This window comes from Varanus komodoensis, unplaced genomic scaffold, assembly GCF_004798865.1.
Source record: "Varanus komodoensis strain SLA01 unplaced genomic scaffold, ASM479886v1 scaffold3, whole genome shotgun sequence".
Classification (NCBI taxonomy): domain Eukaryota; kingdom Metazoa; phylum Chordata; class Lepidosauria; order Squamata; family Varanidae; genus Varanus; species Varanus komodoensis.
In genome coordinates this window covers 26193156-26337334 of record NW_025335761.1, presented here as the reverse complement: position 1 = coordinate 26337334, position 144179 = coordinate 26193156, and the positions used below count along the sequence as shown (strand labels likewise).

Genomic DNA, 144179 nt, shown 5'->3' with positions numbered 1-144179 from the left:
CGTGCGTGTGTGTGTAATCTGTTCATTTGTTCAAGACCCAGGGGCATAGTATTCTGTAATTCAAATGTAAAGAAGCAGAAAAAATGGCAATTTATTTCAATTGAAATATATGTATCATCAAAATGCATGCATCTCTCTCTCACACTCACACACACACACATGCATGCACACACATATGCACACACACACACACACAATACTGTTTGACAAGCAAAAAGAAAAAGAATGCATGCTTTAGCTTGGGTTAAGCTTTACAGTCCATTGTTTCACCAACCATCCATGAGCCTGCTTTGGATTGTCCTCCACTATTTGCTTTGGCTTCTCCAGGACATATTTAAAAATATCTAAATTAAAGAGGTGCCTGTGGTAGATGCAAATTTCCGCGAGAATGCATTTCCCTTGATCTGGTCTGGTGGGCTCACATTCTTCTTCTGTTTCCTTGCTTGCTCACTTGCATTGTGTAGCTTGAAAATATCTCACAGGACTGGACAATGGAGACCGTGAGCATCTCCTGTCCGGTAAGAAGAACTTCCCAGTAACATCATTTCAGTCTTGTCTGGACTGAGCTTCAGTTAGTAGCTCTCATCAAACCATTCTCTCAGTCAGGTACTCGTCCACAGCTTCAACTAAGGGAGATGAAGAGGAGAAGGAGAGCTTCACTTCATCAGCATACTGATGACAATGCACTCCAGAACTCCAGATGACCTCATTAAGTGATTTCATGTGGATGCTAGCAAGCATGGGGGACAAAACTTGCCCCTGAGGAGCCCCATGCTGAAGAATCTATGGGGCCAAATAATATTCTTTATCCACCACCTTCTGGAGCTGGTCTTCCAATTAGGAGCAGAACTCCCCATTTCCAACTCATACATTCACCCCAAAAGGATACCGCGATCAATGATAAAGCTGGGGTGAAGCTTAGAGGAATCCATCTGTCTAGTATTTGCAGATTTTCTCTTGTGCTCAGCACAGTCTTGCAAAGTGAACTTAGCTGAGAGGAAGTCCAAAAACACTTGCCAAACAAAGGTTGTGCAACCAGCAACCTCCTTCCACGTCCTGTTGCTGCCACAGGTTGTGTGGAAGACAGGCAATACTTGTATATTGATCCCACAGGGCTCCATTCCTGGCAAGCCCCATGCAATGAATTTTATGCAACAGCTGTAGTAGTCCAAATGGCTGCTACACATGGCTCAGAAGAGGGACACTGCTCGTGGCCACACGGGGCTGCATCTTTGGCAAACCTTGCGACCAGCCTCGCTTGCTGTCAGGTGCAGCAGCCCAAAAAGTTGCGACACATAGCAGAGAAGAGGGACGCCACTTTCAAGCCTCACATGACGACTAGCAGTCTCCCTCTTCTGCACCAGGTGCAATAGCATTTGTGGTGGTGCAGAAGAGGGACGCTGCTGGCACATCGTGTGGGGCTGGATTCCTGGAGAGCACCCCACAAGTGCTCAGTTCACCTTCCAGGAACTTGGACCCCAGGCTTCTGCAAAGTGGAACAGAGTCCAGGGAGCCAAGCCCAGGGAATTCAAGGTTTCCACCCTCAGATACATTCCTCCCACATCCCACAATAGTGTCCAAAAAGCCACCAAGAGATCAAGGAGTATCAAGAGGATCACACTCCCCTTGTCTTTCTCCCAAGATAGGTTCTCATACAGGTTTACGAAAGCTGTTTCCCTGTCGAAACCTGCCAGGAACCCCAACAGAAATGGTTCCAGATAACCAGTCTCATTCCAGAGTGGCTGGAGCTCACTGGCCACCTCCCACTTGAGGACCTTGACCAGGAGAAGGACACTTGTGCTCAGCTTAAAATTGTTAAGACCTTCTGGGTCCAAAAGGATTTCTTCAGACAAGGTTTCCCCACAACCTCTTTACTACTCCCACTTGCAAGGAGGTGTTAGTCACCTCCCAGTTAGCGTCTGTGTCATCCGATTGTGTCATCTCGGCTGGCTGTGTCATCCTGGCTAGTTTTTATAAACCAAGAGAAAATGTGTGCCCCTATCTAAGCACCCTTGAGCTGAAACTCATCCAAGAAAGCTGGGCCAGGCTGTGCTCTGGATACCTCACCTGTTTCAAATACTGTAACACTGGAGTCTATGTCCTTTTTTCCTGGACATACCTAGCAAGTATGTTACAGAGGGCCTCGGGTGGATCCACTGCCTTCCTTAGGCCATCATGTAATGCACCCTGGGTGACCCAAGAAGCTCTACTCATTAGCACTTCGAGGACCGAATAGAGGCAAGCCTAAATAGTCCTCTAAGGATGGCTATGCCTCGATTCAGTCCATTGGCTGCACTGGACTACTTCCCCATAGCTGTTTCCCTTTCTTAAGGACATATGGCTCATTTCGTACATGGATCATGCCAGTTCACTGGGGATACATTCACAATACTCTTCTACTTGTGATAATTTGAATTCTCAGCTGGTTACTTCAGGCTTGCATCCTGACTTTTCTGTCCTCACAATGGCCTCATGAGACTTTGCAGACTTTCACCATTTGACAAAAATATTCTGTTATCTGCTACCTGATCCTGTCATCTTCCAGGAACTGGAAAGGAAAAATTCCCACAAGCTGCCCTCAAACATGCCCATAGTCAATGACATTTATTTATTTATGGAGAGCAAGTGTGGTGTAGTGGTTAAGAGCATGGGACTGGGACTCAGACGACCTGGGTTCTAGTCCCCGCTCAGCCATGGAGCCAAGTGGGTGACTTTGGGCCAGTCACAGACTCTCAGCCCAACCTACCTCACAGGTTGTTGTTGTGGGGATAAGATGGAGGAGAATGATGTAAGCTGCCTTGAGCCCTTTGTAGGAAAAAGGCAGGATATAAATTGAAAAATAAATAAATAAATGATTTTAAAAACCTGTCCATCCACCCTCCTCACGATGCATCAGTCCGCTACAAACCATCTGGGCAGACCCACAGTCGCGCACTCACGTGCATTTTTCCTGAGGAAATGGAGTTCTGGCAAAGATGAAGTCAGATGAGGCTAACTGCATGGCAAGGACTGGACCCAAAGGGCTGCTCCTTGCTTCCAGACAAATGATAGAGCTTGCTGTGATTCTGTGGCCGGGATTCCAGTCACATATTTGTGGCTGCTGGACTTAGCCAGGATCCAGATGGGCAGCCCTGTGCAGCTGCTGCTGTGTACAGCTACTTGTGTGGCTGAGGATCTGCACATCTGCACACATCTGCAATTGCAAAGGAGCACAGCAAGGGAGACCTCTCATTTCGTTTCTCTGCCACCCAAAAGCCAAAGCCCCCTGGGTGGCTTGTAGAGATTGTGTGTGTGTGTGTGTGTGTGTGTGATATATAACATATATAGAAAGAAAGTTGTAAAAAAAATTTAAACAAGCAACAAGAAAAACAAACCCCAAGACCTGATTAAAAATTTCATCATATGCTGCCAAAGGAATGAGAGAAGGACTTAACTAGGGATGTGGATGGAATATGTTTTGGGAGAGGGAATCCTTTGGGTTCCCTGGCCTCAGCTCCTTGAACTCTGTCCCACTTTCCCACAGCCATGAGTCCAACTTCCTAGCAAGTACATAAACCATCCATGTGGGCACCCACCTGGAATCAGGACCATGATGCCACTGCACAAATGGCATCCTGTGTGACTTCAGCCTTTGCTTGTGCTGCACATGCTGTGGAAGAAGGTTGCCAGTTGCAGACTTCCTCTCAGTTTGGCTTGCTTCCTAAGTCCGTGCAAGAAGTCTGACCCGAAGCAGGCTGGGATTCCAAAGGGATCATCACAGCCCTCGTCTTAACCTGGTGTCAGAAAGATCATATTTGCACCAGGTGGGCCATCACTGCTGTCCTCTGAGCCTCCCTCATTGAAGCCCTTAGGCCAGGGGAAGGCCTTAAATGATTGCTGCAGTTGTGTAGGTAGGTTATGGGAATAGAGCTCCATCAGGTTTTGTAGTCTGATACCATGCAAGGCTTCATGGGAGGAAGCCAGCCCTTTGAACTGGACTTCCAAAGAAACAGGCAGCCAATGCAGGTGGTTCAGACTCAGTATTATATGTTCAGACCTTCTGCTTTCCCTTATCCATGGGAAATGGTTGAAACCCCAATGGTGAGGGTGTTTAAGGACAGGATGGGCATGCGCATGGTGGGCATGCCATGAGTGGAGCCGGCTGGAGCCAGTGGTCAGACTAGATGGCCCAGGAGACCCCTTCTGTCTCACTTTATGTTTCCATGTTATCAATCTGACCACTGTACTTTGCATGAGCTGCAGCATCTCAACTACCTTCAAAGGCAGTCCCACACAGAGCACATTGCAGTGATAACGTCTGAGGTCACTAGGGCATAGTCAGCTGAAGCCAGGTTATCCTTGTACCAAAAAGGGTTGAGCCACCAACTAAGGATGAGAGAAGGTACTCCTGAGGCTACAAAAATGGCCCCAGAAGAACCTCCAAGTGTTGGACTTGCTTTTTCAGGGGGAGTTTAACCCCATCCAAAACAGACTGAGCACCTCCCATCTGTTCAGAATAATCAACCACTAATACCATTGCATTCTGAGCTGAACTGAGTTTCATTTTCAGTACAGTGCTTACCTTTTGTGATAGCTACTGTTTTTAGAAGGCATTTTAGGATATGACTTAGAATCAGACTGTGAGGGCTGGAATCGTGTACTTCACTAAGAAGCCTCTATCTTCCTCCCTACCACCACTGCATGGTATATATGTATGTATGTATGTATTTATTTATTAAAACATTTCTATGCCGCCCCATTCGCCGAAGCCTCGGGGCGGCTCACAACATAAAATTAAAATACCAGAAATAACAATATAAAATAAGCTCTGTTTCATGCCCCTGCTGGATTGGGACAAATGTTTTTCCCAAAATACAGGCCTGTTCAAAACTGCACATACATTTCTCAATGCAACATTTACAAGAAAGGCCAATCCACTTGAAGGAGAAAACTATCTTCAAATCATCCCTGTGATGTGAGCTCAAGAAAAGCTCCTGGTTTTAATGAAACAAAGCTGAGAGGCATGCAATGAGCTTTTTAGCATCTTTGATGCAGTTGCCTTTAAGGCAAGTGCTGCTAAGTACAATGCTGTCATCCTACTGAAAATTGCACCATTTTATAATAGAGTGGCCCATGTAACCCACATACAGGCTGCCCCAAGGCTGAATTTATTTACACATTTCCAGTGCAAATGTGTCCTATTTTTTTAAAGCTGACTGATAAGTTCCATGCTTCAGATGGATGAACTTTCCATTTTAAATGGTTTTCACACTTTTCTGAAAGAAAGCAGCAGCTACTTCCCTGTGAGCGAAATAGCTGAGCTGTCAATGTAGCAGAGGAAAATGCTAGAGCTAAAGAATAGCTGCCCTGCTTCATTTTGGGTTTTGGTTAATTTTACTGGAGCAGGTGCTGGAAATGCCTCCCACTGATTCTGACCAGGATAAACCAGTGTGTATGGCCAGCAGGGCTACTGCTTCTGTCATGGGAATAGTTTCCAATTGGTCAGATGTACTATGGTGAACAGAAATTACCTGGAGCATAATACCTAGAAGGGGGTGCATAACCTTTTCAGTCCACAGGTCTGCATGTGATGCTGACTTGGGGTCAGGAGTCAATGGGTCAAGTGGAGGACAGTCCTGTACTTTAACCGGGCAGTCCTCCTTTGAAGAGGTGTCCAGCCGGCATCGGAATGGAAGCCAAAGCACCATAAGAAGGGAGAGCAGCAGCAGCAGCAGCAGCCTGGAGGTTGCTCATCAACAGGAATCATTTGGATCGCAGACTGAGCTGGTGTGCCGTCTCCTCCACTATGGCAGGATATGAGGCATTTCGCTGTAAATGGTGTTTCTCAATTTTGAATGTGTGCCTATACAGATACACTTGAGGATGTCCTCCTTTGGTCTGATGCATGCGGGGGCCTTCAGCGGGGCTGCAAAAGTCTCCTGCAACCGGCCTCTACCCCATGTTCTGCCCTTGGATCTGCTGCTTCTTTGCAATAGGGTGGATCCTATTTACTAGCAATCTCCAGGTAATTCTCAGAGATTTACTCAACATTTTACAACCTGAAGCCACATGCAGTTGAAATCATGTAGCTATTGCCAAAGCCGCAGCCCTGCAGCTCCTTCAGCTCTCTCCTCTGACAACGTCAGGCCCAATAAGCAGCATGAAAGACGTGTTGTGTTTCCTGGGGGCTGATATCTGGTTGTAGAAGCCCTTTGCAGCATCTTTTCATGGGTTCCTCCCTCCCTCTTATCTCAGAGAGGACCCCTGTTGGCACCAGTGAGAGCCATTCTGGCTGAGGGGGGCAGGACAGAAATTCAATAAATAAATAAGTGGGGATAACTGTTTAAATTTGCCCCACAACTTGTGTGGACTCCTCTCTGTCTTTGTGTACATGAAACCTTCTCTGTTGTCTACTAACGCTCTTTTCAGGGGTACAGTGGAGGCGAAGGCAGAAGGCTCACTGCAGTGCTCCCACTAGTTGGTGGCTTCTCCATTTGATGCATTTCCCCCCATTCTGAAAGGTCAAAATACCTCTCCCAAGCTTTCGTTACGAGCGATAAGAGTTTTATGCTGAATCGGCTGGTATTTTGGCTGCACCCTGATGGCTTCAGTCTTGCTCCCCAGAGCTTCTCCTAAATTGAATTGGGCTCCTGGGCTAAAAGATGGTCAACATCTCTGGCACAGATCTTCCACAGATCTTCAGAATGAATGCTTCTAGGTCAAGGGTGGGGTTACCAGTACAAACTAACTTCCCTCTCTCCAGTTTGAAGAGGTTTAAGCAACTCCTTTTAATATACAAATTCTAAGCATTAAAGAAAGAAAGCATTGTTTGGCTCCCAAAGTGGAACATTTGTTTTCATCGTCTTGCATAACTACTCAGAAAAACCTAGTGGAACAACCTTATAGGATGCATTTTAACAATGTAGGGAACCTCCAGAATAAGCTTCCCAGTCATTTCCTATCATGTCTATTATACAGAAACCAACTTTGAAAATAGCTCCCAATTTTCTCCAAGGTACAAAATCCATGTCCTCATTTGTGTTGAAGGAAAGGGACAGATACATTCATACATGTGTTACTGATGAGACCATACTGCACCTGAGAAGAATAGCATTCAAATCTGCCACTTTGTTCTTTTAATAAAACAAGAGTTACTTCTATGCTAGCCGCTTTCTTTGAATCAAACAACTTCCATTTGCTTAGGGTTTTTTTAACAGAGAATTCTAATGGTGTTGCTAATGAATTATTTCATTTCTATGTTTTCTGCATCTCTCCATTTTTTCCAGACCTGACTTGCGTTGAAGACTTTAGATTAGATTAATTATAATTTGATTAGTTTCTCCCAGCTGAAGACAGACAATACTGTTTACAAAATTAAAAATTATAAAATGGTGAAGATGCAAATTAAATAAAGCTGTCATTAAAAACAAACATGTAGAAATGATAGTATCTAAACCAAATTCAAATACAAGATATCAGGTTAAATCCCAAGCATAGCAGAATGATCAGAGCAAAAGGCCATTCAAGCTTAACTCAAGGTCAAGTTCATGTAGAAGCATACCATTCCTGAGCTATGCTGGGCCCAAGCCATTTAGGATTTTAAGGACCAAACCTAGAATTTTCAATTTGGCATGGAAATAAATAGGCAACACATGAAGATGACATAGGATAAGTAACAAACCCCAACAGAGGACAATCTAGCATATTTTAGAATGCCTTTGAAGGCCACTACATATCGCAACCTTTGCTATAGACCAGAGATGGGCACTCTGTGGCCTTCCGGATATGTTGTCCCACCACTCTCATGATCCTTCACCATGTGCTGTACTGACCAAGATGAATGGGAGTCGTAGGGAAAAACAATGGGAAGGACATAGCTTTTCCAGCCCTTGCATAGGCTAACCTAGAGGTAACAACAGCATTGATAGCTGGCTGGACTAGCCTGAGACAATTTGCTTCCTGAGGCGCAGGACAAAATAGTGCCATTCCCTCTAACCCAAGTACCAAAGCTGACCTGTCTGGTCGTTGAGTCTTACATCAGCACTGGTAATAAAACAGCATTCTCCACTCACCTGAGGGCAGCAGGTAAGCTTAGGGGTCCATGGGAAACCATGGAACACACAGCCCCATCCTCCAGTACTTCACTACAGCTTCCCCCACCCTATGGCTGAAAGACCAGCTCTGATGAGTTAGGTCAAGCCAGGCTTCCCCAGAAAAGGCCTCAGCTGGCCTGCCAACCAACCAAAACCACCACTGCAACCTGAATGTCTCCCAACAGGGCAAAGCGCACCCGCGCACTGCGTATCCTTGCTCCCACCTTCAGAGGCACTACACCTCTGCCTAAAACAAGCTGTGTATTCACTGCCAAACTCAGGCCAGGCACCGCTTTATTAATGTTGCTGCCTCCTTGGGAGTAAATGTGGGTAATTGTATAATGTTAAATTTTGAAGGACTGGCATTCCTGGGGACACTTCCTATAACCATGCTCCCAAGGGGAGTCCAAAAACTTCTTGTGTTGATGTGGGTCAAGAATACTGATCAGTATCAAGAACATACCAGCTGTTCTCATCTCCACCCCTTCGGTAAAGCTGATGGGCCTTATGTGCCCATTCTGGACCAAGCCACCCAAAAATACTTTGCATTGTTACAAAGAATAATGTTTTGGTGGAAGAATTCATTCCCCACCCCACCCCACCCTGCCATGAGGATTGTAGTTTAACTCAGAGGAAAGAGGAACTTCTGAGCAATTGAGGGTCACAGAGGATTACAGTATCCCTGCTGACCAAGAAATGCTGGCACTTTTTGTCCCTGCGAGCCCTGGCTCCACTATACCACCAAACATTGGAAATGAAGTAGAATTTAGTTTCATCTGCTTGTTGATGCTTCAGTTCCCTTTACTGTGGAGTAAGCCCTAATGAACAGAGGCATATTCTCATGCCAACAGACATAGAAGTACTGTAGACCTCTCTACAATATTCATGTTTCAATATGAAATGACACTTCTGCTTGAATTGGCTTATTAGGACCACCAGAAAAAGTGGGGAGGCAGGCAGGCAGGAAAAATTGAAAAAATCTGATTAGATCTGTATCCAAGTCATGCATTCTTTGATGAAGGAGCATGCCATCCAGCAGAGTTTGTGACGGGTCTATTCACAGCAGCAGAGGGTTGCACAGGGCAATAAGCAAGCTTGCACTTAGTCAGAGAAGGTGCTGAAGGCCTTGTGATTATAGAAAATGCAGATGAAAAACATTTTGAGGTGTGTTAATGAAAAGCAACTTCATTACCACAACTTTGCCTTAAGATTTTCCTTCCCATAAAACTTTCTTTTCTCCTAGTAATGGACAGGTTTCCAAAGGGATGCAATTAAACTGAAGTGTTATGAATAACATAGGTGGAGAAAGACTAGAGCTGAGTAAGAATAAATATTTCACACTGGATTCATCAGAGAAACATCTAGCCGGTGACAACACTTCTCCACCTGTGCTAATTGACAGGACAGAAAATCCATAAGCTTTTTCTGCATTCTGCAAAGGGAAGAATTCCAGTATTTTGCAGTTAGGAAGAAAAGAGAACTATCATATTATAGGGGTGATGGTGTGAAAACCAATAAGTAGTTTATAGGAAAGTCGGTTCTATAGTTCAGACTCTTTGTTGCTCTTTAAAAAGTAGCCTAAAAAGCTTAAATCCAGAGCAGAATTTTTCATAAGAGAAGTGGATCTTTGATTTGCAGTTGTTTTAACTCAGTTCTGTAGGACAAAGTAAACAGACTGCTATCTGGGATGCAATGGGCTGGTTCAGCCGCACAGGCCATTGTGGGTTATTTAACCCATGAGTTCCAGTGCGTGTCAGTCACGTGTGGCCACCACTGTGGATATGCAACCCCGAATTGGAGCAATCGAGGTTATGTCTTGTCATGCAAACCTGGCCAGCATGGGTAATTTTAAGCTTAAAACCTTCATATAACCCTTCTATGAATCCATGTTGCCTGCTTTGGTTCTTTGTACATCTGCTCTGCACCTTAAAAAGATAGGCTTATCATATGAGGTCCAGATATTACACAGAAGCGGAAAATGGGTGAAAGAAGTTAAAATGGCACCAATGCACTGGCAGTTTTATTGACATTGGCACTGAAATGAGATTGGCTGTTTTATTTTCAGTTCCTTTCCTAGTTTTTTTTTTTTTTTTTTTGAGCCTACCTGTTTCGCAGCAGGTGTGTCTGGAAAGCAACAGGCTGGAGAGGCTGTATTAGTGCCACCTTACAAAACATGCAATGGATGATGAGCTGATGAGCATCATGTTTGCTTATTTGCTTTATAACCCTCAGCATGCAAGTGCTCTCAGAGTCGCTAAAGCAGAAGTGCCAGCAACAACGACGACGATCATGAAAGTACTTTGTACTTTGAAAACATCAGTGTCATAGCAGTGGCAAACTACTTGGCACGAGGTGTGAAATGACTTGGAGACTATTTGCAAAGTATGACTTCTACTCAGGGTTTGGGCCAAGCCCATCATGATGGCTATGAATGGATCTTCTGCCTCTTTACATGTGGGAGGAACGCAGCCCTGGAAAGCAGCTCAGCTCTCAGACTGAGACATTAGTGCAATGGTCAACCTTTCCCTTTGTTGAGGCAGATCACCTTGGAATAAGCATTTTTCACTGGGGGAAAAAGTGTATAAGGATGAGGATTAGATCCCCTCTTTGTGGCACCTATTTGATTCACACACACCATCATTGGTTAACAATTGTTGGAAATCCACTGATAGTTTGTTATTTTCTCTGGTTTGCCCTCAAATATCTCCAAAGTCCCGTCTCTTTGGCCGATTGTACCCAGAGGTGAAACTCCACTGGCATTTGTTCCATTGCTCTATACTGCCCCAGATGATCTCACTCAGTCTGTACAAAGTCTTGAATGAGGAGTTCGGACAACCAGTTTACCAGTTACTTCAACAATTTAATAGCTCCCCTTCTAGCATGCTAGGCATTCCAGGCTGGGCTGCAAAAGCAGTAACAATTACATTCTATTTAAAAAGCTTTCTACTCCAGACATTTGCCTTAGTACATCAAAGTCTTTCATCTGTTTCTTGCAGGGTCAGGGGTAAGCTTGAGAAGGTAGAGGCAGGCAGATTGTCAAAACAGATTAGTATTTTCCTTTCCTGTGTCTTTCCCTAAGAAAAGAATTGATGGGTGTTTGGGGGATTAAGAAATGAAGCTAATTTCATTATAAATAACTCTCTGATCATATTAACATAACAGAATTGGGTTTGCTGAGCAGAGCCTAAGCTTTCAATTCTTAGATTATATTGTGCTCCAATGGGAGAGAACATTTTTCAAATCTAGTGATTTAATGCAAAGCAGATTGTCATTACTGTCCTATAAGTCTTATTTACTGCAGGCTACTGCTCTTCAAATATTGGAACTGAATATTTCAAATTTTAGAAAGAAGAGCCAAAACACACAGACACATTGATTTAAAAAGAAGCTGACCATCTTGTTCCACAAAACAGGATCACTCTAAAGGACAATGAGGTCTTTAATGCTATCTGTCACAAAGACTTATTGATAATAAGGATTGTGGATTGTCATGTATGCCCACACAAAAGAAATCAAATTAAATAGCATCTTTAGGTTGCAAATCCCAGATCTTGTTTATTTATAAAGCAATAAATATTCAAAGAAGCACAAATAAATTGCATGGGGGTGTAAACAAACTGTACAATAGCTGAACCAAATTCAGGAAGGATTACTGAAAAAAGACTTCAAGAAGCACATCATCCTGAGTGGAAGATAAGTGGAGGAGGCAGGGAAGGGACACCAGAAGATGCTTAGAAGCACTTGCGGTGGACAATTGAAGGACCAGCCTCATCATATTCCTGCTTGCTGATCCACATCTGCTGGAAGGTTGAAAGAGATGCTAAGATGGAGCCACCAATCCAGACAGAGTACTTCCGCTCAGGAGGGGCAATGATCTTTAGGGAGAAAAGGAAAGAACGTCATCAGTTAGAGCTCCACCAATACTGGTCAACATAACTTTGATTGGGTTATTATACTGGGGCAGTATCCAGTGGGACCATTCCACCTCTGCTGGCTCTACTGCACTTGAAGAACCAACTGATTGTACAAAAGAGCTTAAGCATGTCCAAAAGTCACCCAACCACAAGTGGAAACAGTTGTTTCTGGATTAGGAGAGGTCAAAGGAACTTCATTTTGTGAGCTCCTCTAACTGACCCAGTTCTGGAAATGAGCATTCCTGCTTGCTTCTGGGATTCTTTTTAAATGTGCCAAACCCTCATTGCACTGGAAGTGGATTCTGTGAAAGCATGGGCAGAACTGGATACTACCCATATGGTGCATCACACTGGCAAACCTTTTAAGACCTGACTGCAGCAAAAATAACTGTGTAACCTTTCTCTGACTCAGACCAAGCAATCCCATGGGAGACAGAGAAGGAGAAACCAAACTGGAAAAAAATCGTTCTTCTGTACCCTGCCAGCTCATGCCAACAGAGCCCAAGATACCAGGCATGCCTTTTCTCAGTACTAACCTATCTTGGCCAGAATGTTTTCCTTCCATTGGTCCTAATAAAGAAAAGTAAGCTGTACCAGCTTCAGGAAGCCATAGTTAGTCTCCCGTTCCAGATATGTACTGGAGGAATGGGGACAGTGGGGTTGTGTTTACTCCACGGCTTCTCCTGGCAGGCCTGCTTTTTGTCATTTCCAATATCAGAGTTCCACCATCAAAAAAGTTCCAGCGCCAGGAAGGAGGCTTGTGAGACTGGATTTCTTTCCAGTGGCAGATTTCTCCCTTCACCCCCAGAGATCAGGAAAATCCCATGGAATTGTGCTCTGAGTTTCAGCTAGAGAAATGCAACATATCCTGTTACCTTGATTTTCATTGTGCTGGGGGCCAAAGCAGTGATTTCTTTCTGCATACGATCAGCAATCCCAGGGTACATGGTGGTGCCGCCTGAGAGTACATTGTTGGCATACAGATCTTTACGGATATCAATGTCACACTTCATGATGCTGTTATAGGTAGTTTCATGAATCCCTGCAGATTCCATTCCTTGGGAGGAAAAGAGAATAGATAATTCATTGAAAGGATAAAGAAGGGCTAACATCAACCTGCAATTCATAAGCAAAGAGCTACAAATAAGGTACAAGAAAGATACAAGACGGTACAAGAAGACTGAAGGTACAAGAAATGCAAGAATTCGCTATAAACATGGGGGAAGGCAGACCAGTGATTCTTGAACTAAGGAATGAAGAGCCACAGGGTGTTTTGCTGTGGTTTTGACAAAACAATGGCAGGCAGCTATGGCATGGAGTCAGTTCATGCCCCCTCTCCTTCCTCAATATACCAAGCATATCAAAGCTCTCTTAGTCCAAGGGTCAAACTCAATTTCAGGTAGCCTCTTGGAGGCCATGTCCTGGGGTAGACGGGGCTGGATAGCCAGACTGGAACCCCAGACAAGGTAACATTAGAACTGCATGTTAGATTTTGCTGGTAGATATGATTGCGCAACACTGGTACAGATCTAGGGGTTGTGGAAGCACTGTGATCTCACAAGCTGCCACTGACCATGGCAGTCATACGTGCTTTATGTGTTTCCAATTCTCAGTGCAACTTCCCAGGAAAGGTTGAGATTGTTCCTCTGGACAAAAAACAAGGGTATGAATTGGCCTTGGGCCGGCCCACTGGATGGCTATGTGTGGCACATGTCCTGATACATTTATGCACATGGGCCTCGCTCTGCTCTGAGCTAATCTGATGTGATGTGATACAATATAAGGCAGTCACAGCATACAAGCAGACAGCTTGCATCGGGAGAACTTCAAGGCACAGAGGTTCATGTTAAAATTTGCATTTGCAAGGGAAGAAATGCAGAGATCCTCTCAATGAAGGCAACAGATGATGAAGGTACGAGCAGAAGCTTAGCTGTGAATGCGGGGAGAAAATACATCAGTTGCAAGAACGCATGGGTTACATTCCAGCGTATTAGTTGACAGGTGGCTTCTTAAAATGAACTGAAACTCGATACACAACAAGATAACAGCTGATGAACAACTGCAGTTAAACACAGAAGGCTTATATTATAAACACTTGCTGCATCCATCAGATTTCTTTGGCAAAGCAGAGGGAGATTACAATCTCAGTCATGTCAAAGGTTGGTCTTAGTGAATATGAACCTACTCTGGCCTTTGGGGGAGCTTGGAGTCATCTTTGGAGCATTCACAGGGCGTGGTTCTGGGGCAGTGCAGCCTCAGCATTTCCACTCACTTGAATGGGTTTTATGCAGAGTTGTTGCATAAAACCCCCATTCAAATCAAAAAAGCTAGGGAAGCCCCAACAGCACAGCTGAATTAAAAACACACACTTGTGAAGAAACACAACAGTCAAGCAATGCCTCAGTGAAAAACTCCTAACCTTGGGCATATAGCTATCAAGGTGCTTGTGAGTTTTACTTTGACAGAAGCAGTGTAACTGATTTCACATAATCTGAAATTCACATTCACATTCTGAATTTCAGCACCAGGCTGGGGAATAACAGTCTTTTAGCAGTGAGGGCAAGTTCCTGCAATGCCAGAAGATCTTCTCTTGGATGCATCAGGAAGACACTGCCAAACAAAAAGTTCTTTTCAAGAACATTTGCTATGATTCTGTTCTTTCTGCATAACTGGCACTAGGTAAGGCCGTGTGATCGAGGGCGGATCACCACTCTTGTCCTTAAAGCAGAAGGAGGGATGGCTTTGGCAAGAGTACTTGGAATACTGTCCCATTCAATATTTTGTGACAATAGTCTCTCACTGGGTCAGTTTGAATATCATGGGTTATAATAAGTCATTATATTTCATTGAAATATTAGATGGTATATAAATGTTTTTAAACAAACGAGCAATCCCCAATTCAAGGAGACAGACATTTCCTGTAGCAACCACTGATCAGCCCAATTGACAATTGTCAACATGATGTGCAAACCCAGTCCAGTGGCTTGTTCATGAAACTCAACAACAAAATTTGAATTGTTCACTGGGTTCTTTAGCTCCTAAACAACACATCAATCTGGGTTTACATACCACACCAATGTCCTCCAACCAGGCTAATTTGATCGTGTTTACAGTAAATAGATGGCATGTTGAATATAGAGGTATGATATGTGAACCCAACCACTATGCAGAACTAGGAACCCTGCCAGAGATATGGATGGTCTTAAGGAATATTTATTTATTTATTTAGGAAGCTTCTATGCCGAAGCCTGGGAGTGGCTCACAACAATAAATAACAACAATATAAAAACAATATAATTGGAGACATCCTGGCCAAAGATGTAAAATCAATAAATAATATTAACAATTAAAATGACATTTAAATAAAAAGATCTTGGCCTGGTGCCAAAAAATAAATAAATAATAATCACTTGACCTGAATTAAAAGGGTGGCCGGCCTTTCCCTCCACCCTAGCAGTCTAATTAGTTATTTTGCTGAAGAAGAGAAACCTCTCTGAGCTAAATAACAGACTTTAATTTAAATGAGAAGGAAGACCAAGATAATGAAGCTATTAGGCCATAGAAAAACATGCTTGTTGGAACAGATGCAAGATCATTGTTGAACAAGAGTACAACAGAGCAGATTCAACTGATGCAGAGTTTTGGTACATGATGGGGATTTGTCTGTGCTGACCAGTGAAATCTGACAAATGGTTCCAATATTAAATGTTTCAACTTGGGTCTTAAAAAATTAAGAACACCACTATTCACACTTCAGTGGCAAACCCTGCTCAATGCCATCTAAAACAGGAGAGGAGAACCAGGATGCAGGAGGGTGTAAATCCACCCCTTCCATGGGCCACGAACACAGATATCATGGCCTCACCCAGTCCACCTTTTTACGTCTCTCTCCCACAGTGAGAAGACTTCAGCCGAGCCCCTTGCATGGGTATTTTGTGTAGGCCACTACCCGAGCACCAGTCACACACTCAGGGAGTAGAGTGGTGATCCAGAAAGAGAGAGAGAGAGATGAATAAGAAGCAATGGCAATTCAAGTAAATCTGATCTTGAGCCTAAAAGTTGCATGCATAAAAACACTTACCAATGAAAGATGGCTGGAAGAGAGTTTCTGGGCAGCGGAAGCGCTCATTTCCAATTGTGATGACCTGGCCGTCTGGCAACTCGTAGCTCTTCTCAAGAGAAGAGGAGGATGCTGCAGTAGCCATTTCATTCTCAAAGTCCAGGGCGACATAGCATAATTTCTCCTTAATGTCACGGACAATCTCACGTTCAGCTATAGGGGCAAATCCAGAAATTCATGGCAGGAAAGAAGAGAGAGGCCAAAGAGAAGACAAGCAACATCAGGAATAGACACTTCTGGGAGGAAAAGACATTCTTTTTTGGAGATGTTTCCTGCACTTGCAGGGGAGGGGGGCGGGCATTGCTACATCAGTATGTCCTCAGCAAAACTGCCCAGGGTGTCGAAGGGTGGGGAGAGGGCTGCAGAGATCGCTGGATGGTTCTGTTCAGGGTGGGGGAAGAGTTGTGGGAGAGGCAGAGTCTGCAGAGAAAAAAGGAATAGTGTCTTTTTTTTTGTTTTAAAGAGCAAATGGAAACTGCTGTGAAATGCAGCAAAAGCAAGGTTCCATTCATAAGAAGTATTTAAATCATTCTACAGTGACTTGGGAACTACTGAATTTAATTCTACTCAGTCTTACTTTGAAGTCTTATCAAAGTGGTATGGACCAGCAAAGAAAGCAGAGGAACTTGTACTGTTAAAGCAGCAGATTTTTATATGAAATGAACCTGAGAGCCAGTGCGGTATGCTGGTTAAGAAGTAAGAATTGGGACTCAGGCGATCTGGGTTCTAGTCCCTGCTTGGCCATGGGACTAACTGGGTGACTGTGGGCCAGTCACAGACTCTCCACCCAACCTCCCTGAAAGGGTTGTTGTTGGGGGAATAAGATGGAGAGCAAGAGAAGGAGGTGGCTAATGTAAGCCACTTTGAGTTCTTTGCAGGAAAAAAGGCAGGATATAAATCTAATTTATAATAAAGGATTTAATTCATAAATGCACATTTGAATGGTAATGGTGATGCTAATTATGCTTTGGGTCCACCTCTAGTCATACTTAAAATAACACCATCGAACGCAATAATCCGAGTGATTTCAATGAGACTACATGAAGTGTGGCTAAATCTGGATCCAGTCCAGTATCTTTGCTCCTTTGTTACTCTGTAGGATCTGTATATATAATTAAACCCTTTAATTTACTTAAAGTTTGCTGTACATTAAGGTAAACTAGTCTGGAATTTTAATATGTTACGTGGTATGGCATTATTTAAATAAATAACATTTGCTGCTGAGTCTAGGTATAGGCTTTGGGCTATTTGTTTTGTTTGGAGGAGAAATACTCCAGAAGCATCTCTGAGCTTAGAAATGTTGACCGTGACATTTTAGAGGAAGCCTGTATTGTGCTTACCCGTTGTCACAAACGAATAGCCACGTTCTGTCAGAATCTTCATGAGGTAGTCAGTCAGATCTCTCCCAGCCAGGTCCAGGCGCATGATGGCATGAGGGAGAGCGTACCCTTCGTAAATTGGGACATTGTGTGTAACACCGTCCCCCGAGTCAAGGACAATGCCTGCATGGAGGAAACGCCCAAGAGCTTGTGAGACCCATCAGCTCCTTACTACTGAGAATCCACGACAATACCGGTGATATAGCTGAGAATTGGTCTGAAGGACCAGCTTGCTCATTTTACATTCCACTCTGTATCTCATCACTCCCCACAATATCCCAAGTGGTGCCTGCCTCAAATTCAGTCTCGTTGCTAAAGTCAGTCTCCTCCTTGAAACAATTTTGTATCTGCATCATTTCACCAGTTCGCTCTCTCCGTTTCTAGCTTGCATCACCCCAGAGCAACTGGACAATTTTCATTTTAATAACATTGTGAACCTTGGATGCATGGCAAAGGCCTTGAGCTTGTTTCCCCATCCACAAGGGCAGAAGAGGGGAGCCAGTGGTCCACCGCATGCTGGATCCTGCGACTCCCTAGCCAGCACAGTCAATGGCTAGTGGTAAGCCAAAGCATCTGGATGATGTCAAGTTGCCCACTGAAGTCTTCCATTACAATAACTGTCTTAGGAATTCTATGTTTAAACACGGGGAGTAGACAGTCAAGGTTGCCCATTGAAGATTAATTATCCATTAACTTCCTTTAACCACCCATGATATATTGCATTCCCAGTTGCATCTGTCATACATTACAGCAGGAGTGGACTATAGGTGGTCCACAGGGAACATCTGACCCATTGGCCCTGGTTGCAAACCCCACTGTTCATCTCCCAGCAGGACTTTTGAGCTTGCTGCAGTGCGAACCAAAAGAAGCAACAATGTTGCTTTCAGGCAAGACACATGGGGGGCATATTCCTCATTTGGAAGGAGAACCATGGTCCTGGAAGGCAGCAAATTTGGAAACAAACTTGGTCATAGGGTGTTGAATGGGGCCAGGAGGGCAGGGTGACCCCATGGCTCCCTCCCACAAGCAGGGGCAAGGAAACTGCTTAGCTACGGGATCATCCCACAATGCAGCCATAGTATGTAAAACCCCAGGAACACACAGGGACTCTCTGACTGCATTGGTCCTTCCCACCTGATCATCACCCCTGATCTCAGCTGGACAAGAATCAGGCCAAAGGGACCCATGGGGGATTGGTCCTCCCACAAGATAAAAAGGAAAGCAGAAATTACAGAAAAGGGCAGGAGGAAGGCTGTAGGTGTACTTAAGCCCAAAATGTTTTCAAACATAAATCAGGATGACTTTTCAACATAATCAACCCTTCAGTCTCTCTAACATGCTGTTAGGATTTTAAACATTATGGCAGCATTTAGGATGAACAAGCAGCTTACAAACCACCGCAATAAATTAGGGATCACCACACTAAAAGTGATTCAGGTGGTAAACCAATAAGCATCTCCTGCCTTTTCAAAAGGAGGACGAAATGGGGGCAGGGTGGTCTAGCTGGCACTGGTGACCAAGCACAGAAATTACGATGTTCACTTTTTCTGGACTCTAGAATAAGACAAGATACAAGGCAAAGGTGCGATTGTTATTCAACAGACAGGCCGAGATTTCAAAGCAGCACAAACTGATGGCTCTTTACCTGTAGTACGACCAGAAGCGTAAAGGGATAGAACAGCTTGGATGGCCACATACATGGCAGGCACGTTGAAGGTCTCAAACATGATTTGAGTCATCTTTTCACGATTGGCTTTGGGGTTCAGAGGAGCCTCTGTGAGCAGGGTGGGGTGTTCCTCAGGGGCAACGCGCAGTTCATTATAGAAAGTATGGTGCCAGATTTTTTCCATGTCATCCCAATTGGTGATAATGCCATGTTCAATGGGGTATTTCAATGTTAGGATTCCTCTCTTGCTCTGAGCTTCATCACCCACATAGGAGTCTTTCTGGCCCATACCAACCATAACGCCCTAGAGGGCAGAAAAGACAAACAATGCCAGGCATTGTGAGTAAGACATGTAGGGAATGATTGATTCCAGCATAGAACAAGCTGAGAAAAATGGATGAAAGTGTCAAATATTGATCAAAAATGAAAGATTTTATTCCAATGAAAGATTGTCTTAAATTAATAACGTAATTTTGTAAGAAGAGCATTATTTAACCAGTATAAAATATGGGTGAAAAAATAACCCAGGTAACATACTTAAGTGTGACGTTGCACCAATTCTTGAAAACACCTATTCTTTCTCTGTTTTTTGTAGGATGTTTTTATTATTGTTCTTTTATGTAATATTATAATCTGCTTGGAGAGTCTTCAGACTAGTATAGTGGAATATAAGTTGAATAAATAAGTTGAATAAATAAATAAAACAGTAGTAGTTAATGTATTCCAGAAATAGCTAAGAGTAAAAATCCCTGTCTGCAAACTACACTACCAATACATTGTAGAGAATTACACCTGTACATTTCTTTCCATACCCAGATCATGCAATTTATTGTTGGTCACTCTTGAAGTAAACTTTGTTGTTTGTGAGGGTTGGTATGACTGCAACCTCATCAATTTTGAGAACAAAATTGAATATTTGCAAGCTCCTGGAATCTTAATGGAATAGTTGGCACGCCTATATTTCTTCCACTTGAGTGAAATGGCTTGATAGTGTCTTTCAGGTTAAGATAGTGTCTTTCCTTTTCATTGACTTGTTTTTCATTGGTGTGTTTAAGCTACAGCACATGCTGGACACCATTTGTCTAATTACCTGCCTGGATGCAGTTTGTCCAAACTGAGGTGGCATGGCTTGTTGTGGGGCCATGGATTAGATGAGGGTCATTTGCCCCTCAAACAAGCCATGCCAATCAGGTTTATATGACACAAGCCATACCTGGGAGGACAATTGTGTGCAGTGCAGCCGCAGCATCTCTATTCGCATGGCAATTCACTCTGACTGGTTTAGGCTACAGTGATTGTATTAACTGAGTTAGTGTGCCCTGAACAGTGAATCGCCCTGTATAGTTCCATGAGTCACAGTTATTTGCAAACAGTTACTCCACTGTTGCATACCAGAGTCTTGCTAAATAGAACATATTTATAATATAAATAGGTTGAAGGCAATTTCTGTTTTATGATAATGGAGGGGGGATTAAAATAAATGTAAATTAGTAATAGTAAGCAAGCATTGTCCTTATAGGGACTCCAAGGTCATGGAATTATCACACTTATGGAGCTCTTGCTCTTAACCATATGATCCTTAAAAGAGGGATGGGATGGGATGGGATGGGATGGGATGGGATGGGAGAGAGCAAATGGTAGGGGTGGAGTATAAGACGGGGGGGGGGGGAAGCAAAAGAGAGAAAAAAGGAGAGACAGTAATGTGAACAGAGGACAAGAGAAAGATAAACCAGAGGATTAAGCTGAGAAAGACAGGCAAAACCAGGTTTAGGAAGAAAGGAATAATCAACGTGGCTATAGAGTAGTAGTGTACAGAGTGATAGATGTGTACAGGTGAGACCTGGGTTCAAATCCCTGCTCAGCAATGAAGTTCACTAATGGCTTGGTACAAGTGACTCTCCTTGAGCATAGTAGTACCATTGGGATTTAATGTGAGGGCACAAAGTCCAGGGCCCCACTCAGCAGAATGAGAAAGAGGCCTCCGCGATGCAGCAGGGTCAGCTTACCACATTTTGAAGTGAACCAAAAAAATGATGCACAGGGAAGGGGGTACCTTTAAGACAGCTAGGTCCATTGTATAAAATTACCTAGCTTGTGCCACTAGCTAACCTACAAATGTATTGTGACAGAAAATATAATCAGCCCACTGTCAAGAGCTGAACTTTTCGGAGGTTGGACAGATGGAAATGAGATAAATAACGAGATTAGGTTATGTTATAAGAACATAAGACAAGCCATGCTGGATCATACCAAGGGCCCATCTAGTCCAGCACTCCGTACACACGGTGGCAAACCAGCTGCCCACAGGATCCCTCAAGCAGGGTGGGTGCAAGAGCTCCTCCTGCCCAGTTCCTCAGCAACTGGTGTACGCAGGCAGGCCACCCCTGGGAAAGGAGATACACAGCCAACAAGGCTAGTAGCCACTGATAGCCTCCTCCCTCATAAAACTGTCCAACCCCTTTTTAAAGCCATCCAGCTTGGCGGCCATCACCGCTTCCCGTGGCAGCAAATTCCATAGCTTAACTATACCCTGTTATTATGTTAAGAATATGCAAGGACTACTTGACAGGCGTCATTTAGGAGGAGATGAAGTTGGACCAGCTTTCGGGTTTGGGGATAGGCTTAGGCTGAATCTGGACTGCCCACTTGCTCTGCCATTGCACTTCCCAGAGAAGATTTGAGGAAGTGACAATATCCAAGAAGCTGTCCAAGGTTAGAGAGGTGAACATTACTTTTTATAAGTCTTCAGGCCCCGTAAAACTTTTGTGGACCTGAGCGTATTTCATGGAAATATAGAAGGTCATCTTGAGTTGGCAGTCATATAGACTCCCACAGGTGGAGGGAGGCGGGGAAAGAACAAAATGCAAGAAATACAGACCATGCGAACTATATTAAAACATAGGTGGTGGTAAAATAATTACTTGACACTGGCCATTCACAAAGTCATGCACAAAGTCGTCACTGAAAAGTCAATTACTACCACTGTTAATTAGCTAATCACTGTGAAAATAGTCTGTTTAGGCTGCAGTTCCAGAGATCACATTCTACACAACAGATCCTCAAATGCACCTCCCAGTTGCTGAAGATGCAAGAAAGAAGTGGGATACAGACAACTGCAATTTTAGCAGATAAATGGAAATCCAAAGTAGTAGGAGAGAGAATTGCCAATTAACAAATTTAAAAGTTATAAGGGGGGGTTGGGCTCGGGGGAAATGTGGAGTTCAAGTTTATGATTTGCAGGGAAAGAGAGGCAGCAAGAACTGATAAGGTTAGCATGAAAAGCTTGTAGCACAAGTGGAAGAAGGAAAAAGTGGGGGGGGCAAAGGAATAGGAGTGGGTGGGAAATTGGAGCATACAGGTGAGATCTGACAGACGAATGCAGAAATGTCATGCTGGCTTGGGGTCACAGGAGTTGTTGGTCCGAGACACCTGGCCCCTGCCTGCACATATGGCCCGACAGTCGGGTCTGGGTCTTGCTCTGGGCAGGGCAGTATTAACCCCCCCACCCCCGGCCGTAGGAGAAGTGCCAGGACGGGAGCGGAGAGGAAGCGGCGGTACCTGGTGCCTGGGGCGGCCCACGATGGAAGGGAAGACGGCTCGAGGGGCATCGTCTCCCGCGAAGCCTGCCTTGACCAAGCCCGAGCCGTTGTCGCACACGAGGGCGGTGGTCTCCTCGTCGTCGCACATCTCGGGAAGGACGCCGGGAGCTGAAAGACACAAGATCGGCCACGAGTCACCGCGGCTGGCGACGGGACGGAAGGCAGCGGTACCTCCTGGCAGGCAGAGCCGTTACTCCTCCTAAGCTCACGGCATGTCGACGGCGGGACATTTTGGAGGGTTTCGTTCATAGGGTCGCCATACGCCTCAAGCGACCTGACGGCACAGAGGCACAAGCCCAGAGAAGCGGCCGGGGCGACCGGGCTTTGCAGGCTGCCGCCAGCGATAACTCCCCCCCGACAACGGTGGCGCGCTTGGCCACGGCGGTCGCATGGCTCGGCGCCGCTTCCCTTGGGCCGCTCGGCCGGGGGCGCATCCGCCAGGGCCTTCCCGCGCTGCGTCGGGCAGTTTCTTCGGGCGCGATCGCAACGGGGCGTGTGTCGCTGCTGGAGAGACGCAGCCCGCGCGAGTTCCGGACGATCGACCTTACAGGATGTGCGCATCTTTCGGCTGGGGACGGAGTGTTGCGTCCTGCCTTTGAGCGCCCCGCAACAGCCGCGCGCTCGCACCCCTGCCCTACTCTGCCCCTCTCTGGCTGAGTGCATTTGCTTTGCAAACTCCAGAGGACTTCCTTGCGATTTTGTTTATAGATTTATTCCCTCCTTTTTTCGAAAGCTGTCGCGGAGCTGCGGGTAGGAAGACGAAACTTCGCAACACTCGCTGCGGAGCGCAGACGCAACCCCTTAGCCCTGAAACACGCGTTCTGAGTACCTTCCCTGGACTCCAGTACAGCTCCAGAACGGCACTTTCAGACATCCTGTCCCCACATGCGCTGCCAGCCCTCGCGGAGATCCACGATCCAATCGGGAAAGGGTTAGGCAGTTCGGCCCAAGTCTGAAGCCGATTTAGGAGTCGGGCTGTTTTCCGCTGGGCTAATTCGGATTCAGCGCCCCGACCTAAAGCGGCGGGTAGTGCAGCCGCGCACACGCACAGGCGCGCCCACGTGCGCGCGGGGCGGAGGGCGAGCATCCCTCAGATGCAAAAGAGGCGCTAGCCGCGGGCGGCCAAACGCCTCGCGGGCATCCTGGTGCCCGCAGGGGCTTGGTGGACGGGCTTGTCAGCTGTGCTACTCACCAGCTCAACTCTTTACTGCGCGGGGTCCTGGGCACAAGCTGGGTGCCGGCACGGAGGGAGCTCCACCGATTTATACTCGGCGGAGTAGCCTTGTCACTCGCCGGCTCCTGAGAGACAGGCCGGTCACCTGTCCTTATTTGGTCGGCTTCACGCCATCGAGTAGCGCTGAGGCCATTAATGGAGTCGGGAGGGCAAAAGCCACACTCGGGGGCCCCACAGTCCTTGTAAGGGAAAGCAAAGGGGGCAGCATGCGAGCAGCAAAGGGGGATGGCCAAATAGGGGAACCCATTTAAAAATGGGGGTGGGGGTGGAAGGGGGAGAGGCATGCCAACCCGCTTCTGGATGCAAGTTAAAACACACACACACACACACACCAATGAATGGAAGTGCCTCTCCATCACGGTGTTCGAAAACATCTCAAGGCTGTGGCCAGATCAATGAATTAAGCTCCAGCTGCCACCGTGTCTGGCATGTGTCAGAGCAGGGTGGGAAATAAGCAACTGAACAAACCAGCCACTGCATTTCAAAGGGCAGTGATGGGTCCCTTAAACAAGTTGCGAGGGTTCACAGTCACTGGCTCTGGAATCTGTTGCAAAATCCCATTGTCTTCACTGGGTTAGGATCACACTCATCCACCCAGCCCTACTTGGGATTACCTCTCAGTTTTGAATGTGTTCAGTGGAAAGAGGTTTCACCCTCCATAACGCTTGCTTCTACACAATGCCTTCAGAAAGAGGCTGGACAGAGATGTCATTTCACTCCATTATCAAATACTTTCAGTGAAATCCCCTATTTTTTCCCAGTATGGGTGGTATTTGGAAGGTATGAGAATCAACCTTTTCTTAGCCTGATAGCACAAATCATTTCTGATTGAGAAATGCTCAAGTTAGTTTGGGCATTTGGGGCATAGCTGTAGTGGCACTCAGTGCGACATGTGTCACGTGTGTTGTCATGCTGCACAAAGCATTATCCTTCAAGACAAAGAGGATCCCACTCCATTGGATGCAACCCATTCTTATAATTTGTGCCTCATAACAGACACATACTTGTGTCCTGATTTAGATGACTCTCAACTGGCTGAAATGCACAGGTGAGTTGCTGCGACTCCGTTTCTTTGAAATACCTGCTTGTCAGCACTATATTTCCTTTCAGGATGGTAGGTATTCCTGATATTGTGGCAGAGACCAACCCAATTAAGGGATCTTGTGACATCATGGAGTGGCAATCACAGCCATCCTAAGTACATGCTTGAGTGCTGATGCAGGGCTGTGGTTTAGAGCAGGGATGTGGAACCTGTTTCAGCCCAAGGACCAAATTCCATTTTGGGAAAGCTCTCAAGAGCTGCATTCCAGTACTGGGCCCAAAATACCAGCATATTTTTATTTTGTAGAGTGATCCATAGGATATCTTGGATTCTGAAACCCTGCCAAGAGCTGGGGATACACATTTGGATCCCTCTCCCCCTCTTGCCACTAAAGTAGAGAGTACCACGGCAGCTGCTTCTCCAAGGTCATAAGATCAGCTTTGGGAAAAGGCTAATGTGGCATCCAGGGGGCAGGCAAGGAAGGAAGCCAAGCCGGCCGAGCTATGACCCCTCCTGGAGGTGCTGCAGCCTCCTTGTCTCCTTCGAAATAATGCCCTGTTGTAGCTGTGTTCCATGCAAGACATGCAGACTTTTTCCATGAATGCATGGAGAAGCAGAGAACAGGAGTGCCCCTGACCCTCACCTCCCTCTGCCCCTGAACTTCATGGGCAGAGCGAGACTCTGGCAAGCAACTTGTGAATCACCGACCCCTTCCAGTGATGGAGGCCATTGGTTTGGGCCAATGTGATGTGTGAGGCGGGGAGGGCCTCTGGCAGGGTCCCACTCATTCTCTCTTTATATATTCATTCGACATGTGGAGGAGGTCTGAAAGAAGCTATCTTTCAACACCGTGAGCTCCATGGGAGCACAACTTGTAGCATTTGGGAAACTGCCATGAGTTAACCTGAGCCCAGATGATAGAGAGCAGACTCAGTGCTGAACAGAAACTCCCAACGAGCCTGAGGCAGGGGCATACTGGGAGTGGGATTCCAAAACATGGGAGGCACCAAGTCAGGGAAGACTTATGCGGAGTGTTATGTACAATCCTTTGGAGTTGTAGGTCTTTATTTCTGTTAAAGGGGAATAGAATTTTGCTCCTAATACATAAATGATTGTATTGCTCCAATTCAGAAATCTGCATCAACTGTTATGTACATTTTACATTGGTGTTCATGAACTCACCCCTTCCTCCCTTCCTTCCTTCTTTTTTCTTCTCTCTCAGGCAAGACCTTATTCAGTATGAGCAGGTGAGCAGTCTGATTACTGAAGCTGTCATGAAAATGACCTTAACTAAGAAAGAAAGTAGCATATGTTTCTGCAGCAAGGCACCCTCGAAGTCTCTTTAAACTTTGATGAACATGGCAAGAAAAATAATTCCCTCCTGCATTTTGGCAGAGGAAGAGAGGTGGTGGTGGGGGGAATCTGTTGGATAACATTAACACATGTCTGTTTAAGTTTCCAGTTTTTGTACTTTTTCATGCACGTTCAGTCAATAATGCATAGCAGGGCACACAGGCAAGATGGAACAGCTTGGACCCAAAACAAAAGGAGAGAAAATCTGAGCTCTGGTATTAATGTCATCTGTCAGTTGTTTTCCTGCTTGGTTTTTAAAACATCCATGATTTGCTCCAGTGATGGAATCTCCATGATCCATCCCAACAATTCAGGCATTTTTGCTGATCTTACTTAAAAATAGAAAGACAGGAGAGACAGTTGTTGAGTGGGTTTGGTTTGGTATGCAATGGCCCAGACTGTGTGTGAGTCCCAGAGGAACGTCACCGTATGGCTGAAGACAGTGTCCTTTGGAATTCAGCTTGTAAATTATCCACGCATGTGCATGTCTGTGCATGACATTAGGAGAGCAAGCCCTGGAGAGAGGGGAGGAGGGCTCTGTGAGCACATGGACAGTGCATGCCAGAAGCCTGCAAAATATTTGTTTGCTGCTTTACCCCTAAGTCAGACACAAATCCTCTTGTATGCAAATCCATTGTACGGGAAGTTGCCCATTGGTGCTTGAAAGCAGATTCTGGTATAATTCCAAAACTATGGGGATGAATGTAAAAGTATAAGCCAAATGGCAGTTGTTCTGTTTGTGACAATGTTTGCAGAAGTATAATTCATATAAGCACTGTAGGAACTAGAAATTGCCCCAGTGTTTTTCAGTATTGTGACAAAACAGGCGCATTGTGTTTTTGGACTTTATACTGCTCCATATTAAGAGATGACACATCGAAGCTGTGCTTCTTAGTGCAAATAGGCATTGGGGGAGCTACATCAGGGTCCATTATTGTCATTGTTCTTTCCTTAGTCTACCTTTGTACCATGCCTATTAATAACATAGTGGTGTAGCAGAACAGGACTGTCTGGGTCAAGGCACCAGGACTCCTTTATTAGCAGGGGCCATTATGCCACCTGCCTCCTCACTGGCACTTTCCTGTTCCCTCTAAGCTTACCTGCAATTCTCACAGTAGCTGCAGAATGATGACATTTCCCAGGAACACTATATTGTCGTGAGCTATCCTTGTTGCAATGCAAATTAAAACCCATTTGCTCCCAGTGGAGATGAAAACTGTTACACAGGGTCATCAGTGCAGATTGACGCAAGAGTTGCCTACTTATTTTGACTCTCCTTGGGAAAAGGGCTATGGAGACTGTCATGATGAGGGCCAGTGTGTCAAAATTCACTACAGAACATACACAGCAGTGGGGAAAGTCGCAAAGAAAATTCCAGTGCACCGTATTACTGAGAAGTGCAACCATGGTGTCCTTGGGCCTTTTCATATGCATTTTCTTGCTCTCACTCTAGCACTTTGTGCAGTGTGACTTGGGTTCTGGAAGATCTGCATAGGCAACGAACTCAGCTCAATTAGGAGCAAAAGAATCTGTACGGTGAGGGGCAGGCTACTAGCACCTGGCACTTTTAAAGTTCCGAACCTGTGTGTCCTGCTATGATGAAATTAATCAGCATTGCTCTCATGTACCGGAAGTATGCAAACAGTGGATGTGCGCAAGAGCTTTCATGGCTCCCCTGTCACCACCTTTGTCAAGTAACTCGTGAGACCAGCCTAACTGGCCAGTTGAAACACTTGGCAGAAAATATTCTGAAGAATCCACAGGACCAAGCACCACTCCCCAGCACCACCTTCCACAGCCAGCCAAGTAGGGATGGGACTATCGCAGTGCCACAGCACTGCCCCCAGGACCAGAGTGTGGCCCGGGTACCTCGCCAGATTCAGTTGCTATAATGCTGGCATCGAAGTCCCAGTGGAAGCACGAGATTTTGTCCTGGAAGCGCTTCACAAGTCAGTGACAGAGGGCCTCAGATGGGTCTACAGTGTGCTTAGGGCCCACATATTGTAGGCCCTGGGCACCCCTAAAAAGCCCTAATGGGTGCCACATAGAAAATGAAATAAGGTGGTGAGATGATGTTTCTTTACCACCATCACCACCCCTAAGGGCTCAGTTGCATCTACTAGGAGTTTCCCCCCATTTGCAATCAAGCTGTCTTCTGTTTGTTTCATTGCTTCTGTCTTTGGGGCATACCATGGAGACGTACGAGCTCTGCTACAGAGCAGCCATGCAGGAGTGTCAACTGCCCCAGTTCACATCTGTATTCCAGGGATTAACTGGGATCAACTGGAACATCCCAAGACCCCTTTAGAAATCATGCAGATCCATCAGCCTCTGAAAGTGGACGGGGACAGTGCAATTGCGCCAGAGGAAAAGCATGCTCTTTCACTTGCAGGGATAATACAAAAAGTATTGTTTAAAGATAGAAGAGAAACTGGAAGTTTACGGGATCATCTTAAGAAATTGTAAGCAACTATGAGTAACAAATGAAGAATGCACAGGGCAGAAAAGTTCCCAGAGTATTCAGTGCTCACTGTGAAATCCCAGCTGACAGGGAAGGAAAGGAAGGCCTTTGCGTTTCCCTCTAAAGTAGATAAACCCAGCCCCTTTGGCCTTCTTTATTTTCATCGCATCGCCATAAGTTGCTCTGCTCTGCTCCTCCTTTGCTCCACCCAATTGCACCAAAAATCACATTATGTGTTCTGCACTTTGGCCTGTAGGTACCATGCCACTGTTTCCCTAGTACCATTCTATCAGCAGAATTCGGTGGCTTCAATATCAGTGGGTCATATACCCACTCCAGATTTTACTTTGAGCTTTGAAAGAGCTGTCCCTGGCACCAAACCATTTTGGGCATGGGGTTCAGCACCATGGAACGCTCCTTTGAAGTTCAGACGTAGATATCAGAAGTATCAGATATCAGAAGCTGATATCAAATCCCACTGACATTGAAGCCCTCAGCCTCCACTCATTCCAGTTTCTTGTTTAACAAATAATAGCCCCTCGCCCCCATCTTCTCTTGAGCTATCATTCATATTAAGAATATTCCACCAGTCTTGCACTGTACTATGTACTTTGGACAGGTACTGATGTGTCCTTTCAATAAACAAGTGTGTTAAGATAAAATATGTATACTTTAATCTGACATTTAGATGGTGTTCTTAAGCTTAGTACAGAGTGGACTCTGCAGTGTGTTCCACAGCCCTGCAAGAGGGTTCCAGGACGACCAGCAAAGGACAAATGTCAGTTCCCATGCATGTGTGAATCAAGGCCATGCAGTCATAGTTGGCTTCCCCTAAACTGAACAATCCGGAAAAAATATTTTCAGTTTTGGAAACATGAAGCAGCTGCATAAAACTGAATCCCGCTGTTACAACATGGGAATAAAACACTGACCTTCCACTCATCCTGTTTGCTGGGGAGTGAAGGATGTATGATTTTACTGTGCTTCATTAGTTGCAATGCAAAAATGGGTCATAGGTTTCATAAATAACATAAAAATAATGTATTTCAGCTTTCTCTACAGTCCACATGGAACTCACACTTCACTTTTTCAATATGTGGGTCTCCTATTCCAGTAATTTCCTTGGATCCCTTCCTGAGTACTTCCGCGCTTGTCTGCTCTGAAGTCGCTCTTGCCCTTGTTGCTTCACTGCTGTTTTTACATCACTTAAACTCATGCTATGTTTCCTCCATGTGTGTGAATTTCTAGGCACAGGGCAACCAAATTTAGTTTACTTTGGATGAGAGAGCACTAGAGACTTACAATGTGATGTTTTCTTTAGTGTGGAATAACAAATATACTGCAACAGAAGGCACAAGAGCCTCTTCAAATTCCAGAGAGAAACATGTTGTTATTTCAGCTAAACTCTAGCCAGAAACTATGTCTCCAAACCTGCCAAACTGCTAGGAAGTAGAGGGGGGAAATCTGCCTCTCTGCCCCTTCCCCAGTTCGTTTGCCATTATTGCTAGGTTCTGATGGGTATCTCATCACAAACACACAAGTACCTCCAGTATCAGGATACCTCTTTCCATTCAAATTGCTTCACACTAATGAACCTTTAACTGATCGCCCCAACTATTAACTAGCAATCCAACTGACAAAGAAAAAGTTCCAGCTGTAGCACTGCTCAATATTGAGCATTTTCACAAGATAGTAGGTTGGATCCAGGATCTGCCTTCTGTGAACAGAAGATGCCTTCACCTGAGTTCCAGAGATCACTCCTGCCTCCCTGTGCCACAGCTCAGCCTATGCAACAGGCTCATGGAACCCTCTGGAGGAGTTGCTTGGAGGGGAGAGGGTGAAGAAACCTGATCCTGCCAACCCAGATGCACATGCCAAGTCTGGATCCAACCGATTCCTGCAACACCTGACCTCTGCTGCCATGCGGTGGTGCAAGAACCAACGCCCAGGCTGCTCGCCCAATCCAGAATGCCACGCTGGATTCCTTCCTGGGAGGGCATTCTGTGCCACATTCCTTTAAGCTGGAGGAGGATAAGCATGTGTGTAGGCATGGCTGGGAAGAATGTGAGGCAATTTAGATCGGTTCGTAGTAAGTGTTTTGTGACTCCTTTTGCATTTCTAACATAATTTCCCCAAGCTTATTTAAAGGAGAGCAAAACTCAAAGCCACCCATTTCTTATACTGAAACCCTTATTGAAACTTGCACAGTAAAGGATCGAATGAATAGGATGCAGTGTCACGTAGGTTAACAGGGAATGGCGTCTACCCCCTTCAAGCCATTCCGGACGGACTCATTCCTTTCCTACAGCCAAGCCTCCAACGGTTTCCTGCACCAAAGTGACATTACGGATGCCAGCAAACAGAAAAACAACGAAGCCTCACTTGAGGGTCATATAACACGCAGCAGTCAAGTTGGCGGTGGCTAATCCATGAGCTGGAGACTTTTTATTCTCAGATTTACCTGAGCCGCTCTTGCCAAGTCAGTACAACAGGCGGGTGCTAACCTGTTAATAAGCAGATGAATCATTAGAGATCAGAGTTGTCTGGAACATCTCCAAAACGAGTTGATAGAGAGCCGGGGCGAAACTGCATGGCTGATATTCTTCTTATGAGTTCTAAAGTGACAGAGATCCACACAGACAGCTTGTTTTATTTATGGAGCCATGGGGCCTCAGGTGCTACTTGGAGCAAATCTTCTGCTCCATGGCAAGCCTGGGAAAATGGATGATGTGCATGTTCAGACCAACTGCTTGGCATGTCAGTGCTCCAGAATACAAGAAGAGGACATGAGATTTTGTCTCTCAGGGACCCTTGTAGGCATTTTCACTTATAGATATAGGATGGGGACACAAAATTAATGTACCGCTCATCTAGGATAAAGGAGGCAGGTCTTTTTCCACGGTGTTTCATTTTCAGATTTTTGCAACTGGGCACTAGCTTGGAATGAGCTTCTGTTTGTACATATTTTACAGAAGAATACACACACAGAGGGGTGGGGGGAGGAGAGAGGGAGATCCAGAGTAGATGTGACATCATGCATGCTTATCAATCACAGCGCTTTTTAAAAAAACATGAGGAGCAGGTGTGGAGGGTCTCAGTCTTCATCAGCACAACAGTGCATAGAAATGGAGGGTTTCACCTTCCCCCCCATTGCCGTTCTCCTCTTTTTAGCACCAGCTGGGAAGCTGCTATTGGCATTGCCTAGTTCTCCATGCAATCTGGAACCTGCAGTCACCCAATAAGCTTTGCAATTAGATTTCAAACCATGTGAAGCTTCTCTGTACATGTAATGAATGCACTGCACAAGGGCCAGTAAAGGGAAGTTTGTCCCAAGAGGGAAGTGGTGCTGTTTCCCTCAGTCTCAATTCTTCTTCATCTTCCTTACCTCCAATTGTCATTAGGAACATTATTTCAGAATTGGGGACATGGTGAAGATTGTTTAATTAAAATTGGTTTAATTACAGTTATAACTAAAATTTGTGAGTGGGGGGAATATTTTAAGAGCATTAGAGTTCATTACTCTTTTTTGTATACCTTATAATGACTATTCTTATGTCTCTTGCAGACCAATCACACATGGCCAAATGGTCCAGAAAATAGATGTGAAATGCGACATAACTCTCAATTCCAAATGGTTTCATTATAGCATCAACAGCCTGTAAACATAGATGTGCATGCCAACAAAAATTATTCAGGGGGCACGTAGTCTTTAAATTGCATCGATTTTTTAAAATGTGCTGCAGATTAAAGCAGCCCCTTCAACCTCACCTCTTTCAGATGTTGTTAACTTCAACCCCTGCCTGCATGGCCCAATGGTAAGAAATGCTGGGCATTGCAACCAAAACCACTGGAGAGCCCATGTGGGGGAAGCCTCATGTAAAGGCTAACATAACGGGTCAGGTACAAATATCATGCAACCACTTCTATACTGAAATAAGTACTTTTTAATGTAAATGATTAAAAGAAGAAATACAGATGATCAATAACACGTATAAAGTAGGAGACCTGCAGAGGAACCGAATGCTAAGTGCCGTGAGATCTTTCTTCAAATCATGGACTTGCCAGTCCTAACGTTCCGAGCACACTCCCTTCCCAGATTTACTGCTTGCAGCATAGAATCGCCGATATCATTGAGTCCTACCAGAGAAACCAAGGGTGACACAAATCCGTACAGGGCCGCCATGGCCACACTCAAGGGCCAGGCAAAAGCGACCAGCACAGCCAACCAGATGAGACTCCACAGAAGACAGGAGGCGCTGAAGGAGCCTGGTGGGCTGCTACAATAAAGAAACAAAGAGAGGTAAGTTAGAAGCATCTTTAAGTGTTTCTACTGCAAATTTACAGACCAACAAATAAGCAGAAATCATGAAAGGAATATGTAAAAATAGTGTTTTACTGCTCCTCTGTTTTTCAAGTACAAGTGATGGAAGATAGATTGACTCAGTAGACCACAGTAATCTGATTTATAGGAGCAATGTTTTGGCACAATATCAGAATTTGACTTCCACAGAAGACCACCTGTCTATCTTTCCACACTTCTTTTGGGTGCTCAGGCATCTGCATATGGTTCTCCCCTCTGCGTGTGTTAATCTCACAAAGCAATCCTGTGGGACAGGTTGGGCTGAGAGATGGTGGCAACTCCAAAGTATATGAGTGACAGTGGACCTGACCGCCTTAGAAGGAGACAGGTTCTTCTTCACTGAAGCTATTAAATCCAAGGCTAGTTGGCCATCTGTCAGGGATGCTCTACTGAGTTGAGCTGAGCTGAGCAGATGGTCAGACTAGATAACCTCCCCGATCCCTTCCAATACTAAAATCCTCTAAGTGGTAAGCAGCATTTCAGATTTTGCATACCAGCTCTACTACTGCTCCGCTTCCTTCTGACAGTTCACAATCAATATACTTTGGAAAACATTCTCTGTATGTCTGCATGCTAATGGATCCTCCATGGAGATGTTGGGGAAGTGTGGTGGCATCTCATGGCAAAAGAGGGTGAAGTTAGCTCCTGGAGCCAAGTAGCTCCCTCCATGTGTGTATTTTCCTTGTGGAAAGATTTGTGTGAAACCCTTAGATAAGTTTATGATCTTGAACGATAATCACATATGGTCTCCAACACAGAGAAAGGCAAAATTCCCATCCCTAAATGATGCTCCTGAAAAACGGAGAAACACAGTCACTGTCCTGGTAGAGGCATAACTTACAAAATACCTTTGAGACCCTAACTTAGCAACCTTATGAATGATTTGAAGTTGAATGACTTGAACCTCTCTTCCTACTTTCCTAAAAGTGGCACAAGGAATACGGCTTTCTCTTCCATGACCACATGACCCTGCAGCATAGCCCCATCTTATGATCACGCCACAAAGAAGGACCCAGACTAGGAAACTCCCCAGGGTGAGATGCTTTCTTCACAACAGTGTGCTTCATTTTGAGGGGGCTGAATTTGTATCTGGGCCAGTGGGAAAGGCCTCTCAAAGCTCCTTCTAAAGAAAGTATTAATAACATGCTAATGTACCTGCCTGTTTTATAAAAAGCAAAGGCTGCTAACATTTCACGAGATGCAGATTCAGAAGCTGATCTTTTTCAATTAGTATCTCCATCAGAAATAGTTTTTGTAAAAATGTTAAAAGTATCCAACTCTCCCCAACCCCCATTGTCTACAGTTGTATAATGTACCATGATAGAAAATGAGAACATATCACAATTCACTTTAGTTTACTTCAGAGATCTGAAGTTCACGATGAAACCAATTAACAGCAAGATCAGTAACCAATATATAAATTACCCTTTCAGCTGATTGTGTGTTATTGTGTGTTGTATGATTTTTTTCAGTCTTCAGTGGCACTGAATACCTTCCTATACACCCATGAATTAAAGATTAAAATCTTTAATTAAAGATTAAAAGGTCAGGCAAAAATAACATGAAACCACTTGTGTATTGAAGTAGGTACATTTTAATCCAAATGCTGCAAAGATATACAGGCGAGACATACAGGTTTACATGATGAACGCATGTAAAGGGACAGGAAGCTAGAGGGGGTGAAGTCACTCCTTCAGATCATGGACCTGCCAGTCCTGACATTCTGAGCACACTCCTTGCCCAGGTGCACGGCTTGCAGCATGGAGTCGCCCGGGTCATCGACTCCTATCAGGGACACCAAGGGTGACACAAATCCATACAGGGCCGCCATGGCCACACTCAAGGGCCAGGCAAAGGCGACCAGCACAGCCAACCAGAGGACACTCCACAGAGGACAGCAGCAGTTCAATGAACCTGGCGGGCTGCTGTGATAAAGAAGCAGAAAGATTCAAGTTAAAAGCGCTTTATGCACATCTCCGCTGTGCATCCGCATAGCAATATCTCTGCTCGAGCAAATGCTGTGGGATCACACAACAATCCTATGCATGTTTAGACAGCAAGAAGGAATATAGTTCCCAGCATGGTGGGTGGGGCATGCTGGGAATTGGAGGCCTCTTTTCTGTCTAGGATTGCACCTTAAACAGAAATGATTTAAATGGATTATCTATTCATAGTCGACAAGAAGTGGAGATATAGGAACAAAGGTTTCACTGGTAGGAGTTTTACCTCCACCGAATGTCATGGCCTTGCTCTTTTCTTCCCCACCATCCACTTTCACATTTGAAGTATGCTTTGATCCTACTCCTCCCCTGGTTCCCATGGGCCTCCCTGCCACTTATTCTCCAACAGTTCTGTGAGAATGGTTAGACACATTTCAGGTGTCATATTTATTCTGCCTCCAGTCTTAGCATGGACTTGGCTGATCCCTGCTGTGGGATCCTAATGAATATGTAGTAAGTAGACCAACAGTGCAATTGAAATCTATTGATTTCTGTGGCATATTAATTATTCCATGCTATTAAGACTGGGATCCTACTCTATATCATTCAGGACAGAAATATTTAGGAAGTGATGCAGCAATGTTCTAAAATGCTTCATATTTGAACATTTTTTCTTAGTATTTAGAATTGGCTTGCTATAGAGCTTTCTACATGATGCTGTTTAATCCCTACTTTTGGTTTCATTGCAGAATTGAGTTCCAGATTCTAGTTTTTCCTTACCTTCTTTTCCACTACATAACCTCTAGGCGGAGCTGCACAATAGCAAAATCATGCAATGCACAAGTAGAAGCAACACTTTCAGAAACAATATCCCCTTTTCCCCATTCTACAAAAACAGACAGACAAACAACAAACAGGAAAGTGTTCTGAAAAAAACAGGAGTGAAACTGGAGGTGAAGGATGTTTTCTAAAGAACCATAAACAAACATATGCAAGGGATCCTGGGCACATAATAAATGCCTTCTGTAAACAAGCTCAGGAAGTACGGATGTGCATTTGATTTCTAAAGAATGCAGCCCATAAATGAATGGAAGCTATTTATCTACACCATGTATCAAATTACTGAGTTTAGAAGGAATACATATGTGTGGATTTGAGTTTTGTTTACTGCAGTAGTAGGCAGTTCAGCTTGAAGATACCCAGAGAAAAAAAAGTGCAAAAGGCAAATGAAAGTCTTTGCTGTGTTTTTGTAGTATTTTTAATGTAGGATCTAAGCCCTGGTCCTACATTACTGGCACCTGAGAAGGAGGGAAAGAGGCATCTCACATGCCTGCTCCCAACTCCCACATGTTGGATGAAGATCTAAGGAGCAAACTGTGCATCTGATGGTTCCTCCTGTAATAGGGAGCCTCTGGCCACATGGAGGCATGATCCCATTTTCCTTCACAGGTTAGTTGTCCATGTGGGAGTCTAACATATGGAGGTGGCATTACATGTAAAATCTGATGACATTTTAGACAAAAAGCCTTCTTTCCAGATATCTCAGGCCTTCTTTGAACATTATACATGTTGAATACCAAGGCATCAAAAAGCCTCAACATAATTTAAAGCAGTAAGGAAAATAACCGGGTAGGAGTATAGCTCAGCTAACCAGATGTATAGTAATGTGCTATATGGAATGCACTCCCTAGACATCCACCTGATGCCAACATTATATACTTTCTGGCGCCAGGTCAAGACCTTTTAAGTCACCCATGATTTTAATGTTTAAAAGATTTTAATTATGTTTTACTTCAGTCATGGGTTATTAGTCTCATGATTGTTTGAGGTATTATATGATCTTTTATACTGTTGTATTTATTGAATTTTGTTTGTAAGACTTCCAGAGATGCATAGTGATTGGACGGGTTAGAAATATGAAAATAAAATAATATTCCAATTAATAATCTTTATGTCTTAATTCCAGTTGGGCTGAGAAATTCTTTTGGAGTTGGACTGCACAAATGTCTACCTTCCAAGGTTTGGGTGTGTCCACAGTCTTTCCCACCATTCTTTACAGCCAAAAATACCTTTTAACATTTACAAATAACAAGACAACGTTGTTTCCATCTAAAATTTGGCAGGCAGTACTATTCATGTTGCTTAGAAGGAGAGCCCCACAGTTAAAGGCCATGCTGGATTGCCTGAGACTCCCATTGAAATCAGTGGGAACAAAACAAATAAGAATTACAAAATCTGCAAAGAGTATGATGAAACTAATAGTCTTTTCATATATCCAGAACACACATTAGTGTTTCAAGAAGGAACACTCATAGAAAAGCATGCCAAAGTGAATGAGGAGGAAGGTGCAAATCTCTCCTGCACATGACCATCAAATTAGCTTGTGCAACACCCTGTTCAGCGGAGGCAAAATGGCCGTCATCTGCAGGGGTCTGAACTTTCTCATCAAATGCCCCATTCAGCTGATGACCAGTTCTGAGTGTGTTTAACTGGACTCAGGGGCCCAAGACAGTCTCCCAGCCTAAGCCTTCTCAGGCAGTCTTAGAGGCAGTGTTGAAAAGCCTTTGGTTGCAGGACTTTTAACAAATGTGCAGAACAGCTTGGGAACTTCATGGCCACTGTCAAAGATGAACCAGTCTTATATAATAGTTGGCCCAATGTATACGGCAGGATACATACAGGATCCAGTCTTCTGCTTTGGTTTATGGGGCAATGATCTAAGGAAGGAGGAGCTAGAAATATCTCCATCATCATTGATGAACCAGTATCATCTGATCAAATTTGACACTTTCTTGTTTGGTCTGTTCCTTTGAAATAAGTGATACCTTCAATTCCTACATTGGAATCATGAATTCCATTCTAGCAAATTTCAGTGATGCTTTAAATCGTATCTGCCTTCCTATATTAAGATTTCAAGTTGATCCATTTTCTTTTCCCCACTCTCTACTTCAGTATATTCCTTAGGGGAATGTTTTAAGAGAAGGTCTGTGGCCCAGGAGCTGGGTACAGGCGTGTCTGCAACAATGCCTGCCTCAAACCCAGAGCTGCTACCCATCAGTGTCTGTAGCACTGGCCTAAATGGACCCATGGTCTGACTCAGAATAAGGCAGCCTCCTATGCTCCTGGAACCAGCCCTTTCCATACTGGTTTCCTGTCCCTGGAAAGCCCTTCCCAGGGAAAGCCACCTGGCATCTGCATGCAGACATTTCTATACCAGGTCAAGAACTTCCTTCTCTAGCAGGCATTTAATCTTCGATTTTTTGCACAGATTATTCATTGTATTGCTGTCTCATTATTTTTTATATTAAAGGTAAAGGTAAAGGTTTCTCCATGACATTTTAATGTCCAGTCATGTCTGACTCTAGGGGGCGATGCTCATCTCCATTTCCTAGCAGAGGGAGCCAGCATTTGTCTGCAGTTTCCATGGTCATGTGGCCAGCATGACTGAACACCAAAGTGCACAGAATGCCGTTACCTTCCCACCGAAGTGGTGCCTTTCTATCTATGAGTACTTGCATTTATTTGCTTTCAAACTGCAAGGTTGGCAGGAGCTGGGACAAAGCACGGGAGCTCACCCCGTCTACAGATTCAAACTGTCAACCTTTCGATCAGCCAGCCCAGCAGCTCAGCAGGTTAACCCACTGCGCCACCCGCAGTCCCTTTTTTATTACAGATTTTCAAATGTTTACTATTGTATTATTCTGATATTTGTACAGATGTATGTTTTCTTTTGTTATTTTGATGTTGCCAATTTTGGGATAGGTTATGATTGTATTTCCTTGTTGGGTGGCGAAAAAATGTAGCAAGCAAACACATATACCGGGGAGGAATGTCCATTGAAGACTGAGAAGCAGAGGTCTGACTAAACATGTATAGGATTACTTTGGGTACTTACCATTTCTTTTCTTGCTGCTACCTAATTCAGGAATGGAATCCAGATAGGGCATTTTAAGCATGTTTTGTGGGAAGTAATTCCCCCTTAAGATCAGTGGGTTTACTCTTATTGCAAAGTTTTCTTTGTTTGCTTGTTTTTCTTTTAGATACCAACTTTGGAGCTCTTGTGAATGACCCCAAATAATATAAAATGCTTTTATAAATAAAAATAAATTTATACATACATTGCATACATTTATACCAAAATGTCTGCCATTCCAGTAATCCAGGTAATGTATAACTTACCTAGAAATACCCAGATAAGAATTTTCAATTGTTCACCAAAAAACACCCATTATTGCAAAGTTATGAAAGCCTGCAGTTCCGTATTGAATACAAAGCTAGCCTCCCAAGTTTATCTCTTTAAAGTCCAACAGATACAGTGTTTCTTGATGAATGGGCAATTAGTTTCTCAGCTGTCTCTTTCAGTTTCTGAGAATGCAATCTCAGGAGTAAACTTGATCAAAAACAATGGAAATTCTTTCTGACAAAATATGCATACAATTGTTCCGTAAGTCCTGAAGACACATAGCTAGAAATAATCTTCAGATACAACTCTATGCATGCTTAGAAAGGAAAAAGTCCAACTCCCAGCATTTCCCAGTCATCCACACATAGATCCGCATCATTGTAATTCAATGGACCTGGTTAATTAGTGCTAACTTAAGCCATACTGACTTCAAATGATCTAGGCTGGGTATAACTACCTCTGAATCCAATTCACTGCATTCTGTCTTTATCATTAAGGGAACTATCCTGTGCATCTTTGGACAGGAAAAAAATCTGCCTAAACATGCATGGTTTGAACCCTAAATTGCTGTGGGCAATTGTGTGGCCTAATCTAATTTTTCTTTTCCTAAGAAAAATTAGATTAACAGTTATACATCTTGCCACATAGGAAGTAGAATATGTGAAACATAGATTGTGCACAAAAAAGAAAAAGCCATACGGTTTAGGAGGTGCAGTAGGTGGAGGCAGAAGTTTCTCAGAGGGTGCTTTTTTTTCAGATGCCGCATCAACATCCTCATAGCCTCCTCCTTCTCCCTCATCTTCATCACCATAAGCAGACATTGCTTATCAAACAAGCTCCTCTGAAATACCCTAGCGACATCAGAAGAAAGATTTTTCTCAGTGCTAGACATTCTTTAAAAATAGGCAAATAAGATTTGCCACGCATACCATTATTAAGGATAAACAATAATTCAGTATTTTAAAAGGATTCATTGTCGTACTTCACTGAACATGGCTGGAAATTCCAAATTGCATGAAAGAAGATATGCAAATATTTTAATGAAATGAAAACAGGAAAAAAACTGACAATAACATCAGGTTGCAAAAGGGCTCTCCTGTCAGTCTCCATACAGTGATGCTTTGACAGGCACTTCAGCTGCACCCTCACTCTCCCAACTCTCCCTTAGATGATTTTAAGGATAGCGAGACATTATCTGTTGGGGTTCTGCAATTAAGATGGAGTGAAGGATGAAAGCAGCCCCTGAGGTCTATGAAAGACAGAACACAGTTCACACTAACTGTGAACTCTTGAAATTGGCAGCACATGTGGACTTCTGCAATGTGACCTCCATGGCCTGCCCTTGAAGGTGGCTCAGAGTTCATTTTGGACAAAAGGAAGTGCTTCTTCACACAATATATGTGTGAATTCACTGCTAGAGGAAATGGGGATTTGGATGGGTTTAAAAAGAGATTGGACAGATTCATGGAGGACAAGACGATCAGTTGCTATTATTTATATATTTATTAACTTCATTTTTATACTGCCCAATAGCCAAAGCTCTATAGCCTTGCTGGCTATGTGCTACCTCCTCTGCTGTGCACCAGTTACTGCGGAGCTGGGCAGGAGGCGGTCTTGCACCCCTCCTGCCTGAGGGATCCCACGGACACCTGGCTGCCACTGGGTATATGGAGTGCTGAACTAGATGAACCATTGGTCTGATCCAGCATGGCTTCCCTTTTGTTCTGATATCCTTAATGCACCTACACGAGTACTGGACTGGGATGCTTCCAGAGCATGGCTCCCAGACCTAGCAATAGGGGTTTTCCAGCTATTCCGTATTTGCCTCCTCAACTGATTTTTCTGTGGAAAGAACCAAAAGAAGCAGTGGAAAAAACATGGGAGGATTGCAAGTCTGGGTTACGTTGTTGTCTGGGCTTGTCTGGAAGCATTCAGGACCACTAATATGGAACACACTTTCCCAGTGCAGATTAGGAGTTCTGGGAGGGGTGAGCTGCTGCCGAGGTGCTTCATAGGTGCAGGCTCTCGGCTCACATGCATTGTGTGTCAGGGTCTATTGGACATTGCCCAGACATCGGGGCTCTTGAAGCTATTTTGCTCCAGAAGGCAAGGCTGGAAAAGCTGCCAGAAATTCCAAGTAAGACCTGGAATGGTGCAGAGTGAAGGACCACCCAGAATGCATGACTGAGCCTTGATTCAATTAGAAGGAGGGTCTCTCTGGGGACCAGACTCAACCTTAGGCTGAATGAAGTGGTTGCTTCAGGCAGGAGATTTTGGGAAGTTGTTGGTGGACATTGCTACAGGGCATACAGCACGCGCTCTGTACCCCATGAGCTACCTGTTCCCATCAGGTGTAGTGAAGGAAGCTGTCCCATTGCCACTGTTGGAGAGTTTCAAACCACGCTGTCTTGGGCCAGTCATGCTAACTATCCTGCCAGTAACACTCCAACTACCCATGAAGGTACCACTTCAACTGGCAAATTGAGGGGACTGGCTGGGAAAACAACCCAATTCTCAAGTATTCTCAGCTACCTAGTACCTACTAGAATGAATATTAAGGCTTCTATGAATAACTAACCAGAGGTCAAATTAATTCATTCCATTCTCCCCACCTGTACATCTACCATGCTGGCTTGTCTTAGCTCCAAGAGTGAATCTGGGATGCAACCGGCTATCAAAATCTCTCCTCATTTTCTTTTTGAGCACAATCCTCAGCATGCTTACTGTGCCTGGAATCCCTTTTTGCTTTGTGCCAAACCACATTAATTATCCAGAAAGATCTGTTTGCCACACATGCACATGCAGAGACACACAACCCCAGAGCATGCTTTGCACCCTGGTCAAGGGCCCATTGAGGGCAGGAGCAGGTTCAGTACTGAATACGCATCTGCCCACCTGCTCCTGGCATTCCTTTTGGTAGCTTGTTGGGACTTGTGCCCAGCATAATTGCTGCTGCTCTCAAAGCCAATGGCATTGCTTTTGCCAACTGGGGAAGCTTAAGATGCAGACTTCCAAACACTTTTGAGTAAGAGCATATCTTTGAGTATATCTCCAATCAAACTGAAAATGTTAACATAACAAGCCCAACCTGGATGCGGCAGGGGTGGGGGAGATGCACCTGCAATTTCCTTTTAAAAAGCCAAACACATGACTGCTAACTGTATGATTAGAGTCAGAGGCATATAAGAGTGGTGCTTGTTCAGTAAACCAGCCAGTCAGTATTAGGGTTAGGGTCGAGGTTACTCTTATGAATGCATAACAGACCTCTGCAAGATAAATTAACTGTGAATCCCTATCGACCACCATAGGGAAACCTACAAGGAATGGGAGGAAGAAGAGACAGCTGCCCCTATGGGCCCACAGTTGCAGGCCTTGAGCACAGATTGCAAGGGCTGACTCTAGGTCCTTGTCTCATGAGACTTGGTGCAAGAGTGGGAATGGAACCTGTAAGGGCCTGAGCTGAGTTGAAGGGGCACATGAGAACATAGAAAGGCCATGCAAGGTCAGAGAAGGCTTCACCTAGTCCAGCATTCTGTTCACACAGTGCCCAACCAGCTGCTTGTGGGGAATCCTGAAAGAGGACATGAAAGCAGCAGCATCCTCTGGCTCAAGCACCTGAATACACGCAGGCATTCCACCTTGGATACTGGAGTAGCATATAGTCATCAGAACTAGCAGCCACTGAGAACCTTGTTCTCCATACACTTGTCTAATCCCCTTTTAAAGCTATCCAAACCAGGGTTCATCACATCTTGCCATAGCAAATTCCACAATTTATGCCCTAAGTACTTCCTTGTATCAGTCCAGAATCTCCCACCGATTTGCTTTATGGGATGACCCAGGGTTCTAATATTATGAGAAGGTGAAAAATGTCTCACATCCACTTGCATCAGACCATGCATACCTTTCCACATGTCTATCATGTCTCCCCTTACTTGCCATTTCCCTAAACTAAACTGTCCTAGATATTGAAACCTGTCCTGTCCTCATAAGGGAGCTGCTCCAGCCCCTTCATCATTTTGGTTGTCCTTTTCTGCACTTTTTCTAATTCTACAATATCATTTTTGGGTGATCAGAACTGAACGCACTATTCAAAGTGTGCTCATACAATAGATTTGTATAAAAACAGTTTGATTTCAGCAGTTTGACTGATCGTCTACTATCAGGATCTTGCCTCTTTTGTGCCAATCACAACAGACAGGAGAAACACATTAGCCATGCAACCTGCTCTGCCATGATGCTTTGTCCTTCTAACTTGCCTCTTGAACTCTAGGAACATTTCCCATTCACAAAGAGCACAGAATTAGTGGTCTATAAGGGAACAGCTTACCTTGTAGATATAGATTCCTGCAATTCTTTTTCAAAATGGCTACTTTGTTTTTCAAGTGTTCGCTGTGATCTGAAGACATCAGCAAGTATTTGAAGAGAACTTCACAAAAAATCCATGTGTCTCCTCATAGAAATGGCTTGATGCTTACAGGCTACTCAATGCATCATTGTTTCTAAGTAACCAGTATGATGTCACACATAGGGAAATCTAAAAGACCGTGCAGTGCCACTCCATTTCCAGGGCTCATGCTTACGTTGCTGTTCAGACCAGGTAAGAATAGATAACTGTGCTCCAAAGAGACTACAGGGACTCTTTTACTGAAGGTATAATGCCTCTATAAATTATGGAGAATAATTTAAACAGCATCTAAATGAGGTACACTATGAGTGCATATATCTCTATGCATTATGCTAGTTAAACCTCTTTTGGTCTGCCAGATATTTGAAAGTGGCTGGGGAACTGAGGACTCTTATATAATCTATGGCCTCCTAACCCTTTCCCTAATTTTTAGCTGAATTGTAGCCTCCATAAATGCCATATGTATTGCAGCTAAGGAACTGGTCTACGACATGAGACAGCAAGGGCCCTGGGGCCACCCACTAGTTCAAGCAATAGTTTGGTCATTATTTTCCTTATTTGAGGGGGCAATACTATGATAGTATGTGAGAACCCCAGATACATATACTGGAAGTCGGAGCAGCCAGAATAAAATTCCTTTTTGGAACTTACCTTGTGCCAGAATGTGTGTGTCATTTCTGAGGAATAGTAACTAGCAGGTGTCCTCATTGACAAACGCCATCAGAGGTCGTTCGCTTGCAGCATGTTTGGAAAGGTTGTTGCTTTCAAGCTAAGCTGTTGTGATGCTGAAGAAACAATATTGGCTCTTTTTATTGGTCATCTCATCCTTTTCCTCTCTCTTGAATGTGTAAATTGTATACTGCTGCCTCTTGTTGCTGTGCTTGTTTTCTGTATTTTCAGACCCTGCAAAAATGCACATGTGATGCAGGCCATGAGATCTGTTTGCCTTTCCAGTCATTTCTGAATATCAGCTAATTTGCTCTTTCAGTTATTCCTAGTTGTGTAGATGCACCTTGAAAAAGATCAACTGCACAAATCTCCTTGTTCTTTGCTACCCTTGACTTTTAGTTCTCATCTGTGTCTTTTTCACTGGTACATGGACTACTTGTAGTGGAAATTCCCCTAACACGAATGCCTGTGACTTCTATGTGCATTAGGTTTATACCACCCTTAAGTAGCACTTAAGCTTCCTTGCAGTTCTGTTCCCTAGTTATTAATTTATAAGGATGTGTCCATAAATGTATTTGTTTTATTAATGTATTAGTCACTTTTCAGAAATATTTGGTATTTGAAACAAACTCTTCTTTTTACCAAGGGAGTATGGCAAATGCAAAGCTGTATATGGAATAAAAATGCAAGGATCCTAAGTCCACTGAAGTGTGGATTGCACTATATGTGAATAATATAGCTAACCTTTTGCTGTTCATTGTGAGAACAGTCCAACTATGTTGAGGAGGAGGAAGACCTCCCTCAGAAACTTTTAGTATGCTTTCTTCTAGCAATCTCTCTCTCTCCTTTCTGGATAACAGGAAAGGGAAAGTAGGAAATCTGTTAGCTGATCTCTCTGTGGCCCACCATTCTGTAAACCTCTGTGCTATTAGCAAAATAGTTGGCTTGAGAACAACACTGATGAAGATGTTTAAGAACAGCTGCACTGATCCTGGGATGGGCATGCAGTAATCATGCCAGAAGCCTGGCCAAGATTGGCACTGGCTTCAAGGTTGTCACAACAGGCGTGCTGTTATGGATTGGTATAAAAGGGAAAGGAGAGGATGAGAAAGTGAGAACAAAACTGCACCTTAGCAACTGGCTAAAAAATGTTTCTCAGCAATCTCTACAGTGCAATGAATGTGAATTTGACAGAAGGGGTTTAGAAATCTAGAGGGTAACAGCAGCATCTTCCCAATAAGATGAAATCAGATTGTCTCACTCTCTTCTCAGTTGCTACTGTCAATCCCAAACTGAAGGCTGTGACTTAAAGAAAATTGCACAGAGAAAACAAAGCAGGAGGTTTACAATCTCCTATATACACTTACCAGATTTTTAACTCTACTGAACTCAGTGGGGTTTATTTCTGCATACACATGTATATAGTTGTAATGAAATAAAAGATTTTGCTAGGGTGGCTGATTTGATGGATCATTCTTCACTGCAATTTTCCAAGTTCTTCAAGTTAAGTTAGAATTTAGGCTTCATATAATTCTGAACTTGGAAAAACTACAATGAACAAGTATTGTTAAAAACCATCACCTCATTATATTTAGAAAATGATGTGTTTCTTATAAGTAGAGAGCTGCTAATAAACAGAGAACTGAAGAGGACGTGGTACGCAGAATTGTTCATGCTTTTCAAGATATTATCAATTCAGGCAAACCAGCTCTTGTGCAGCCACGTGCCCTTAACTTGAAGTTAAGGGCATGTCAGGTTTCATGGAAATGTGCAATGGCAAAACAGTCTGGTTGCTTTGCCTTTGCAGCATGGAGCTGCTGAGGTACTTTTTTCCAGGTGACGTGAGACACACAAGACAGCTGTGAGGAGCCCGTGTTGTGGCAATGGCTCAGGTTGCTCCAGTTGCCAAGATGGTGACATTCGGAGGAGTTACATCCTGGCCTGCTCCCATTGGCCCACTTCTTTGCGCATTACCCAGTTACATTAAAGCGGCCTCCGCTCTGAAAATGTAATGTTAGAAGGGAGCCCAAGTGGAAAATAGGCACAGGCAACAGTGCAGTGGTACTCTGAGATAAATATTAGCAGAATTTAGCCATTTCATATATTTAGAATGGAAACACATGACACCAGCACCTGAAAGGGCTTGGTGTGCAAACTCCCTTGAAAGGATTCTTCCTTTAAACCTGGTCTAAAGGTATTATAAAGAATTTCCCCCACGCAAAACAGCAAATTGAAGTCGTTTTATTATAACTGATGTATAACATACTTGAACAATTACATGAGAACTCACACAAAAGTGATGACTTCTAACCTTCACAGCAAAGTTTAATATAATACACAATGAAGTTATTAATACAGATTAATGTATATGTTAGTAACAACACACAGCTTCAATGAGCAGCTCAAGTCTGAATTATAGATAACTGAGGAAACAAAACAAAATCTAGAAAACCAGTTTTTCCCATTAAAGAGTTACAGTGTATATATACATCCAAGTTTTGGATCTTCTGGATCTGAGAATCTGATATTCTTTTTTGATGCTATCCTGCAGAAATCTGATGTTCTGATTTTAAAAATCTCCAGTTTCAATACACTGGTTTTCAGGTTAAAAAAATAACACCAGTAGGATTGGGGTTTTACAAGAAAAGTTGGCTTCAAACACTTATTTACAGAATTCCAAATGCAAATTGTATGTTCCTTAAAACCTGAATAGCTTTAGAATGGAAATGGTATAACTAAACCATTGTACAATTTGTTACTGGACTCAAAAGAATGCTTTCTGGCTGAGTGTAGCGTCCCTGCTAACAAAGAGGCTTTCCATTGAGCACATTCTTAGCACACTGTCTTCCCAGGTTTACTCCCTTCAACAAAATTTCACTGACATCATCTAGACCTATCAATGTAGTTAAAGGAGAGAAGAATCCATACAGTCCTCCTAAGAATATGCTTATCGGCCATCCAAGGAAGAAGAGTATGATCAGCCAAATCAGTCCCCATATGACACAGGCACAATCCATCTTGAACCTAGTAATATAATTAGATGAGTTAATTCAGAAATCTGCTAAAATATATTTATGTACTGGAATCCTAACAATGGCTAGGTATGCTAGATTACATTTGCTCTTATTATTTTGGCATCTCAACAAAAATATGCAGAACTGCAGAGGAAAGCTTCATAAATAAAAATCCAGTGTCAGAATGTGTGGCTTTAATGTGCAAAGATAAAGCCTTTGATGCATGGGCAGAATAAAAAGTAGCAAGAAAGGATATGAATTGAAAATTTACAAGTTGGTTTGCATGTCATGCCAACCCAGCCTGGCAATAAGCCACAGTGGGTTAGTCATTCTGTGAACAAACCACACAAACTGTTGAACCCAACAGATGATTGGACTCACAGTGGGTTGTTCATTCACACACACCCAGGGTCCTTCTGTGGGTATCCCAAGGGCAGTAGAATTGAGCTGTCTACTGTCTCTCCCCACAACTGTAACTTGTTTGCTTGCTGCAGCTTTCTCCCCTTTCCCCACCTCTTCTCATCACATCTGATCTCTTTTCTGAGTTTGGACTCTCCAGCCTGAGAGCCAGCTTTTGTGATCCCCATTTTGGCAGCCAGTGAGAGTCTTTGAATGTAGCATATTGGAGGGGTTGTTAGAGGGTGAACTCCACCCCCCCCCATTTGGAATCCTTAGTGTGTGCCAATATTGGTGAACATTATTATTATTTCACAAGATGGGTCCTAAGGGTGCTCCCATTTTAATACACCATGTGCTCAAGAAGTTTGACCAGTTCATGTCATCACCTTTTAAAAGGATGGGGTTTTTCTTTGTGGGGTTTGTTTGTTTTGGATAGAGCTCCCCACTTTGAAGGCATTGTCTGTGGGTATCAAAAAGGGGAGAGCAAATTCTACCTATCAAGCTGGAGACCACAATCTCCAGAAAGGGAAAAAAGGTGTGGAGTGGTGGCGAGGGGGCATGGCAAGCTGAAAACAGTTTGTGACTGTGGCAGGCAGATTACCAAGCCAGCAACAGTCCTCAAGTGTTCCTTGGGCAGAGGTTTTTCACTCACTCATTCCCTTTATCCATGATGGGTGCCGTCACCCATGTTCAGGCAATATGCCACCCCATTATGGATGAAATGAACCCTAAAACAAGCAATGGAGTGTCTCAGTGGCTTGTTGCCCTCAAACCATCCATGATGAGTCAGCATGTCATGTAAACACAGCCGTACTCCTAGAAATTATAAAACACTGTGTGTGTATGAGAGAGAGGGAGCATGTGCTTCCCTAGGATAAAAGCACTGATGAGACCCCAGTCTTAAGAATTTATCTGGATGTATATTCATAAGTGATATTTGTGGGCTGCAATTCTTAAGCTGCATACACATCCAATTTTTTTCTTGGATTGTGATTTTGGGTTTACAATATTACAATTCCTTGGTATTGTGATATGTCATCTTATATTTTCTTTCTGATTCCCTGTGCTTGAACCCTTTGTAAACTTACTGAGGCCTTTGTGTTTCAGCTAGTGTTTAGCTGAGATTGCATTAGTGATTGTAATTGTGCCACAGAACTATTATATCACCTATCACAGGGAAGATAGTGATGGGTGTCTGTCTATTATGCTATGTTAAGCTATGTGTGGAATGTGGTAAATTAGTACATTCTACTTTCAAAAGCTAACTATGGGCAGAAGGAAAGATCAAAGTATAGAGGCCAAGATGGCCAATGATTGACATTTGGCTCCTATATGTATAAAACCATTTGAATTGTTAGTAAGAGTGCTGATCTCTCTTGGAGGAGAGGGCTGCTCTGTATTGCTTTGTGAATGCTTCAGTAAAGAGCTTTTCTAGCAGACAGTGCTGGTAGGGTGCTCTCTCTCTCTCTCTCTCTCTCTCTCTCTCTCTCTCTCTCTCTCTCTCTCTCTCACTCACACACACACACACACACACACACACACACACACACACACACACAGTTAGACAAACCAACCTGGCTAATTGGGGATTAAAATCCTGACAGTGCTGTATATCCAGAACCTTAAAACACTAGGAAGATTCCTATTATATAGGAAGGCTCAATTATGAAGGCAGTGAGAAAGTGAATATAAATAGAGCTTTACCTTTTCCTAGTTCACTGGAATTGCTGTTTTCTAGAACTAAAAGAGGAAACAAATTCTTCTTGAAGCAGCACTGATACCTGATAAGAGAATCAAGGCAGTGTTAAATCAGCCAGTGAACAAAATAAACTTGTGAGGCTGTGGAGCTAATCCCAGTCCAGACAATCATCTGGCTACAAATTTACCAAGGATAGGACTAGATAGCAGCAATAAATAACCTGGGTCATGCAACCAGAGTTTCTGTATAGGGGTTGGACTCCTTGAGGAACACACCTGTACAGAACAGCTGCTGGAGCAGGGACTGATTCTGAATAACCAGCAGGACTTTTCTACAACTTTAGCTGGTGGGCAAAATGCAGTTTTTGACCTTGAAAGCCATAACAGTTTCAAATAATTATATCCAAAAGCTGGCTCTCCTTCCATATAAGCCCTACTACATACATTCATTGTCAGGAGAAAACTGAACATAGCAATTAGAATTCCTAGAATTTATTTAAAATATCATAGGTGTAAGCAAAAATAACTGTGAAATAAAGATTTCCCCTCAACAGTGATGAGTTACAGCTTCTCTCTTTCCTGCACAATGCTCACTTTTAAAATAATGGAATATATTCCACACAGGTTACAAACGGAGATTAAAAGCTCAGCATTGCCTTTTTAGAGATAAGCACTGGCCATAACTGTTGTGAGGAATTTGCAACCAAGTCACATAAATTCTGTTGTCCACCATCCAATAATCACTCATCATCTTTCCTCTGTCCAATAATTCTTAAAAAAACCCAACAATGTTTCATGTATGTTTCTGTACCTCTCCCCTACCTCTTTCTTGCTATAAGCAAGCTTTTGTTGTCTCTTCCTTTGCATAATTTCCTTTTTGCTGAGATTTCACCAGGATCCAGCCAAGGATTCATTTTTCAATGCTAGGGCTAATTTAGGAAAAAGCTATTTCTGAGCCTGTACAAAGTGCATTTCCATCACCACTGAAACCAGAATCCATGTAAAAAGGCAGAACATAAGTGTCAAAGCATGCGTTGCATTGGGCTGAAAAGGCTAGCCAAATCAGGGAGGTGGAATTGGAAAATACCATGGTTACAAAAGGACTTGCTTCTGAATGAACAAGTAGAAGAACATGCTGCAAACACTGGCACAAAGCCAACTCAAGCTGCAATTCTATGTACACTTTCTTGTAAATGCGCACCACTGAACATAACAGGACTAAGATCCAAGGATTCATACATAGGATTGCATAAGTGATCATAATCAGTGTATTAAAATTCATCATTTCTTGGATGGGTAATGGCAGCTGATAAACAAAGCAGAACCAGATTCCTTTCTCTGCAAATCTGGAAAATTCCTAGTGCAAGCAATTAGAAGGCACTGTGCAGCTGTTCCATGTTGTTCTAATTCATAAATATTCATTATTAAGCAAGAAGCTGGAAGTAATGGTAAGAAAACAGGTGAAGGCCATGAAAAGAAGAAGACAGCATCCAGACCGCCTGTAAAGTTTCATGAAAGAGCCAGAGCAATCATCTGCAGCACCTCATGTGAAGCCACATCTCCCAAATGGTTGATGGGGCAGAGGAGAAAAACAAAATGTTTTGTCTGATTCCATAAAGTCCAATATAGTTCAGAACCTCCCTTCCTTCTTGGTCTCAATAGAGTAAAGAAGAAAATGGAAGAATACAATAGCAGAACAAAGACAAGAAGAATAGATGCAGGAGAGAATTTTTCCAGGTGACACTAATTTTCTGGAGGCCACTATTATTCACCAAAGAAGCTTAAGGTAATTTTGCAATTCTCCTCCTGTGCTGTGTCAAAAAACATACAGGAATGTGAGGAAAGGCAAAGAGGAAAGACTCCAGTGGGGAAAGCCCTTATATAAAAGACGCTGTATTCCTCCCAGAAAGCAAGTGGAAGAAATAGCCTCAACTAAAGTGCTGGGTTAAATGCCTTGTAGAGAGAACCCCATACTTTCCTTTTCATGTAATGTGTCGCTGTATGGGAGAAATTGAAAACAGATGTGAAAAAAGAGGTTTGTGAGGGCTGCTGAACAGAAGCTCACAGTTCCCATATTGGGCCGTCAAAGTAGAAGCTGTGTGTAATCCTGCTATTTTACAGGGAGCTTTCCTTGCTCTTGACTTCTATTCTGGCTCATCCTTCAAGTATTCACGGCAAGCAAATTCCCAACAGTGGGAATGTAAAAGCAAAAGGCTCTGGGGAGACAAAAGCAGTAAGCAGACTGCTGCAAAGACATGGCACTATCTCCTTCATGCAGTTGGCTGTGCCTTGATGCCACACTCCTGATGGGTCTTCTAAGGGCGTGAGTTCCAGGTCAATGCAAAGCTACAAAGCTCAAAGGGAAGAGGCAGCCATTGCAACAGACAATGTCACTGGGCAATTCAGAAGACTCAGGTTTTACTGCAGAAAATTTGGGAAGATGTTCTGCTTGCACTACTATAAGAATGCCTATGTATGCCCCTCAGTGGTATGGTGGAAGAAATACAGGGCAGAACCTTCTTGGTAGTGGCATCCAGGCTATGAAAATCTACGGTCCTAGAAAAAGGTTCTTGTTTCCTGGTGACAATGTAAAACAGGACTGTTTGATAGTGCATTTGCATGGCCTGTATCTTAGCCTCTATCTGCTCTGCTGCTTGAGAGGTTTTGTTCATTGAAGGCTGCAACTGGGATGGGAAGGGCAAAGTATGCATATCTGTATACATACAGTAGAATTTGTAATTTATAAGAAATTTATATAACAAATATTAGGCATTAAAAAGAACAATGAACAGATAAATTCATGAGGATGGATTTTCTGTAATGCAATAGACATTCCTGAAAGTCTCAGTAATTTAACTTGAAAAAGCCTGTGTAGCTGTACTAGCCCAAAAGAAAAAATCCAAAATTCAGATTAGAGCAATACCTTCATTGGGACAAGTAAAATGTTGCAAAATAGTTAACAAGATTTTGTGTTTTCTAGAGCTCTTCATTCAGCTAGAGAAATGAGGAGAGGGGCAAAAACTACAGTTGGTAGAAAGCTGTTGTTTTCCAGTTTTATGCCCTCCTAACAGTGCATAACGTTTGGCCAAATCTGCATATGCGTATATCCCAACAACACAGTTTAAATTCAAGAGAATATCCTGTCTTGTCATTAGAATATTGATAAACAACGAGCTTACCTTGCGGTATATGTTGTGGTGAATAGTCTTTTGAAGATCTGGCTTATTTTTTCAGGCAGATGCTAATATGTAAGTAAAGAAGCAAATGAACATCCACAAGCTAAATACCACCACAAGTATAGTACAAACATGCCTTTGTTTCCCCTCATGCAAGTCAGCTGATGATAAAAACTGACCAGAGAAGCAGCCACATGCTCAGTTAAATGAGGTCATATACTGAGACAACAGAAAGAAAGACTGGATTCATTAAGCATAAGTTTTCATTTGTGAGAGCCCATATTAAAATGCTAGTGAGCAAGGATCACTTAGATGCAATTACCAAACTTATTAATTTATCCTTATGACCTGTTCAAGTTATCACTCATCACCTTCTCTATTGCTACAACATTGGGGTGGGGGTGGGGGTATCCTCCAGTATTCCTGCTACCTTGAGCTTCTTTCTTGGAACCTTCCTCAGTCCATCCACAAATTCTTCTTTGCTTTCTGTTAAACCATTTTCAAGTTCTAAGTAACTTCTATCAAAGGAACACCCTTAATGCTTTGTCCCGGTCATAAGGCCCTTTATGTCCTGCCCTAGTCATATGAGCAAGAAACTAAAGAAGAAAAAGGGAATGCCCCATCTAGATTTTTTTAATGGGACAAGACCGTGATATTTGCACCATTTGTGAGAATGTTACAGATTCCTTCCTCTTCCTAGGGAGCCTCTGTCCAATGGAATGTTGGGATATCCTCCCATTTCAACACGGTCCACCTGAGGATATTACCATATTCCTAACCTCAGAACAGCAAAATAGAGGCTGGACAATGAAAAGAGTACATTTTTCTGAATAAATGACTACAGAGTGGTCTAATACTGTTTGCTGACATTTGTATAAACATGGGGCTTTTTTTGCAAATACTTCTCTTCAGGGTTTTTTATTCTGTTTCATTTTCCTCCTTGCCATCAATATTCCTTTTCAGATCCCATTTTGTAGATAGCCTCTCCTTAATTCTTCCTGCTCCTAGTTCTAATTCACCTGTACCTGAGGATCTCTCACATAAATAATATGTAACAGGTGCCAACTTATCTATCCAAGATTCTAGTAAATTGGACACACTTCAACAAAAAAGCTTCCTTTTTTTTCTTTTTAAGCCTCATTTGAACATATGAGCAAGCTGATGCAGTTATTTCCCACCCTTCTACAGTCCCAAAGGAAATCCCACTACCCATTTAACATTTTGTCTAGCTTACAAAATAGCTAAATATTGGAAATATTGGAAGGAGGCAAGCAATGCAATCCAATTTTGTGGTTGCAGTCATTTGTCTGAATTAACCAGTCCTGGCTTAATGGACTGCCCATTCACAGGTCTGGAGAGACACTGGATTATAGTATCCTGTTCTCATTAATGCCCATTAAACCAAGAAAGGAAGCAAGTCACTAATAGCAGCAGAGGTTTCCACCAATTTTGGCAGGCTAAGAAAGCAGAAACATATGTATTAATGATTAGTAGCAGTACTGGGAACATTTTTATATTGCTTGATATTTTTAAAAAATTTCAAAGTATGTTCACAACATTCAAAGCATATCCAGAGAGACAAATATCAAAAAGGGGGAAAACAGGATCCACGGATTCCCCATTAATAGGTGCCACAATTCAGACTCAGTATGGTGAAGGTACAACACTTCAGGTTATAGACATAGTTTACAATTGGAGGCATTTAATGACACCAAGTCGGGGTGAGTTCCCTATTTCAAGCAGCAGATACTGGGGGTGATGATGAGACGTTGGAAGACAGAGTTCTGTGCCAGGCAAGTCTGCCCTATCTATGCATGTGAAGGTAACTAGCCGCTCTCCAGTGAAGCGCAGGAATTGCCAGATTGCAAGTATAGTAGATAGATTCAGCTGTCAGTCTGGACAGCTTATGTAGGTGGTGCTGGTGGGATGGGGGGCAGGGACCTCTGCCATCTAGGTCTGCCTCAAGCTGCAAAATATCTTAGGGCACCCCTGGTCAAGCACCAGCATGGCACTGCCATATCTCTACCCTGTGTCTTGAAGGAGACTTGCAAAAGTAACCATAAACAGAAGAGGCGTTTCTGTTATTTAACCTTTGATTCAACTTACATTTCACTGGAAACTTTCGCCACTTGATTATATGCTCTCTGTCAGGTGCATAATTGGAAAGGACAAAAGCATGTTCGGCCCTGTTTGTGTTTCTAGCTGAAATGATATCACCTAAATCTAAATTTGGAGTTTGGTCAGTGTGAATCCCAGAGAATTAACAAAATGTAAACTACTTTGCCAACAATAAGAAATTTCCCTCTGATAGCAAAGCCTCTTGGATTCCAAGAAACTCCTTATTCCAATAGGCACATCATAAACCCATAGAACATGAGCAATGTTCTAGTAAGTACATCATAAATCTATAGAACATGAGAAGTATTCCTTATTGCAAAACATAAATTCCACAACACTTTATTCATGTCTGACTTCTTACTCCCACTTTTTCAGAAGGACTATTACAATAGGTAGGTGGGTGATACATATTCTCTATGTTTCTTATGAGGATATACAGAAGGAGAAACAAAAGAGTCAATAGATACCCTCTGAAATCTGCAAAAGAAGTATCATGCTAAGTTCCTTCTCCAGAAGATTCAGTAAGATTGTTTAATACAGATTTACTATTTCCCAATGATCTTAACTACTCTTTTAGTTAAGCACTGGTAAACCAGCTGACTAAGGGCTAAAGTATATTTTGACATGGTTCACACAACACATTGTGGCTTATTGAGGGTTATTTAACACATGATGAGCTGTGATGCCAGGTTGTTTATGCAATCTTGCTTGGGGATTGCTGTGTCAATTGAAATTCATCAATCCTGAAAAAAAGACAATGGGTCAACCTGCAGCTGGTTGTCATGTCATGGGAACAGACGAGTATGTTAACTGTGTAGTTTTAGTTTGATGATGCTAAGCTAGAGTCCCTGGCTGCCTTGGGGGGCTCTAGTTTATGCACAGGTGTCCATGGGAGTCCATGGAAATAGTCCTGGCTTTGTTCAGGGTGTCCTGCTGGCATGCTTCCCTTGGTCAAAGGAGGTGCAGTGGGCTGGGAACTGGGAACAGACTGTGGGAGGCTTTCTCCAGTTTGCACTGCAGCTACTTGAGGGGAGCCACTGCCTTGGGTCAGCATTAAGAGATCCTTTCATATGTCATGTCACACTCTAAGCTGTAACTAATAAAGTAAATTGTGCTGAGTGAAACCCTGCTCTATCTCTGCATATTGTATGGTTGACTTTCTTGAAACAGCCACCCAGCTGGGTGTTCCTGGCACAAATAGCATGCATGGGAGAGGGAACCAGGACTAGGAGGGTTGTTTTAACCATTTCTTACTCCACACCATGGTCCCAGTGACAATTGCTTTCCTGAAACTGCTGCCTAGCATAGAAGAAAACTCCCATTTTTACCAATCACTCATTCTTTCCCATGCTAGGTGGCACCTTCTGTAAGACAGTTTTTACCAGAACCAAACTACAGGTGGCAAGATTTTTCAAAAGAACCAGCCAGCCAACCAATCTGGAAACCCTTCTGTCTAACCCTTTATCTCTGAATAAAGTCATAATGGTAGGGCATCAGCATGAGCCAGGCATTAATAGGAAGTAGACCAGGGAAGGGAACCTCAAGCCCAGGGTCCAAATCTGGCTCAATGGAGATTCCGCAGATGGCCTATCCCCTTTCCCTCAACTACTGATTGTTGGATGGTTCTTGTGTAGTCTGCTATCTCTTCCCCCCCTCCCCCCTTCATTTTAACAGGTAGCAATGCCTCTCATCTAGTTTAGCTATGTGCAGGGAGAGATTTCAGCTAACACATGCTGGGTTTCAGGTGAGGGTTGGCCCCACGCAGCAGAAGCAGCAGAAGAATGTAACCTCTGAGAACTTCTCTGAAATGAAATTTAGTTGTCAAGCTGAAAGAGGCTCCCCATCTCTGAGTTTGGCCAGAGGCAGAAACAATTTTCTTGCGCTCTAGAAGTATTACAAAAATAACTCTCTGTTTGGGAAAGTGAAAGATTAGCTAATCAGCCAAACCTGTATGCAGAAACTTTCAGATAAAGCTGTAGTTTGGGTATTTTCTGAAGCTGAGAACATGGGCACCCCTCCTCCTGATTGAAGTGCCACAAATGGAATTTAAGGTAAAGAACACATGGGACAACAATGGAATCAATTCCTCATACCCATCTTTCCCTCACCAACAAATACGAAGGCCTATTATTCCATTTGATCAACCCAGAGATGTTAAAGCTGGCCATATTCCCGCAGAGTGCCTGTGAGAGAGTGCAGTATCAAATGCAATGAAAGCATTGACGTCTTCATGTAGGTGTGCACACAGTGTAAGAAAAAGGTCAACACGTGTGCTTTCCCATGAAGTAAGCAACAGTTCCTAGAGTTTTCCTACTAATAATTCTGCATCAGTAAACTTGCTTGCTTCATCTAAAAATTATAGTAACATCCTTTATAGTAAGACTGGGAGATGAGATGAGTCAGAAGGAGCAGCTGTCTTTAACGCCTCCTTTTATTGCATAGTTTAGGCTGACAGGATGCCAGTGGGTGAATGTTGTATGAGTAGGGAGTAATTTAGGACAAATGGCTCACCAATGTAATCTGACCTGAGTTTATAATTGAGACAAGATTAAGGCATCGTATACACAGTACTAAAAATAAAAGGGTAAACTGGAGATAAAATAGAGAACATAAAAGTCAAAAAATCTGTCTGGTTTTGTTACTACTCATAGTTGAATGCCAATAGTTCAAGAATAATACAAGTGATTAGCAATCACAATTGAGTATTATAGCAGAGGTCCTCATAAAAAATTTAAAAAGCAAGAGCAGACATTATTGTCAACATGGCTTTGTGTTTTCAGGTTATAATGCATCATGGCAGCATTTAAAAGGTCAGGTTTTCCCACTGTGACAAACTGACTTCTTTCTGAAGGGTCAGGAAGAGAGAGAATAGTGATGAAACCATGGCTTTTTCAATCTGTTCATTTTTAGCCAACTGTAAGTTACTCAGGTTGTACCAGAATCATGACGGTTGTCACATAGAGGAAGGGCAGGATCTCTTCTTGATCATTCCAGAGTGCAGCATGCAGAACAACAGGCTCAAGTTACAGGAAGCCAGATTCCTATTGAACATCAGGGAGAGCTTCCTGACTGTTACAGCAATAAGACAATGGAACCAATTACCCAGGAAGGTTGTGGGCTCTCCCACACTAGTCGCATTCAAGATATAGCTGGGCAGCCATATGAGAGGGATGTTTTAACTTGGAGTCCTGCTTGAGCAGGTTTGGACCTGTTGGCCTTCTTGACCTTCTTCTACCCCCTTTCCTGCAAACACTATTTATTTGATGGTTCCCCAACTTGTTCAATATTTTCTATAATCTAAAAGGTTAATGCCTCTCCTAAGGTTTAGTTATTGTCAAGAAGACTTTGAGTTAAAATATGCTGTTATTTTGTTTGCTTTAGATCTCTCTCCTTTCATCTTTAGCCCTTCATCTAGGTAGCACTGAAACCATCAAATCACCTGGTAGAGTCCCTCTGGAATATCCAAAATCCCTCTTTTTCTATATCATCTGAAGACCCTGACCATGCAAACACCCTGACTACAACATCTACCCTGAATTCCTTTCTTTATTCCCTCCCATGTCTTACCTGATGAAGAAATCTGAAGATCTCAAAAGTTTGCATATTGTGTTGTTTTGAGCTGGCCTAATAAAGGCGTTACACTTAATGAGTTTTGGAATATTTTTCCGGCCAGCTTGGCTGCTTAGATAGAGCAATATACATTCCCAGCTGCTAATTATATGCCCAATTGCAGTGCTTGTTATACTGAGCTATGAAAGACATTCAAGGAATACCCATTAAGAATTGGTGTATTAAAATGATCTCTATTACACACATTCTATGAATTGAGTTTCCTTGCTGAGGTGAAGCCTACCTGTCTGAAAGTTGTTCTTGAGGATTGTCCTCATTTCACAACATTGTGTGAGTTTCCATGGGCAGCTTCAGCAGGACGGGCGGTGGAGAGAGACTGTGCAGAAATCAGATAGTCCGCTCACAATGAGTGGAAACAACTTCCACTCAAGGCAGAGGCTATGTGGATTAAAGCATGTGAATGTTTTGCAAGGCAAATCAACACTTTGAAGGGTGCCCAGAACTGTACTTCCCGCTAGGCTGGAACACAGCAGAATCCCCAAGAATCTCTGCCAGGTCCTGCTGCCAAAGTATCAAAGGCCACTGGAAGATCTAGAAGGATCAACAGGACACATTCTTCCTTACAGTCTTTGACTAAAGTGATATAGCAATTATGTTGCCCTTCACATAGAGGACATGAAGAATTTTAAAAACTAACGCCATGGATCAGCAATCATAGATAGTTGTTTGGCTAGTGAAAAAACTGACAGGAAGAAAATCAATGTGTTCAAACAAGGGTGCAGGAGAAGAGCTTTACAAATACCCTGGACTCACAGAAAGACAAACAAATGGGTCCTAGATTAAATCAAGCCAGAACTTTCCATGGAACCAAAAATGGCAGAACTGAAGCTGTGCTGCTTTTTTTGTTTCTCACATCATAAGAAAGCAAGACAATAATGGAAGCCACAGCACTGAGTATACAAGTGCTAGACAGGGCTGTTAAGGACAAGGCATTTTGGAGGGCTTACGTGTATAGGGTCAGCGGAAGTCAGGAACTACTTGATGGCATGTTACAACAAAGTTAACTGAGTAACTGGGAAAGTTACTAGATTTAAATATATATGTATTTTTAAGTAATGCATTTTGAATCTAGATGTAAGAGGAGTCCATTATGTGTTTGCTGATTGAGCATGTATATATTAAAATATTTTATTAAAATAGTGATCCCTAAATATGTTTAGAATTTGGCCAATAGAAATATGGTCAGTAGTGGTTAGAGTACTGAACTGAGACTCAGTAGACCTTGTTATAGTCCCCATTTACTCATGAAGCTCATTGGGTGATTTTTGGCCAGAGAACCACTCTGACCAAGCCTACCACACAGCATTTTTTGAGGAGAAAATTGAGGATTGTGTAAGCCGCTTTCATTTCCTTGGAAGAAAGTGGGATATAACTGTAACAAATACAATGAATAAGGAATCCTTACAAGGGATCCAGCCAGAGCGGGACACACAGTCAAAATCAGGCTTGGCCAACCTTGATTCAGCCTGCTTCTTTTTAAAGCTTAAACTGGGGTGGGGGCAAAAAGTAAAGAACCCCACTGGGATCAGGGTCAAATTTGATTCCTACCCAGTAAGAATCAAAGATTGCACTGAATAGGGGGTTCAACCCTCTGGCCTCTACCAACTCTACTATTCTCTAATTCTCTGATTTATCTGTGCATCTTTATCTTGGCATCATTTCTTGTTTACAATAGTGTGATGGACATTTGAGAACTTTTTAATGGGGCATGCACTCTTAGGCATGCAGAATCACATACATATATAATAATAATAAATTCTTAACATGTCTTACCAACGTAGCAATTTCAGTAAGGTTATTAGCTGCTGGATTCAAAATGCTAAGAAATACCACTCCTCCTTATAGCCCATTCCTTTCCTTGCACAGTAATTAATAAACCTTCCTTGCCCCCAGACTATCAGCCTAAAAATAGTTCCCCTGACAACAGAGAGATGTCAAATGTAAGCAGCAGGATGCTGAAGTGCCTCGCGATGCATAGCAGGACTACTCTAATGCTGCAGCCTGGTAATTCAGGAATTCATCGCTGATAAATGGGCAGACTTAGTCACTTTTTTTCCAGCAAGGATTGCCATGCCAAATCTTTTGTTATTAAAGGGAGTTTCACCTGGTTGTGGTATAGTTCTCCTCATAAAAATACCAAGGTAGCAGAACATCCAAGTCCAGTTCTCAAATTTCAATGTTAGAGTCCATCTTTTTTAACACGGAGAGCCATCCTGGTTCAGGGGGAAGGCCTGTCTAGTCCAGCACTGTCTTTCCATAGCGGCCCACCAGCTGTCTGTGGAAGGCCAAAACCAGGCCATGAATGAAATTGCACCCCACACTCATTGGTTATATATTTCCCTCATGAATTTGCCTTAGTTGCTTCTGATGTTTTAGTGAATATGGAAGTGTTTCTCAAGAGTTTTATATGCATAGAAGGGTAAAATATACATCTACTAAAAGAAACACATGTGATCTGACTTACAAATTTGACTTAAAGGCCTTCAATGCATCACTGAGAGAAGTGCAGATGGGAACATTGTGGAGGTTACAACTGCCTACCCTCACACACACACCAGACCACCACCACCCTTTTTACTGTGAAAGTTGCCTCTTGAGACTTGAAGAGATTTTACTTGAAAAATTCTCAAAATGACTTGAGACTCGACTTGGACTTGAAAGTAAAGACTTGAGACTTGACTTGAGACTTGGAGTAAAGGACTTGAACATATCATTGATAATAATAAAGTATATGAGCAAAAATATCTCAAGTCGCTTCATTAAATACATAAAACTACCAGCAGCTGTTCCTGCCAGGGTTTGGATTTATTTTTAAAAAAGGAAAGTTGTTGTTAGATACTGGAGTATTTTTAGAAATTAGGCTAGAAAGCAGACAATCCTTATCTGAGCTGCTCACATACTGCCTGAAGGCCTTGTACCATTCATCCCTGATTAACTATATGAACGTTAATTTATGAAACAATCACCCTGTTTCTATGTCTTGCACTGTTAGGCCACAGTGACAGGTTAAAAAGCTGTAATTTATTTTTCATGATGGAACTTTTAGAGCTTTTCCAAAGCTATAATGTTGGTGAGGGATTCACAGGTGGCCAGATTACAAAAGCTTTATAACTTAGAGGAACAGGCAGATTGACTATGAATTGATTCTCATTAATAGAAAAATATTTATTCTTTATTTTTATAATTTAGTTCTTTTTTGCATCATAGTCTTGTATGCATGGAGCATTACTGTTTGCCACACTACCAGGGGCAAATCTAAAAAAAACAAAAAACAAAAAAAGAAAAACAAATCCCATCCCCCAATAGCTTGAAGAGTTTTTTTTTAAATAAACTACATCTTGTAAAGAACAATTTTTGGCATCTTTGCCAGCAAAACTTGGCAGCCAGAAACTAATTGATAGTGGTTTTGTAACTAATTGACTTATGTTTATTGTAAATCTGTACATTTATGAAAGTACATTTGAAAGTTAATCTAGAATTGATCTACTTTTTGAAAAGTAGATTTAGGAGACTGAACCCTCTGAATTATCTGTGAGAGCTGCAGTAAAAGAAAATTTACTTTTTTATATTTAAATTGATATCGTTAACAAAGGCTGCCAATCATTGGTTCAGACAAAACAATAAGCCGGGGTTTAAGCCGGGAAATTTTGGCTTATTCTGACATACAAACACTAAAATAAAGCAAGTGCCTCTTCTTCCAAGGAATTTAATTGTGAGATGTAGTAGTGACTGTACTTTAATTGGCTTTGGATATCACTTTCTACATAGAAAGGCCAGTTTCAAAATAGAAACAGTGCTTTTTTGTAGTTCTGAGTCAGCAAAGCACTTAACCAAAGCATTTTTTCCCTTACAAAAAAGGAAGTATGTCTTCAGTTACAAATGGCAGATCATGTGATAAACTGTTCCTGGAGTGCGCTACTTCAAATTGTAGGTGGAAGATAGTAAGACAGAATACTACCTGGCTGGTAGAAAAGCAGATACCAGGAACAAGGATTCTAGCCTAGTTTTGTTCTTGATGTGCTGGTGTGAATGTGTTTTTAATATAAAACACACTCAAGTAAACAAGGTTTTTAAAAAAAGTTTTACTAAATACACCATATACAAATAAAAACATGAAATGTAATTCTGCAAGCAGTCATTTGATTACAATTTTGATAATCGTTTACTTGTAATGTTCATGCTGGTAAGAATTGATACTTCAAGTATCATTATTTACTTCAGTTTAACAGCAATTTGGCTCAGTGCACTAGCTAATGGATGCACATTGCACTGGTCATCTTTCCGTGACTCCTTAACATATATTTCTTTTTCAGGTTCATGTTCAAAAAACAAAGTTCATTTTTCAGCACCATCCTCTTTTTCACTGTCTTCACTATCACTATCTCTTCCAGGATGCTCCGGCATCTTCCGATGTTCCTCCTCTTCCTCTTGTGTCTTTTGTTTCTCATCCGAAGTGTCATCATCCATAATTTCCACTGGTGTACTTTTAATTTCCATTTCTGTTTCCATTTCAGCTTCCTTGCTGTGAAGTATTTCACTTTCCTGGAACTGAGGAGTTTCAGTTTCTTCAACAAGTGCTGGAGGAGGTAATAAATCCTGGTAGGAAAAAAACCAATTCGTGATGGTTTTTGTTTATGAACAGATTCATCTTTAAAACACACATGTGGTCCAATTAGGCATATGAAATCAGAAGACTTCAACCCAATACAAAATCAATTTTCATGCAGTGAAATAAAGTGTCGCCTGCATGTCATTTGTTTGCAGTTATTTCCATTAATTTGTATGATACCGTTGACACAGATGAGGCTTTTTTTAAATGAAGGGCACCATAAGTAAGACACAGCTGATTAAAATGAGCTAATTAAAAAAGAGAAGATTCATGGAATTATTGAAAAAGAACCCAAATAAAATATTTTCAGTGGGATGAAACTGTGTGCATTCGCTTGTGTGTTTCTTTAAAATAACCTATTTAACACAGCAATTTTCAGAATACAATGTAGGATCTAGGCCAGGGATTAACCTCTACTGAGAGTGCAATTCTTTTCCTACCTACTTAGAAGTTTCATGCATTAATGGGACTCACTTCCAGATAAGCGTCCATAGCCTGAAACATGCTTTTCCCATGGGAATTCCACAACTGTAGGCATCTTTGATATTACTGCTCCAAATTCAGTAAGTGGAAACTGAGGGAAGGTCCATAGCACCCATGTGGAGTCCTGCCCCTTTCCTTCATGGTGTGCAGGAAATAATATCTGAACCAAGACATTTCTTTGGATCTCCAACTTTGGCTTCATTTGGTACATTTATATCTCACCTTTCCTCTAATGACCCCAAGGGGGTAGACATGCTCCCCCTCTATATTTTATTTTCACAAGACTGTGAGAAAGGTTAGGCTGAGAGTCAGTGACTGGCCCAAAGTTGCTTTGTGTGACCTTCACAGTTTAGGTGGGAACTAGAATCTGCGTCTCTCATGTCCCCATCCAGCACAACTGCTGCACTACATTGCCTCCCTTTCATGCCCATCTTCTCAAACCTGGAGACCTCCTGCTTATTTTAGACAACTACTCCCAGCATTTATGAACATCAGCCATGATTGTTGGTGCTGATGGGAGTAGAAAGTCCAAAATACCCAGAGGACACCAAGTTTGGGAAGGCTGTTCTATGGCCAAAGAAAGGAACAAGGGAAGGACAAAGCACAGAGAATGAACCCTGACTCCTGGTTCTTGGGACAAAAGAATGTAATGCTTAAAAGGGGTTCTTTCAGAGCCTGGAAGAAACAACTAGCCATTCCTTTTTAAAACTTTATTGGGCTTGCTGGTATCTACTGAGAACAGGTTGATCCACTAGAATATTATTGGATTCCCTCTCACCTTCCCTTATCCTGGAAAGAACTAGTCACATCAATCTTGATACTGTGAAGACGGCAGAGTAACAAATGCCACTCCTACTACTATGTAGCAAGGGGACGGCATACAAAAACTTTAAAGAAATAAATAAATACTCATTCTCTCACACTGTCCTATTTCATCATTTTAATGGAGTTTGCTTTCATCCCAGAATTTAAGCATGCAATTAAAGTGAAGTTCTATTGATTAACTCATTTTTTGACCTAACAGGCATGGAGAGATTTGATGTTACATAGACCATCAAGAGAATGACACTTAAACTGTGAAATTACTAGATCTGGATCTTATAATATAGAACCAAAATGTTATTTTTGGAAGACTGATTATAGACATTCTGCAAATCTGAATCTCTCAAATTAGGGATTCCTTTGTTCTTGGCAAAATATATATTTCATGCTGCCGGATACAAAGTGGGACTCCTTCTGTGATGCAGCTGGTACAATGTTTACCATACAAGATTACTGTCATTCAAGCCTTTTAAGTAAGAATGAACTAATATGATGATAAAAATAACATCTTAACAGTACTGCAAACATATGCCAGAGCATATGCACCACATGTCTGTGGAAGGAAGTATGAGGTACAGACACACAGGGTTTAGTCACTGCATTACTGGTAGTGAAGACAAAATGGACTTGTAGCCTGCTTTTCAGAGTAGTCAGTCACCAGAGTTCCCATTTCTATCAACAAGCCTGTTCTAGGAAAGTCCTGCAGTCTATTTTTAAGGTGAAGGGATGGGGAGAGAAACATTTCTCTCTACAGAAACTAACTAGATTGTTTAAATTAACCCCATTCCCAAATCAGTATTGTGTGCATCTGGCAGAATGCACTGATGTCCAAAGGGTGGTAGCAGCGATATGGCCCTGCTCACCTTATTCATACATATCTTCTCTGTGTGCATCACATATGCAATTGCCACACAATGGCTATGTTCATATGCTCATGACAAACTACAGTTTACTGTGACATGAACTACCTTAACTTACTTCCAGGCCCTTGAGCTCCAGCTCTCTTCTCCTTCTCCAATGTGGTCATGCGAAAAAGATAAGAAGATATCACTTCCACTTTTGATAAATCTCATCTTACCAGTTTGTTCAAATGTGGCAAACTGTGGCCAAACTATGGTTTGTTTAAACAAGTCAACTTCTAGCCATGGTTTACAAAGTTGGCTTTTTTGTCATGAACCACAGGCCTCTAGGTCTGGACAAATAAGAAAGCTGACATTAATCAAAAGCAGAAGCTGAAGTGTCAGAACTCTTTTTTCCTAGCTGTGAACGATGGAAGATGAAGCAAGGTTGCAAACCAGGGAGCAGAAAAGGTTTATTCCTATCTTCTTAAGTCAGAGTTTAGTAAAGTGCCTGAACACAGCCAATATGCTGAGCTCACTTTTAATATCAAGATCATATTGATGGCTTTATTCACCCATTATTTGCTATTACATTATGTTGTTCATTGTTTGTGACTGAAGTATTTTTCTTTGTCTACTAATATATTTATGTTTGCTCTAAATTTGAGTACTGTTTACTGACATTTTCTGTTGTTTTAACTGATGTTTTAAAATATCCATGCTACTGTTTTAAAAATACTTCAGAACAAATAAACAACTATGTACTATTGTCCTTGTCATGCTTTTGGGACTAGTTACCCATGGTGGATTATAGGACAAGGACCTTTTGTTACCAGGGCTTATCTTACGTTTGTCAACAAGATGTCCAGAGGATAAGAAAAAACAGTATCAGTTTCCTCAGCTTTCAGTGTTCTTTACCTGTCTGTGCTGGCGTGTACTCTGTATCATATGCATGTACATATTGTACACAAAGTTGGCCATCTGGGGCATATTCTTTATAACATGTATCTGATGAGAAGGATGTTGTCCATTCTAGGGAAGGAGAAAAGAGGTACCGATTAGAGATGTCTAGAACAAAAGCCAACAGAAGAACCATCTTGAAGTCAGAGGAAAACTAAAATCCTCCTAAAGAAAGTTACTGCTGCTAAAGAGCTGAAAGAGAAAAGGCTGTTTCAGTTCTTACACTACAGTCAGCAGTATACCCTATAGATGTTATTCAAGACAACTAGTCATACCTGCCGGACTGTGGGAAAATACTCTGTGGGGATTATATGCAGTTGAAGAGGACGGGCAGTGAGCTGGCTGAATGCTGGAGTCAGCTCAAAGCAGTTCTGAAACAGTGATACTCTTGCAAATATATAGAGCCCAAGTCTGGCTCTTGACATAGCAACCACCAAGCGCCGAACATCCCTGCCGGAAGAAAATGAAATGAGCAAATCATTAAAATCAGCTACAATTCATTGTTTGCCACTGGAACAATCTTATGGCCACTCACAATTAAAAATCTACTTCAATAATTAAGATATCTAAAGACAGGCTTTTCTTTCCTTTGAATACAAAAATTACTACTCCTCATTCAATAACATGTTTAAAGAATGGAGAAAATAGGGAGCTGCTTTATACGGCAGCGGTTCATAAAACATGTAGTCAGTGTGGTTTATGGTGAGGTTGTGGCATGTACAGGTGCAATTTTGAATATGAACCACAGCTCAGGGGTGTCATGTCATGTGAACCCAGCAAACATTGGTTATGCGAAGGATAAACATCATGGCCTGTTGTTTAACCCTTATATAAGCCACAGTTGCTGAGTTCACATAAACCGCGAGTTCGATAGGCAACTAGATACCTATGAACATTGTGGCTACTCCTGGATTAAATATTCCACAATGAACTCAGTCACTTAGTTTGACTACTAATCCATTTAGCTCAGTACTGTCTAAACCGGCTAGTCATAGATGGTCTCTGGGATTTCAGAAAGGAATCTTTCCCAAAGTTATCTCAAGATGTCCGGAACTGAATCAGCACCATCTGCATGCAAGCATGTACTCTATCCCTGCTCCACCAATGAACCACAGCCCTTCCCAAGGGAGAGCTAAGACCCAGCAATAGGTTTTAAGTGCTAGCAAGATATTCTTGCAATGTATTGTTCTGAAGTGAGAAAAATTTCAAAATGCTTTCTTAGCTGAACCTTCAACTGTTAAAGATGCATAAACATCTATGTTCAAATTTTAAGGGAGTGATTATCTTCATATCTGCCATGTTTTCTTTTCAACATCATTCCAAATGTCAAGGGTTGAAGCAATATAAATACATATTTTCCTAAAGAGAGCTCTTTGAATATACATCTCTGTATAAGCTCAGAGGTTCTGAATATTCAAAATTTTAACACAGCTTTGCTCAATGCACTACCAAGGCAAGCAGATTATTTATTCCATTTATCAGCTGGTTTTAGTAGAACTTCATGATGATAATGATGAAACACAATATTTTGATATCTCATTCCACCTTTTCCATGTCTTCTAAATAGTAGCTGTGGCTACTCACTGCATAAGTCATGTAAACTCTCAATAACTGGATTTGCAAAAATGACAAGCAACTTGAATGTTATTATGGATTGCTGCCTTGTCTAAACCTAGCTGTGGTGATTCACCATTGTGAGTTATTGTGGTTGAGAACTGCAATTAGAAACCACAGTCCGTTCCAGGGTTTTGCCTTGCCACAACCACTTGAAATGCTATTTGAATTGAGATAACACAACCCATCTTGTTGAAAGTCCTAAAACAAGTTAGTCCTTGACAATGAGAACAAGTCACTGATTCCATGGGGATGCCCATTCTTGAAGCATCCATGATTTGGACTTCAGCTCCCTGAGGTTTCTGCAAGCCCGGCCAGTGTTCAAGAACGCTGGGAGGTGATATCAAAGACAGCTAGAGCAGCCTTCCCCAACCTGGTGGCCTTCAGAAGCATTTGGACTGTAACTCCCAGAATTCCCATCCAGCAGGGTCTTTGACTGCAAATTCTGGGTGTTGCAGTCCCAATGTGTTTGGAAGACACAAGGTTGGGCAAGGCTGATCTAGAGACCTATGTTCTGTCCCCGCTGTGCTTTAGGTACTCTGAACCGAACCAATTAGGACTTCAAAGGTAATCACCAACATTTTGAACAGATGAAGCTTAGAAATGCAGAACTTGAGTGCATATGGAAAAACGTACATTCCCGAGAAGCTGAATGATATATTTTAAAGACTCTGAGCAAAATCATGCTGCGTCTAAGCATGGGTGATTTTCACAGGACACAGGGCATCCCTAGTTTTCTCATCAATAGCACATGGATAGAGAAAGCTGGATCCTCATAATGGCTGACTGAGAGGTAAACAAGTATTTTTGAGCTCTATATGAATACTCCACTTAAGGCAGGACTAGACTGCACTCTGTCTTAACATACCTCAAGTGTCCAACTGCTTTAGTTCGCACAAGTGAAAGGATAATATAATCATTCTGCTGACCTTGAAATCTGTCTACAGTTGTCACCTGGGGAAAAATAGAAAGTGTTAACTTACCAGCATCTTAATGAGATTTCAAAAGATTCTATTACTGAAAGCAAACTTGAAAGATGAAATGTGAAAATTTTCATTCTGAAATGATGCTGAACTTTTACTACATTTGGAACAGGATCAGGCAACATACCATTCTTAAGAACAAAAGATATACTACAAACCAAATAATACTACAGGCAAAACAGAACTTTCAAGTCTCTGCTTGTCCTGAAAGTTGCCATGTGCCCACTTAGCTTTGGAAAACTGATGCTTCCAAATAAGAGTGCTTTCTGAAAAATATGTGAGATCTCTCAGTATATTCCTGCAAGCTGAATCCTAACCCTAACCCTTGTGCATGCTTCAAAAATCTAATTGGATTACTGCTACTGGGCATAATCCAAGCAGCTTTCAACAGAAAATCACATAAATGTGATCTCAATCCTTATTCATTTCAATAAGACATGCATGCCTAGCTTTTGCTGGCTTCATACCAGAACAGCTTCTCTAAACTAAACTAAACTAAACTAAACTAAACTAAACTAAACTAAACTAGTTTTGCATTGTTTAATCAGCTATCACTGAAAGGAGAGGAGTTAGGAAATTCTGCAACAACATTTGGGCTGAGCAATACGAAGGAGGGACCACTCCTTCCTAAGTCGCAGTGGCCTGCTGCAACCAGGAAAAAGAGAGGATGGCCATTTCCCCCAATTTGTTCCCTGTACTATTATGCCAACTTGGGCTGGTATAATATAATATCCTGCTCTCTCTGGGTGGGGAGGTTCAGTGAATGAACTGAATTAGGATGTTCAGCCATTCCCCAAATATATTTAATTTATTATTACATGTATATCCATTTTTTCCACCAAGGAACCCCAGGTGGCTTACGCAGTCTTTTTTTTCTCCATTTGCTCCCCACAATTTGCTTAGTCTGCCCTCCATTTTTTCCTGTGACTTGCTCAGCTTGTCCTGTGAGTTAAGCTAGGCTGGGAGTCAGTGACTGGCCCAGAGGAGCCCAGCGAGTTTCATGGCTGAGTGGGGACCACAACCTGGATCTCTTAAATCCCATTCCAACCATACACCATACTGACTCTCTAAAAATGCTCTTAAAGCATGTTTTCATCTGCAGTGCACCAGAACATACCACCACCCATCCAGAGATGATGTCTGTGTGAGGGCATCCACCTTCATTCACAAAGGGGAGGATCACAGCATTCCACATCTCTGGGACACACTCCACAGACCACTGGATCGCACCCTACACACTGCTATCAGAATCATGTATCAAAAACCATGCTTGGGTAATGGGTTCTTAGAAGAAGCAAAAGCAGTTAACTGGGAAGGAAAGGATGTATGCATCAAAATTTTAAATATGCATGCATTTATGCAATAAAAATGATATGTACACTAAAAATAGGAATTTGTGCCTTAGATATATGTGCCTAAAAGTGTAAGGAAATACATAATTTTGTAATTTCATTGTAATGTCTTCATCAAAAATAAACATCTATGCAAAATGTAGGCAAGGCTATAATATCAAAAGCATCTTCTTAGCTATATAGTAAATGGATTCCTGAAATGCAACACTAATTGTTACAGTTTTTCTAATCTTAATTGATGCTGCTTTTAAATAATTGCTGTGGGGCAAGCAGGAAGAAATCAACCATAAAGCCTAAGCAGTGCAATAAGCTTTTAAAGCATCACATGCTGTTCTTGAAGGCTTATTTTTTTCTTTTGAACAGGTCTTGACAATTTAAAACATTTTCCTTTGACATGCAAAACACTGTATTTTGAGAAGTAATGATTCAAAGATATTTGCATATAATTTAGTATATTTTCTCCTACAGTTCCCCAACTAGATTCTCCAAGTCTAATTTAAACTTTAGTCTCATTGTTAGACAAGGAGAAAGACAGATGATTTCCACTATTCAAAGTATCCAATCCACAGGGACATTCAGTACAATCAATAGAGGAACACTCTGTGTTTTCTACTTCCAGTAAACACTGATTCGTTATTCATCGTTCTGCTGAATAAAAATAAAATACAACTGATTAATAGCTGGAATGTTACCTTGTTTGGTCTTCCAATCATTGGGTTATTCCCACAACGCTGATTAATAATATCCCGAATCAGGTGTTTCTGCCCATTATACGTTGTCAAGATACTTATCTTCTCTGCAGGGTACCCCAGCAGGCACATGTACATAAAGAGGGCGACAACGTATTCTGCCTCACCAAGATTCTGCAAATTTTTATAGCAAGCGTTAATACATTTTATGCATCTGATCTCAAACCCCATCTATACTGGAGCAAAACCACAACTACACAGGAAAACGAACAGCCACATTCCCACCGTTCAAACTATTCCCCATCTGGACATTATCTTGTAATTTTATTGCTCTAGAAAAAGAACACTGAATTACCATTCACACCTGCACAGTACTAGTCATATTCTATACATATGCATATGTAAACATGTATTATAAATGGAATATAAACATGTAAATGGAAATGCAATGTATTGCTTAAACTCTTCAGGAGACAGTCAGTCATTTAGCTCACTGGGCCAAGATGCAGGTCCCAATTGAGACATTTACCTAAAAGTGTCCCAGTTCAGATATCGACTTGAAAGCAAGTATTGCTCTTTTCTATGGGCAGAGAAAACAATTATACATTTTATTGCCAAAGCAATAATCAGAGTTAGAGCTGTCTCAAGAAGAACAGCTCCCTGAAAGGAACACTAAGAGTATCAGTGTTGCATGGTCAGAACATGGTTCCGTCTAGTCTAGAATTTTGTTTTCAGGGTAGGCATTCTACAACCAAGAACGAACTTACAAGCAGGACATGACTGTAACAGCCCATCTTTCCTGGCAATTGGTGCTCACAGGCATACTGCTTTTGAAGTCGGAGGCTGCACCTAACCATCAGGACTGGCAGCCTTGGCTAGCCTCCATGAATTCCTGCAGTTCCCTTTTAAACCCATCCACATGGTAACTAAAGCTCCAACAACACTAAAACAACACTAAAGCTCATAGTAGCCAACTCTATAGCTCTATTTAAACAACACTAAAGCACATGGTAGCCAACTCTATAGCTCTATATGCACGGTGTGAAGAAGCACTTCCTTTTCACTGTCCTGACTTGCCCACCAATCTTGCGATGACCCTGGGTTCTAGTTTTATGAGAGACTACGATCCACACGATGCATCATTTTGTACACCTCTATCTTGTCTCTTCTTCATCACACCTTTTCTAAGCCGAACAATCCCAGCTATTGCACTGGGGAGCTGCTCCAGCCTCTCAATAATTTTACCTGCCCCTTTTTTCAGTTCTGCGAAATCCATTTTTAGGTGTGCTGACCAGAACAGTACACTTTATTTATTATATTTATAAACTGCCTTTTTCTCATTCATTCATTCATTCATTCATTCATTCATTCATTCATCCATCCATCCATCCATCCATCCATCCATTCATATCCTGCCTTTTTCCTACAAAAGGCTCAAGGCAGCTTACATCATTCTCCTCCTCCATAGGTTCGGCTGAGAGTCTGTGACTGGTCCAAATTCACCCAGTTGGCTCCATGGCCGAGCGGGGAAAGGACCCAGGTCATCTGAGTCCTAGTCCCACACTCTTAACCACTACACCACACTGGGTCTCCAATGTGCAGTTGCACCACAGATTTGTGTAAGAGAGCAGCAGTCTTATTTTCAATCACTCTCCTTACATGAAGTCTACCCTTTCCACAGCAGCTGCACACTGGGTCAACCCTTGCACTGACCAGTTCACCAGAACCGCAAAATCAATTTCTTGGTCATTGATAGCTAGCTGAGATCCTTCAGCTTATCCTTTAAGTTGGGATTTTTTGTCCCAACATGCATTCTTTTACAATGGCCTTTTCCAACCAAGTGGCATTCACTGCAAATACTCCCCATCTTTCCCAACCTAGAAGAGAAAATGTTCTGCACATTGGTGTGTGGGTATAGGAAAGAATGTGTGTCTCTTACTACTTGCAATTAAATTTAATGCCATAAAATTGTAACTTTCTTGACATTCTGTTTTTGCAGTTAATGCTTTGAAAAATTGAATGTATTAAGAAAAACAAATGGTTTTTCTTCCCATGGGATGACCCTGAGGTTTTCTTACTTGAAATGGTTTTTCTTACCTGATAGAAATATGGATTGGGTTCAGATTCTCCTACACCATGGAAATCTTCAACATTTATAAGCTGGAAGTCATACAAGAAACCAGCATTCGCTGTTCTGAACTCAGGCAAAAGTTGTACATGTGGCAAATTACCCAGATTCTTGTAACGCCAGTTGTAAAGATTACATAAGCTTTGTGAGAAATAGAATGAATGATAGTTATTAAGAAGTTCGACTATATTCTTTCACTATTTCAATATACCGTTTGTCATTGGTTTTAAATATGCCACCAATCTAGTAACTCAGATGTATTAAAAGCAAATAATTACAAGACACTCGCACTTTGGGTCATTAAAAAAACTAATAGGTAGGCAGAAAAAAATCACAAAAAGGAGCATACAACTGAGAAAAAATAGAGGCAACAAAATTAACCTTCCTCAGCACTGGCCTTGAAACAGTGTTGGGTCCTGAATATTTAGACATCCACAGGTTGTAGCATGTACTTTGAGTTGTGCAAAGAAGCAGGCTGGCAGGCAATGGAGTTTTCAAAGCATTGGAATTGATGGGCAGCAACCCACTTGTCTTAAGGGACTAGTTCTAAATTTTCCCCAGCTGAATCTCCAAATCGATTCCAAAAGCAGCTCCATGCACAAGACACAGTGGACTGCTCTAGAAATTGCAAAGATAAAACTGACAGTGGATCAGGTGGTTGACAGCAAGGGGAGAGGGGTGGCTGTGGGCTTGCTATAGTCTTTTACCTCTTCATTTAACTCCCTGCTCATGGGAAGTAGGTCAGCTAGATGGACTCAGGCTGGTCTAGCACAAAATATCAAAAAGCAGGAATGGGAAATGGAAATGCCTCAATCGTTTCTCCTGCTCTGCCTGCCAGAGCTTAGGACAGACAGAGGGCTCCAGTCCCATTCTTAAGGTGCAATCTTATGCAGGTTTAGAAGAAAAGAAAAATCACAATTCTCAGTATGCCCCAGTCAGCTGTTTAAACGTACACAGAATTCCACCCATGCTGAATTAATTACTCCTGTAATCCATCATGGCATGAAAAGGTTTTTACAATGAACAAATTAATTTCTAAAAATCTTAAAAAGAATATGAAATGCATCCAATCTAAACACTATAGCACTAAAAAAGGGGAAAGTCAGTTTGTAAAAAACAGACACTGCACAGATTAAGCCCATTTCTGGGTTAGGGCTATTCTAGCAATTTATAAATTGACTGCACATATAAAGCAGATTTCTATATTGGTAGGAACGTTTTTCCTCCATCCAAGACAAGACCTCCTTCTATAGCTTACATTTATCCTATGTATTACCTTGCTCTTGCTCTTCCTTGAGCATCCAGGTCAATAGTTGGCACACCCACACGAACAAACCGCGTAAAAAGAGACTGCTCCATGTTGGAATATTTTTGAAAAGCCATGTTTTTAATGACTGGTGGCAACTGATGATGGTCCCCAATCATAATCCATCGTTTCAGTCTGCTGAACCCATCCTGTGGATTCTATTGAAAAGAAGCAACAGCGCATAGGAACACAGAAACAGAGTCTGAAGGAGCCTCCCAGGCCATCTAGTCTGACCCCTGGCTCCAGCCGGCTCTGCTCATGACATGCCTATCATGTGCATGTCCAGCCTATCCTTGAACACTCTTACCAATGGGGTTTCAACCACCTCTCCTGGAAGCACATTCCATAACCTCAGGATCCTAACCATTAGGAAGTACTTCCTGGCATCCAAATTGAACCTTGGTTCCCTGAGCTTTGCTCCACTGAACGCGTGATTAAAGTGTTATAATCATCATGGATCAAAAAGCCATTCTTGTGCTATAAAGGCCTGCATTATTTGGGGGTATATTGCAGCTACATGAAAAGCACTATAGGTGAGTTTGCATGACATGACAACCCACCCTGTGAATTAGCTCTACAGGGGAGGTTGTTCCACAAGCACATGTTCAAGCTCACCAAGAGTTGTCCCCTCCTGTTCTTTCTTCTCAGTCCTCATCCCTCCTGGCATAGCCTACCTTGCCTCACCCCTCCTATCATGATCCCTTTTAGGTTGCTGCTGCTCTGATAGTGACCTCTTTTAGTTGTCCAGCAATCTTTCTTCTGAGATTCCAAGAACTGCAGTTTTGGGGTTTACAATTATTTTCAGTCCCCCAAATTGTGCACAAATCCCATAAACAGCATCATTAGCATTGTCCTGGTGGTCTTACAGAACTGCACAAATGCACTTTTTCGCTCTTTGATATGGCAGCCCTGTCTGATCTAGAACTTTGTCGGTTACATCTGTTGAATCTAATGAGGCAAGATTTTTCTTTTTAAAGGGTTTGATAGCTGGTGAACATATCTCCGTGGTACCACTTGGGCTCTTCAAGAGGGAACTCCAGACAGAGTGCACTACAATAGTCTACATCTAATTTAAGTCCCTCTGAAGATTCATACATCTTTCCACTATTCATACAGCTGTACAAATAACTAGAATGCCTTTTTAAGTGTTCAGTGTTTTCATTAGTTACAGAAACAACCTGCTGCAGATAACAAAACTATTAAATGAAAATAAGGGCCATAAAGTGATGGCTGTCTTCTTACCTGTAACAGGAGTGGTATGAAAGTTTCAATCTCTAGGATCTGAGCAGCCTCTTCCATTAAGATATTATCATACTAGTAAAGAAAAAAGAAATATATTAGCCGAAGAGCGGAAGGAGTGTGTGTATGTGTACTTGTGATATGTTAATACAGGAATAATAATTAGGACAGCAGTGACCTGTTGACTAGATGCACAGGGCACTCAGTGGTTTATGTAACAGAGTGGCATATATGATTCATTTGCTTTATAATACATTTGTAATATTTGATATTCTGACTGAATCTTTATTTTTAATGCACATAAACAACAGTGTTGGACTGAAAGGATTTCTGGCCTGGAAGCAGTAATACCTGCCTCAAATCAGACAGGATGCTGCACACAATGTTGCAAGGGAATTGCTACGCCCTTTCATATTTCTCAATGAGTCTTTGTATTTTTGCCACAGATGCTCCGAAGCTACAATGTCAGTCATTATAGTGCATTTTTTCTGGTTTTGCCTGATCTTGAAAGAGCCCTTTGGACCTTGTGCCAAAGGCTGAGGGGGCAGGGGACTATAGCAGAAGCCAGGAGGCAGCACCAATTTCATTCAGCTGAAATGACTGAGATCCTGGAAGGAGCTTCAGACCATCACATGGCTTGGGGCAAGGCCTTGGACAGCTCCCAGCAATCATGGAATTCAAAAGTGAGGTCTCCTGATATCTGGAGCCTCCCAACTATCATGAGACTTGGAAATTACAGGCAAGATGGGAACCCAGATAAACTCCTTTGGTCTCTTAGGCCTCAGTACGAGCAAGCAGGAATCTGGCCTACACATTCCCCTCGATGCTAGCTGGTCTCCCGTCATAGGGTTCAAGAAAGACATTTTTCATACCCATGAATGGGCACATTTTTCACTTTCCTTAAAGTGACTCCCTACCATTTTGATTCAATGCGTGATTTTGATAGTCCAATTAATATTTTGTCACAGTGGGAAGGAAAGGTTGAGGTTGAGGAGCTTTGGAAGGTATGTATATATGTATTTATATGCCACTACAATAGCCTATATCTGGACTTTCTGCATGGCTCATTGTACCTTTGGAAGAGAAAAACATTTCTCCTAAGATCCATTGCCATCCAGGATGGTGAAAATATGGCATATCCAGCAAAGCTGAACAGCTATTGGGGCCAGGACATGCTTGTTACTGTCCCTACAGTTAAGTTATAGGCATTCATGCTAGTCAGGTGATTCAGGCTCCAGTCAATTGAGGTTAGACAGCCAGACCATGTGAATTAGAAACATATCGGACTTCTTCCATACTAGTCTTATGTTTATGTACATTTGCAATAAAGTTGTAGCCAATTTTAAACCTGAATTTGGTGTCCATCTCAGCCATTTCATGATGTATTCTTTATACTGTTTGTTGTCTTTGTAACTCTCTAATAAGAATAACTGTATTACCATCTGCACTTGAAGAGCAATGAAGTAGAGAGAATCACTAATGTCATTACTGACGGGTGTGAATAGTCAGGGTGACATATGGCATGGGGAATGTGGGAAATCCTTAGCATTTTTTCCACCACAGCATTACCTTGAAACCCAACTCGACTAAGTCATGACGCTTTAAAGCAGCGTGTGTACAAGTCATTGCAATGATCTTTGCTTCTTTCACCAGTAGGTATTTTGATCTGTCCAGTCCACTACGAAGCAGTTCAAAAGCTCTGAATTCCTGCAGAAAATAAAGACGACACAGTGAAACAACAAATCCTAGTGCTTACAATAAAAATGCATAACTGGCAACCAGCCACCAAAGAGAGCAGCTGTAACCCATGTCTGTGGGCGCTTTGAGGCACATATGAACTCCTACATGCCTGCTTCCTCATTCATTTTAATGCCATAGGCTCTTGTTTGTGTATAAAGTTCCTCGCTTCTTTAAAATCAACAGCAGGGTTCCACAGTTTGTTTGTGCCCAGCCTTCCAATCCTCCTGCCCTCTGTTTGCGTTCATACAGAATTACATTCAGAACTGTCACATTTGGGAAGTTTGGATGCATCCCTAACCAATAGAGAAAGCTCCTGCAGGTCTACGGAACATCTAGATCAATTAACCCTGCTTTTCTCCTCACATTTTCCTATAAATCACCAGCACATTCAAAAACAAATATCAGTTTATAATAGCACCAGAACAGGTTTTTATGAACCCATTTGTAAAATAAGGGTATGAAGGCAACATATGCAAAATATACCATTCAGTACATTCAGTTTGCACCAGCAACAAATTAAACATAATTTCGACCTAATTCCTTAGAGGCAACCTCAGAAAAGTTAGTCCCTTAAAAAGTTCTGTCTGCTTGGTACACGCTATTAATTTCATTAACTGAAATCCCATTTGTCATGCCCTAATGAAGCTGTTAATGCACAACAAGCCTTTTTGTTGTTCATGCTATAACACACCATCTTCCATTTAATTATATCCTTCCAATAAACCAGAGACGGGCAACTGCAGGAGGCTCAAGGATTGATTTTGTTGCCGCACTGTGGGACACATTCCATGTGGCACTGCCCAATATGTGAGGTTTGCCAGAAGAAACAAAATTGGAAGCAAGCTGTTGCATTATATCACAAAATGCTAAAACAGTTACATTTAGCTTGCTTGTGAATGAAACTTGATCATTTTAGCAATCTGTAGTGCTAAATGCACCATTTGTTGTTGCTGCTGTTTCAAAGCAAAGATACTTTTAATACTAAATGTGTTGGTATGGACCATTCAGCCTGTGGGCCATGTCAGGGCCACGCGTGCAATATATTTTTGTTTTGTTTGAGCATCTCACCAAAGGTGTGTAAGATCAGCTTTAATACTTCTACACCTCCAATAATATGGATCTCTTGTTTTAGAAATCTAACCTGTTCAGGTGTTAAATTCAACTAATACCTTTTATACTGTCGATGCAGGTGGATCTTTTGCACAAAGAACCCAAGGCAATTTCCCAGCTTCTATTGAATCTATCTCTCAAGACTTGTTACTTGTTGTTTGCCAAGATTCAGTTTACAGGTTTCCAGAAACATCCAGTATACATACTTGGGTTACTCACATGCATTATAAAATCTTTCTCTACCTTTCCTTAACTAAAACTGAATGCCTATAAACTCTATAAATTGTATAAACCTTACCTCAAGCTGAGTGAATATCTTCTTGATATGTCTAAAACACCCCTCTGCGATTTCCATGTCTTCAGTGTAAGATCTGCCTTTAAAAATTGGTTGAGGGGCATTTGCAAAATACTGGTGAAAAGGAAAGAAGTTGCAGATATCAGCAACATCAGGGGGTTTGCTGCCTTTCCCTTTCACTTTGCTCATATACTCTTCCCAACGAGACATTACCTGGGGGGAAAAAAGCAAACATAATACATGGTCACATTTTGCAATCTTTATTACAGATATTTAGAATCTAGAGGGCCTTCAAGTACAGAATGTTGCAAGTGTTTCACAGCTTTTCCTTCCCTCACCCACTGCAGTGGCCTCTTGGACTCCTTCCCACTTCTGAAGATCAGAGGACTCATTGGGCTGAGATGCAACGCACATGGGGGATGTAGCTGGTAAGGAAAATCACTGAGCCCACTCTGCACATCCCATTCTCAGGTTCTCTGGCCCCAGAGACTGGACACAGAATCTGCCTTCAGTGAGAGGGAGGACTCTGCTCATGGAGGGTCCCGCTCCTTGATTTTTGGAGATCTTTCATTTTCCAGTCACCCTGCTCACCGACCACAACCAGTCCCATTCTCTTATCTTCATCTTTTCTCTTAACTCTCTGCAAGCATTTTGGAAGGTGGAGGGTCTGTTGTGGGAAGGGGGGCAGGGAAGACCATTTCTATCTGCACTGTTGATCCAGCATTAATCTAGATCCACCCCAAAGCCCGTTTTTAGCTACCAGTTTTTGTCATTTCATGAACTATTTTGAAGCACCTAGGTAGAACCTTTTTCGCAACCAGGTATAAAGCCTTTAACTGGGATTTCTACAAATAACAAGAAAGCAAAATAATGTGTTTATTTCCTTCCAGACTGTGTTTCTCAACATTCAAGGTGGGTTACTGCTCCAAAATGTATAATCAAGGCAGAGAACTGGAGAGGGTAAACCAGTTCAGATTCTTCACCAACTGTCATACAAAAGCAAGAACAGCGGCCTTTCTATTTATGACTCATCTAACACAGAGTTGAAACAATAGCAACAAGAAGAAGTAACAGCATAATTATAGCTCCAGTTGCCACTTGCATTTTTAAGTGAAACACAACTGGTTCTGCAATCCAAATTCTGAGATTCTGCCAATTCCAGACTATGTTCTTTCATGTGCTGCATTCACACGTTTTTTTTTTTTAATAAAGAGAGCAATTTTATTATTCCTGGAAAGCTAACCAAGGGGCTTTTGGATGTGGGAGTCCCCCCACGGAATTCCTACCTGAATCTTGGCAGACAGGTTTGTCGCTATGGCTGCCCAGTTGGTGGTGCACTCAAAAATGGCAGGTCAGAAGTTGTCAAAGAGTCATACAGACCTAGGACCACTCATAGCTCAGTAGGTCAAAATGGAGCTGTACCCTACACTAACACATGAACTGGCACAGTAAATTTCCATACCCTGGAGGCAGTGCAGATGGGTGTGAAGTGGGATAAAATGGCTGGAGTCATCTTTTGCCCTGGCTGTTGAATGGCAGCAGAGCTCCAGAAGCCAAGGTGACTCCAATGGGATATAAGATTGCTTTACTAATATCTTACTTGATATAAGAAGAAGTGGCCAGCTGTTTCACAAGTGTAGGAAACATCTCCTGGGACCCCCAAGCTCTCTTGCAATCTCCCGACTTCCCGCAGAAGCTCCAGCCTCCGAGCTAGAACATAGTTTACTCTTCCATACCTACAGATCAGATTAGTACAGTGAGGAATGAAACTCTGTGAAACCAATTTTCCTGCATACCAAGAAATCAAACATTACAAAAATGGGAAAGAAAAATGGACAAGCTCCAATGGATGCTACAGAGGAAGTCCTTAGTATTGCTATTTGATTTATAGAGGGTTTTAAAAAAATTATCTTTGTCATGTATATCCCTTTTCAGAATACAAATCCTTCCAAAGCAGCTGACATAATATTTCAGCATTCCCTCACAAGATGTTGTTCCATTCTACTTCATACAAAAATCACAATATACTTCCATTTTACCATTCAAGGTGAACATTTCTACAGGCATTTTTCTACTTTCATTACAGCCAGTATTCTAGACTGACTCTGGTGCCTAGAAATAAGTCTTTGCTGTATAGAAGGATCAAGATTTCACCAGACAGAAAGCTGTTACCATAAAAACAAAGCAACTGGTCTTCTTTTTCAATATCTAGCTTGTTTGCAACAAATGCAATAGAGGTTTAAACACAGGCAAATATATTAATCTGCAGGCAGACACATGCACATTCATTTTGTAATGTCTACATGGTTTAGCTTATTAGCCATTTGCTCACCTGCTGAAATCTTTCTCTGTCTCCAATTCTTCTTCTCCATGACCAAGACGAAGGAGGTGGCGCTCATCAATGTCCAGAGCCATGATTTTCTCAAACAGCTGGTTCAAGGCCTAAAGATTGACAAGAACAACAGAAAGGGCAGGTTTTAGAAAACCAAATGCTATTACCCGGAAATCCAGCATGCTAGCAAAATCATCCCTATTTTGGTAAGAACAGAAACCAAAACAAATACACAGGATGGATACATCAGACTTTTAAGTGCTAGAAGCAAAGGCTGACTTTTATATCCAAAGAGCTTTACAGAAATGTCTTTAACCCAAGTTGGACAAACAGTAGATTTATGTACAAAATTTAGACAAGCTAAGAGGCCCTGTTGAGTCTGTTCAGTGATGGTAATGCTGAAAGCCTTCCATCCCAAATTAGTAAATCAGGAAATACAGAAACAGACAGCAAAACTGTTCCTTTCCCTACTGGCTCATCAGCAAGCCTCACAACTTGTTCTCAATCCGAAATGATGCTCATAAGACTAAAGGGTCTAAGGGTCATTTACCTGATTGGAATGTGTAACAATGAGGGTCCTCTGTTCAGGGAAGTTGTGATAGAGATTAGATATTATTTGTACAGCCACGTCAGTTTTACCTGTGCCAGGTGGCCCCACTACCTGCAAAGAAAAAAATAAATCATTCCTGAGAAAGCAGCAGCAGTCAGAGTGAATGCAGACCCAAATGCAAAAAGGAGTTTGTGTGAGCATTTGGGAAAGTGCATGGTGTGAATACTTATGTAGGGGCAAGGCATCAACTGACAGGGGAATCCAATGGGCCTAGACTTGAGTAAAAGTCATATGGGTGCAATCTGTTTACTGTGTCACAGCAGAGCTGCATCTCAGCCACGGTTCTGTTGTAAAACAATCTCTAATCAGGACTAATGGCAAAAGAAATGAAGAGGAGTAAGTTACTGCTGTAACAAAAAGATGCTTTTCCAGAACTTAGACTAGTGCAGCCTTCCAGATATTTTGAACTACAATACCCAGGTTGGATAAGGCTGGTTTACTGAAAGTTCATTTTGGCTCTGTCATCTAGAACAAAGAGAAATTCCAGACACAGAAATACATGGCTTTGGTCATCTGTCACAGCTCCCTTTGTAGTGGAAAAAGTAGAAATTTCCCCTATTCAATCTCTGGAGAAAAACATGGAACTTTTCAGTATTTCAAAGCCTGCTAAGCATTTGGTGGCATGCAGCAATATGCCTTCTTACCATAGTCAGCCCAGGTTGCATTCCTGCACGTATAGCTTCAATCTGGGTATGCGTAAACTGAATTGTATTGCTGAAAATTCAATAAAAGTACAATGTTAATCCGGAACATGTTCTGTTTGATAGAAGTTATATGAATTTTTAAAAGATGGCCTTCATGGATATTTTTCTCAGACATGTTCAGCCGTTCAGTCAAGGAGATTGAACTAGCTCCTATAAAATCAGCTTGCTGCAGAGTTGGTAAGATGAGGGAATTCACAAAAAGCAAAATAAATCAATTCCCATCTTAAGGGCTGAGATGACACTGCAGTATTCCAAGTCATTACACGACCCTTCTGAAAATATTAAGTTACGGTTCATCATTTGTAACTAGGATACACAAAGCCATTGACCAAAACAGCTAATTGGATCAACGTCAGAAGTCATATTTTATCACCAGGCTTGAAAGGATTGAGTATTTACTGCCAAAAGTAATTTTAGCATGCATGAAAAATTCTTAACAAAATTAATCCAACAATATATCCAGGTTTAAAGAAAGATCTATCCTCATAAAAGTAATTTGCTGATCTCAGTACTTGATACTTTGTATCAACAGGATATCACAATTTTCTACATAATGATTAACACTGACTTAAACTTAGGAAATTATTTTGGCTAATTTGAATATTTTAAGAAAGCAAGCCTGTGGCATCAACAGAACACCTGAGCACCACAGGATATTTCACATTCCCAGATCCGTTCCAGAGGCAATGCTTGCTGCTCTTCCTCACTCCCCTCGCAGCCAGAGTGGAAAGGAGCACGCTGGCTGCTCCCCAAGGTCAGGAAAGCAACCTCAGAGGTGGGTAAAAAGGGAAGGTGATATTGTTATTGCATTAGCTGAAGCTCTCCTGGCAGCTCACAACATTTAAGTCACCTAGCCAGATTTCAAGCAGGCCCAACCCTGCTTAGCTTCCAAGATCAGGCACTTTAGGCTACTGGTTATCCTGTGGCTTCCTCAGGCACCTTTCCTCCTCCTTTGAAATGCTGTTACTAAATGGGAAAAATCCTGTCTAACAAAAATGCAGGATGGGAAGACAGGGAAGTAAGGATTGTCCCCACCACTCCTTCCACACTACATAGAAGGATTGTAAGCCTCCAGCTTCAAGGGCGCAAGGGTAATTGCAACAGGATTACACCCATAATGCCTCCTTTGTACAGTTCTGGATGTCAACTGCAGAACACATAACCCCAATTTGTTTTTAATTGCTTTACTGTAAGTCATATCATAATGAAAATGCTCTCAGTATTATGCTTTGTTTAACACTACCACCCCTACAGTCACATATAGGCTGGGTTCACACATCTCATGGTTTCTTAAACTGTGGGTTGCAATGGATGAAGCAGGGGTGGGAGGGCTCCCGCTGAGCTCAGGGAGGCTACAGCCACAGATGCTACATCCATGCTGTCCAAACCATGAGTCTGGAGAAGGAACAATCAAAATCCAAGAACAAACCATGTGTTATAACAATGGCTCGCTCCTACATTAACAGCCTACAAGTTTGTAGCATAGACAACCTCTGAGGCACCTCTGAGCTCAGTGGGAGCATGTTTGCAGGCCGAAGCCAAAACGCTTGCTCACTCCCACCCATTCACAGCTACCCAGGTCATTTTTTTTGCAGAGAGCTACAGAAATATTACCGTTTCGGTTGATTGTATGGGTAAGGTCCTCTGTTGGGTATGACATGTGGCTCCACAATCAATGTTTTGGAACCTTCAACTTCTTCTTCTTCATCATTTTTCCGTTTCTTTCCTGCTTCATTTCTTACTGGAAATGTTATCCTATTGGGAGAAATCATTGTTCTTCAGCTTCAGATACTTCCAGTGAAGTATTTTCGTTCATTGTCTAGCACCTTGTACCTGCAAGACCTTATGACCTTTATAGCAAAATGTAGAACACTGCATGATGCAACAGAAACACAATCTGAGATGACTGAAGACCATGAGAAGAGAGTATGATTTATTTTCTAGAGGGTTGATTCTGAATTCAGGAGACAGTTCTATACACAGGACAGCCGTTACTGGAGGCAAGGGCAACACAAGACATTAAGATATCAATAAAAACAAATTTCTGAAGCAGAGAGATATAGGGAAAAATGGAGCAAAGATCACACACTGCATTTTAAAAAATGTAGCAAAGGAAATGGCTGCTAAACAGCATCTTAATAAGTATGGGAGACAAGGCAGGAAAATTGGTCAGCTCAGGATTCCTTTCCTCTGCACTGCAAAGACCACTCCCTTTAATTGCCCCAAATCAGAGGCTATCAAGCAGGGATAGAGACTTTTCCAGCAGAAGGACTGGATTCTATTTCAGAAACACTCTCAGCAGCCATATTCCAGTACAAGGCAGAGCCAAAGACAACAGGCCTGCAGCCAAAAAATACCAAAGTAGCAGCATAGTACTGCTTAAAGTCCATACTGCTATTAATTAAGTCTTGGGTGGTTAAATCTTCCACATTAAGTCTTCCACATTTTTACAATGAGGAAAAATTGCAAACAAGCTAGGAAATTGCCTAACACACAAACCAACCCCCAGAGGCTGAGGGAAACAGGATCTGGCCTTCTGGGGGATCCCAGAGGTCTTGGCTGGAATTCCAAGAGAGCTGGAGTTTGCCCCGCTGGTCTGAATCTTCCCGCCACTGATGTAAGGTTTCAGTACCTGCATACTGTTTTTATGAATCCAGTCCAAAGGAAGATGGCACCTGATCAGTTGGAATTGTGAAAAGAGCCCAACTGAGGATCACACAGCTTTGTCCTCCAGAAGGGCAAAATAGCCAAATTCTAAAGAAGTCTGTCTACACTGTGACAGCCTAGCATTAGCATGGTTTTCTATGACAGACCAGAAAGGAAGGCAGGCAGGCAGGCAAAGAATCTGGAGTTGTGGCATTAACATAATGGAATGAAGATGAGCCATTTGGGTGATATTTGTTTTAATCACCTGAATGGTGGAATCTGCAGTGCAGTATCCTCAACAGTTACTTTGATGTTGTAGTCAGGAAAGCTAGCTTGCAAGTGATCGATGGAGAGGAAGGTATCATTAAAGTCCAGGGAAGCAATCTGATTTGGCATTTTTGAATAGTGAGCACTGCTTGGGTCTCCATAACCCAGAATAATGTCATGCAACCAATCAGGAACCACACAATCTGTGTTCATCAAATTCCTGATAGTCTCCAGAACTGCCTGCAAGAAAACAGAACATGAATAAGGGATGGATTTGATCTCTGGCTTTAAACACACACATAAGTCATATCATGAGCTATTTAACATTCCTGCATGTTTCAGAGCAAGCAACTTCTCTTCTGCTGACAGGTAGGTGGTTTGGTCAGAATGAAGCAGTTACCACCTTTACTGCTGACATCAGCCCACAAAGAGCTTCTTCAGCAAAAGCAGCACTATTTATTGACAGCCTCTAACTACCAAACTGTTTCAAAAGCAAGAGCGAACTCCCTTCATTTGACAAAAATTTGATGATGCTGTTCTTTATGTCATCTGCAGAGAAGAATTTCCTAGGAAAGGGATTTTGTAGAGGATATACATTCATCCACAAACATAGTACTTGTAAGTGAGACTGTGCAGTGACTATTTTGTAACCAGAGAGGGGCAAAATGGACTATATTTTACCCCCACCATGCTGCACAGTATTGATAGCTTAATTCTTCTGGACATTTCAAGCCAGGGAATATAAAAATCAGCAAGGAGACACAAGGAGTGAGCAGGGGAATCTACAACAGAGGCTTAAGCTTGCCTTTTCAGGATCACTTGCAGAGCAGCTCCTGAAATTAAATTCAATGTCTTATCAAATTAAGCTATGCTTTCTTGTTATGAGAATACTATGAGCCTTGGGCTCACCTGCTTCTCCATCTCTGCATCTATTTCTCTGGTGCAGCAGGAGGATCTGAAGTCCCCAGTTTTTTTACTAATCAGAATCAAAGAATTTTGCCAACTGCAAACAGTAGTATTACTAGCCACAGACTACTGGGTGGAGGTCTGGGTGCTGCAGTATGACGGCAACGCACAGAGATGGTAACACACAGGCAGTGCAGTAGTGGCAGCAAAAATGCTGTGGAAGTAAACCACCACCTACAGTTGGAGCCCAGATTGCATTGCTCACATTTTTAATTTCAATAATTACTTTTGACTAAAAGTTCTTATAGTACATACAACTATCTTAGCATTTATAATATGGAACTGGCCTGCATACATAGCCAGGAGCTCTGCTGCACTGGCTATTGGTCATTACCTGAAGAGGCCCCAGCAAGGCCCTCACCACTCTGGCACTCTCACTGGCCCTACACTCCCAAAGGTTGCTTTTGATTAGCTGAGCTAGCTGCTACTCTTGCTCTGGGGAAATTATCTAAATGCAGATAGCACGCGACTGCATCCTTGGAGTCGGCCCATGCAGTGCTTTGCTTTCTGCTGTGTGCCAGCCAGCAGCAGCTGCCTATCTCCTCATCTGCTGGGCTAGCCTGCCAGCCAGAGCAGGGGAGCAGCTTGCACAGGCAAGCCTAAAAACACCCCACACACCAAGGTAAGAAGTAAAAAGCAGGGCAGAGGCAACAGGGAGGGAGCAAGAAGAGTGGCCAGGATACAGGACGCCCCAGAAAGCACTTTACACAGGGGATCCTCAAGCCTAGAAGCACCCTGACTATGCAACTCAGTTTATGAAGCTGGCTCATTTAAAAAAAAAATAAACTTAAGGCAAAACAGTTTAGGCTCAGATGCAATGATAAAGTGTGGCTAATCAAAAATGAAACCTGTGGCTGTGCTGGAGGAGGAGAGAGGGAGCATGTGAGTCTCAGGCTCACCAAAGCTTGCTCCAAAAGTAGCCTCTAAAAGCAATAAAAGGTTCATTGAAAAAGTCAACTGCACCTTCTATGCTTGCCAGAAGCAGGAGACTCCATGGCTTACATGAAGTTCTGACACCAGCAGTAAGACAGTGTCTGGAATATCAAGGTACAAAATACAGACGAATCCGTATTACTTTCCTTCAATGTACAGCAAAAGGCTAAGAAAGTACATTCCTTATCTGAACAGACAATGACACTGCCACTGGGATCTGGCTCAGACAAATACAAATGGCTTGCAGTAAGAGCAGCCCGAGCAGCCCTGGGGTGCAGCTGTGCGAAAAAGCAATTTCCGAGCTGGATGCCCAGAAAATACAGCTGCTACTCCGTGCCAAAAATCTGCAGGAGTTCAATGGCTGAAATATGGGCTGCTGCTGCAATTGCACATATTTGCAATTGCATCAAACTCCACCAGAAAACAGTGTCTGTATCTGTCACTGCATCAGGCCAGACACCAGGATCACTCGATATTCCCTGGGGAGCTATATTCAAAGCAACCCTGCAATATTGCGGTGTTCTGAAGTACTTAATACATGCATGCATTAAAAAAAGAAGACATCTCAGTCCTCTCAGTGGTGCATGGGAAGCCAGTCTGGGGATGGGAGTGCTCATTTCGTTTCTAGCTATGGTCTGAAGCAGGCAAAACCAGAGCACGCTGCAAGAAGCTCCCTGCAAGCAGAGGGGAATTGAACTGTGCAAAAGCCCAGTGTAAGAGAAGAGCCCTTCTCCAGGTGCTCTGGCACATGCAAAAAAAGTGGGGAAAGGTTCTGAAGTTGATCCTAAATTGTAACTGGTTAGGAAGCTGTGCCAAATTCTGTGACCTTCTGAGAAGTCTTTTGCCAACAAAAGAGAATTTTGGAAATGTCACTGTGGTCACCCCTTTCCCCTCTTAAATTTAGTGCAAAATGACAGCCATGATTATTCACCGATAAATAATAGCTTGGTATCCTCATCCCCAGGATCACTCAATCACTTAAAGATCGCTCGATTCCTTATCTCTCCTCCTGATAGGAGCAAAGGAATCTGTCTGCAGGCATCTAAGGCACTCAGCCTGGTGCCCTTCAAATGCATTGGGCTGCAGTTCCCACTGTGGCTGGGGAATGCTGGATGTTGTGCTCTAACTCACCTGGAGGGCACCAGGTTGAGGGCGGCTGGTCTAAGGAATGAATTTATTCACATGGGCATTAGGATAATTCACATCTAAAATGCATAACCAGGACATAGGCACTGCTGTAACAATCCAATCAGCCAATGCCTCTGTTTTGCCCATTCAATATCTTGCCAGTCTTGGTGGGACTTGGGTGTGCGATGTGACCAGCTTTGGGCCTTGCTTTTGCTGCTGCTGCAGTGACGATAGCAGCAGGAAGGCACAGCAGCAGAACAAGGCGGGTGCACTTAGCAACAACAGCCAATTACGCCTATCTGCCATGCCAATTCCCCCCTCCACCCCACCACACTCTCTAGGGCTGCAACATGGTGCTGCTCCACAGTGATGCTACACTGGAGACACTGAGTGGGAAACAACATTGTTGTCTCACTGCCAAAACAGTTTCATCAGTGGTATAGGGAAGGGGTGATTTCTCTTCCCTCCTGACAGACTCTCAAAATCTGTTCTACATAAATCACTGTAGGGTTAACAGAAGGTCCTCTGAGGGCCACCAGCAACGGCCCCACTGTACGAACCCTGCAGGACAGGCCTATCTGACATAGTAAGACACTTAAGATTTAATTATTGCTGTCAGGAAATGTAAAATAAATTAACGGTGCTTATCTATAAAACATAATCAACTTAGCTGTCCCTCATGAAAACTTCAGTGAAATTTGAAAACATTCAGATTCTTCCAGGTTCAGAATCAGTGATAAAAAAGCAGGTTGCTTACCTGTAACTGATGTTCTTCGAGTGGCCATCTGTGCATTCACACATATGGGTGCTGCACCTGTGCAGTGCCTAGGCCGGAAGATTAGAAAGTTAACAGTTTTTGGCGGGAAAAACTCCGCTCCCCTCCCCCTGCATAGTATAAACAGAGCGGAGCGTCTACCATTTTACTCAGTCTTGAAGACCTAATGTTCGCTCCCTTGAGGCTGAAGATGATATCACAGTAATCATCATCGGTACCCTAACATTTAAGCATGGTACCGATGAAGAACATTTCCACTCACCGACACCAAGCGGGGCCGGCGGGTGGGTTGTGTGAATGCACAGATGGCCACTCGAAGAACATCAGTTACAGGTAAGCAACCTGCTTTTCTCTATCGTGGCCTCTGTGCATCACATATATGGGTGATTAGCAAGCTTACCAGACTCGGAGAAGGGAGGTGTCATCAACAAAGAATAGCCGAGAGAACTGCTCTACCAAAGGAGCAATCTTGTCTGGCGTGTACATCCAGCCAATAATGCTTGGCGAAAGTGCATGGAGCAGCCCAGGTTGCAGCTCTGCAGATACCTTGGATCAGAACTCCCGCCGCAAAGGCCGATGAAGTCGCTACTGCTCACGTAGAATGACTCCTTGGGAACGCAGGTAAGTCCATCTTTGCTAACTGATATGCCAAAACGATAGTCTGGACGATCCATTTAGACAGTCTCTGAGATGTGACTGGAGAGCCATTAGCATGATCAGAATATTTAATGAAGAGTCTATTAGAAGTCCTGAAGGATTCCGTGCAAGATCTGTAAAAGGCCAAGCAGCATCAAACATCTAGAGTGTGAAGAGATCGTTCAATCGGATTCGATGGCGATGGAAAGAACGCAGGCAAGATAATCTCCTGATTCATAAGAAATGGCATGGCCACTTTGGGTAATAACGTTGAATCCATTTGAAGAACGACCTTTTCTTTGTGAAAATTCAAATACGGTGGATCTATCCGAAGAACACAAAGTTCACTAGCTCTTCGTGCTGATGTGACAGCTACAAGGAAGGCAGTTTTCCAAGATAATAAGTGTAAATCAACAGTCACCAAGGGTTCAAATGGGGGCCTCGTAAGTGCTTGGAGTACCACAGAAAGACTCCATGTTGGCATGACAGGACGAACGGACGGATGAAGGTTCTGCAGTCCCTTAATAAAACGCCGAACCATAGGTTGGGAAAAAACAGATGAGCCCTGTACATTGCCATGGTAATGTGAAATGGCAGCAGCGTAAACCTTTATAGATGAAAGTTTAAGTCCCGAATGGTGCAACTCGAAGAGAAATTGTAAAATGTTCTCAATAGAGGCCAATCCTGGAGAAAATGAATGGCACTTGGCAAAAGATGAGAATCTGCTCCATTTTGCCGCATAAAATTGACATGTTGACGGCCTTAGGGCAGATTCAAGAATCGCCTGGATATCCGGATCCAAGGCTGTCGGTCCCGGAGCGACTCCTGGAGGGTCTGAGGAAGGGCTCAGTTGCACAGTCTGTTGAGCTGGGTGTTCCAGAGCTTGAGATGTCATTGAAACCAATTCAGTAGTGAGACTTATTGAATACACCAGGCTGTCAGTTTCAAAGAAGTCAAGTCCGGATGTCGAATTGTTCCATTGTGTTAACAGATGAGGAATTGTTGGGAGCCGAAGAAATACACCTCTGGACAGCCGAAGGAGAGTGGTGAACCAGGGTTGCCTCAGCCACCATGGAGTTATTAATATCCCCATAGCGTTGTCTTGAACTATCTTCGATACAACCCTCATCAAAAGCGGAATTGGAGGGAAAGCATAGAAAGTCATGTTGTTCCAAGGGATCATAAGGGCATCTCCTGTCGATCCCAGTCCGATACCCGCTCTCGAACAAAGCAGTTCACATACCCTGTTCTCTCGGGTAACGAACAAGTCCATGTCTGGGTATCCCCATAGATGGAAGAGGTGCTCGCAAAGTCGTCTGTCCAATTCCCACTCATGGGTCCTTGATATCTGTCTGCTCAGCATATCCGCTTCTACGTTGTCGGTTCCTGCCATGTGAACTGCCAATAGTATTATGTCCCTTGGGATACACCAATCCCAAATTTCCATTGATAGATGAGCTAGAGTCGGTGACCTTGTCCCGCCCTGCTTGTTGATGTAAAAAACAGCAGCGATGTTGTTGGATGCAATTTGGACAACTTGATGCTGAGGTACAGTCTTGAAAGATTTGAGAGTGCTGAAAATCGTCAAGAGCTCGAGGAAGTTGATATGCTTTCTTGCTTCCTGTCAGTTCCAAGGCCCTTGGACCCAAAGTCCTGCACGTGCTGCACCCCACCCGATGAGCGACGCATCGGTGTACAAGGTTACTTTTGGCTGAGGTGGTTGGAACGCAATGCCAATAGACAGGTTGTCCGGAATAGTCCACCAAGTCATGGTATGCAGGATCGACAGCGGAATGCAGATTAATTTGCTGGGTAGATCCCGCTGCGGATATAATGACTTGTTGAAAAACAACTGGAGTGGCCGAAGTCAGAGTCTGGCGTATGGGACAATGGCAACTGCAGCAGACATATGTCCCAAGAGTCTCTGGATAGTGACAGCCTGTACTGTTCTGTTCTGTCAAATCCGATGGTTATGCATGCAAAGAGTGTCTCGACGGTTCAGAGGAAGAAATGCTCTCTTCAGAGTAGAGACGTGCCCCGATGAAATCGATGACCTGCGTGGGAACAAGGGACGATTTCTCGCGGTTAATGCAAAGTCCAGGATTGTCAAGTAAAGCACGTTTCATGCACAGCTGAGAGAAGGTCTTGTCTAGTCTGTGACACAATGAGCCAATCATCCAAATATGGGTATATTTGTACACCATGAATCCGTAGGTATGCACACACCGCAGCCATACACTTTGTGAAGACTCTAGGAGCAGTAGCGAGGCCAAATGGCAAAAATTTGAATTCGAATATATCGGATCCGACAGTGAAACGTAGAAAGCGTCTGTGAGAAGGATGGAAAGAAATGTAGAAATAAGCATCATTCAAGTCCAGTGAGGTGAACCAATCCTCTCTCCTCAGCAACGGAAGGATATTCTGTAAGGTGGTCATCTGAAACTTTTTAGGTTTGATGTACCTATTAACATCTCACAAGCCCAGAATAGGACGAAGACCACTGTCCCATTTCGGGACCGTAAAAAATAGAATCCATGCAGTCCCTCAGAGTGAGAGAGCTGTCGAATTGCTCCTTTACGAAGTAGCTGGTAAACTTCGTCGCAGAGTACTGAAGAGCAAGGTGTAAATCGAATCGGGCTCGACGGAGGAACGATGTCGAATTCTATCCTGTATCTGAGCTGAATGATGGACAACACCAACCTATCAGATGTAATGGACTCCCAACTGGGGAGTCAGCTTTGGAGCTGGCCCCCAAAAGGGAGAGGGGAAGGTGGGGAGTGGAGAGATGGAATGGTCCGCCCGGACCGTCAACGTTGACGCTGCTCGGTATCGAAACGTCGATGGCCCTGAGAGAAGCGCTGTTGTGGCTGCTGCCTTCAGCATTGTTGTCTCTGTTGGTATTGCTGCCGAGGCTGGTAGTGTTGATGGTAGGAGGATCGAGGCCATGGCCACTTACGTTTTTGCTGAGGAAGTTCCATGCGGAGTGCCATCATACGCGATTCATGGAGCGACTTCAGCTTATGGTCGGTCTTCTGATGAAATAGCCCGGTACTGTCAAACAGCATTTCCTCTACCCTCCTCTTCATTTCTTCAGGGAAATTGCAATTTCTCAACCACGCGTGGCGTCAGAGGGAAATAGCACTGACGAGGGCCCTCGAATCAGTGTCCACATGATGCCTTGCAGTGGAGAGCTGTTATATCGCCACCTGCAAGGCCTCCTTTATGAAGACTCTGGCTAAGTCCGCTTGATGGTCTGGAAGGGAAGAGACGGCATTCTCCAGCTTCTGCATTATGAAGTACTGGTAACGTGCCAGCATTGCTTCATAATTCGATATGTGTAGGCCGAGCCCAGAGGCTGCATAGACCCGGTGTGCGAGCATATCGATTTTCATCCCTTCCTTATCCCGAGGGGCCGTGTGAACCCTCGACTCCCTGCCCTGGGAGGACTCAACCACCACCAAGTTCGGCTTCGGGTGATGGAGTAGGAATGGGATGTCTTCCTCTCAAACCCGGTACATAGCTTTGTACTGACAAGACGTAGCCTGTGGTTGAGCCAGTTGGTCCCAGGGCTAGACCATTGCTTGGCGGAGTGTAGTGATTAATGGTAGAGCTATGGCTGTGGACTGCTCTCCCCTGACGATGTCGTAAAAACGATCGGTGCTGGGACCGGGGCGATGATGGGCCTCGATCTCCAGTGACCGAACGAGGCGGGAAATGAGCTCCGCGAACGTGACATGCAGCTCGTCAGGGGATCTAGGGCCCTGGGAGGTAATTACCACATCAGGAGATGTGGAATCCACCTCCGACTCATCCGGGTCTTCAGGATAGCGGTACCGGTCGCTAGAAGAGGAGGTTTCTGGAGATGTTGGTCATCCTCTCTCCGAACACTTTGATGTAGATGGAGCCCCCTTGGAACTGATGGTGACCGACGGTCCCGTGGGTAACCAAACGGATGGTATTCACCCCAGTCAGTGAAACCACCATAGCCAGGCATCGGCCAATCCTCATCTCAGCGCTCAGACAAACGACCTTGGTGTCTCGGTGGTAATGGCGAATCCACAGGTGGTTTGGCTGCAGGCATCGGGGTCAGAGAGCGTTCCCTAGGTGGGGAATCTCTGATCTCTCCATCGGAAATGGACTCCCTAAGCAGTTCCTCCGGTTGCCGAGACACACTCTCAGGCCAAACAGTCTACCTGGGGGATCCCGGCACAGTCACCTGCATTGCGGATTGCAGAGCCGGTCCTGAGGGAGTCGGTACCGTAGCAGCGGTCGGTACCAAAAACCCTGATGAACCCGAACCCCGGTGTTTGGGGTGGTCGGGTTTCTTGCCCTTATAGGCGAGCTTGTCCGCCTTTTCCTTCCTCGACTTCTTGTGAGCAGAGGGCTTATCTGAGCCGGTATGCTTACGCTTCTCCCGTTTTTTGGCTGGGGGAGAAGGTAGCTGCTGTGCCTCCATAGAAGTGGCGCCTTCATTCGAAGGACGCTGTGGAGGAGCGGCAGAAGCTGAAGCAGGGCGCTTTGAGGGCGCGGCAGTGGTGGAGGCGGAGCGTTGAGAGGGCGCGGCCGAAGAGGAGCCAGGCCTTAAGACCAATTGGTCAGATTGCATCAAGGCCTGGTCCCAGAGGAGCTTGCGGAGACGATTCTCCCTGTTCTTTCTAGCCTGCTTGGTAAAGGCGAAGCAATGGCCGCATTTATCAGTTCTATGCCCCTTGCCAAGACAGAGAAGGCATAGGTCATGTGGGTTCACCAGGGACATTTTGGATCCGCACTCAATACATTTGCGGAATGGCGCTCACTGCGCCATCGTAGAAAAGAAGAAAGAAGACAGTGCAGAGGGTAAGGTAATATTTTTGTTTGTTTGTTTGTTTGTTTTTAAAGATAGGAATGAAAGGTTTGAGAAACGGGCAAGAGAAAAACTTGGGAGTATAAAAATAGAGAAGAGATATATGAAAACTGTGAGAACAAGCAGTGAACACAAGGATCTAAGCGAGAGACGAACAGGCACGAGGCACAGTGAACGGCGGTCGCAAAGACTGAGTAAAATGGTGGACACTCCGCTCTATTTATACTATGCAGGGGGAGGGGAGCGGAGTTTTTCCCGCCAAAAACCGTTAGCTTTCTAATCTTCTGGCCTAGGCACTGCGTAGGCGCAGCACCCATATGTGTGATGCACAGAGGCCACAACAAATTATCTATTATGTAACTAAATGCAACTGCTGGCAATAAGGTAATTAATAATTTTGAGTGCATATCAACACATTCAGTTGATCAACACAAAGAGGTAAGGCTAAGAACTTGAGATCCTTGAAGATTCATCTGCAGCTGCAAAGGTCTTGTTGTAGTGAGTGAAGCCAACCACTACCTTGGCAGACATCCTAGGGTCCACATGAATGGGACTCTGAAGAGGAAGAAAGGGGTCTTAAGAAAGCAGAGATGGGAGTTTTGAGAATCCAGGCAGTGGCACTGGCCTTTGAAGCACACTCAGGTTTGCTCTCCACAGGTTACCAGGCTGGCCAGGAGAGTGAGAATGTTTAGGAAGAAACAGGAGGAATCAAAGAAAGGGAGCAGGGAGATCCATAACCTTGCCTGGTTCCTGACCTCATGATAAGGTCTTGTTGGGCTCCTCTCCCAGGATGGCTCCTCCCATGAAGTTACTGAAAGGGAAGAGTTTTAGCAGAGGTTCCTAGGCTGGGTTCAACTAGCATTCTTGACACATTCGGAGACTTATCTTCCAACTTGCTAAAGGGCTTTTAGAGTTACTTTGTCTTGTACCAGCAAAGTTCCAATAAAGATCTGAATTGCAAAAAGAATGCTTGGTGTTTTAGATCCTAAGAGCAAGAAGGGGAGAGCCGGACTCAAGAAACTAGTATTTTGTCTTCCAAGTGGAATTTAATCCATTAGAAGTGCTAGGAAAATGTAATTTCCATTTCGCTAACTTGGGACAATGGATGACTCCTTGGCCAAATGAACTATCTCCTTGGATTATCAGCATGCCCAGGCTCCAAACACTGCATCATATGGAGGTCGCTTCTTGATCAAGGAGGAAAAGTACAGTTTTGCATAAAAATGAAGAACACTGGATCTCGACCAGTGAATGAAAAAGCTGTTATAGTTCCTGACTCACATGATTTTTTTGAGGGAACTTGTTAAAAATGGAAACATCCTGTCTTTCAAAAATATATTTAGTCAACAGATGACTAGTATTAAAGGAAGCAAGCTCCACAATATGAATGTAGCGGCCACAAGCAACAGGGCTGACCAACCACGGAGAAGTGCCGACTGTCATATTTAGCTATCGCATTATGTTTGCACTCCTACAGCTGTCATGTTTGTTTAATTTAGGAGACTACATGAGATTTTCACATCTTTCTCCCTACAGGCCCAGCAAAGGAATCCAGCTGTCTGCTATCTGCTTGTCAAACTACCAACATTTGTCATTTGTGCGAATGACTTACCTATATTCTACTGTTACAAGAATACAGAGACATAGAGCAGCTAGGGAGAACTATCCTAAAGCACACAGTGATCCCAAAAAGCACTCCGCATATAATCAACTGGCTTAGCTTTTAACATGAGAAAAATGTGAAATTAAAGAGACGCTGCCAAATCATTTCTGTATTATCTGGTTGTCTGACTGCACTTTTAACAACTTGAAAGGCTAAACCCGTCTTCAGTAGGCCACTGGAAAATCTTTTGAGTATGTGATGCAGCATAAAGTTTTTTCAGCAAGAAAAAGAAAATACTAGCCTAATTTGACTAAAAGTTCTTACAATACATACAACTATCTTAGGATTTATAATATGGAGCTGCCCTGCATACATAGTCAGGAGCTCTGCTGCACTGGCTATTGGTCATTCAAAATTCATGCTACTTTGCTATGGTCCCCTGAGCAGTCACTGTGGATTTCGCTATCACTTAGTGATTCCTAAGACTTATTTTTCTGCCAATACAATACTCAATGGATGTACCTGGAAGCATTATGCAGGGTATACTGCTTGATGCATGCTGGGATTTGTAAGACTTTTTATATTCGTAAATATGCATAGGATTGTGCCCGAAGCAGTAGAAGGAAATAATTTTGACCACTATCCTTAAAAAAAAATCAGTACAAGCCCATAGGCAGACAAAGAGAACTGTACTGTGGCTTACTTTAAAGTTGTTTTCTTTTGGCTTTCTCCTCATTATTATATTAAATGTCTCATAGACATCTTCTTTTCCATTCTGAATGGTATTAGTCATGTCCTGTTGATACTGGTTTGGATCCAAGAACACTCTAAATGTTCTTGAGTCACCTTTAAGTCTTGGTTTGGGTTCTGGTCCTGCATGCATTGAAAGACAAAGAAGGACAAAGAAAATACACTGGTTCATGAAAAATGGCATTTCAAAAATGATTTCAAGCTCTGACCAATCCTCTCCAGCTCAATCCTCCTCTCCACGCCTCTCCACATGCTCTCTCATGCTCTCAGCCCCTCCTCGAGCAGTGGGCTGAGATCCACGCTGCCGTGAATGGGCTTCTGGCAGTGGGAGCAGCGGTGCTATGCTGCCAGCCTGTATCCCTGCATGCATTCAGGTGGACTACTCAGGGGCTGTGTGTGTGTGAGGGAGGGACCCAAACCCAGTTTGCACACCGCAACAACCCAGGTTTTTTAAAAATCTTAAACCCTCTTGTTGTGAATTAGCAAGCATATTGATTCGTGCAGCTCACCCGAGCTAAACAATTCAGAATCAAGCCGCCTGCTCAGTGCCCCCTGCTCCCCAGTGGCCGCAGCTGTCCAGGAGAGCTGCACTGCCTGAGGCAGGTCAAGGTACCCAATCCAGTTCTGCCCTCAAGAACTGGCACTTCGGCAGCCAGTCTGGAGCTGGCACACTCAGGGTTTTCATGTTTCCTTCCCTAGCCATTCTACCTCAGAAAAGACAGCACCACCCCATAGCCACAGTCACACATATGATGCTTTAGTGGAGAGTTTAATAGGTACAAGTGCAGCACAGGCTGCACTTGCATATTTAACCAGAGATGTGAGTGACATCATACCCTCTTCAATGACACGTCCCTTATCATCCAGCATGCCCTGGATTTCACATCCCCTGACGTATACTAGGCCAGTCTGCTCAACAAATGGCTGTCTTCTATCGAAACGTGTTCCATAAGGCTGTGTGGGCCGGACAGTAATTAAAAAGCAAACATCGTGTTTGCGTAGACCTGAATGGGGAAAAAAATCATTGGACTTATTTGCTAATATACAGTACTTTTATAAATGCAGCTTAAGAAGGTAAGAAATTTAGGTCAACAAAACCAAAGTCAGATGGTACCAAAATGGCCTGCAAAAGAAATTTATATAGTTAATAGGTGAAACTGGCTTGCGCACTGTTGTTAATATGTAGTCATGTGATAAAAGTCTACAAAGATTTCAGACAGAAATATAGCATTAAGGAATCTGTACTATTTTTTAGACTTGGTAGCCAGTCAACTACATGCTCCCCCAAGTTCTCCTCAATCCCCCCCATGCCCATCAGTCTTCTGTCAAACATCCAGGAGGAAAGAGGGTTACATTGCACTGAGAAGGTTGATTTTTTCCCCTGAGGAGTCACAGAGAAATGCAATCATCCATCTTGCTGCAGACTCAGAAGTCGTGTGAAAAATTATTGCCAGTGGGGTACCTCTCAACCCTGTATGAGGCTAAGTAAATTACTCCAAAAAAGCAAGAGAGAAGAAGGATTGATTTCTTACCTTGCACCAAAGCAGAAGGAACTAGAAACTGCATAAATATCTCAGCATGTCTGAGATGTGCCCAACCTGAGGTGAAAGCTAATCATTCAACTAGGCTTAGATAACACACTGCAGCTAACCAGGAGCTATTTAACCCACACTTAGGTTGGATATCCAACCTCCACTTGGGGGTGTTGTATCATCTGAACCTCTGGTCAGTTTTAGAGTATGCATGCCATGACGATTCCTGAGCTGGCTTTGTATCCTCAAAATGGCAGCCACATGCTCCCAGAGCTTCATTATGAGTTAAATAACCCATGGTGCCCTGTTGAGTCATGAAAAGCAACCCAATGTGTCCAAGAAAAAGGAGTGTTGTTTAATCACTGATCAAAAGCAGTGAAAAAAATCCTTGCCACTTTTCAGCGCTTCCAACTTAGCACTAGGTGAATGAAGCAGCCTGCCATGTCCTGAAGGGAAAAGATCAGTCTCTCACTCACATTAGGTTAGGATGAACTTGGAAGCAGCAAGGATTTCTTGCCACCTCTGAGTGCATTCCAGCCTTACATGACCTGAGCTGCAGATACTTTAGCTCTCCACCTCTATTCATCATCTCTTCAGCCTATGCAAAAGCACCAGGGGAAGTGTAGGATAGGGAGAAAGTGAAAGACCCTTCCTCTGAGTTCAAGGTGGGAGCTTCAAGGGTATGAAATCCTGGCCAATAAAAATACACAAAAGAAATATTTACACATTTTACCAATGCTGGTACTACACAGAGCATCTATACTATACCATCTGATCTAGAATTCTTTTCAAAAGATCTGTACTCGTGTTGAACAGTATACAAGGGTATCCTTCCTGGATGTGTTAGATACTATATTTTTAGGCTCTGAGCACTAGCTCATCCCTCCGCTTTCCAAGACTCACCACACTCAAGTTGTCCATCAACAGTCCTAGAACAGCAACTGATTCACTAGGGAGTGGCTTCCTTCAGGCTCTGGAATCCTCCCCTCAAGGACGCTCTTCTTGCTGAAGTGCTAACTGCTGTTCACTGGGCAGTAAAATAGCTGTTTTGAAAGGCCTTTGGACCATGTTTTTACCTACCGGAAATGCTTCTAAGGAAGCTGGTTTTAGTGGACGCTCACTATTTTAATCTTCTGGTCTTAGCTTTGTTGTATTTTGTTATTTCTGGTATTATTATGCTGCTTTAATTTTTGAATTCCTAGGACTGAATTTGGCTGAATACAAATGTTTCAAATACATGAACATCCCCATACATAGCTCGCATGCTTATATACTATGCTTTCTATAACATTCCCACCAAACTTTCTCATGTGGAAGCAAGGATTTCTAATATAAGAACATATATAAAAACTTCCCAGAAGCTGGTCTGAGATTTAAAGCAGCACTTCAATCCCTCTAGCCCCCACCACAAATAGGGGAGACAGAATTTGTTTTAGTGCATGGTGTGCATTTAGGATTCGGTCATGCGATCACTGGGACATACAATCCCATCATACCTTAAACAGGCATTTTACTGAATTTCTGAGCTAGCTGAATTCCTCTAGAATATGAAGACTTGTTTCCTGTGCAGTTTGTGAAGAACGTCAACTCAAGCATAATGACCAAAGCAGCAAAATGTTGGCTATTCCAGTGGTGGGCAGAGGGTAATCCAGATTCTGCTGCTAGGTATCTGGGTAATGTAAAGTAGATGGGCAAGTACTGCAGATTCCCAGCGACTTTATCAACTGGCAAGAAAATGACTCTCCACCAACATCCTATGTAAGACTGCAGAAATAAAGCTTGGGTCAACCAAGAAGTTTTGGGGAAGGACTGCTTCGTTTTGTTGGGTTCTAGTAAAGGGTTCAAACAGCTTTAATTCTATGCTTTTTGTGCATGACTGTAGTGGGCTGATCTCAAGATATGACTGTACAGGATGCAATTAAACACAGGCATACCTTCCCATTCATCCTTGATGTTGTCTCGAACATTCAAATTAACCGTAACATCAGCTCGGACTCTCATGGGCCAGTTTTCTCCGATGTTGGGTTTTGCCACCTCTATGACTGTAAAAGATACAATGGGCTGTGCCATTCGAGCCCATCCACCAAACACAACACCTCCATATTCAGATTGCCTGAAGACCAAGGACAAAAATGAGAAACTGTAACTTTTGCACTCAGGATTGTTGTTTTTGTTGAAGACATAGACACATCCCTAGTTACACATTTGGAAATACATTCAAGAATCAGGATCGAATCCAACTGCTTGCACAAAGGCAGCAATAACCAAGTCACGTATCTGAGGAATAGCATCCTTTCCCACAAGTTCTCTGGCCAGCATGGCCAGGAAACCTCCTTGTTGAGAGCAAAGGAATTTTCCGGGTCTGTCTAAAGAATAAAACACACAGAAGAAAGAATCCCATTTTATGTGATTCCAACAGTTTCCAGAAGCCCAGAAAAACAACAGGAAAGGGTATGCAGGTGAATTATTTCTCAAGCACAAAGTTTCAATGCAACACTTGCGCCATTTACCATGGTTTCATTCTACTGACACTGTCTTCAATGTCCTGCCTGATCTCATAGGTAGACTCAAGGCGGAAGAGGTTGAAATTTCTTAGAAGGTAGTCATGCAGAGTCAAAAACTGTAAGTTCAATTTTGGGAGAGCAAGACAGCCTGAGAAAAGAGAAGAGAGAGAAATTCATTTATCACACCAAATTTATCACATATAAACTACAGCAAGTGGCTTTAAATCAAGTCACATCATGCTAGGTTCTATAACTGAGAAGGTTCAGACCGCACAGCAATCCTGAGGATGAGCTGAGCACACACTGTCACTGGAACACCCGCTTTTCCTCTCTCTGAGGTCACTTCGGGAGACAGCGCAGTTATTTCCATGCTGGCTGTGAGGTGCGGGAGGGGTCAGCACTCCAGTTCCCAGCTCCAAGTTTGGAGCCTGGTCTCTAACCTCAGAGCTGCCCCTCAGAGACTGACTCAATGCCACAGGATTTCTCCCTATAACTATTTAAACCCTACTTTTTCAGCAAATATACCTTCTCCAGAATAGTATTCAGTTGGGACTATGTTTTCATCCCAAATAATCTTCTCAGTAGGATACAGAGGCATCTGATTAAGCTGCTGAATTTGAGAAATTCGACGCTCATGGCGGGACACCTGGAAAACAAAACTCTTTATAATATGGCCTTAAGACAGTGACAAATATTTACACAAACATTATCAAGAATGCTGGAAACACTTGATTCTTCATGAGATGTTTTAAGAAACAAATTACGGATCAACCAAAAATATTCAGCATTTTGAACAGTTTTGAACAGAAGCAAACAAAAAAATCAGGATGTTCAAAAAAGATCTCTGAGAAGTCTCAAGATAAGCATATATGTATCTCTTACACAGGCACAAAAAGACTCCATCAGATGTAATGCTGTCTGATCACAGAATGAATGTAATAAAATTATGAAGGCATAGATGCCAGCAATTCAATATGCAAAAAACAGATGGCCAATAGTTAACCTTGGACATTATTTTATGAAAGTCTGCTGAAACTTCTGGAATTGTTGTATTATTTAGCTACATGTTTCCCCCCTTTTTTCCTTTTTGATCTGGTATGTATGCTATTTCATGCATGCTAGGTCCATTTAAAGATAAAAATAAAAATCCTGCCTGACTAGACTCTTGCCCTGTTTCACCTTCATGCAGACCTTCTTCCTTATTTTTAATTTTGGAGCCAACAGAAGTTTCCATTTCTGCTAACCACAATTAATGAAAATGCTGAACGCAAGCACCACTATCCAGAGTTACAACTGAACCTAAAAGAGGGGAAATGACCCTGTGTGAGAGGAGCGGCAGAGGAACATGGAAGCATGCAAGCTAGCCTGAATTACCTAATGTTACTTTTGCATCAAGCTGTACTCTTATTCTGCACGAAGTGTCCAAACCTTGGTAAGCATCCAAAACTTTCAGACACACCAGTCATTACTCTCAGCTCTCTAAGTGCGATTGTCTGCATTCATGTCCAAAAAAGGTAACAGATATATTTTGCTGTAACTGCTTTACGTTTTTAATTTTCTAAAAATTATATATGATTTTTTAAAATTTTATTTCATTCCTGGTTTGTAAGTTCGGTGAACTTCCCAGAGAACATTGGCTACTGGAATGGTCTTCATCAATTCTGGGATATTCACAAAGAGAAGAATTTAAGCTGAGCCCTTTGTGGATTACCGCAAAGCCCCGTCTAGTCCAGCATCCCATTTCCCACAGGAACCCATGAGGCACCTTTTGGAAAGCTCAAAAGCAGAGCATGGCAACCATCACCTTCTCCCACTCCCCAGCGCTGCAACTCTTCAGTGGCTGCCTGCCTCTGAACCAATTCTGGCTGATAGTCATTGAGAAGACATGCAATATGAATGCATCTCATCTTCTTTTAATGACATCTCAATTTGTGGCCATCACCATATCCATAAACTGATTGTGTGTTGTATGAGGCAACCATGCATTGTGCGAAGATTGGCATTTTCAGCACCACTGCTCAACACATTCTGGATATTCAGTGTCACATTTTACACACACCCCAACTCCAGACATGCATGTGCCCAGAAGTGTAGCGCAGATGCCAGGCTTTGATTATGATCTCGGCTTTGATTATGTATTGCCCACTGCAAGGAATGGGGAAAGGCTTGCGTTTTAACAAAACATTTTTTTAGCAGTCCACCGATTTTAACTGAGAGGCTACTCTGTTTTGAATAGGTTTTGAGCAGGGCCTCAGAGAGCATGGCATGTGTCCAGTGACACATTAGCGACATTGCAGAGAGATTCAACTGCCACCTAATACAAGTATATCTTCATGGTGGCGGTGTCACAAAATAGTTAGCATGACCTCCAAGTAACGCAACATGTGAAGTCTAAGCACAGCAGATTGGCAAGTTGCCTACACCAATTTGGATGGCCTTAAGAATAGCCCTGGCATATCTGATCAAAGGCCAATTCAGCACAAATCTTCCTTCCCACAAGGGCAACAGCCCCAGCAACTGGTGTACACTGGCATCCTGCCTGCTTCTGGAGACAGCAAAAGGCCATCAGAACTAGCAACCAGTGATACCCTTTATTTTCCATTATTTTCTCTAATCCCCCTTTAAAGCCATTCAGGTTGGTTGCCATCACCCCATCCTATGAAAATGGATTCTCTAGTTAACACTGTGTGACAAAGTATTTTCTTTTGTCTGTCCTGAACTTCTCACCATTTAGCTCTAATTATTACCTGTCTGACTAAATTGTAAACTAAAGTTTAACAGTGTTTGTGGATTGGACAGATGAAACAGAAATAAAGGGGCTGAAAATGCAAGTTGTCATTGAAAAGCATTCTGAAGATGGTATTTACACCATTTTCAGAATGGTGGCCTTAATTGCATTAAATCAGTTCAACTGAGAATCACCAAGCCCTTTTCCAAGCAAAGCTTTGCAGTTAGAGGTGCATACAATATTTAAGATGCTTAATTCTTATAATAATTAAAGCACATTTTCACTGGAAATTCTTAATAAGCATTTAATTAGAAGGATGACTTTATATCATCTGTGTTGTAAGCCACAACCATGCATCTGCTCTGTTACAAACACGAAACCCATATGTGGCAAAGGATGCTAGCTAACTATTTATTTATGGAAGTGCAGGTGATATGCAACATTCTTTGACTGTGAAGACAGAGCAGCTTTTATTGAAGTTAAAGAAACCCCTTGTGAGTGGAAGACTTCAAAGTGCAGGACTAGAAAAATCTAAGAAAGCAAGTAAAAAATTGAGGCTGGTATGTAAGTACTTAGATCTTTAAATTCATAACATGCTCAAGCAACCACAGATATAAGAACTTGATAATGTTTACCAGTAGTTCAAGCAGAAACTCCTGTTCGTAGCTTGTATTTTCACCTTCAGGTAGGGCTGGCAATAAGCAGAGATATGATGCCACCTGGTGGAGTGTGTTTGGACTGAACAATAGAACAAAAGTGTAAGAGCCATGTAGCCACTGAAAGCTGAAAAAGACTAGATTATTCTGATTTTTAAAAAGTAGTTTTGGAAAAAGTCAAAAGAAAAGAGCATAAAAGAGCTCACTGCTTGACCTGATGACCCAGAGGCTGCTTTGGACTAGGGGTGAGTAACTTGTTTGCTCAAGATCTTTTACCTACAGCAGCTCCCACAATTCCTTATGGTGCCCAGGGCTGACTGAAGATGCAGGGCAAAACATCTAGAAGGTCACAAAGGGCTCAGTCCTACCCATGACAAAGTCATGTTGTAGCCAGTAATCCTACCCTTATGCATGAACCCAACTCTGTATGCATTTTTACAGAGTGGCCTGGCTCATAAGAGAAAGCCAAGATTTGGCAGTGCATGCAAGGGGTGGAATGAGCTTGTATGCTCTCTGCACCACATCTCCTGCTCCTGTGTTACCAGGAGGAGGATTACTGCAGAATTAGCTTCACTTTCCACAAAAGCTGGCTTACCACTGAGTTCAGCCTGGAGATTTGAAACAAGCTCTGGTTAAACAAACCAGCAAACCTATCCAGGGTTTAAAACTGGCTGTTTTGGAACTGACCGGAGTTTACTTTAAACCATCATCTCTAGTTCAAAAGTAATGACAAGTCAGCTGCAGAGTGAACCTAGCAGGAATCCTTTGTGCCACATGGCAGCTGGGGTATGTGCACAAGCCCATGGTTTTGCCTGAGCTCATTCTGGTTTAGTGTTACATGCAAATCAGGCCAATATACTCTAGGATCTTTTTTAAAATCTACAATCAACAAAATTACACAACTTCTTTGACATATACAATTTTGAAGCACTGAGGTTGTGAGCTGCAAATCAGATAGCTGCATGCACACGTATCAAGATACTTTGCTTTTTAGAAACTGCAGATAAGATCTCTCTCCTGACCTCATTTAAAACTTTGTTGAGGAGTTGCTGCTTGCAGAGTGTTAACAAGAATAGTCCGCCCCACAAGATTTTCTGGATAACCCTAACCCTAACCCATCTATGGCCTGGTATCACTGAATAGCAAATAAATACTCATGCCTCGGGTTGGAAAAAAAGGTTCCAATGGTTGCTCAAAGAATCTTGAGTATTGTGGAAGCTACAAGATTTCCCATTAATAAAAGGAGAACACAAATACAGAGTTGGCAAATGGAATAAAAAATAAACTTACCTTAGAGGCCCAAAAAGCTTCACCAGAGAGTCACGGGTGTCCACTGCAGATACATTTGAGAGGGCAAAATTGTAGAGTTCTGGAAAATGTGCAAATGCTGCTCTCTGGAAATCAACCAAGAACCAGGAGGAGAATCAACAGCATTTTTACTGGAGACTCAGCTTATGCAATACACTACAATTTATCAGGCCAAATACAAATCTCCAAGAACACTGTGAAGCAAGTGGCTAATACTGAGTGAAGCTTATCAGAAAAAAGCATTGCAACCTCAGCAGTTCTGAGTTAACCTATAGTAACTATGGTACACTTCCAACTCGATACTATGGTATAATGTTCCTTTTGCCTCCTTGAGAACCAGTAGGTTGCATGGCATTAATAATGCTAGCCCTGCATCCCAAAGCAGGGCAAATAATTTGATTTGATTTTTAACACAGATGGTGGGGATTACAGAAGACAGGGGGTTCAGTATATGGCACCCTGATACAGCTTTCCCCAATCTGGGATCCTCCAAAGCTTTTCGATTCCCAGTGATGACTACTGGCCACACAGACTGGGGCTTATAGGAGTTGAAGTCCAAAGCATCTGAAGATGCCCAGTTTGGGGGAACGCGTCTACTGTACCTTAGACTGTAAACAGCTTAAGCACATGCAGTTCAAATAGCTGTATACTGCTTCCCTGTTTAACCCTGCCTCCACTTCCCACTTCTTCCTCTGCTGTTCCCATGTGTCAAAATTTAGATTGTAAGCTCCTTCGGGCAGGTTTAATCTCCAAAGAACCACACACACTGATGCTGTTATATAAATAATGATTCATTCACTACACTATTCTAAAATTGAAGAGAAACAAATACTGCTATTTGCAAATGTAACTCCAACAAAGTCAGAAAGGTCACACACATATAATCAACTGCTTTTTGTAAAGTGAGTGAGGGAATTCCTCTCCTGTTTAGCAACTAAGGACAGAAACACCCAATTTTTTCCAACACAAGCAGTAGTCAAAGGCAAATAAGGTGAGCCACAAAGCCAACTGGTTAAGTGTACTGACTATCTGCTCAGGGATATCTTCAATCCCAACTACTCAACACACCAAAAACATTCCTAAAAATATCTATAGTTTCCTGGGTGATTTACTGTATGCTTAAAGACATCGCCACATGTAAAACTGGCATTATTTCTAGGCTTGCAAATGAAGTGAGCCCCCTTTTCTGAAGCTCCCTTAAGCCCTCAGTGATATGCAACAGAATTAAAACGGAATCTGTGCACACTACTGGGAAGAAATAGGCAATTACTGCAAAAGAGCTTTAATAAAAAGCAAACTAACAAAACTTGGCAATTTTTAAATTTTTGAAATGGAAGGACATTAAATACCTGGAGGGAAGTAATTCTGTCATAGTGAATTGTTGTCATCTCATTCTCTGTCAATGCATTTCCAGTCTGATCATTAATCTCAAAACCAGTGTAGAACTTGAGCATGTCTAAAAGCTGAAACAAATTAGTTAAACAGAAAATTAGGGTCTGTAAACTAGAAACCTAATATCAGCAGGAATATTAAATCTGGTATCAACACGTTGTTTATTCATGATTAATTTGGATTTAAGAATAAATATTTCAATATATAGGGTTAAAACATAATGTGCTTTTCCACAGATGGAAGCAGTTCCTTCATCTAAAATGAGGAGTAGCAATTGCCCCTTCCCTCTGCAGCATCCAGGGCACCTTCAAAATCTGTTCAGACAGGCTGGGAAACCTCTTAGAACAGATCTTTGGCAGTGCAAAGATTGCATAGGGAAGGCAAAAAGGTGGGTTTCAACTAATACTTAGGTCTGCTCTCTAATTTCTTCCACAAGGCATTTAAAGACATTCTGACATTACAGTTTTGTGTGTCAAAGGTGCAGGTCCTGAAAGGATACCAATAGTTGACATAAAATCCAAACAAGGCAAAAACCCACCCTCCCTCTCCATACAGGATCCCAAGTGCAGTCAGCAGCAGGGCGAGCTTGGCAATTACAGGTGCATCATGCTGCTACCTCATTATTGGCCGCTATCACTTTCCAGTTGCAGTATGGTGATAATAATGCAGTATTACATAGGTTGTCCAATAGGATGAGATGTTCAAAGAAGGCCTCTGCAAAATAAAAGCAAGCCTCACCTGGCAGAAAAGGTGCCCTTCCTTGTCCCTTTTAGCCAAACTGGATAAATAACAGTGCACAACTAGGTGGGCATCATCAAGTATTGTATTAAACCAGCGTCGTGTTGGAAGCAGGGCCTAAAATTTAAAAAGCACGCAAACAAACAATTATATTATGAGAACTTTATGACAAAGTGCGGCTGTCTGGCTGAGTTTACAGCTAGAAGAATGATAGTAATATTCATCTTTATTCACAAATAATACTCAGAAATATTCAGTATTTTGTGAACTGCTCACAGAAATTAGCACTGTAAAGAAAAGTCATGCCCTACCGAATGAATTAATTAATTTAGATGAAGGACAAAATACCAGATATAAAATAAAAATCTGAGAAGGTTGAAAACAAGGCAGCTGAAATAGGTAAGATATTTCAGGCTTTTTTAATGAAAAGAGGGAGAGAAACAATTGAATAAATGGTAACTGATAAATACTAGAGAAACAATATGTTTGAAAGTAATATAGTCCTAAACTGAATGAAAAAAGGGGAAATCCAAATCAGCCCTATTTGCTTGCAGAAAAATAAGTAATCCATTATATACCATTGCTCAGGAGCAAAACCCTTTTCACACAACAGAGCTTAATTCTAAGCAGGCATGCATAAAAGAACATTCTAATCATTCAAATGGAAAACAGTGAGTCTTTTGCTGACACTGTTACTCTTACTTGACTTGGGACCAGTATATATACCTTAACCACAATACAGAACCTATCTGAAAGTCTGTCAGGTGACAGTTTTCTGTTAGAAAGCCTGCTCTGTCCAAGTCTGTAAAGGTAAAGAACCATAAGGACAGGAGTCTTGAAGTTGTCCATCAACAATTATCACCTACAGAGAAGATTGAGTAAGCACACAAAACTCCTGGTTATAGTCTTTGCCCTTATAGTGAAGTAAATAGTTTTCTTTTTCATTGGCTTTGCATCATATATATGTGTGTGTGCACACTGTATGCAAGCCTATGCCCTCTTTGTGGGTAAAGCCTTTCCTCTTTTGGCCATGCAGAAGTGGTTAATCTATATCACAATATGGGGCACACTATCAAAGCAAAGACCTTAATTGCACAATCCTGTGCATTCTTAAACAGAAACAAAGTCTGTCAGAATTGTAGGACTTTTCTTCTATCTAAACATGTATACGTTGCAGATTAAGGCTGCAATCTTGTAATGCTTACCTAGCAATAAAGACCACTGAACTTTATGGGACTTACTTCCATGTAGACATGTACAGAATACCACCCCCAAATAAAAATCAAAGTGGCCCCTCTTCCTTCTCTTTTTTTTTATGACGACCATTTCAGAATGCTACATTAATAAAATATCCCCACGATTAAGCAATAGGTTCATTTTTAAAATTATATCTGAAGTACCTCCCTGCGTTACTTCATATTCACCAAATATGTTACTACAGCCATACATGGTTGCTGCTTTGATAGCTATATGTTCTAGAAACACTTGGAACAAGAAATCAAAAAGTGCTGCACTTGGCCACAGCAGTCAGAAGGTTTTAAATAGACAGGATACAGCTACAAGTATCAAGCAAGCAGAAATGAAGACTGTATTTATTGCAAATAAAACTGAACTGGTGAGGGCACTTGCTTTTGCCCAAGTCACATGACAGCTAAGCAGTGAAATGTTTAAGTAGATTAGCCTCAATCATACCAGTGATGTGAATGCATAGGAAACACTCAAACACCCCGGGGGAGAAAAGGGATCTTAAGTATATGTAAAGACACTCTGTTCAGATGGGACAAACTAAAGGAGAACACATGTCATGGCTTTTTATAACCTATTTCTGGTTTGCCAGTTCCAATCAACAAAACAGAGCTTCAGAAAGTATCTGAACTCTTTTAACTCTCCTGTAATGCCCTCAGCATAGAACAAACCATCATGAAATGTTCTGCTGCTTGGCATTTTGGCTAAGATCCAGCAGCATCCCAACTGAATACCTAAATACCCTCTCTCTGGGGACAGAATCTTGCGGTTCACTGTGGCTGGGCTCAGTGATGCTGACTAGGATGCTCCTTGGCAATGCAGACATTTTAGCAGAGCCAACAAGTAGGAGAACGCACCACATTCCTATCGAAAAGCAACATTCCTATGCTTTTAGTCCACGGCTTCCATAATGTGTGCTAGAGCCATCTTTTAATAGAGGTTCTCAAGCAGAAATCATTTCAAATATTGAAACTAAAATGGGGCATTCATATGTGAAACAATATGAATTACTCATGAATGAACTTGCTCAGTATTCAAAACAGGAATGTTGGGGAAATCCAGAAGACTACTGCTAATATTAGCATTTACACCAATTACATTCTAACTGCACTGCGGGGGCTGCTTCTCATGATGCAGAGGCCTCGGGGAGGCCACTCGAAATGCGTGGCTATTCTGTTCCAGTCGTATTCTGCTCACAGCCTTGCCACATTCAAGTGCCCTGATATATGTATCAGGCATACTCAAAGGCAATGAGGAGCGCAAAGAAACAACACCTCCCTGCTTCTATTCAGTCTTTTATTTGCTGCCCAGCTGAGCATTTAGGATTGTTTCAGGAGAATTATACGCTAGCTCCACAGACATCCTAGATGCATCCCAGGCCTCTTGCAATAGGATTGTGGGTACCTCCAGGATAAAATCCCGTATTATAGCAGCTGAATTAGGTGAAATATCCAGAGCACAGTCTGGTACAGTTTTATTGAATGAGTTTCAGATGGAACAGGTTAAGGATTTGGACAAGGTTCATCCAAGCATTTCTATACTGGATCCTTGGCCCTCCTGGCTCATAAAGAACAACCAGGAGGGAAAAAATGGCCAGACCCAGATGTTTAGTGCAAAAGGGAGGGTTCTTATGCTGAAAGAAGCAGCAGTTAGACCACACCTGAAAAATTGCTCTCTGGACTCAGGAGACCTCGACAACTTTAGGCCAGTAGTTCTTTCCTGGACAAGGTCCCTGAGGAGATAGTGGCCAACCAGCTCCAATAGCGCTTGGGTAAGACTTATTACCTGGATCCATGTCAATCAGAATTTAGGTTGGTTTTTTGACATGGAAACTGTTTCAGTAACCCTATATGATGATCTATGCCAGGAGATAGTCAGAATGTCACCCCACTGAAACTCCTGGTTGGAAGCAACTGAGCTGGGACTGAGGAGGTACTGCATTATTGTGGTTGTACTCTTACACGGATGACCAGCTCCAAAAGGTGGTGCTTGGGGAATATTACTCAGCCCTGTGGATTCTTCTGCGTGGGGTTCCTCAGGGGTCAGTTCTGTTCCCCATGCAACATGAAAACACCAAATGGAGTCATTCAGAACTTGAGAGCATGACATCAGTATGCTGATGACATTCAGCTTTTCATCTTCATCAGATGAGTCTGTGGATGTGCAAAACTGTTGCCTGGCTGCGATAATGGACTGGACGAGGGCTAACAAACTGAAGCTCAATCCAAACAAGACAGTTCCTCTTACTGGCTGGAGGTTATTCAGTCTGTTTGGTTGCACCTGCACTCCCTTTTGTGGTCTTTCTTGAGCCATCTTTGCCCCTTGAGGTTCAGGTGGCTCCAGGGGCACAGAGTGACTTCTACCAGTTTTGGCTGGTGGCCCAGCTACACACCTGTCTGGACAGGGATAACACTGCTTCAGTGCTGTATGCTATGCTAATTTCTAATACAGATTACATAGCATGCACGCTATGTAGGACTGTCGTTGAAGACTGTTTATAAGCTACAACTTTTGCAATATGAAACAAGCAGACTAATAAAGTCTGAACACCAGTCCTGGCCTACTAGTATGGACTGTTGCTAAATCTGAGCCCGATTCAACCTATAAAGCCTTACATGAGAAGAAGGACTCCTGGAAATAACTTTAAAAGGTAAAGGTTTCCCCTTGACATTAAGTCCAGTCATGCCTGACTCTAGGGGGCGGTGCTCATCTCCGTTTCCTAGCCGAGGGAGCCAGCGTTTGTCCGCAGACAGTCTCCACAGTCATGTGGCCGGCATGAGTAAACATCAAAGTACATGGAATTCTGTTACCTGCCCACCGAAGTGGTACCTTTTTATCTACTTGCATCTGCATGCTTTTGAACTGCAAGGTTGGCAGGAGCTGGGACGGAGCAATGGGAACTCACTCTGTTGTGCAGATTCGAACCGGCGACCTTTCGATCAACCAGCCCAGCAGCACAGCAGTTTAAACCACTGCGCCACCTGCAGTCCCGGAAATGACTTTAGGCTGCGGTTAGATACCTATAGGACAAAGCGATCCTTCAGATAACCTGGTCCCAAGCCATTTAGTGCTCTGGATGTTAGTACTCTGAATCAGGCCTGGATGTCACCTGGCAGCCAGTGCAGCACTGTTGTAATACATTCACATGAGCATTAACAGCCTTGCTGCCCTGGTTTAGATCACGTGAAGTTGCCAGACCATTTTCAAAGACAGCCCCACATACAGCACATTGCAGTAATCCAAATGATCTCTGTCCAGGTAGGGTCATAGTTGGTATGTCAACTTAAGCTGATAAAAGGTGCTCTGTGCCACTGGGTCTACTTGTGCCTCAGATGACAACTCTTGAGTTGCAGGAAGAATTGAATGTAAAAAAATGTCAGGGTTGATCTCCCAAGATGTCTTGCCTGTAGCCTTGGAGAATGACCGCTGGTCAGAACAGAAACAATACTGCACTAGATATGCCAGTGATCTGAGTCAGTACCAGGCCACTTCCTATCTTCAAACAATGTGGGTTCATCAAGTTTCCATCAGGTGCTTTAAAGTTAGGACACAAACAACACGGTCTGTTCATTCAAAAGACCTATGCGATACTATAGATGCCTCTATATTTGCCTTACAGCTGACATACCTCCAGATCTATCATGAGTTCGATGAATCTTTCACAGTAGTGCACTTTATCCATAGAAAGGGGACCTAGAAAAAAAACACAGAGAATTGCAATCTGATCCTGGAACTGCTGAATGGTGCCATGTAGTATCTTGGACCAACTCACTGATGCTTAAAGGTTGTCTGGACTCCAGGTAATAGGCAGATTTCGCCCAGTTTGATGAATGTACTTTTATGCATTTGTAAGCAGCTTGATTTTGGTTTCTCAACTACAACCCAGTTACTGAGGAAATGGAAACTTCTAAAGATTAGCAAAGAAGTTCTAAAATTTTCACTCTACCGCACACATGCTGATGGCAAGATCTTTAAACTAGTCTAACATAACATTTGCAACCATACCTCCACCTAGTGATCATCATGATCACATTAGGTTGACAAAGCAAGTTCATACACTGTCAGCTTTCCCATCAAAATATCTGCACTATATAATTATATTCAATTCACTGGTCTTGAAATCTAAGTGATTATTTTACTATAAAAAAACAAATATATCTTGATATCTGCTGTTTAAGCAGCTAAACTATGTTGAAAATTTCAATAAAAAGGTGAAAAGATTATTCTTAACATGCAGATTTTGACATATTTGTACTTTACTAGGCTAGGAGATGAGGGGACTGTTGTGCCCCAGTAGGAAAGTTGTTGTTGCTGCTGCCCAACCATGCTTAAGTACCCAAGATTGTCCTGAGACCCTTGGTATTGCACAGGATATAAATGTTTTTAAATAAATAAGTATCCATGGAGTTCAAGTTACTAATGGAAGGCAAGGGTGCAGAACTGGAATTTCTTGTGGGGGAGCAGACGGTTTTCCTGCCGCCCTCCACAAGTCCCATGTTGGCAGGTGGGCTGTGGCTCTGATGTCAGGAGGCGTGGCCTTGCCCACCCGACATCATTTGTTCCCTGCCCCAAACACTGGGGGGGGGGGGTCCTCCCATCTGGTGCTTGGGCCAGGCTTCACTGTGCATAGGCTTTCCCATTTAGAAAACACCCCCCACCACCGCGGCCCGTGGTGCAAACCAAGCTGCTTCTTTTCAGCCCATTCATAACCTCTCTCATCAATTGCAGGAAGGAAGTGGGACAGCTGAGAGAGAAGCAGCTCAGTACCCTCTGCTTCCCCGATGCAGAAGGATGGAGAGGTCTCAGCCAGCTTTGAGCAACCTGCCTCCTTTGGTCATCGCAGGGGCAAAATGTGAACCTGGCTGAATCTGTTCTGCATGTCTATTGGAAAAGCCAACAAGACTCAGCCACCAGGTCACCTTCCACCTACTTTTCCTGCCAAATAATTTTTTAAAATAAGAAAATCAAAGCATCCCCTGCTAAAGTAAGATGATAAGAAGAAAGAAAACAGAACAGAAAAATGGTAATGTGAGAGTGGCCATTCTAAAAATAAATTGGTTGAGAGATATCCTTGAGGAGCCAGGATTTTGTTTCAGCTGGGAGATATAAATCCTGGCAGATATTTAAAAAATAATGACCCAAGGGGAATATGTTTAATGTACGGAGCTAATGTGCATTTGGGCTATCACAAGCTCTTAAGTTATGTATGAATATTACTTGCCATTGCATTAAACATACAGCAACCTGATGCTGAGTTTAAAAGGAACTTTCTGAGAATTTAGAAGTGATCAAATCATTCCAGCAACTAATACAAGTTTAAAAAAAAACAACTGCCAAATTTAGATACTTAACAACTTTTAAATGTGAACAAAACAAAAATTAACAAATTTTTATGTGAACAAAATCATTTCAACATCACTTCAGTATTAACCTAAGGCTGGCAAATCCCACAGAAGGTGGGACTCTACTGAAGGATCAGAAAAGGCCCTTCCTCAGAGGGAGAAGAGACAATATTTTGAGACAGGAAAATAAAAGAACTGTCTGTGTTGCAGACAGATCAAAACTCTTACTCAGTGAAGAGTTCCATACAATATACTTATAAATAAACAAAGTGTTGCCCAGGTTGAGGGAGTGAGGTGGGAGCAGGGTAGGAAGAGGCTTTCCTTCAGTGATGACCACCTGTCTTTGCAGAACAATGGCAGGGGGCTGTTCCTGAACCCCACCCTATGGGGACTGCATATACATCTTCGCTTATCATTCCACCACTGGAAGGGTGACTCTGTGGAAACTATTCTGGCATCTCAAGAGCTTTCAGGCCACAGTGCTGGTTTTCATGGATGGCCCACCCCTGCCCCAGCCTAGAGCTCTCCAAGAACAGTCAGGCTCCTCTGTTGGTCTTCTCAGGAATCCTGCTGCCCGCTAGTCTTTTGTTACAACGCAAAAAAGCTGAAACGGCATCATTAGCATTCTGGGGCTTGTAGCCAAAGGTCTTGTTCTGCCAGTGGGAGGGAACTGCTGGTGAATGAATCTCCCCCCACACCCACTAAATCAGTTCCAGGGGCTTGGGGGACCTCCTGAAGAGACTTGCTATGCGTACAGGGGGCTACAGAAGAGTGAAGAGGATGGGGATGTTCTGCCACGTTGGAGGACATCCTGGTGGAAAACTCTGGGGAAGGAAACATTGTACTGAGAACTCTCAGGATGCAGCAAGTCCTCTTGCCCACTTTTGTCCCTGCTTCCCATCCCCCACCCACTTTAGTTCCAAGAAGCGCTTCCTTTGTGCACAAATGCTTTTATCCTCAGCATTTTGGGATTCCTCACTCCATTGTTTAAGCAATCACCACTGGGGGAGGCAGGAACTGAGCCTAGAAGAAATTTTCTCTTATCCTACCCACCAGACTTAAAACATGTTTGGTCCCTTCCTTTTTCTTATCTGTGCAGTTTCTTCAAAGCAGCATGCCAGGTTCTGCACAAGACCAAATCCCTGTAATGGTTTCAAAAACTATACGGACTTACTTCTGGATGCAAAATTTGGGGGAAAGGAAGCGCAAAGCAGGCAAAGAGAGAATCACTTCTCTGCAACATACACAAACACACACACTTCACACTACTTACCTGAAAGAGGTATCGATTTTAAAACAGAGATGAATTTCTGGATCAATTGTGAAAGAAACCTTCTTTCTTGATATGCCCTAAAAATCAACACTAACTTGAGACACTGATAGACAACATAGTCAATCATTTTAAATACACAACCTTCCCGTTACAGTTCTCAAAGTACGTTTTTCAAAAGTCAGCAGACAGAATAAGAAGTCATTAACAAGCAAATAAATTCTCATTGCCTACTAGAGGAATTATTTCCTTAGCAGTCAGGTTCAAGTAAGAACTTTGATGTGACACCAGCAACAAGAGAACCAGAGACCTTAGGTGCGCACTGCTGTCTTTAGCTGGTCAGCACTAAGAGGCACAGAAGCTTTACAGAGAAGACTCCCCGTGGGCCTGCACCACTGCACGAGACCAGCCTGAAAAGCATGGCAATGCCATGCAAACTCACCACGTACACTGGCCCACCTGGGTGGCCAGCCAAATGTGAGGTGCTGTACCCATCCCAGCTTCTGCTTTCCCCAAGCAGCATGGAGCCCGAAAGGGATCCCCGCACAGTACAAAGGCTGCTATTCAAAAAGAGCAATTGGATTACAATTGCTAAAAGCGCATATGCCAGGTTTGCAATGCAAATACATGTGAGGCTTACTGAGTCCGTGCATTTTCATCCATTTTCTCATCATTCTTCTTGATCAAATTCCAGAATTTTCTAAGCTTTGATGACTTTTTCAATTCAAGTTCCAGACGAGCCTAAAATGGCAAGATGACATATAAGTTTCCATAAAATACTAAGCTGCAGTGCTTTCACTCACCTAACTTATAGCTACTAAAACTCATAGCTATTAAAAATGCACACACCAAAAGAACAAGAACTTATGCTTGCCCATTATACGGATTAGTGAAGTCACTAAGAGAATAAAGCTTTTGCCTTTGTCCAGAAATAGCAGAAAAGACACAGGCATTTCATTTGACAATTAAAAAGACAGCATTTTGTGCAATTCAAAGCTCGGTGTTCTAGTTAAAGGGAACAATGTGAATGTGCAATATTTTAGGACCAGGTTGAGGACCTGGTACTCTCCAGAGATTTTGGAGTACAACTCCAATCACTCCAGCAAAAATGGCCAGTGGTCCAGGATTACGAGAGTTGCATTCTCAAACTTCTGGCGGGCACCAAGTTGCATACCCTTGCCTTAGGACAGAGGTGATAAAAAGGACTTCCTAGCACTGCTGGACAGAAGCAGGAGGGCATCAGGGCTTAGTGATGGTCTTTGGCTGTCCAAGTTTGCAAATGAGGGGCAAAGCCATGCAATTATGGGGGCAGCCTGTTACCTCGCATGCATAGCCTCATACACTTTGGACTAGATCTTCAGCGCCCCCGCTAACCCCCTCCCCAACAAGCATTGTCCTATTGCTTTAGGAAAGTCTCTACTCCGGGCAGAAAGTTCTTTTCATGTGCATCAATTACATGGCAGTCATGGATAAAAATTTACATATAGGACACCACATGTGGCCCTTCAAAGCTTCTTTGCATTCTTTATCTTAAAACACTTACAGGCTGCAGGCTCATCCACATTGGCAAGGAGATAAGTTGCTGGACCTGTCCTCGGATTAAATCCACTTCCTGTCACAAGAGATTAGGAAAGCCATTAGGATAGGCTTCAGACCAAAAAGGCCACTGTGCGACATGAAGGAGGCACTTCCGCTTCCACAAGGGAGAAAGAAGGGAGGCTGCTGATTCTTGGGAACTCCCTTCTCTGATGTGGCCGCACTATGTAACACCCCATGCTCTTCCAGAGGATCCCCCAATGCTCAAGAAGAGCTCTGGGAAGTGACTGGGATAGAGGAAAGCTCCATTCCATAAACAGAAATCTACGCATGGAAGCAACCATCTTCAGCTGCTCTGTACAACCAGAGCTCCAGCAAACCACATGCAGCCCATTGCCCATGTACTGTGACTTTTTATGGGCTAGAAAGCTTGAAGGCAAGCTTGAACTCTCCAGATCTTTTGGACTACAACTCACATAACCCCTGATGATTGGCCATGCTAACTGGAGCTCCTAGGAGTCGCAGTCCAAAACATCTGGATGTCTCTGTCACTGACCTTTACACCATGCTTGGTTTGGTGGTTCAGAAGTGCAGTTCGGATATGAAGAGATTATCTTCAGAACTTATTTAGAGGGAGGGTCTCCAGTACAAGGTGACCCTTTGGGATCATTTTTTTTAATTTAGATTTATACGTCATTCTTTCTGAAGAAGTCAAGGAGAAAGATCTCCTTTATATGACCACATGATAACAGAAAATAAAACTGTTTTAGAGAGACTTAAGGCACAGCTGTATGCAGGTTTAGGCAGGAAAAGTCAGGTGGGAGAATGCTGGGTGCTGAAGGACTTTTTTCCATTTAAACAGAGATAGAAGTGTATCCTTAAAAAATAGTGGTGTTTATATCAACAGCAAACTCAGGTGTTGACGAATGCTGGATATGTAGCCCATATAAGGTTACTAAGAAGGAAGAGTACTTGAAGAGCAACTGCAGTGGTAGAAAAAGGTATTTAGGGGAAAATCCTAAGGGGTAAAACCAAACCAGACTGATGTGGACTGAGCATGTTCAGTGGCTGCAGAAAACTGAAAATGGGTAAGGAGGCATAAAATAGGTAGAATGAAATGATATCCAGAAGGCAGGTACGACTGCTTGGAATCCTGCAGCACTTCGTTGCAGCTCTCACTTGTATTAATTTACCACTAAATCCTGGGGCTGATTGCCAAGCACTTGCTCACTGAGGGAAGGCTTGTAAAACCTCCAAAACATGCTCAAACCCAGGTTCTGAGACTTATTTATTTATTACTGGATTTTTTTAAAGGTGCCTATTAGCATCATGCTCTTGCATGGTAAAGGGAAGGTGACCTCTACTTGAAAATGTTTCTCTGGAACGCTGATTTGCCAGATGCTATGGTTAAGGGAGTTCCTTGAGCAGAAAGTGCTGCAAGGACCAGGAAGGAAGAGGCCCACACATGTGGACAAGGCCAAGCAGGACTACTGCGAATAGACAGCAGTGCAGGCACGACCACACTGAATACTGAGAGCACTGTGAACTGTTAACTGTGGGTCATTTGGAAAATAAAGATTACCAAGCTGTTGAAGCAGTGATCAAGGAAAAGCAGGAGTATTGTCTGCTCTTGCAGGGAGAATTCACTGTCATTCTCAGCCAAGGAGGCATCCAGCACACGCTTGAAAAAGAACGGGAAGTGCTCTGGCTTCTTCTTGAATGTCTAAGCAGAAAAAAAGATGCTCAGTAAGCTGAAGTGAATCATCTCTTTGGAAAAGTGTGGGGTAGAAAGACTTCCAAGCCCTGCTCCATCCTCATATCCATGCATTGAGTGAATGGATAGATGGAGTCAGACTGTGCTTAGTGGCCTGCCCCGTTCTCTGGGCATTCAGTGAATGAGAAGGTGCTTTATATATACACAGCTTTTCCTGTACATTGAATCAGAAACTTAGTGCAATAAGGGCTCCAAAATGCACATGCGCAACCATATGTATATAAAGTAAGTTCTCAACTTCTGCTGAACCCATGAAGGTTGGAGGCAGGGTCAGCAGATGCATGTTTTAGCATGAAGACAAAATATTCCAAATCAATCAAGAATAGCTCGGCCCAGAACAGACCATGGCCCATTCTTGAGGTGGTGGTTGCTGTTTCCTTCTCCTGCCTCTTGGCATGGCTAGCATTGTCTGCCCACCACAAGTCACAATGGGGAACGGGGCCATGGGGAGTGGAAACTACGGCACTTCTAACATGTAGAAATAGCCTTAAGATAAAGTTGTTCTCCCTTTTCTGTCCGCCTAGAGAAATGAAAATATCTCTTTAGGCAGCATAAACACCCCACTATTGAATGCTAGACTTTGCCAAACAGCAACAGAGAGGAAACACCTCCAGTTTCTGAAACAATTCCTTTCCTGTTGCTCTTACTTTCACTGTGAGCCCTTCCAACTGACCACTGCAATTTCCTAACAATGCACAACGCTGCCTGTTGCCTAAAAGGCTTCAGCAGACAACCTCAGACAAGGCATAACGACAGCTAGCATTGTACCTCCTGACATCTGAAGACACTTTAAGTGAGCAATGTGGAAGAGGCAAAGTTACCGCTGGCTATAATTGAAGTCCATTACCTCCCACGCTGGAACATTCTCCCTGAACTTTTCATTCACCATACAACAGATTGACATCAGGTAAGCCTTGCTGGACACCTCTGGAGAATAATTCATCCATAAGTAATTTTCAAGGTACTGGCTGTGAACATTGAAAGGACAATAGTTACCATCCATCTAGTCTGTCACTCATCAGGAGCTAAGAAGTACAATTATCTATCATTTACAGACCACCCTTCCATATGTGTTGTGAGTAGCTTCAAATGTTACTTCTAAAACAGCTCACTGCTGTAAAACTTTCCAAGGCTATTTAAATCAATCTGAATGAACGGAGAGGATGAATTAGCCCTCTGGAAGGCTCTGTTCCTTAAAGGGTTCTTGACATGTACTTGGTACAGGACTATATGCTAAACATTAATCTGTGTTGATTGTGCAGCGAGGGCAGGAATAAACCACATTTCAAGAGATACTTGCTTGAGTACTCCAAATGCCTGCTGCCTCCTGAGAGAAATCAGTCAGCATAACATAGAAAGGCTTTATAAAAGCCATTATTATGCAAATCACATATGAAAACTGTTCTCTCTGCTTGATTAGGCTGCATGTTTCTGATGACCAATGTTTTTTCACAAATGCATTTCACCAGATCAGTGATGGTTCTGCATAAATAATACTACAGCTCCCCAACCTGGGCCCACGCTGGCCAGGACTGATGGGTGTTGTAGTTCAAACATCTGGAAGGTACCAGGTTGGGGAAGGCTGCTCTAGCGTCACCAGCACAGCTTTCCCTCTGGGATAGGGCCAAGTGGCAGAATGAACTACAGTTGTTTGCAAAACTGAGTTACTTTATTGCAACTTCACTGTTACAGTAATACACATTTTTGTCAGAATTTAAGATGTTTAAAGATCTTTGTACAAGTCATCACAGCAATCCTTACAATCCCCTTGCAAGAAAGGGCAAGAGTGCATGAATTTTGCTAAATCTGTTCCATCTGTGCTTCTCATCTACTCAGGTGCCTTTCCTTCTATCACCTGGTTATTATTATTATTATTATTATTATTACTTATTTTATTTATTTTTTCGATTTATATCCTGCCTTTTTCCTACAAAGGCCTCAAGGCAGCTTACATTATCTCTCCTCCTCCATCTTATCCCCACAACAACAACCCTGTGAGGTAGGTTGGGCTGAGAGACTGTGACTGGCCCAAAGTCACCCAGCTGGCTCCATGGCCGAGCGGGGACTCGAACCCAGATCCTCTGAGTCCCAGTCCCATGCTCTTAACCACTACACAATCTGTTCCATCTGTGCTTCTCATCTACTCAGGTGTCTTTCCTTCTATCACCTGGTTAGTGATGGAATCCGATTCTATACAGGGAGGTAAATGAATTTGATTCTTGCATGCACTCACACAAATGCACATACAAATCCCCACCTAAATTTTAAAAACTGTTTCACAAGTCTGAGTGACTTGGAGAAAGACAGCCACTGCAGAACCCACAGATTACAGAATTTGAACTCATTTTATCTGTTGCAGCTTCCTCCAACAGCCCTCACCAGTATTTTAACCTCTGCACTGGAGGTAGAAGGTATGGAGATGAGGCTGAGCCCCAGAGACTTGCCAAAGGCCATCTACAAAAACCCTTCCCCCCTCAGGAGGAAGCCTCCAAGGTCTTCTAAGTATCCACTGATCTACTGGACTGCCAACAGCACCAGAGACAAGATGATGCTCACCTTCCTGTTATACTTTTATGAAATATTCCACTAGAGAGGCTTCTGAGCCAATTGAGAGACAGCAAACTGCTGAGGGCTGAAAAGGGCATAGGGTTTCTTGTATCCTGCCCTGTCCTCTCCCCTCCACATGTACTGGAAATCCCCTTTTCTTTCCCTCTGAGGCTATATTTGTGACCTTGGGAAGTAGCTGTGCAGTTCTTTCTACATAGGCTTTGGAGATTGGGAGGCAGGGGAGGGAGCTGGAATTTAAGAGTTCATTTTTGAGACCGATCCTATGTTCCTCAGGATGCTCTACCAAGGCCCATCGAGTTGAGTTCATGGCTTAGGCCAGTGCTGAACCAGGGATTCTCCACTTAGCCCATACCTGCTTTCCTTACAATCAGGTTTGTACCTTAAAATAGATTTCTTGCTCTGAAAACACTTACCTGAATTCCAACAGCATTATCTTTCTAATAGCAAATCTAAAATTGAAGACAAAAGGAAAAAATGGATTAACTTCAGCTGTCCCTCAACTAAGGGCATCATGTACATCTGCACAAGAGTCTCATATTGACATGCATCTTGCACTGTAACACTTATGCTACGCTACACTGGCACAAATGTTGGCACATGAGGAAGCTTGTATGAAGTAGACAACAGTACATATTGCAAGGGTTAAGGTCAGCTATCACACTTTAGAAAGCTTAGAACATGCAAATTTACTCTGCGTATGTTTCTTAAATCCAAGTATAATACAGAGAATGTAGTGTACATACTTTGATCTAACAATTTCTTTTCCATACACATCTTCAATAACCTATAAAAAGAAATAAGTTTTTTAAAGATATATGCTAAAATTCATGCTTTCATGAGATTCATTTTCCTGCTTTCCAATAATATTCATTTGCAGATTCCTAGTAAATAGTAACAGCAGTAGCTAATTCATAAAACACAATATTCACATTACCATTTTTCTACAGTAGAAACCAGGATAATTTAAAACAATTTGCTAAGAAAAAATAAGGACTTACATATTGAAGGACTTATTTAAAAATCAAGCAAACTCACACAAGGAACCTAGTGGTTCCCCCACCCCCCAGGATTCATAGACACAAGCAATAATGATAAGAACAAAAATACCATCAAAATTGTTTAAAACTGTGCTTTACTGACATGCCATGGAAAGCCGGCATCAAATCAATATTTGTATGGCTGTCAATCTAAGTCCTATAGTAAAAATAATTAGGAAAGTAATTCAGTAAGCTTTAATAGTTAATGCCAAGTTAAGGTAAAACTACTAAATAGTAAATTTAAACATTACCTTTGACTCAAATGGTAGCTTTTTCTTAACATGTGGTGCCCAATACTTATTTGCCAACTGCAAGATAAAAGATTTCATTTCATTACAATTTATAAACAGAAACCCTCCCATGCTGTTATTATAGGGGCCCCAGTGCAGAGGAAAACATGAAAATATTTCTGCATTTACAACCGCACTGTATACAGTACTGTGGAGATGTGATGCTGTAAACAATCAAAAGGAATATAAAACAGAAATAAGAGTGCGAACCAATCACAATCTTCAGTCAGAATTCTGATTGGGTGCTTTGGAAACAGCCCATTATGGCTTGGACCAATTTGGACACTGCCTATTTCAACTCGGATTCTAATCTTGAGATGGGAATCCAAATCTCCACGCTGCCCTTTGATTATCACTAGAAAGCAATGGACAACAATAACTTTTCTATATATTCTGTTAGTCAGAAGTGGATAAATTTGCAGGCTCAGTGATGCCTGGATCTGGCCTACCAAATTTCGGACAATATGATGCAGATTTCCCTTGTGCTTCATGTCTTTAAACATTGATTTTGTTACTGTCCTTTCACCCCCTTTAACAGCTTTTTAAAAATTTTTGTGAAGAATTAGATGATATTTGTAGAGTTTCATGCCCATTTTGAGGGACCAGTCCTGCCAAATGTCAGATGACTAGATGCAAGGAGCATCTTTGCCCTTCACAAGTATTCAGATTTAGCCCATCCAGAGAAGCATTGAAGTATTCCTCAGTTAAGAAACGAAGTATTTTTCAATCAAGATGTAACTTTTAAATATGGTAAACAGTACGTACATGTATTTCCAAATAAGAATTCAGATACTGCACAAATTTTTCTGAATATGAAGGATGCCCATAATCAGAAATTTTTGTCTGGTTACTCATTCCAAGGTCAGCTTGCCATTAGCTATTCAACCAGAGGCCAGTCACTGCCTCTGGTAAGTAGCTTTCATATAAAGTTAACAGAGAGCTCTTTATGATAATTAAGCATTACAAGATAGTCCTAGTTTGAGCTTTGACTTGTGACATTTATAGATGTTTTACAGGTATGCCTAGCAGTGGCCTAGTTTTGGGATACAATCCTGATCTCACTGAAGACACAGAGTAGAAATCCCAGCTGGGGAAAGTATAAACAACCAGGTGGGAGGCGGGGGAGGAGAAAGGTTTGGACGGGGCATCCTACTGTGGCTAGCCACTGTTCTCCTTATTTATACTTCTTGATCTCTGCTCCTCAAATGGCAAAACCTAGAAAGCATAGCAAATACATATGAATTATCCTTCTGCAGGCTGCACAGTTGGAGCCTCAGTAACACTAAAAAGCACATGAAGAAAGTAGGTCTGGTTCTGTGGCTTGCTTCTTAGACAATTGGTGCTTTTTGGTCATACGTCTGAACACAAAATGAAGCATGCAGCACTGCTCAATTGTAAGTGCCATCCCTGCATTCAAATGGCCAACACCTCATGGACCAAGTGCAAAAATGGGAGCCTGATCCTTTTCCTCATTTAACTTCAAGTGTCTGCCTCCAAGGAAAATTGGAGCAGTAACTTTTTAGGAGCCAAGTGGAGAAAAACTATTCTAGTGATCTATTACTATTGATTTTATTTTAAATATATTCTTGGTAAAGACATAAACAAAACCTCCACTGAGCTCTAGAAAAGAATAGAAAGAGGTTGTGCTTATCCAGTCAAGGTTAAATGAAATCCATATATGCCCAGAAACTCTCTGCTTTACCTATTTTTAAGTCTGAACCCTGGTATTCAACATGAACACTGAACTTGAGTTACATCCATATATGCCCGGCCGCCCCTTGAGATCTGCGGGAGAGGCCCTTCACCTCCCTTCACCGGGAGCCCTCCGTGAAAGAAATTAGGAGGGTGGTTACTCGGAGGAGGGCTTTCTCAGCGGTGGCGCCTAAGTTATGGAACGCGCTCCCCAGAGAGGTCTGCCTGGCACCGTCGTTATTTGTTTTTCAGCACCAGGCGAAGACCTTTTTATTTAAGCAGCATTTTAAATGTTAATATTATTGAATTTTATCTGGCCAGGGCGGCTTATTTTATATTGTATGTATTTTATTTTAATGTTTATATTTTTAATTATAATTATTTAACTAATTGTTGTAAGCCGCCCCAAGGCTTCGGCGAATGGGGCGGCATAAAAATGTTTTAATAAATAAATAAATAATAAAAAGTCAAATCATGGGAAAACTTACAGCAAACTAATAAACAATTTGGAGTGCCTAGTTACAGCATATCAAGATACTGGATATGGGGCAGTATATAAAATAATAATAATATAAAATGTCCAGAGTAGAGGGATATGTGATTTGCCATTCACATCTGGGATGATAGCAAAACTTTTGGTGAGATACCAAAAGAAGGGCATGGTGAGCAGGAGATTCCCATCCTTTTAATCTGCTGAACTGTGGACCAACTAGCCTTTAAACTGATCAATGGGAAAAGCAAAGCTTATTATAGACATGCAACCATGATCCTCATACTACAATCAACCTGTTAATTCCCTGTGGTTATTTAGCAGCATTCTTTTATTCTAATTATGAAATGCCGAGAAGATAAAACAGGGCACACCTATACCTAACCACCAACATGCCCACAAATACGCCTAATTTAGATAATGAAGAAAGTGCTGAACATTATTTGAGCATACAATACTTGTCTTAGTAGAAAACATGGTCAAGCATCCTGCCTTCGCACGGGTGCAACCAACAGTTATTAGCCATGAGTGTTGCAAGGAACCTGCACACCACGAAGCAGCCACTCTCTGAACGCTGGCTACAGCTGTGCAAAGAACAGCTGAGCACCACTGCTTCCGTTCCTCTAGGCTAAACGTAAGCATCTGACAGGCCTTTGCAAAAATCAGGACGACAGAACAGAACATGCAGTTTGGTCCAATACATCCAGACTCTTCTTTTAAGAGCCCCAATGGATTAGCCCAAAGGCCCATCTGGTCCAACATCCCATTTCTCATAATAGCCACACAAGGGCTACGTATATGAAATCCAACAGCAGGCCAACAAGGCAACAAAGTTCTTCCACTGTTGCTTTCCAGCAACTGGCATTCAGAATCAGGCTGCCTCTGACCCTCGACAGCCTATTGCCATTATGACTAGTAGCCAAGGACCACCTTGCCTGCCATTAATTTGCACGATCTTTTACAGCTGCCCTAAGAGAGCAACCCTCTTATGATGTTCAGAAAACCTTTGAACATGGAAGCCTAAGCCTACCCTATAAAGGGCAGAAGTAACAGTGGCAGTGATTTGCATCTCCCTGTGCTAGAAGGGTCTTTTACCTGTCTATGTGGTGAGTCTCAGAGGAGGAGGGACGGAGGCCAGAGAAGCTTCAGGATAATTTGCATATGGGTCTCACCTCCCTGCCAACGAGAACATCCCCAGTCCTCCCTCCACCAGGTCACTCTCCCACACTTTGAGGGCAGCCAGTACACTGCTTTCCATTCTGGTTACAAGTGGCTCAGAGCTCAACTCCCAGCTCTGAGGTCAGAGCACTGTCTCTGAACTCAGATCGGGGAATCTGAAGCATTCTATGCTGCCCTCGTGTGCCTAAGGACTGCTCCCTGGGTTGGCGGCCTTCACGATGGTGAAGCCAGGGCTGACATCAGGGGCTGACAAATGAGGGAGCTCTTGCCAAAGGGGACAGCAGCAAACAGGGCCACCATCAACACCTGAGCCAAGGCTGCTCCCTGCTGCATCTTTTCTTTCATCATTATAGTCAACAGAAAACCAGCTAGGCATGTACACATGCTTACAACTCCTTTCATTATTCTTACCTTAAAATGTATTATTTTTTCCTACCACAGTAAGTTGCTTATACCCAAGCAACTGTGTTTAACATCAAAGCAAGAGAAGCAACCCCCTTGGAACCTGTAGTCATGCTACCATTAGGAATCAACTGAATTTAAAATGAGGAACTGCACAGACCCAACTTTTATTATTATTTTTTAAGCTACAGTCGACACATGTGGGGGGCACCAGCTTAGGGTTGGCAGAGTTAATGCATGGGTCTGCTGCATTTTTCACAACTCAATTAATGTACATAGTCATGTAGAGAGTGGTGGGGTAAGTTACAGAGTCATCAAAAGCAACGTTATGCATGCAACTTCCAGCAATCCCCAACCCACAAAAAGAGACGTCCTACAATCCCCAGCATGCCCCAACCACCCAGGCTAGGGCACGCTGGAAGTTGTAGCACTTTTTTCTTTTTGACTGAACAGGTATAGGACTGTTCACTTAAGGCCACAACCATACACTAATTTACCTGGGAGCCAGTCCCATTAAACTCGGTGGCCTGGCCTCCGGGCAGGATGAACTGTAAGTCTAGGAGCTAGACCCACCACCCGGCATCGCCACCCTCCGCCGGCTCGGACTCCCCTGGGCTCAGCACGTCCTCTGCGAAGAGGCGCTTCCTTGCCGCCCTCCCACCGCTGCGAGGTGCCCAGATGGGAAGGGCCCCGGGAAGACTGCCCAAGAAGCGGCTTTGCGGGTTCAGCGGAGGATCCCCCGCTCCGTCCCTCCCGCCCTCCCTCCCGCCCGCGCCGCGGCGGCGGCGCCTGGCTTGACCTGCGTCACGAACTCCGCGTTGATCTGCGACACGGTGGGGGCCACGATCTTCTTCGGCGGCGGCTCCTGCTGAGCGGCGCGCGAGGCCGCCACCGGCGCCGCCATGCTGCTTCTTGCGCTCTCAGCCCGCCTCTTCCGCGAGTACTCTACGACGCCCCCCGCACTGCGTTTGGTCTCGGTCGCGCTCCCCTCCCCGAATGAGCTGGCCCGTTCAGCATAAAGCCTCCGCCGCGCGCGCAACCTCCCCGGCTCCTAACAGGTTCATTTCGAGTAAGTTCCCGCCTTCCGAGAAACTGGAGCACATAGAGATAGAAATGTAGCCTCGTTCTGCAGAAGAGCCTTCGGATCACAGGTAGGTCGTGAGTGCGATACCACCCTCCCTCCGTGCCCGGTCTGTGTTCACTTTTCTTTGCGTTCTCGTATGTTACAGCGAAGAAATGGAAACACGAGGTGCAGGCAAACAAATGAAGCAGCACGAAGGGGCGTCTTAACTAGAGTTACCTTTGCTGCAAGTCGAGGTGGATCGGACGGGAGTGCTGGTTTTATTATTTGTTTTCAACAGGGGGATACCATTTTCAGAAAAGCAGCCCCGTTAATTCGTTGCTGTAAAAACAGGACTACAACTTCCGGCATCCCTCAACATACCTGGCTGAGGGATGCTGGGAGGTGTAGAACTTTTTCCTGCACAGGATGGTACCGTGATTGTGGCAGATTTCATGGGCTTCTCCAAGCTGGTGTCCTCCAGATATTTGGGAACCACAATTCCCAGCATTACAGACTGTTGGCCATCTTGGCTGGGATTGATGGGAGCTGCAGTCTAAACATCTGGAAGGCACCAGTTTGAAAAGTTATTATCTTCAGTTGGGAAGGTATGTAGACACACAAGGATACAGAGAAAAATGGATACTGGGCACTTGACTGATCCTTTAAAGAGATCAGTTGAAATATCAGTATATCCAATGCGGTTGTCTTTGCCTTTGCAACTTCAGTGTAGCTTGATAGCTTGTAGTATTGCTTCATGAGGCATTTCACCAATCCAGATTGAGTGGGTGACAGTTCTCAGAGCATACATTAAATACTCTACCAACCTCAGGCCCCATCTGAAATGTGGATGTGATTGATGGCCAGCCCAATAAGCGGAACACTGTTGGGCTGGCAACACTTAGACTACCTTGTAGGTGGTTGCAGCCACCATGCCTTCTCGTTGGATGTGCTAAGGATCACTGTTAGCGGACACAGACTGGCACTCTCTGCATGCCTACACCTGTGGGCCTTGTTTCCATTTGCATCAGAGCTTTTTAAAAAGCTCATCACACTCACAAAAACCTTAAAGTTGAAACAGTGGGCTCGATCCAATGCTATTCTTACTTAACAATAGATCTTTGGAAATGAATGGGATTGAACTTGGATTAACTGGATACAGTCAGGCAGGAAGGAAATTTCTTGAACTTGCTGCTACCTTTTCAGATCTGAGGCAAGGATTGTCTGGAGATAACACTCTTCCACCAAGCCACAGCTACCATAAGTGTGCGATCCTATGCACGTTTAGGCAGGAAAAATGTTGCACATGCCAGCTGGTGGATGCTGAGAGTAGTAGGGGTTTTTTCTGTCAAAGCATAGGATAGCACTTTAAACCTCTGTCCTTCAGGAGCAGCTGGCACCCATCTATGGAAGAAAAGAAAATAGTCAGGAAGTCCCTCTGCTTTGCATGTGTAATCATAGAGGCAAGCAGGGAGTGAAGAAAGCAAACATTCATTAGGCTCCAGGACTTACCGGTCAAAATACTACTTAAGGAATGCAGCTGATTGAATCCTCCAGAACAAAAACAGAGTAAGTAAATATGTATGTCCAAAGCAGGCTAGGTTAATACCCCATCCCCAAATACTAAAGTAAGAGCAACATCAACTAAAAAAAAGTGAGCTTAGTTCTGGTCTCTTCTCTTCTTCTTCTTCTTCTCTCTCTCTCTCTCTCCCTCTCCCTCTCCCTCTCCCTGCTTTTCCTGTAAGGCTTGACAGGCAGAAACCTGACAGGTGGATGAGCAACACTGAGATAAGTTTCACCTGTTGGATATCTACCTGTTTCAAAGAAGGGTTGCAGGAACCTTTAGTAGCTGTTCTGTGAATGCTGCATGTCCCCTTCTTCAGTTCAGAATGCTGCCACCCATGGCTTTGGATGCTAAAACAATATCTTTTATGTGCTCAAAAATGTTGGTCTGCAAATAAAATTAAAAACTACATGAAAAATTTGAAACATGGTTTCTGAGCTTCATATTATCCAGTGCAAAGGTTCTGACAAAAGATTAATTTTTCCAACCCATTTTGCAGTTTAGAATACTGGAGAAAATATATTCTGCTAATATTACTGCGTACAGCTAATATTAGTAATAAAATCTTTAAAGTATAAAAGAAAAGAGGTTTAAACTGCAAGATGCTATAATTAAGGCCCCAGTCTTATGCTTCCTTTTGTGGGAGTAAACTCACTGAATACATTTACACCATACATTTGAGTAAGTGTGCAGAGGATTATGTTATCACGCCCAGTGGTGCCTTTCAAAGAAGTACCAGGAGTTTAGACTGAACAGCCTGCTCACATTTTCTTATCTCTATGCATCTGAACTGCCGAAAGATATTTCTGAGCCATGGCTGCTGCCCTCTGCTGGACATAGCTTGTGACTGCAGTTACTGTAAGAGCTGTTTCTGAGCGGCTTATCTCGCACTTACCCATTCTTTCTAACAGTAGCATAGAACTTGACAGTTCTTATAATGAGCAATAAAGAATTCTTTCAATTTTGCATGAGTTTTTTTTCAGCAGATTTGCCAGCCGGTATAGAAATGAAAATGATGGTGGTGGTGGTGGTGGTGATGATCATAGCTTGTTTCAAGCAGTGAAACAAGCCATTCTAGGCAGAAGGTACAAGTGCCACCAGAAGCTGCTCACATTTCCAATGGCAGGATGGTGTTCTGTCTCGGGGGGGGGGGGGGAGAAATTATGGAAAGAATCCAAGCCTTACACCTGAGGATAGCGTCTAAGGTAAGCATGGGTGCATTTCTGCTGGCCAGGCATGAATGGCTCAGAAAACATACGTGAGTGGTGCAGGGTGAGAAAACAATACGGTGAGTAAGAGCAAAAGGAATCTTTAAACTCTTGTGATATGTCCCTCTTGGCCTCGGATGAGGTAAGAATGGATTTGTTCAGCATCGGTGACCACACTAAGTAAGTTATTCCTCCCATATTTGGGAAACTGGTCCTCTCAAAGACACCCTAACAGGAGCAGTGATCAGGAAGCTCAAGGGTCCATTGCAAGACCAAAGGAAATACCAAAAGCCCTGTTCTCCGTCAGTGGCTCACAATGCACCCCAAAAGTATTCAAGTGACAGTCCGCAGAAGCAGTTCAGAACACACAAGCCAGACCACCATTCAGAGGCAGAAAGACAAGCAAGCCCATGTGTGAAAGCAGAGGGAGAGGTGTACGATGGGAGGGCAGTTATCTGAGGTAGTCACACGAAGGCACGACTGAAGGCAACTGTGGGGTGTTGGCCAGGAGAAGTACAACTGCACCAAAGAGACTAAGGTGAGGATCAAGACAACTCTGATAACTGGTCAGACATCAATGGGTCCCAGGCGAAGGAGGAGAGCCCCACAGAGTCCACAATGGAGAGAGATGCAAAAGCAGAGTCCAGCACACAAAACAGACACTGGACAGAAGCAAGGCTGTTGTCCAGAACAATCAAACAAGGTGTGGAAGGCTGGAACAATGTCCAGCGTATTTGGATGACTTTGAGCCTTAAGACACCAGAGACCTGTACTAAAGGCGAAGTCTCTGCTAGCACCTCTCACTCCCAAGCACAAGAGTTAGGTTAATGCTTTTGAACTGTGGAAAGAAAACTGGTATGAATAGGCATGGGGACTAGAAATGAAACCAGTGGTAGCAGGGAGAAGGAATAGGAAGAAGGAAAGGGAGATCAGCAGGAGGGGTGATGTACAGACTTGGTTAAACTTGTTCCATCTGTGCGTCACAGATTTTTCAGGTGCCTTTCATTCCATCATCTGCTCCCTGATGGAATAGGATTTTGTGCAAATGTATCTGTATGCAAATGTGCAAAATTCACACATGTGCAAATTCTGACTTCCAAAAATGAGCAAACCCTTCCAAAAGGCACATTTTTACACCTTAGTCTATGGGAGAACACTTATTTGGTTGGCTTTGCATTTTTTGTATTTTACTTTAACTAAATTTATATAATATGGACACTAAAAGGGGTACAGGGTCCACAAGTCCATCGGAGCCTCTTGCGGATTTCTCTACAAGGGGAAACATGGGCAGAGTGCTGGAGATTCCAGAGAGAGCAAAAGGCTCTGTAACTGCTTGGCAAGAACCCATCTTAACAAACTTCACTGTTCATGTGAACTTTGCAGTGCCTCTTTGGAGTACTTGAACAGTGTCACATGAAACATACCCTGATTGGCAAGAGCAATCTGGGATCCAGGAGAGGCTTTTTCCATCCCTTCTGGATCTTTTCAGAGTGGAGATGCTGGCTACAGAACTGGAGAGATCCTCTGAGCAACGGATATGCTCTGTCACAGAACCATCCAGCCTTCCATGATGTTTAGGACTATGACTCTGAGGATTTCTGACTGTGGCCCATGCTGGTTGCAAATTGAAGTCCAAAAGATCTGGAGGGCATCTAGCTTAACAGTCTCTCTATAGGCTTCTACTTTGATTAGCAAAGATTTAAAGAAGTTTGAGTTGCCTAAATGGAAGTTCTTCTTCTGTTGGAAAATAATGGTTGATCAAAGTCAAAAGAAAGGCCCCTTGACACCATCTGCTCCACGACTCTCCCTTTTGCATCTGGTGCTCAAGGCCAGTAACTTTAAATCTCCTCCCTCAGGGCCACGCACCTCCCATTCCTGCCCCCCAGCGCTGGCCCTGAGGGCAGTTTACAATCTCAGAGCTACAGCTTGTGCAGAAAGAACCGCCCTGCCTGCGTGGGTGGAGGGAGATGCTCCACATTCACAGTCTCAGTGCACTTTTTGAAGGCTGGAGCTTGGACTCCACAGTATCCTATGGCTGTCTAGACAGTGCCAAGTGGGTGTAGGTTTGTGCCCCGACATTTGAAATAAAGCTAACTCATTCTGTCAAGAACCCTGTGAAATAAGCTGGTTCCTTGCATCTGTGCCTAAAGAACCCAATAGCCACAAACCCAGTAGCTACAGGCCCAATCACATGCTCTGAAACACCTTCACCTCTCTGGACCAAAGTGCATTCATCTCTGTGCTGAAGTACCAGCCCATTATCAAACTGGTATTTTAATCCATATTGCTAAATCCAAACAAAATGTGTTTTTGCACTTACCACATCAGCAGCCTTCAGCTGAAAACCCCCTTTATAAGTCACATATTTATGGCTATCTAAATCAAACCATTTCTGTGGATTTTGTATATGTAACCAGAACAGAAACAGATTTTTTTTAATTGTAAAGGCTGGATATGTTTTATGTTTGCATTTGCAATTTCTTATGCTAGTTGGCTCCGTTTCTTGGATTCTGCCTTCTCAAATGAATGGGATTTGTCAAATGTATTGGTGTGTATTTTTTAGATAGCAGAAGTTCCTTTCTTTGTTTATCTCATTAAACAGTAATGGCTGGCTGTACATGATGCCTCAGTTTAGTAACAGATGCTTTCTGAAATATTCAGGACTTTAAAAGGAGCCTTCTGTGCTGTTCTGGTTTGTGTATAAATATTTATTCAGGACAACTTCTGAAAAATGTTCCACCCTTGATGTCTGTATGTAAAATGTACACTAAACCTCACTGGAAATGTATCTTGGACTAGACAGACTGCTGCAGGCAATATTCTCAGGTGAACTGGATACTTACTTGGAGCCAAGATTATGTTGGATGATCATAGATGGTTTGCCCTCCATTTTTCTCTATGCATTTCCTACCATCTTCAAACTAGTTAGCCCTACCAGTCATTCAGCTTAAAGAAACTCTGAGCTTATTTCAGATTGGTGTTCAGCTATATTCAAAGAAGGAAACCCACTTCACCTGCCCCCTGTTCCCTACAACATTCTCTATCTGGCATCAGAAGCTGGAAACCATGGATCCAGCTCACTTGGTATTGTTGACACTGACTGGCAGTGTGCTTTCCAGAGTTTTAGGCAGCTGTTTTCCCAGTCCTACCTGGAGATCCCAAGGAATGAGTCTGGGACCTTCAGCGTGCAAGGCATGTGCCCTGCCAAAGGGCCACAGGCCACCAGGAGTCATTTCAATTCATTATTGCTTTCTGCCAGTGATATGGGATCATATCCATGTCTTAAATTATTGCTGTATCTTCCACCAGTTTTCTTTCCTGCTTCCTCTGAGCCTAATCCAGCTTTTCTTACATGTTCTACATACAGTTTGAAGAGATGGGGAGCTAAAATAAACCCTTGTCTGATGCCTTTCCCTGGAGGAAGCCATTCTGTTTCTCCACATTCTTCTTGTCCACAATGCAGGTTGCACAGGTGCTGAAGCAAGCCCATTTCAGTTTCATCCAGAGGGCTGAGAAATGGCCATCAGGATGAAGTGCAGTGCTCAAGGCATGGGAGCGGCAGAGTTCCCCGCTGCCATGCCTCTTGCCAGACACTAGACACATGTAAGCCATTTTCTCCTCACAACCCTGTAAAATATGTTAGACTAAGAGTCAGTGAGAGACCCAGAGTTACTCTGAATTCATGCTGAGTGAGGAGCAGAACCTGGATCTCCTGAGCCTCACTATATTACAGACTATGACCAGAGAAACCTGTAGCAGCACTGGCCACTTCCCCAAAACATATCTGTGGTTAAAAAAGTGTTGCTGCCTCATGTGTTATGAGTTAATAAGCACACAGTCAGCATTTAACATTTACTTTCTACTGTGAGACATCAGATGACTCTTTGTCACAGCTGACATACTTAGGTTTATTTAGGCTTTACCCTCACATCTGTAACATGGGTTTCACCTGAAGTTTTGTGTCCCCAGAAGCCAATGAGTACGGTCCATTTGACAGGCGGGAACCAAGACTTGGGGCTTTTTTATACAAGGCCTTTATTTTGCATTTGTGATTCCTCACTCACAGAAACTGGCAGGTTATTAACACAATATTATCATCCTTGAAGGGCCTCTTCCATGTATTTCAGCCATTTTCACAGCTTTTTATACGAGTAAGAATAATGCAGGATTTTCCTGAATGTTGCCATTATGGTAAAACCCTGTATCCACTGTTTCAGTTAGCATGGTTTCACTTAACCGTGGTTGACTGCAAAAAGGAGAACCCTGGGGAAAAACCCCTCATGTAAAAGAACATTCTTCCTCCTAGAAAGGAAATAGAGGAAGAAGCCTCAGTAAAGTGCCAGATGAAATGCCTCAAGTGGAGAAGCCTGCAAAGACTGAGCTGCACAACTACTTTTCAGTGTCTAAGACAGTGGTGTCTTCGAAGGCAAGGCCACATTCCCTCCAGATAAAGCAGCCAGGGTGGTACATTGACAGTGGACAGGACCAAAGCCCAAGGAAAGTCCTTTTTAATGCCACATCCTTTTCTTTCTCCCCGTGTCTCTTTTCTTCCTCTCATGCACACCTGTTCATTGACATTCATCCATCCCCAAATCCTGTTTGCATACACCCTTCCAAATCCTCAGCAAAGAGGCTTCTTCCGTGAGACATCCAAGTGCAGCCAATGTTCCAGCAAAACATTTTGTTAAAGCTCCAGGTGTTGCAGCTAGGAGAGATGTGGGGAAATGCTAGCCTCCCAGAGGAGGGGCTGAGGGTGCTTCATCATTGGGATGGAGGCATAACATGTATTGCCTGTAAATTTATCACTGGAATGTCTTTTAAAATTAAAGCATTTTTTTAAAAAAAATTAAACTCTCATCCTCTGTGAGAACTCTGTTGCGTCTCTGTGGATAGAAGCCAGGGCCATTTCACTACAAGTCATGAGGTGGCTTTGGGTCACTTGTGAACTCTCAGCCAAATCTACCTAGCAAGGATGTTGTGAGGATATAATGGGGAGGACGACGACCATCTAAGCTGACTGAGGGTCCTTTCCTGAGGCAAAAGGGCAGGATATGAACATAACAAACAAACAATATGTGTCTTTTGAACATCTCTTGTTGTACCCTCACTCCCCAGAAGCAGATATCTTGCTGATTCAGTGGGGATTTTGCTACAGAATGACCACCGGGCCAGACCCAAATCTATGTTTCCATCCTCGCATCTTTTAGGAGTGAGAACTGTGAGGCCTTGTAGCTCCTCCGCTCACACTGCCAGCCATCTGTGTTCGGTAGTCTTAGATGTCTAACACCTTGCCTAGCAGCAGAGGATTCGACATCAAAAGCAGTGCAGGCTTTGATTCCCCTTCATTTCTGTTGCCATCAGAGCGAGGCACGCAGCTGCAGCCAGGGCCTACTGAAATATCTTGTCACAAAAGAAATGGCGGTGGGTGCAGCACGCAGACTCTCCCCATTCTCTTCACATTGTTTGGAGGCCACAAGGTGAGTAGCTAGCCCCACAGCCTGTGTGTAGGAATTCCTCATAAGAAAAGGAGGCAGGAAAACCCACATGCGTAATTTACCACCTAAGCATATGATAATCATCTGTTAAAAATTCAGAAGTCCCATCTCCAGAGGACTGTCCTCAGCAGGTGTTTGGAAAGCATAAAATTTACTGCCTGCCTGCGCCCGCCATTCTTTAGCTTGTCACTGCTAGAAATCAAGTCAGAACCTCTTGTTTGCAGAGCTGCTTAATAATGGCTTGTGCAGGGCAGCAGAACATACATCAAATGGCAGCAGTGCGTCGCAGATTTACTTGCAGAGGAATTTAAAGTAGCAAGACAAATAGCCAAAAATATTTATGAGCGCTTTAAACAGGGAGAACATTTCACTGCTTGTTCCACTCAGCGGAGCAGCATCGGGATTGAAAGTTAGAAAGTTCCAGCTGCTTCCCCAGGTGCCCTGTAGCTTCCTGTGGAAAAACACGTGTGCCTGGGCAAGTGATGGAGAACTGGAAAGAACAGATGGCTGGTGCAGCTGGCATGTCCAAATAGTTCAACCCAGCCCTCTCGACCCCAGCACCCTTCAGATGTGATAGACTATGAGTGCCGGCATCCCTCAGCTAGGGTGATTACGTCATGCAGGTAGACCAAGCTGGGTCAAGAGCCATAATCATGCTCACTCCTTGAACAAATTGCTCCATGCACAGTAATGCCATCTCTTAACAAGAACAAGCAACATCAGTCAGCCATTGCAGATTGTATAGCTCAGCAGGTACATGTGTGGAGGGAAAACATAAAAGCATGCAGCAAAATATTGCATGAGCATATAAACTAGGTGAATACAAATACATTTCAGGAAAACACAGGCTCCCAGACTTTGTCTTGGTTGCTTGTCTGTTTGCTTGCAACAGTTAACATCTCTGCATTATGGCCATAACATTAGATATTGCTGGTATTATTGGCCCAACCATTGATGACAACTACTGATGTCTTGTACTGCCACAAGGTGCAGCTGAGACCTGCAATAACCCTGCCAGTAGTTGGGGTATCTTCCAGGGAGAGACGTCACCTGGACCTTATTGCCTGTTACCTCTGTCAGTCAATTTCTCCTTCCTCTGGTTTTGTTTGTTTGTTTGTTCGTTCATTTGCTGGACTGGGATGCTACTGCAGAACTGATTGCAGACTTGAGCCAGCTGTTTCCCTCCCGAGACACCTTTATCTGCCTGTTCTGGAAGTGGCAACAACCCTGAGGAGAGGACAGGTGTTGTCTCTTGAGGGGTACAAGGACTACCCTCTAATACCCTTTTGGTTATTTCTGGTTATATGTGAACATCTCCCCCCAGTTTACTTCTGAAAACAGGCAGACAGACACATGACTTGATCAGTGAGAATAAAGCAAGCAGTGTTGTGTCTGTTGCTACAATCCTGAAGACAGTAGAGGATGAACGACAGAAGTGGCCACTTCTGAACTGCTCTTGCTGTGGGACTCTATGGTGCTTCCAGATCAACAATCCTGGGTCTGGACAACTGGTGAAGCCACAGTGAAGCAAAGAAACCTTAGAACAGATCCTTGATTCTCTCTGTAGCTTATGTTAATGTTAAAACTCATTCTAATGTGCACAAACTCTGGAACTGGGTCCAGAAGACAAGAGTAATATTTCACCACTCTCAGGTCATGCAAATGCACCTCCTGTCTTAGCTGTTTACATTAAAATTCAGATTTAAAATTTTAGTGAAATTGTATGCATGTACTGTATTTCACATTTTATTTTGTTGTAGTTTATCAATAATTGTACACTGCCAGAAAACTTTGGCTATTGGGAAATTTAGAAATAATGAGGAGGAGGAGGAGGACTGACCTATAACTGACCTTTCCAGTTAGATTCATGACTACCATGTCTCCAAAGCTTCAAAATCTGCAGCTATGAATTCCTAAGTTACCGATCCTCACAAATCTATAAGACACGGCATTATATTCTTCATTTGTTAGATTGGAAACCCACTAGGGATGCGATCTATCGATATCCTCCCGCGACCCCATTTCTGTGTCTGTACCACCCATGTGTACAGTAAAATAGAGCAAACAGAAGGTGTCACTGTGGTGCTACAGCAGGATAAGCAACACATCTCCCTGCCTCAGAACTCATAATGAAAAAGAAACCCTGGCAACTTGACTTGTTGAACTCATAGCTTAGTTAGATTTGAACTCAGATCTCCAGAAGGCTCACACTGTCTCTCTACACCCTAATGCTATGACTAAAGAGTGGCAGGGGATTGCCATGGTAAAGGTACCCTTTGCACTACCTTAATGAAATCACAACTCACCTGTGCATGCTTCTTGAGTGCAGGTTTTATAGTATTAATGGGCACATTATGGGCAATGCATTTTGCTGGGTGGATGGAGTAGAAAGGTGTGAGGGCCCTCTGAGCTAGGTTCTTGGCACCTGTATCACTTGCCTCTGAACGGAGACTTTCTATCTTTTCATACACAAATACATGCTCTATGTCTTGAATGACAGTATTTTTCAACTGTTAGTATTTTTGGCTAGTATTTTTACAGCAGTAAAATTTTACTGATTTCAAGGGCAAATACCTTGTGTGGATTCTTGATCTGTCAAGGTGCTTGTAAATTCTATATTCTTTAAGATGTGCCTGCACAAATATTATATATCAGTAAAACCTTATCCCCTCCCCACACACTTATCCTTAGCCTTATCCCCTCCCCTCCTCCCCATTTTTTTTTAATAAAAAAAAAACTCTGCTTGAACATTTCTGATGCATAACAATGAATTGCCTGGGGGAACATGGCTATTTAATGAATCCTAGGGCATGTGTAGGCATTCTGCATATGCAAACAGCACAATCTACTTGAATTAAACATGCCTGATCCTCATAGCCCTTTCTCTAATGAATATCCCCTCAGAGGGAAAGTGCCAGAGGATCAGAGCCAGTGTAGGAAACATAGAGCGTGATGCTAATGGGCAGCTCACAAACAAATTTATTAACAAGAAAGCAAGCAAGCAGGCCTGATTTACACATAATGACCACTAGGAGTATGGGCTGTGTATCAGTTGCTGATGAGTAGTGGGTTGTTAATGTGTGTGAACACTGCACTACAGTTTAACTGTAGGCTGTTAGCCAAAAACAACCCAGGAAGAAACCCTACCGTTTGTTGCTGGGTTGTGAACTCTGGGTTGTTTGTGGTTAAGAACCTATAGTTAAGCCATAGTATAGCTTTTGAATATAACAACAGCCCATCATTCAACAACAGTCCATATCGAATGCATATTCGGAGTTTCTATTGCATGTGAACCAGGTCATATTCTTCCCACTTTAAAAATGCACATGTGAAAACCAGTGTGGTAGGTGGCGAGAGTTGAACTGGGACAAGGGAGAGTCGGATTCTAGTTCTCATTCAGCCATGAGACTCTCTGAGTAACTTTTGGTTAATCATGGATTCTCAACCTAACCCACCTCATGGGACTGTTGTTAAGGGGTAAACATGGATATTCTTCTTGGGTTCCCCACAAGAAGAATAGAAAACAGACTATAAATGCAATGTGATGCTGCTGCTGCTGCTGCTATGCATTCTGTCCATGTAACAGGTAGAAATTGAGGCTCAAGGCTTTTCTGCGCAAGGCACTTGAAATCCCTGACTCTCAGGAGTCTGTAAAAACTACATAAGCCACTTGGTATTCCACAAGAAGAAAAAGGGTGGGGTATAAATGCAAAGTGATAAATATAATACTAATGCTAATAATACAATATAACTTAAAAGGCAGTAAATTCCATGCAGTAGTCTTTAGAAACAAGCTGTATATCACATAGCTTAACCTTGTTTTATTTTGTCAAGTGTGGCTCTCTTAACAAGAAACACAGGACTGTGCTTGAGGGAGAAGGATCCGGAGAACGGCCAGATAAAGGGACGTCGCCCCTCTTGTGCTGGGCCTGGCTTCTGCCCTTGCAAAGATGGGGTGTTCCAGGCTTCTTACAAGTTCTGTGGAGTGAAGGTGGCTTATAAAACTGAGGGCTATCACAGCCCAAGGTAGGCTGAGTGCTGCTTTTAGTGCATGGGAAATATTCTAGTTTTGGAAAAGTCTCACAAACATTGCAGGGTGGGACTGAAGACAAGGGTGATGAGGCCAAAATGGCAACATCTTTTAGCTTGAGGCTTTTCCTGCCAGTGATGAAGTCTAAGAAGAGGATTTCACCCTTTTGGATTGGGGAAAAAGCTGTGCAAAAACCGGAAGCAAATACCGATTGTAAGAGGGGAGGTGGCTAAGGAACCAGCCTGAGCCTGCTAGGGAAGCCCAGGGGGCCAAACGGGGGCCAAGGAGGGCTGGATTCTGTTCCTAGCCTTGAGGTACCCTTTTCAGAAGAAAGTGGGCCAAACTTGCCAGAAATGCTTAGCTGTCCACACACGTGGTCCGTTTGCATTGCAGGCATGGGAAGGGGCTGGATGGATAAAGAGCTGGACTAAGTCTGGGGAGGCTCCAGTGCAAATCCCTACTCAGCCAGGAAGCCCACTGGCTAAACTCGGGTCAGCCCCTCTCTCTCATGTCTGTAAAGCAGGCTGGCATGCCAAGCAAGCCTGCTCAGAGGCCACCCCTCCCGCTGTGCTCAGTGGGGCTTACTCCCAGGCAACTTTATGCAGAACTGCAGCCTGCATGTAGGAGGGAGGAGACCTGGGAGGCTTCACAGAGTATAAAATGCTGCAGCAAATCAGGCCAAGCTGCTAAGAGAAGGAATCCATTGCTAACCATGTGAAGTCAGCACTAGGACTGCTGTTTGCATGCCGGGCTCTTCCTGGGAACTCTGTGCCACGGTAATCCTTTCTGGGACACCCACAAACTGCTTTCAGAACTCCCAAGAGCCATATTAGCCCTTCACTTCAATCTTTTGGGGAGTGCTTTCCTCTGCCACTGCTGTTCCAACAGCATTGCGGGTAAAATGGGGGCAGGGGAGAGACGCTGCGTATGCTGTCCTTATGTCCTTGAGAAAAAGTGGGATATAAATGTAATACATTCAAAAATAAAAACCAGACAAATCAGGGATAGCAAAAGAGCCCAGCAGTTTAGCTATTTATTATTTCAATGCCTTTTAAATCCCACATTTTTTTCTTCTTGTGAGGAACCCAAAGCAGCTTACACAGCTCCATTTTATGCACACAACAACAGCCTGGTGAAGTAGGTTAGGCTGGGAGTTTCTGATTGGCCCAAACCACCGTAAGCACCAGGGCCATGTAGGGACTGAAACCTGCCCTTTTCTGGTCGCCCATCCAGCACTCTCACTGCCGCAACACTCTGGCTCAGCCAGCTGCATGTGGCTGCCAAGGCAATCTACTGCAAGAAGGAAGTCTATAGGACTTTTATTGTGTGACATCTGTCAAACACAGTTCAATTACCAGTCCACAGTCAACAATTTATTTGCCACGCCTGCCTACCCTCTTCTTGAAGGAAAGAACAGAACCCATATTCGTTAATCTCTGGAATCCCTGAAGGGTCCCTGCTTTGAAATTAGTTGCAGGCACTATCAATTATATCTGTTTAAATGGGCACATTTAATTACTACAGAAGAGAAATTGATTTTTAAATTACCACTGATTGCAATGTGGGTATCTCAGTGGGAAGACAGGTACATCCAGGCTTTCAAATGTAATGAGTGTATTAATTAATCTCCCTTTGGCGGTAAATGGGAAAAGTTTCTCTCTCACTCTCCTCCTAGGTTCATTGTTTTCACTTTGCAACACATAAGAGTCCTGTGTGATCCCAGAGTCATTGAGCCAGAAGACATGCATTAGTTGCTCTTTTCTCTGAGAGAAAATGTCCTTTATGGCAATTTAAGATTATCCAGGGGTTTTTGGCCTACAGCTCCCATCATTCCTTGCCGTTGATTATGATGGATGGGGTAATGGGAGTTGTAGGCCCAAACACTGGGAGGGCTACAAGTTGCCCACCCCTGCAAGCAGTCCTAGTTAATGCCTGCCAACCATTTTGGTTTGCTAAAAAATTCTGTGTTTGCATTTTAAAGAACTCTGTGTAATTCAGCACAAAATGACACGGCCATGTTGCTTTATTCCCTGGAGAAAACCTGGGGCAAGCTGCTTGTGGACTACCTCCTGGGCTCTGGAGCCTCATGGGACTGATGGAATTGCCAGGATTGGAATACAAGAAAAATCTCATGATTCTACAAATCCATACAAACCACAAATGTAGAGTGAATTACATGTGCACAGATCACCATAACGTAAACTTCACACATTTGACTACTCAAACTCACTTTCTGGGCTGACCCAGCACCCCATGTCTGGAATGAGCTTCAGATGCCAACTTTGCACTGCCAATCTGAACAAGAACATGAAGATTCCAGCCCAGTGAAAATGACCAGCTGCATACAAACATGAGAAGAGCCCTGTGGAATAGACCAAAGCTCCTTCCAGTCCAGCATTCTGCTCACAGAATAGCACCCTCCTGCCTGTGTTCCCTAGCAACTGGTGTAGCCAGGTATAGTGGTCTCCTACTGGAGGGAGCGCATAGCCATCTGGACTAGAAGCCATTTATAGCCCTCCTCTCCATCCATTTGTGTAACTGCCCTTTACAGACATCTAAATTGCTGAACGTCACTGCATCCGCATAGAAGCTAATTCTATAGTTTAGCAATATGCTGTTTGAAGAGGTACTTCCTTTTATCTGTCCCGAGCTGAATCACACACCAGTCAGCTTCAGAGGATGACGCCTGATTCTAAGATTATGAGAGAGGGAGAAAAATATCTCTTTGTTCACTTTCTCTGCAATATGTGTAACTTTGTACACCTCTGTCATGTCTCCCCTTTTCTGTCATTTTCCAAGCTGAACTTTCCCATTTGTAACTTTCTCATGGAGGAATTGCTCTAGTTCCTTGACCATTTTAGCTTTCCTTTTCTGCATATTTTCCAACACTTATAATATCCTGTTTCAGATCTAGTGACCAGAACTGTATACAGTATTTTTAACTTTGAACCAGGTTTGCCATTTTGATGAACACTCTCTTAGTTCCTTTTGCAACTCCTCACAATCCATTTTTGTTTTAACTGCCATAAAAATTTTCTCTCATCAGCAAACTTGGCCTCTTCCCTGTTCACTCCTTGTTCCAGATCATTTATGAATAAATTGAAAAGTGTTGATCTCGATACAGATTCCTGTTGTACCCTACTGTTTACATCTCTGGGAGAATTTACCATTTGTTCTTACTCTCTTCTTTCTGTTCTTCAACCAGTGACTGATCCTTGAGAGAACCCCTTCTCTTATTCCACGATTGCCAAGTTTGCTCAGACATCTTTGGTGAGAAAATTTGTCAAAAGCCTTTTAGAAGTCCAGGTAAACACTGTCAGTTGGGTCAGGTCTGTCCACATGCTTACTACCACTGTCAAAGAACTCTAAAAGGTTAGACAGGACTTACTTTTTCGGAAGCCACGATGATTCTTTCTTAGCAATGCTTGTGCTTCTATATGCTTCCTAATTTTATCTTTACTAATGCTTTTGTCCAATTTGTCTGTTACAGACATTAAGCTAAGAGGCCTGCAATTTCCTGCATCTCTTTTAAAAATGTTCTTACATTGGCCATTCTTCAATCATCGGGTACAGAGGCTGATCTCAGGTATGGATTTTATATATATATATATATATATATATATATATATATATATATATATATATATCAGTTATTTCATGTCTGAGCTCTTTAAGAAACCTAAGATGGATGCCATGTGGTCCCAATGATATATTAACTTTCAATTCACCAATATTCATTTTTAAATTCAATTTCTATACTGCCCAATAGCCAAAGCTCTCTCAGAATCTTTTGCCTCAGATCCTCAGACTCCTATTGTGAAAACATCAGACTAGGTACTGGCAACAACCTGTATCTTCTGCAGTGAAGACAGATGAAAAGAATTCCCTCAGCTCCCCACCCTCCTTTAGCATTCTTGTAACTCCATTGTCATCCAACTGTTCAACTGCCTCCCTTGCTGGTTTCTTGCTTCTGATAGATCTAAAGAATTCTTTGCAATGTTGTCAGTAAAAGTGCTTCTCAAAATGCTGTTTTGCTTTTCCTCTTTCTGCATGTGAATACCCCCTTTTGTTTTCCTCACTTAGGAAAGACTTCTACATTCTGAAGGAAAGGCTTCTAACAGCTTCTTTGAAGCATTAAGCATGCTGGTGGCCTCTTGGACTTCTCCCTGCATTCTCTAACCTATAGTATACAGACTATTTGAGTTTCTATTTTCTATTTCTAAGCATCCAGAAGGGACTTAAGCCTCTTGACTCTCCCTTTCAACTTGCTTTTCACCAGTTCCTCATTTTAAAGAAGTTCCCTCAACTGACACAAAATTTGACTATGTTGTACCTCTTTGGC

The 144179-nt window shown here is 42.9% G+C and overlaps 2 protein-coding genes and 1 long non-coding RNA gene across 4 annotated transcripts; all 3 read right to left on the bottom strand.

Annotated features, from left to right (window-relative positions):
- Positions 1-11601: 11601 nt before the first annotated feature.
- On the bottom strand, positions 11602-24005 carry ACTC1 (actin alpha cardiac muscle 1). The gene is made up of 7 exons (XM_044436470.1): positions 23943-24005; positions 22710-22858; positions 19131-19455; positions 17447-17608; positions 16068-16259; positions 12862-13043; positions 11602-11947 (listed from the first exon to the last, which is right to left on the bottom strand). The coding sequence occupies exons 2-7, from the start codon at positions 22836-22838 to the stop codon at positions 11804-11806; spliced, it is 1134 nt and encodes a 377-aa protein (XP_044292405.1). The 5' UTR covers positions 22839-22858; positions 23943-24005; the 3' UTR covers positions 11602-11803.
- Positions 24006-34771: 10766 nt separating this feature from the next.
- On the bottom strand, positions 34772-58789 carry LOC123026634. Its single transcript, XR_006415344.1, has 6 exons — positions 58659-58789; positions 52691-52752; positions 49518-49594; positions 44383-44634; positions 40023-40174; positions 34772-35125 (listed from the first exon to the last, which is right to left on the bottom strand). It is a non-coding gene; the product is annotated as an uncharacterized LOC123026634 (long non-coding RNA).
- A 3708-nt stretch (positions 58790-62497) lies between these two features.
- On the bottom strand, positions 62498-127431 carry AQR (aquarius intron-binding spliceosomal factor). 2 transcript variants are annotated; one of them, XM_044436198.1, is made up of 35 exons: positions 127280-127431; positions 122679-122735; positions 122134-122174; positions 121804-121839; positions 119670-119790; positions 118631-118771; positions 117056-117124; positions 116153-116253; positions 115516-115592; positions 112529-112593; positions 107656-107772; positions 106875-106988; positions 105508-105611; positions 104197-104299; positions 101359-101479; positions 100840-100981; positions 100264-100442; positions 97634-97801; positions 96751-96920; positions 85162-85403; positions 83865-84005; positions 82191-82260; positions 81487-81597; positions 80937-81046; positions 80205-80340; positions 78608-78817; positions 77029-77166; positions 75463-75534; positions 74191-74378; positions 72884-73055; positions 70790-70960; positions 68631-68716; positions 66424-66598; positions 66107-66220; positions 62498-63031 (listed from the first exon to the last, which is right to left on the bottom strand). In XM_044436198.1, exons 1-35 carry the CDS (start codon positions 127382-127384, stop codon positions 62771-62773), a joined length of 4428 nt encoding a protein of 1475 aa, XP_044292133.1. In that variant the 5' UTR covers positions 127385-127431; the 3' UTR covers positions 62498-62770. The 2 variants fall into 2 exon arrangements, with proteins under 2 accessions (XP_044292133.1, XP_044292134.1); XM_044436199.1 differs by lacking the exon at positions 127280-127431 and adding an exon at positions 126978-127062.
- Positions 127432-144179: the final 16748 nt, after the last annotated feature.

Coding starts and splice junctions, on each gene's coding strand:
- ACTC1 (XM_044436470.1), bottom strand. CDS start 22,838: ATGTGCGACGACGAGGAGACCACCGCCCTCGTGTGCGACAACGGCTCG. Junction 17,609..19,130: donor CGCTTCTGGTCGTACTACAG/GTAAAGAGCCAT, acceptor TCCTCCATGCAG/GCATTGTCCTTGACTCGGGG. Junction 16,260..17,446: donor CTATTCGTTTGTGACAACGG/GTAAGCACAATA, acceptor TTGCCCCTATAG/CTGAACGTGAGATTGTCCGT.
- AQR (XM_044436198.1), bottom strand. CDS start 127,384: ATGGCGGCGCCGGTGGCGGCCTCGCGCGCCGCTCAGCAGGAGCCGCCG. Junction 100,982..101,358: donor TGAATACTATTCTGGAGAAG/GTATATTTGCTG, acceptor CTCTTTTCTCAG/GCTGTCTTGCTCTCCCAAAA. Junction 80,341..80,936: donor ACAGAGAAAGATTTCAGCAG/GTGAGCAAATGG, acceptor TCTGATCTGTAG/GTATGGAAGAGTAAACTATG.